We start from the raw sequence: 139,391 nt of genomic DNA on the forward strand, positions 1-139,391 counted from the left end.
GTCCTCAGTCTGGGGCGCCTGGCACAGAGGACACAGTGTGACCGCGGATGGAGGGAGCAGAGGCCCAGGCCGGCAGCTTGCTGAGCTGGAGCTGGTCTGCGGCACGCTTAGTCCTGGCCCCGGCTCTTCCTCCTGAACCTCACTGCTGGTGAGAGCTGAGTGCTGTGCGGGGGCAGGGGACAGGGAACCGGGCGCGCACCTCCTGGCCTGGCTCAGACCTCAGAACCCATCCCTCAGGGCCTAGGCTGCAGCTCGGCCGACCTATTCTCACTTCCCTTTCTCAGTGGGCAGCACCTGCTGTGCACCCCACACCCTCGCCCCCAACCCTTGCCAGCCACACCCTCTTCCTTTCCCCAGGGGCCTCCTTCTGGGCTGGTCCTGCTTGGCCAAGGCAAGGCACAAGGCCACTTCACTTCGGGGGGTGCGATGCCAGCCTGCCACCTGCCCTGAAGGAGCGAGGGCTGGGGCACCTCTGAGCAGCCGCAGAGACGTCTTTGTTCGGAGCCACAGTCTCCCCACCCCCTCCAGGCTGAAGCACCCCCAGGGCTGGGACCATGCCTGTTTGTCTCTGTAGCTGCCGGTCTGCACACGGGGTTCAGCACGCAGTGGAGGCAGGGCTACTTGCTGAGCAGGTGGCGTGGGCCCGAACGAGAAGTAGGAGCCCTGCCTGCTTTGAACTGCACCGGCCTACCCCGTCATGATGGTGACAATGACAAGGGTGATGGTAAATAACAATGTCCCGAGCAAAGCGCTTATCTTGCCCCAGCTGATCCCCACAACAGCTCAGATGGGGGACTGGGACTCTGGGGGGTCCGTTACTTGCTCACGGTCACACAGCTCTCGAGCAGAGAGGGGCCACGGCTGGACTCAGGTGGTCTGTGGCCGGAGTCTGAGCTCTTGAACAGGCTGGACCCCTGAGCCAGAGAGCTGGACGCCAGAGGCGTGCGTCTGGCGGCTCCTCTGTGTGAGCTTGGGTGAGTCCCATCCCCACTCTGAGCCTCAGGCTCCTGGGCTGTATACTGAGGGTCTGAACTGCCTGCGTCCTGAGTTCTAAGTCTCAGCTGACACGTCCCAACTGCGCAGGAGTTAGCCCACACTCCCCTCTGCCCACCCCGTGAGGACGTCGCCTGGACCCAGAGTCAAGCAGCAGTCGGAGGCAGGACGCCCGCCTTCAGAGACCCACTGTTCAGCGCGGGTGAGAAGCGGCCGCGTCACCTTCTGTGTGGGTTTGGGTTCTGGTTTCTGTTCAGACAGCAGGTCTGCGAAGCCCTGGGGAGGGGTTGCAGGAGGCCCTGGAGGAGGCCGAGGGACAGGGCGCGGGCCTGGAGGGAGGAGGGGTTGGGCGGCGCGGATGGGCTGGGCGAGGGGTGGTGTGCGGCCGGGATGGACAGGCTGTGGGACCCTGGCCAGCTGGTGTGGGGAAGGTGATGACCTTCCAGCAATTTCGCTCTCCAAACCCCCTCTTGGGAGCGGACGTCTTCAATTTATGAAGGGACTGATTTTAAATCATCTTCCCTCTCTCCCTGCCCACCTCCCTCCTCCACTGCCTATATTTCCCCTGACAATAAATTCTGTTTTAATGACAGTTTAGAAAATGAGCAAATCTTTGGTGACACTTTTATCACCTCCAGAATACTTTTAATAAGAGGTTTCGGGAGATTGCACTCTGGGAGAGGGGAGGAGAGGGGCACAGTGGTCCTCTCATCTAGCGGGCGGGCGAAACAGCCTCCCCTGGTCCAGCCCCGCAGCCCCGGGGCTGCCCCGCCCCCTCCTCACCCCCTCTTCTTGGGGGAAGGCTCTGCCCAGGACCCCGACTCCCCGCGTTCCAGCCCCATCTTGACGACCCCTGCGCCTGTGGCCTCGGGCCCAGCCCTTCCCTTCTCCCCATCTCTCGGTCTCATCTGTGAAATCTTGCCTCGGTGCAAGGGGTGATTAGCGCAGGCCTAGTAACGGTGGTTAAAGCAATTGGTGGCTGACGTTGTGGGAGCTCACCTGGTTACTCAGACTGGCCGGTCAGGTGCAAGAATATTTCCCAGACTGAGAGCAGAGCCAGCTGGAGGCCTGGACTCCACCCCTCCACCGACAGCCAGAAGTGTGCTCCCCCTACATTCATCATCGGAGGCCGGAAGGTCCACAAGGCACTTCAAACACAGAGCCACCTCCAAGAGCTTTCAGTCGGGTGGGGGGAGAGAGAAATGCTGCCCAGAATGACACTGTGGCAGAAAGAAGGCCTTAGAGGGCCGAGCATGGGGTGGGGCTGGCTGAGGAGCCACCCAGGGTTTCTGCGGAGGGACCTGGTCTCCGAGAGGGGACACTGATTATGTGGGGTTGGTGGGGAAGAGGAAGCCCTGAAGGGACTTGTCACAGTTCAAGATGAGGGGAGGCCCGGACACCAGCCAAGAACAAGACCAGGAAGGGGGGACATTTGAAGGGAAATCAACAGGATTCGGGGGCTGGCTGGACACTGGACATGTGAGCACAGGGCTCAGGGGAAGGGAGGTCCCCAAAGAAAGGCACCCCTGGGAGGTGCTGGGTGAGTCAGTCACTGAGTGACATGTAAAGTGTTTCTGTCCATTTACAAGTACCTGGAAGGAGAAACAAGTTTCGTTTTCTTAGAGAAACACATTGTTGAAGGCCATCAAAATGTAATTTGCTTCTAATTGAATTATGGTGAGAAATAACCACCCTATTCCCACCAGGGTGAGACAATGGTATGTTTAGCTCTGGCCCGGGTCAGCCTTCCGTAGTCCGTAACTGGGAGCTGTTATTATTATTATGGTTGTAACTATAGATCATTAATTTACAGCTTAAAAATGCTTCACCTATGTCGTTTCCCGCTATTTTATTGAAGAATTACATTTTTATGGGGATTCCTCCTGATTGGCTGGATTCAGTGTCATCCCCATTACTTCCAAGTGCGCCCAACAACAGGCGAGGTCAGGCACTGCTTCTATCTGAAGGCACCCCCACCAACCACTTTGTCTCCTGCCGTCTACTGAGTGTTGACTGTGCTAGGCATCACCCTGGGAGCTTGGGGGACACGGCCTTCAATCCTGACAACTCTGCAGGCAGGACTTTCCCCCCATCTGACAGACAAGGAAGCCAAGGCTCAGAGAGGTTAGGTGACTTGCCTGAGGTCACACAGCTGGGAAATGCTGAGCATGGATTCTGAGCCAAACGAGTCTCTCACTAAAGCCCATGCCTGCTCCCAGCGACAGAGCTAGAGTTTAGGGAATTCTTTGCAGGGGTGGAGCTGGTTTTGCAACGATGGAGAGAGTGACCAGCTAAGGGCTGCCCGGGAGACAGTATGAGCCCTCCAGGGATGGCTCTTCTGGGGCTGAGCAGCTTCAGGAAATCACAAAGGCGTCAGTCAGCAGGATGTTGCCTCTATATGACAGGTGTCCCCCACCGGCAAGGCAAGTCCGTTCCTCCTCCAGAATCCTCATTCGTCTCCCTGGCTCCCATCCGGCGCTCATCTGCCTGGTTGGTGTTCAAGGACCAGATGTGACCCAGGGAATGAAGCCACAAGAGCCCCTTACCCTTGTTCGGGGCTCTTTAATTTGCAGAGAACGCTGTCACACACACGGTGGCCTCCGGACTAAGAGGAGGCAGATTCCCTGCAGATAAGAACATGGGCCCTGGGGCGCACTGGCTCGGGCTGGAGCCTCCTTCCACCCTGCCCATGCTGTGTGACCTTGGGCAAGTCTCTTCGCCTCTCTAAGCCGCAGCTTCCCCACCTGAGGCCTGCAGACGGTATCTACTGCAGAATGTTTTTATGAGGGTTGATTGAGATTATGCTCACACCATACAGGATTGCATTATTCATTTATATGTAAAATTTCATTTAACTCATAATAACCTACAAATACATAAAAAATACTGATACATAGCAATGCTTTAATAAATTAATCCTTAATAAATGAATGTTAATGTTAAGTAATTAATGTTTAATAAACTAAGCACAGCTGCCCCACCCCTAATGGTACAAAAGAACTATTACTTACTAGCCAAGTTCTTTTTTCCTTTTTTAATTGAGGTATAGTCAGGTTTTTTATTGAAGTATTGCACAGTGGTGTACAATTTCTGGTGTACAGCATAGTGTTTCAGTCATACATACACATACATACTCATTTTCATGTTCTTTTTCATTATAGGTTAAGGCAAGATACTGAATATAGTTCCCTGTGCTGTACAGTAGAGACTTCTTATTTATCTATTTTATGTATAGTAGTCAGTATCTGCAAATCTCAAACTTCCAGTTTATCCCTTCCCATCCCCTTCCCCTCCTGGTGGCCATAGGTTTGTTTTCTATGTCTGTGAGTCTGTTCCTGTTTTGTAAATAAATTCATTTGTGTCCTTTTTTTAGATTCTACGTATAAGTGATATTATGTGGTATTTTTCTTTCTTCTTCTGGCTTACTTCGCTAAGAATGACAATCTCCAGGTCCATTTATGTTGCTGAAAATGGCATTATTTTATTCTTTTTTATGGCTGAGTAGCATTCCACTGTATAAATATACCACAGCTTCTTTATCCAGTCATGTCGATGGACATTTAGGTTGTTTCCATGTTTTGGCTGTTGTAAATAGTTAAGCCAAGTTCTTTTCATTGTATTTTGTTATATTACACCTTGACTGTCTGCTGACCCACAGACTATAACCCAGGGGAGGCCAGAGCCATGTCTGTTTGCTGAATCCTCCACATGGAGTGTTCGGGAGCTTGTCTGACACATCGCAGGGGCTCAGTCAGTCTATGCTGTTGACTCAGTGACCTTGCTTAATCATTACAAAGTAAGAGAAGTTATCATTCCCATTTTACAGATGAAGAAACGGAGGGTCAAAGAGAGGAACAAGTTTACACAGCCCGTCAGTGGTGGGCTGGAGCTCACACTCAGGCTCCTGCCTCACAACCCTGTTTAGGTGAACCATAAACCGTCCGGCTGGAAAGAGCAGTTTCCTCTTGGCAGACAGAAGGCTGGGGCCGCGGCTCCAGGGCTCGCAGCCCCGACCCTCCCCACCCCCATCTCCTGTGAGAGGGCGGTGGGTGGGCCCCAGGCCCAGCCTCCCCGCTTTCTGAAGAGCACCACTGGGCCATCGCCTGCGAGGCCCGAGGATAACAGCTGGTGGACGAGGGAACTACTGAGGCTGCCGTGTGAGTGTCCCTCCCAGGTGGCAAGACTTAAGCCAGATGAACACCACCACTCGCTCCCCAAGGAAACCCCTGTGGGGCTGCTTCCTCCCCAGGAGGGGGCCCTGCCTTGCTGGGGTGCCCTTCTCTTCAGGAGAAGGGACAGCTGTGGGCTGTGAGCTTGGGGCAGGGGCGGACATGGGCTGCGGCCATGGTCTCGGGCCAGCTGGTCTCCTCTCCTGCAGCCTGGAGGAAAGGGTGACCGAAGGCTTTGGGGGGGGAGCCCTCCGCAGCAGCCTGTGAAGGCCCGTGCTGGGCACCGGGGCTCTGCTCCCAGGTGGCTGGAGGACCTATTTCCCAAGGGCTGGGAGAGGCTGGCAGGAAGTTCCCTGGAGGGGCAGGCCGGTCACTCTGGCTCCAGCTAACTTGTCAACTCACAAGTGTGCCCCACCCCTCCGAGTACCCGTTACTCTCTCTAGGCCTCAAGGGGCTGACATCACTCACCAGGCTGGTGAGAGAAGGAGCTAGGATTTAAACCCGGACCTGTCTGACTCCAGGTCTGGTGTCTGGGCCTCCCTTCACCTCAGTCTGTGTATATGTGGTCAGGAGGAAGTCATGCTGCCTGGGTCAGGAACCAGGGAGGCCTCTGCTGCCTGGGGACATCCCCTCACAGCTACCGTCCCCTTTAAATCCCCTGGGGAAAGGCAGATGGGTGCCTCAGGAGATGGTGGGGGTGCCACACAGCAGGAGAGAAGAGGCAGGAAGGAGGCCGGATGCTGTGAGCAGCCCGCTCTCCTTCCTAACACCTCAGTCTGTGCCAGCGTGTTTTGGGTGGGTCTGGGGAGGCAGAAGCTAGAAGCAGGGATCAAAGAGTGTGTGTGTGTGTGTGTGTGTGTGTGTGTGAAGCCGCTGGATAGTCTGGAAACCTGGCTCCACTTCCAGCCCTGGTAGAAAGAGGGTGGGAGGCCTTGGAAGTCGTGGCTCCCCTCTGTGCTGGCCCACCACACCGGGAAGGCCGCTTGGGGGCCGTCTGAGGCCCTCCAGCAGCCCCACCCCTTGTCAGATTCTAACCTGAGCAAAGACACAGGTGCAGATGCCTGCCTGTCTAGGTCCAGTCCGCCTCTGCCCTTTAGCATGTGTGTGCTCACGAGCAAGTGCCTTAACCTCTCTGGTCTCTCAGCCTCGACTACAAGACAGGGATAATAATGGTCCCTGCTCTCATGGAGTTGCTGCGAGGATCTAATGAGTTAATTCATGTAAATCAGTAAATGCTCAGTAAATAGTAACTATCATTACCACCCAGAGCCTTTATCCACAATCCTGGGATCCCAAACACTCTGAACACCAAAAGCTTTTCAAAAATTCATCTGGCAACTATTTTTAGTCTTTATTTACCCATGGACTGTGAATATTCATCAGTTTTCCTGCAGAAATGTTAATGCATTTGATTACGGGGCCCTGTCCGAGATCGCGCTGGAGCGATGTGAAGCATGTGGTATTTCCACCATATTCCCTCTCTAAATTCCAAAAAATCTATTCGGAATCATGAAATACGTCTGGCCCCAAGGAATTTGGATAAGGGCTCGTGGACCTGAGCTCTCTTTCAGCTCTTCCAATAGCCCCGGAAAGTAGATGAACATTATTTCCATTGTACAGGTAGAGAGACTGAGGCTTGGAGGAGTTAAAGCAGTTGTCCTGGATGCTAGAAGAGCCGTAAGGTCAGAGCCAAGACACAAGTCGCAGCCCCCGACTGCAGATCCCACATCGGTCCCCTCTGCGGCCTTCCTAGGCTGCCAGACCCCCGAGGTCCCTGTGGGTCTGGGTCCGGTTCAGCTTTGAGTGCACATGCCAGGTGCTTAGGGCTGGGCCAGTTAAAGTCTACTGAACGACAAAGGCATTCAAGAGCAGAAGATACGAGTTTCTTTTCTGGGACGTGCCAGCATGTCCCAAAGGAGACAAAGAGAAAAAAGATGAACTCAGTAAAAACCGTCCCTCAGGAGCCTGCTAAGTGCCCTTTTATCCACGCCCAAGTTCGAGTCAGGCCAGCGTGGGCCCATGTCTGCCCCTGCCCAGACTCACTTGCCAAGGGGACTCTGAGCAAGTCCCTTGACCTTTCTGAGCCTTGGCTTCCTCATCTGCACAAGGAGGATAGTGACAGTTCTCAGGTGGCCATGGCACTTGGCAGACCGTTGGGGCACATTCAGCGAGGTGACATAGGGCCTGACTGGTGCTCAAGGACAGCTGGAACTGACCAGCTTCCCTCCCCAGGAGACTTCCGGCCAGCCCTTGGGAAACGGGCTCCTCCCCTCCTACAGTCTTCAGTCACCCTTTCGTCCAGGCTGCAGGGCAGGAGACTGGCTGTCCTGAGACCATGGCCGCAGCCCCTGTGTCCTCCGCTTTCCCCCCAGCTCACAGCCCACAGCTGTCCCTCCTCCTGAAGAGAAGGGCAACCCAGCAAGGCAGGCCCTCCCGCCCCCCGGGGAGGAAACAGCCCCACGGGGAATGAGGAATGTTGCTCAGCCTGTGTTGTCCCTGATCTGGTTTAAGCCTTACCATTTGGGACATGTCGGTACTAGGCACAAAGTACCCTTTGCAGGTTTCTGATTCAGTAAAGGAAACCTGTTACTGCTGTGAACTGGAGCTACAATTCCTACTGTTTACACCTCCCTGCCTCTGCTCTTCACAGGTGCTGGGGTCCCCAGTGTCCCCTCCCCTTGCTCAAACACCAGAACCTGGCCCCTCCTGACCAGCTTTATCCAGCTGGCCAGCTGTTGCTGCAAACTCCTCCCTGCCTCCCCTCTTCTCCCAACTCCACTGTTGAAATAAAACATCCATCATGCTCCATTTGCCTAATAAGCCTCGGTCTCCATTCTGCTGGCTGATTAACCAGCTCGAATGCCATGTGCTCCCATCACAGGCTCCTGGAGATCTCCATGGGAGGGTGACTGGAGCGGTCCTGTGCTAGTGGAGAGCGTGCTTTCTTCCCTTTTGCTTACCCACCGCATTTCTTTTTAATGAAAAATGACCCTGGGATTCCATTAAGTTCCCTGCGCAATAGCAATCATTCTGGAGAAATCAATTGCGACTCTGTTAATGACTGCTTGGGCGGATGTTAATGTACCAGGGGACAGTTTACACTGTCCTGCTTGCTGCAGCCAGAGCAGGGAGCAGGGAACGATTCCCCAGGAGGGCAGGGGGAGCCTGGCGGCGGGGTGGGCGGGGCATAATGTGAGGTGGGTGGGACAAGAAGGCAGGGTGGGCGGGGCATGGTGCTAAGGTGGGCGGGGCATGGGCCCCAGGAGGGTAGGCAGTTCCGCCAACACAGTAGTACCTCTGGTACTTGGCAGAAAGGGGTTCCCACCGTCAGGGTGTCCGGGTTCTGGGGTAACCCTCTCTGCCCCTGGAGTCCTGCCCCTGGCACGGCGCTGGGGTACTTCCTGTTCCCGCGCCTTCTGCCCCGGAAGTGCTGTGCGCGGGGGCGACCCGAGTCCGGTCGGGGGCGGGGGGGCGTCGAGGCGGGCCTGCGCGTGCGGCCGGGAGCGCCCGCGTCCCTCCTGCTCTTCCCGGGGCCGTGCGGGGGGGCCCCCAGCCCCGGGGGGCGGGTGCTTAGTTCAGGCCCGCCGTCGGGGCTTCTGCCCAGAAGGACTCCTGGGAGCGGGTCCCCTGCTCGTAAAAGCCGGGCCCCAAGGGACTTCTTGCTCCCTGCTTGTGGGCGCGGCCCGGAGTGTTCGGAGACCCAGGAGCTGGCAGGACGCCTCCCCGCCTGGAGCTAGGCGGCATCTCGCACGCGTGAAGAGGCGCACCTGGGGACCAGGTGAGCTGAGCGCTGGGGGCTCGGGGCTCGGAGGAGGCGGGCCTGGGGTGCCCCGAGGGGAACCTGCAGCTGCCAGGCCCGACTCTGAGCGCAGTGGCTGCGGAGGGACACAGAGCGGTTCCGAAGCCCAGGGGAGGATGTGGCCGCTAGGAACCCTTCCAGGGGAGTGATTTTTTTTTTTCTGATAGCAGAGATTAGCAACTGCTGTGATATTTTTCTTAATTGATTCTTCTGATTGCAGATCAATAGTGCTAATTGGCACCCTGGCTCGGTTTGTTTTGTTGTGAGGCTGACTGGGGGCCCTGAAGGACTCCCTATGAGAAGACTTAAGGTGAAATAAAACACGTTGTAAGCCGTCCCTCGTGGGTGGCAGAAGGAGCGGGGCAGGGGTGGAGAGGGAGTGGGTTCCTCTCCTTTCTCCTTACCCTCCAGCTCTCACAAGGTGGCCAGTGAGCTAGGGGGAAATCCAGCCGTTGGACAGGGCTGGCTGCCACGCTGTCCCTGCTAGCTCCTGGGGGCTGTCTCTGGCTGGAAAGTTGGACCCAGAGTAGGGACAGTCCTCTTCTCTGGACTTCTCTCAGCAGCTGTAAGGCAGCCTGAAAAGTCACTCCTCTAGTCCGTGCATCATGAATGTTTCCAGAGCACCTACTATGTTCCAGGCTCCAGATGGAGATGGCAGGAGACGGCCAGTGATGGACAAGGCAGCTGTAGTCTGTCTTCATGGAGACACTGGCACTGAATGACAGTCAGTCAGGATTGAGCTGCCAAGCACTGCATCTACTCTGGCTGTTTATGCAGAAGGGGACTTCTTGCAGGGTATTAAGTGGCCTTTTAAAAAATTTTTTAAAGATTAAAAAAAATTATTGTCATTACATTTTTATTTTTTATTTAAAAATTTTTATGCATTTATTACTTTTATTCTATTTATTAAAAACACTTCAATGGCCTCCAGAACTGCTGCAGGTCTGAAGAAATAGACATGAGGCTGAGGTCCCAGGGGTGGCTCTTAGGGACCACGCTGCTAAGAGTGTCCTATTCAGGCCACACTGGGGCAGCTCCTGCCACAGTTGCATATTCTAGAATCCTGATGACTCTGCAACAAAATAGGAGCCTCATGTTTGCCTCTCTCCCCTCTTGGCCCGGTTCTGAATTTGAGTTTCAGACGAGTCCATCAGTTGATGGAACGCAAATCAGTATGGAATCCTAGCAGCAAGGGAGTCTGTGCATGCAGGCACTTGCTGTCTCGGAGGGGCTCGCTGGAGCAGGAGATGGGGGTGGATTGTGGGTGAGCAAGCTGCACTTTCAACACAGCAACCAATTACACAGTTTGTTCATTAAGTAACTTTGTGGTTAGTGCCCCACAGAAAAAGCAGAGGCAATTTTCAGGAGGAACTTTTCTAAACTCTTGGCAAGAATCAAAGGGAACCGTGACTATAAAACTGGATGCTGGGACCACACGAGGACCCTGATGATCAGGGCCTCCAGTTCCAAAGGCATGGCCCCCAAGTCTCCCGGAACTTGGCTGTGCTCCCTTACCTTCCCAGTCCCCAGGCCCACAGGGCGCTCATCGCTGTGCTCCTGGCACACCTGGGTAAGATCCTGGTGATCTCTGTTCTGCCTCAGACCACAATCTCCATGCCCTTTTTCAAATGGTCCAGCAATGGTGCACAAGGTTCCCTCTTCTCCACATCCTCACTGGCACTTGTCATTTTTTGTCTTTTTGGTAACAGCCGTTCTAATAAGTGTGAGGTGATATCACTTTGTGGTTTTGATTTGCATTTCCCTGATGATTAGTGATGCTGACCATCTTTTCATGTACTTGGTAGCTATTTGTATGCCTTATTTGGAAAAATATCTACTCAGTCCTTTGCCTATTTAAAAAAATTAGCTTTTTTTTTTTTTTTTTGCTATTGAGTTGTGTAAGTTCCTTATATATTTTGGAGACTAACAGCTTATCAGATATGTGGTCTGCACATATTTTCTCTCATTCAGTAGGTTGCCTTTTCCTTTTGTTGATTGTGTTTGTTGTGCAGAAGCATTTTAGTTTGATTATAGCCCCACTTATTTACTTGTGCTTTTGTTGCCTGTGCTTTTAGTGTCAAATCCAAAAAATTCGTTGGCAAGACCCATGTCAAGGAGGTTTCTTACATTTTCTTCTGGGAGTCTTAAGGTTTCAGATCTTACATTTAAGTTTTTAATCCATTTTCGAGTTTACTTTTGTGTGTGCTGTAGGATAGGGGCCCGCTTTCGCTCTTTTGCGTGTGGATGTCCAATTTCCCAGTACCTTTTACTTGCAGAGGAGATGGTCCTTTCCCACGTGTACTCTCAGTGCCTTTGTCAGAAGCTTGTTGACTGTGTGTGTGGGCGTATTTCTGGGCTCTCTGTTGTTTCCCTGGCCTCCGTGTCTGTTTTTGTGCTAGTACCGTACTGTTCTGATTACTATAGCTTTGTAATATAGTTTGGAATGAGGAAGTGTGATGCCTGCAGCCTTGTTCTTCTTGATCAAGATTGTTGTATCTCAGCATTAGATTTCTACTTGTTGAAAATTCTGTCTCCCAGGCCCTGCCCCAGACCTACTGAATCCACATCTCTTGGGTATGGGACCAAAACACACGTGTTTTCTGCAGGCTCTCCAGGTGACTTGGGCCCCCGGGACTGGGGACCACTGCTCTGAGTGTACAGGTTAGAGGGAGGCGGTGCGGCACAAGAGAGGCGCAGGGGACTCAGGGTCACAGCCTTGTTTGGCCTCTCCCTCTCGTTCAACCTTCTGATTCTAGTTGTCCTGCTCTGAGGCTCAGTTTCCTGACCTGAAAATGCGAGCGATGATGTCATTTATTTCTCGGGTTGGTTGTGGCTGTGAAGTAATGCATGCAGAGCCTCTACCAACTGGAAGGCACTGTTTAAACACCTGTGTGACCCTTGCGAGCCTTGGGGAGCATGATGTTTAGGAGGCAGAGTTCAACAATTTCCAGTAATTAAAAAAAATTAATTCTTTAATTTAATTAAATTAATTCAAGTTTCTCCAGTGACATTCAGAGGGATTCAAATACGCAGTCCACAGCAACGCTGGTCAACCCCTTTCTTCCTTCCCACTTCCTTTCCACTTATAAACCCACTTCCCTGGTGCTCCACTGGGCCCCAGCCCCTCATTCCCCCAATGTCCCGAAAGCCCCATCACCCAGACAACAGTAAGGCCAGCCACCTCTTCAAAGTCATCTTCACCTCTTCGAAATCATCCGCCCCGACAGCCACCAGATGAGTACAGCTGCATGAGTGACGCCAGAGGAACCAGCAGAAGACTTGCCCAGAAAAGCCCAGCCCAAATTTCTGATCCACAGAATAGTGAGCAAACAGAAGGGTGGTTGTCTGCAGCCACTAAGTTTGGGACCTGTTTGTTTGGCAGCAATGGATAATTGATACATGGAGAGTGTACACATTTTAACTGGGGATGTCTAGGGACCCCATGCCTTAACCCAAGCCTGAAATGTGTACATTTCAGGCAGTAGAAGGCAACTGAAGCTCAGATTTGGAGCAGAAGCAGACTCCTTCCTGTCGATCAACCACTCTAGGTGAATGGCCACCAGTATGGTCTGAATGTAAGGCTGGACCCAACGTGCATACAGAAGAGCCACGAGCCAGCCCTACTGGCCACAGGTCAGGTGGGGAGCAGCTGGATAGCGGAGACCAGATTGATGGTAAACGGCTGTGCAGAGGGTGTGGCTTTAAAGTGAGAGAGTTCCAGGTGGGAATGCCAGCTCTGCCGCCTGCCAGCTGTGTGACCCCGGGGCCTCTGCTTTCTCCTCTGGGAGAGGACGGTCGAGCCTCTCTCGGGCTCTCTGGGAAGACTGGCTCAGATTCGGTGAGGCAGTACATGTGCAGGGTCTCGCTCTGGGCCGGACACTGAGAAGGTGCAGGGATGCTTGCTGGTGGGCACAGCAGCCCCACTGTTACAGCGGGGTTGGCTGATGGACGGGCGGGTGCAAGGGCCCCATCCAGGCCGTGTGTCCCCTTCAGCTGGGTGCAGTCTCCCAAACTTAAGGGGAAAAGAAGATTGGGAGCTGTGGTAGCTAGGTTACTGCTTAGGTGTCCCCCAGATGAGAGGGAACAGCAGGTGGAACCTGGACTGGCGTTGGGAGCAGAAGGCAGGCAGTCGGTCTTAATCCTGTTCCTGTGTGAGCCAGCATGTGGTGTGGGTTTTAATTTAAAGCTCATGTTTAGTGAGTTGATAAACAGGAGCGCACACCTCCTGCCCTCCCACGCCCTGAGCCCCACAAGAACAATTATCCTGGAGAGAAGATCAAAGGAACATATGGAAATGAGTTCTAATAGTGTGCAGGGAGCAGGCAGCACCTGCCTTCCCAGGGCGGCTTTGATGGGGCTCCAGCGGAGAGTGTTCCCACGCCAGCAGGTGACAGAGGTCAGCTGAGGCCTCCCTTCCTGCTTCACTTGCTGGCTCGGTCCACACTGGAATGGGGACAGGTGGGGTGCTTTTTGATCTCCTTTTAACCATGTGGTTGGAGGCACACTCTCCACTGGCGTGGTCTCTATGGCGTGTGCGGATGGTCCAGACGGGCAGGCTGGTTGGGTGTTTCTTTGCCTCCTTGCAAAGGCTGACGCAGAGGGGACACATAGGAGGCCCTTCGGTCTCTGTCTAAGATCTCCAGACCCAACTGGGAAGGTGGTCATTTGGATTCCAAGTTACAGTTCACGGTGATCCATTTCAAAGTGGTCAGGCAAGAGAAGGACTCGTTTGACTTGTGGGCCTGACCTGTGGGAAGAACAGGGAGTAGGCTCCCGGGGACCAGACCACCATCACCAACAGGACTCTCCTTGCCTCTCATCTCCTGTCAGTGCTACTCTCTCAGACCGATCTTCTCTGCGAGACGGAGCAACCTGTCTGCCCGTAACTCCCGTCTGTCGCTTTCCATCCTCGTCCCAAGTTGAAAGGTCCCTGGGAAGGGCTCCCCTGTCTGCTCCTGCACTGTGGCCGGCGGGGCGGTCTGGTGGGCGGTCTCCTCCAGAGCCTCACTGGTGGGTAGGTGAGGGGGAGGGAGAGTTCCCCAAAGAAGCGAGGATGCTGTTGCCAAAAGGAGTGGAGTGTGGGCAGGTAACACAGTAGCGATGCTGTGGGGGGGTCAACAGAGTTGCAGTGGGGCTTCTTTGAATTATTTCTACTGTTTCCTTAAGGCCTGCCAGGCGCCATATATTCACCCATGAGCAGGTTTTCCACGCCCATGAGAATGTGGCAGACGTCTCATAGCCCCACTCTGAAGTCCATCTTGGTCATCTCGGTCTTTGATGATAGAACTCAGAGGAAAAAAACTGTAATCTTTGCGTAATGCATGCAGCTGGTTTTTATTTCAGGCGTGTTAAAGACGAGTATTCCAGTTCTGAGGACGAAGCTTGGGGCGTGGTCTTTTCCTTTGAGGGCCCCCTCGCACAGAGAGCAGACACTTAGCAGGTGAAAGAAGCGGAGTAAGCTTTCTTATGGTGTCGCTTAGGATTTGCTTCAGCTGCATGGGACAGCTGAACGATGGTGCTTAATCACACAGGGGTTCTCTGTCTCCCCAAAGCAGCTTGGAGGTATGAGTTGGGAGACAGTAGGTCTGCCGTGTTTTCGTGCATCTTATAAAAGAGCCACGGGTAGTTTTTGTTCTCAGAGCACGCCTTCGAGGACATCTTACAGGGGGCAGGTTCGGGGGGTAGATACAGTGCTGTTCTCTGTGTCGGAGGGCGGATCTCTTCGCTGTCCAGTCTAGGAAAGATAATGTCTTGCTCAGGGCATAGGTGGTGCAGGACTGCTGGTGCTACTCTCTCAGACCGAGAGAGTTTATAAAATATCACAAAAGATTGGGGTTTCCCAAGCTTGGGATTCCTCGGCTGTGACCCAGCCCCACTGCGATTATAGCAGCTCTCTGGACTGCTCCATGTGCCCCCATGGGAACTAATGCAAACTGTCAGGAACAGGAAGCTCACACTGCCTGCTGTATCATGAGCCATCAGGCCCTTTGTCTCTGACCCAGGAGTCACTAGTGTCTTCTGCCAGCCTCCATAAAACCATGACGGTCTAACTTGTTAACTTGCCAGTAGGGTACAATTTCAGACCTTTCATAGTTCTTGATGGTATGTAGTAAAGGGCTGGAATGGTGACTCCACAAAGTAATACAGGCAAGGCTCTTTTTACATTTCTGCTTCACCAATCCTCAAGGTCACTTCATGGTCCAGAATGGCTGTTAGAGCTCCAGCGAGCACGTCTGCATTCCAGGCAGCAGAAAAGAGGCAAGAGAAAGGACAAAGTCACCACCTCTCAGCTCTCCTGGAATTCCGGCACAACACTCATTGGCTATCACTTAATCCAAGGCCTCACCTAGCTGCAAGGGAGGCTGGGAAGTGTCTCAAAGCTGAGTGCAGTGCTGCCCCAGGCAGGGGTTTGTTACTAGGGAAGAAGGAGAATGGATGTGCTGGGTGACAACTAGACCCTGTCCCAGCCCCCACCTCCTGCCTACCACCCCTTGTCTGCTGGTGGGGACAGGAGGGAGTTCCTCATCTTGAGTACAGTGTCTACTGAGGATGGAGGAGCTAGGGACAGGCAATGGAGAAGGGTGTGCTAGATGAGGAACCTTTCCCACCACCCCGAGGGGCTCGAAAGGTAGTGGGAGGGCAGGGCATTTGTGTTACTAATCACAAAACATTGTGAAAAGTGTGATCAGAGTTGGTGGAGGAGCCCAGGGAGCCATGAGAGTACCAACGGGGCAGCTACATTAATCAGGAATCAGTGAGGGCTTCCTGGAGGAAGTGACGCTTGATTTGAGTCTGTAAGGATGAGTAGAAGTTCACCAGTTGGGGTACAGCTGCCAGATAAAATACAGGGCACCCAGTTCAGTTTTAATTTTTGATAAACAACAAATAATTTTAGGATAAATATACCTGTGATATTTGGAACATATTTATACTAAAAAATTATTTGTCTGAAATTCATATTGATCTAGCATCCTGTATTTGTATTTGCTAAAGCTGATGACTGATTTTGGGGGTCCGGACAGCAGAGTGTCCAGTGCATCGCTGTGCAGTCTTGGGACCCCTCTCCCTGCCCACCCCCTTCTGCACCCGGGGCTCCAGAATGAGAGTGGCCAAGGCGATGGAAGAGCCGGCCTGGCATCTTCAGCAGACAGAGGCTCCTGCTCAGCACGGCTGAGTGACAGTCACGGGTTCCCCGGAGGACCTCCCCAGTGTAAGCAGGGGGCCCAGAGAGCAGGCCCTGGACCGAGGCCTGCCAGTGAGGGTCCTCCCGGGGAGCCAGAGGCGCCTGAGTCAGGCTCAGGCCTCCGCGCTAAGGACCTTCTCTGCTGGGCACTGCCCGCTGCACACACCCCCGTCTGCCTGCTGTGCCCTGACGATGGGCTTTGGGACCTCGATTTTGGGCCGGGTGTGTGATGGCAGGACCCGAGGGTTTATAGGGTGGCCGTACCAGAGCCCTGGAGACCCAGGAGAGCCCCCATCCATACCTGCTCCCCCACCCTGCAGCATTGGCTGGGCCGGGGCAGCCCATTGTTGTCCATGAAATGTTTAGGAATCAGCCATTTAATGAGAACAAAAGGAATTAATTGGTGGTTTAGGCCTAATGAGACCGCTGTGCAAATTAACAGTCCTCATCAGCAGAAACAAACAGAGCCCTTAAATGAATTGCCGAAGAGCATTAAACTGAATAAGCTTTTGCCGGGATGATAAATAGCAGGTCAGAGGAGACCATCTGGCCCCTTCCCTGCAGCTTCCTTCCCGGGAGGGTGCCGAGCGGGGGCGGGGCCCGATCCGCGGCCACGCGCACACGGTCACACGCACCCGGCCACACGCACGCGCACGCCCACGGTCACATCTGCGCGTCTCCATAGTCACACTCAGACGCGTGCGTGTACACACACACACGCGCACAGCGAGCTAAGGGGGCTTTTGTGTCCGAGGGGCGGGGCAAGGCCCTCTGCCCGACCCACGCGCACTGGAGCAGGGATGCTGAGGCTCCCACCATCCCCTCGGTATCCCCGCAGGATACTGGGCTGGGTGGGAGGGCAGGGAGAACCCCTGGCCCCGAGGCAGTTACCCCGCCCAAAGAGCAGGCCTGTGTCCGCCTCTGAGGCCTCCCCCACCCCTGCCTGCGGAAAGGCACTCTTCACCCGCCCCTGCCCGGTGTTCTCGGGGCAGAAAGACCCGGGCAGCGCAGCGACTCCGGGGAGGGTCGCAGGGGACTCTGGCGCACACTATTGCACGTCTAAGATTCCCTCTAGAGCTGCTGTTCTGGATAACTTGCCCCACACTCGTTTTTATTAAAAAAAACTTTTTTTAAAAAAAATTTTCTGTCTTCTCTATTCTTCACTCCACGGACAGCAGTGCTTTTGTTCATCACTGAACGTTCCGCCGAACCACAGTGCCTGGCACACTGAAGGAGCTTATTAAGTGTTTGTTAGTTAAATGAGTGAAACCATATTCTTTCAAACAAGTCTATGATAATCAGCCCAGGAAGACTCAAGTGAAGTTTCGCGAAAATCCCAATGTTGCACTGTGCGTGGAGGGCCCATGTTAGACCCACAGGTTTTTTTTTTAATTAATTAATTTTTAACGAAGGTGCTGTGGATCGAACCCAGGACCTTATGCATGCTAAGCATTTGCTCTACCACTGAGCTGTTTCCCTCTGCCCCCCATGTTAGAGCCTACAGATGTTTTGTGTCTTTCCTGGGGGACCAGCTCCTTAAGTGAGGTGTCTGGGTCTGGCTCTCTCAGCGTCATCTTAGTCTCTCATAGGGGTGCTCTGCCCTTTCCTACACACTTGACCATTCCAGGCTGTCACCTGGCTAAGGCACAGAAGCCTCTGACAGCCCCTCAGTGCCTGTCTACGCAGTCCTTCTTAACAAGAGAATTTCCCCATCTGCTCATTTATTCATTTGACAAACATTTTCAGAGTCTAGCCCTGTGCTGGGTATTGTGTAGCACAGGAATGATTTAATGATTTAAATTGGCCATGGTTTTACTTTCAAGCATCTTACATGTGTTGAGAGAGAGGAGGCAAGAAACTTGGGTTGAGTACATGGAGAAGTTGGTCAGGTTCAGAGCCGAAAGAAATACTAGAAGGATGCATTTAGGAAGGTGGTCATGGAGGTACTCCCTGAGGAGGTGATGTCTCTATGACACCTGAAGAATGAGAAATCTGATGTGCAGACTAAGCAGCAGGGCAGTCCTGGAGGCTCAGACAGCATGTGCAAGGGTCCTGGGGTTTATGTGTGGCCAGAGCCAGGAGGAGGAGAGCGTGGTGCAAGGCAGGCTTATCGAGTTGGGCAGGTCAGAGTGTGTAGCCATGAGGATGAGTTTGAATGAACCAGTGAACATTGATTGTTAGAGTTTAAGGCTATGTAATGAGCGAAAACCACAAGGACCCTCAACCCAAACTTTCAGAGATCCTCAGCCGGCTAACAGTCGCAGAGGACCTCCTGGGGACAGCTCTGCGCCTGACGCCGTGGTAAACCGGGTGAGTGTGAGGTGTGCTCCCTGCCCTCAAGCTGGTGACAGCTGCTTCGACCTGGACAGTCTCTCCACACCGAGCACCTACTGGGTGTGGCCTGGACCCAGCCCAGCTGAGAACTACAAAGAGAAACTGAGGCTCCTAGGGCCTCTTTGCAGCCAGCAGCCCCACTGTTGAGGAGGAGAAATGGAGGCTTGGTGTGGCCAGGAAGCCTTTCCAGGGAAGACGGAAGTGAGCTTGGGCAAATGGGCTGTAGTTGTAGGTACCAGTGCCTCTGCCAGATACCAAACACATCTCCTGCTCTCTCAGCCCATCTGCAAGGTTCAGGTCACTAGCCCATTTCATAGATGAGATAACTGAGGTGCAGAGCAGGAATTAGAGCTATTGAGTAATGTGGGTGGGGTTGGACCCCAGCTCTGCCTGGCTCTATCCATCCCCATGACAGGAAATTGAAACTGAGTGCCCAAGCCGGGCAGCAGGACCATAGTATGAGTTCCATGGGCTCTGGGCCTTTTGCCTTCATCATGGGCCCCATTTCTCCATTAAAAAAGTATTAAAATTATGTTTTATGACTCTTGGTATAAAGATGAATGTATTCATTTCTTCCTCTGATTTCGGAAGGATTTATAGCATTCGTGTGGTCCCCCAGTTGTGGGCCCTGTGCCCCCCAGTGCCTAAAGGAGAAGCAGCCGGTTGGCCCCCCACAGGTACTTTGCAGCTCCTGCTGACCCTACAGCCATCTCCCCAAGCTCTCGGTGCTCACACCCCACCGCCCAAACTCCCAGACCGTGCTCTGCACGAGGGGAGATGCCGCCGGAAGCTTTAGCTTGAGGGCTTCTGCAGTTGAGCTGTTGAGGGCAGCTGGACAGATAAATCACTGCCTGGGCCTGTGCGTCTGTGCAGATGCAGGGACAAGAGAGAGCTTGTCTTTCTCCTGGAGCCAGAGCTTAAATCCACCAGAGTGATAAACGGTTTCGCGTCCACGATTGAGGCCACCTCTATAACTCACAGAGCCAAAGAGGGCCCAGAAGCATCAGTCTCCTGTTTGTTGTTTTTCTCAAGGCGGGGGAGGGCTGTCCTTAAAAGGTGGAGAGGAAGATGGCCCAGCCATCCTGCTGGGCCCTGGCGAGGGAGGCCCAGGGATGATGGGCTCGTGTTGGAGCACTCCACGGGTCCCACCCTCCGCCCTTGCCAGTTGAAGGCCCCGCTTCCCCCCACTTCGCAGGCTTCCTGCTGTTCCCAGAGAACTCCCCAAAGCGCAGCTCTGCTGGGGTGCCTCCCTATCTCAACGGCCTTGTGTGGCTCCCCTTCACCTGCAGAAGGAAAGCCACGTGGCTCGGTTTGGTCTCCAGAGCTCTCCAGGACCAGGCCTCAGTCTACCTTTCTGTGATGCTTTCCCTCGAACCTTCTCTTCCAGCCCTGAAACCTGTTCTGGACCTCCAGGTCCTGCTGGCCCTGCCGTCCCCTCCTGGAACGCCCTTCCTCCTCCAGAGCGCCCTCCAAGGAGCCCCGCTTAGTAGAAGTTCCCTTTCCAGCTCTGCACCCCCGGACTGCGTTGGGTCTCGGTTGCAACCCTGGGCGCAGGCTTCTCATGTTTGCCTGTGTGTGGCTCTGTCTCCTCCCAGTGTGGGAGCCTCTGGTTTTGTTCATCCTTGTCTCTCACGTAGGCTTAACGGGATGCTTGGCACACACAGGAGATGCTCGCTGATTGTGAAGGGAGTTGGACTTCCAGTGGGGAACTGCCTTGGTCTAGTTAGACAGTCCGGGGGCACACAGCTCTGTTCTAGTTCAGGGCCTCCGCTTAGAGGCAGATCCAGTTCCCCCATCTCTAATTAGACAAAGTCCCGACCTTGACTCATGGCCTGGGAGAAACTCAGGACACCAGGCTTGGCAAATACTTTGGTCCGAGAATCCATAAATATTGATTCGTTGTTTGCAGAGTAATTCAAATGTCAGTTATAAGCCCAAGGCAGATAAAGATCTGTATCAACAATGCAACTGGATATAAGCCAGCAAGCCCCAGGGAAGCGGCTTCGGGCTGAGACGGAAATGGAACGCTCGGGCCTCGGGAGGGGAGCCTTCGAGGGGAGACAGATGAGTGGCTCTGTGGGGCTCGGCTGCCAGCGACGCCCATTGCCGCGTCTGCTGTTGGTGGGTAGATGCGTTCCCGCGTCCGTCCGTCCACCCGTCCGTCCGTCTGTCATCTGCTGTGGAATTCTGCTTCCCGGCTACCCAGAGGGAGACAGAGACACACACACATCGTACCCAGAGATGGGCTACACAGACCAAGGGCAGACACCGACACACACACGGACACGGCGATGCAGACACGGGAGGCAGAGGTGGAGGCCCAGACACTCACGGCCGAGGACGTGCCTATGAAGACGAAGAGGAAGGAGGAGCACACTTCCGCCGCAGGGGGTCCCGGCGTAACCAGCAGAGTTGGGCACATCGTGCACTGGAGGCAGCAGGCTGGGCCCTGGTTCACAGCAGGGGCCTTGACTCGCTCCAAGAGGTGGTATGTCCAGCGGTCAAAATCTACAGCCTAGGAATTAGGTGGCAATGACCAGACGGAGCTCTAGTCCCAGCTCCCCCTCGTACTAGAAGCTTTTGGTGCTGGACTACATAATTAAACCTCGGAGCCTCCGTTTCTTCATCTGTAAAATGGAGATCCTCGTGTACTATACGTAGCTCCTTGCCTCCGAGGTTTCGGGGAGTGTGTCTACGTGGCTCAGCACGCCACAGGCACTCTGTAAATGCTGACTTTTGTCGTCTTAAGTCAGAGCCCTCCCCTAAACTACTACGACTTTGAGCAAATCAATTCCTCTGTGCCTTGGTTTCCCCGTCTGTGAAGTCAGGAGGGGTAGTTTGAGGATGTCCAAATCCCTGCCTGCCTTCACCACTTCCTCTCCCCTTTCCCCTCTGTCTGTGGTTCTTTGTAGCTGCCCTGAGTGGACGGTTTCCTTGGCAGAAGGTGCCCTCTCTGTCTTTGATTTCATTTAGCCGCAGTCAGACCCAGCAAATGAATTGCTTCTTCCCTCCTGGCTGACACCAGGAAGCAGCCGCCCAACAGCTCCCCGGAGGGGTCGATTGGAGGATGTCTGATTTTGAACGAAGCAGAGGACGGCGTTGGGATGTTGAACCCGACCTGCCCTTGCTCCAGGTCAGGGCTGGCGGTCAGGGTGACGGTCAGGAGCCGCCGCCTCCCCCCGAGGTCTTGCAGCGGCTGTCAGGGAGGGCAGAGGGCGGGCTGCTCTGTGTGCTGTGTGGCGTCCCTTCCGTCCATGGGGGCGCCTGGGATCCGTGATCCAGCCTCTCACCAGGCAGTGTCCTCCACTCACCTCTTGCTAGACTTCCTGAGAAATAGCTACTGACCTTGGAGGGGTCAGCCTGGATACCTCCGTGCCTGGGGGCTCAGTACCCCTCCACTTGTGCACAGTTCTCAGAGGTGGAGACCAGATTAGCTTGTTGATGTGGGTTATGACCGCCTGCCTTTGTTTTGTGCAGACTGGGTTAAGGAGGTGATACAGCTGTGAAGAATTTGAGTTCTCTGTTGTTAAGAAGCAGGTCAGTAGAAGGAAAAAACCCAGAATCAGCACAGCCTCACCAGCAAAGCTTTCCCAGTCAGTGCCGCTGTGACACTGTGCCCCTTGCGTGCCAGCTAGGGGTGTGCCCCGCTCTGATGTCAAGTGATGCTTAATGAACATATGTTACAACCTGTAGTTTTAATACACGTGGTCTTCAGTCGGTTTCTTAAATTTTAATGTAACTTTTTATCCCAGTGGGACAGACGTACGCTGCTCAAAACCACCTGATACACAGGGCTTCCAGCCGAGGGAAGCAGCCCCCCCAGCTCTTCCCCAGCCCGGCCCTGCTTCCTTGTGGCCGTTCTTTTATCTCCTGTTTTCTGTATTTTCATCTCCAAATTTTAAAATAATATGATTATACCTGTATTTTCTGATTGTTTTCAGTTTTAATTATTACCGTTGACTTTGTGTGATAGCATGCAGCTTTCTGCAACAGGCACGTGCGCGCACAGACACAGGCACACTGTTCGTCTTCCTCCCCCCAGTGTCACTCTGTCGCACATTTTGATGCTGTGTCAGTGTTCTGTGTTCATGCTGTTACGACAATTTGGATATTGTTTATAGCTGAGCCGTGTCGTGGACTGCGATGGTCTCCTTTCTTTCACAGCTTTACTTTTTCCTGCAGTGAATGATTGCCTCTTTTTTGTTGTTTGCTTAGTTTTCTATATTTCTGTCACTGATTTATCTCTAGAGTTTCCAAAAATGTTTTTAAACTCCTCTAAATATGGTTAAACGTAGCCAATAGTAGTTCAGTTTTATTTTCTCCGAGAAGACAGCCTTCTGGAACCCTTAACCCTCTGCTCCAGTCTGGCCTGGGGCTCCGAGTCCGCTGTGTAGCTGCCATTCTGGGCGTCCCCCCACCGTCGTCCTGGCGGCTTCTGTTTGTTTAGGGGCCTCGCCTCCGTGCTGGCTCTCTGTCTGCACCTTTCCTTTCTCTTGTTTTCTCCTTCATTGTAGCTGAGACAGCTTCCAGTTACATCTGTACTTTTCCATCCCTTCCAGAACCCCTAGGAGTACCAAATCCTGAGACTGTCTAGAGTTCCGGTGTATAAATCAGCTTGCTGCTTCTAGCTTAGCCCTTGTAGGTACTTGAAGAGAGAAAAAGCTGAAATCTGAGTCATCTCATCAGTTGTTCGTCTGTTTCTTGAAAGTTTTCTTAAAACCTCTTGTTTACTGTCTTCTCTTTCATCTTCTCCCCCTTTTTTGGTTCTTATCCTTTTAAAACCTCTCTACTGTAATTTTAATAAGGCTTTTGAGAGGAAGCAGAGATGAGGTGGAAGTCCAATTGATTTATTTTAAGAATGTTTAATGAGTGTAATAATGGATTATTTAAGTCACATATTGTCTCCGAATGAAGAAAAAGTGTTTTAGCCTTAATTTAAAATTCAGGAGCCAACTAATAGCTTCTTTCCTCCAGCTACTTGTTGGCCAGGTTTTCTTAGAAATCCATACTTGAGATGAGGAAGATTAGGGACCACAGCTCTTCATGGCCGACTGTGGAGCGACAGCCGACGAGCTAACCGCCTCAGGCGTCTGTCGCCATGGTCATGCTGCGTTACCACCAACTGCAGACCCCAGAGGCGCACAGTAACCGCTCGGAGCTTCCAGGTGTGCGGCCAGCTGCAGGGAGGCCAGGAAGCTCTGCCGCCTCGGTTGGGCTCTGCGCTCTCCTGTGTCTGGTTCTTGGTTGGGTTCTCTCTGCCCGCCGACCTAGGATGACCTCATCGGCGGTAATTTGGGGTAACTGGGCTCTGCTCCTTGTGTCCCTCATCCTCCAGCAGGCTGACTCGGACGTCCGCTCACACCAATGACAGAGGCACAAGGCCTCTTGAGGGTTTGACTTGAAAATGGCATCCTGTCACTTCTGCTACATTCTACCCGCTAGAGCAAATTGTAAGGCTAGCCTGGGCTTAACGGTGGGGACACTGTCTCCAGCTTGATGCTGAAAGGAACGTGCAAAGTCACGTGGCGGTGGCTGTGGCTACAAGGGGTGTGTGTGTACAGTTGGGGCTGTTAAAGCTGTCGGTCTGCAATACCAACTCAGGTCAGGAATTCTCCAGGTGAAGTGCCATTACAGTGTCAACAGGGTGCTTGACTTGATAATCTAGTTTCTTCATGAACTTCGGCCCGACCTGGCGTCGCTGAGATAGCGCGATCCATGGTGAACGCCTCCGGGGCAGGCTGAGCTCGCTGTGCGGACTGCCGCCCACCCCGTCTGCGGATCTTGGTCTCATTCAAGCGATTCCCTGGGATTTAAAAAAAATCCAGATTGTTGGCTGGGTCAAAAGCAAAACCACCAGTTCCTTCCCATGGGGGAGTCTCTCAAGGTTTTCTCATGTAGTCCCCACAGTCCTGAGCCGGACCCCGCTGTGTTTGTCTGGACCTAACCCCGGGTCCCAGAGCCCTGTGGGAGGGCTGGCGGCGGGGCCAGGGCGGCGTGCCCGCCGTCTCCCTCTCTCCTCCTTGAACTCTCATGAGGTTACTGGGCGCTTTAACCCAGAAGAGTGACTTTATCGTGAGCGTTGCCGGCTGGGCTTGTGCAGACAGACCTGGTCCCTGAGCCCCACTCTCCTGTCCCACCGTCCACTCAGCACTAGGCAGGTTTTCCTTCTTTCAGACCAAGTGAGGCTGAGTGATGTTTGAAATGGAAGCAGTGTCTGCTGCCTTGACCCCGGCGGGGCGGCGGGGTAAGAGAGCCTCTCTCCCGCGGGTGCCCCGGGTCGGAGGAGCCGATGCCCCCCTGGAGCCCCTGTGAGGGCCTGCCTCCTGGTTTGTTCCCCTAGCTGTCAGCTGACCGGGCCCCTGCCTCCTCTCCAGGGACTCTCTAAAGAGGCTGGCTTCACTCCATTCCTCTCTTCTTCTTTGTTCCCTGATGTCTGGCTCAAGCTGAACTCCAGCATCTCAGCTGCCCCTAGACCTCCCTCATCTGCAGGGCCAGCCTGACAGCTGGGAGGGAGGCGCCTGCTCGTTCCCAGAGGGGTCACCCGTGCACCGTCCTGGGCAGGCGTGGCCTGCCGGCCCGTGTTCTGTTCTGGACTTGGCCCCAGGGCAGGCCTTTGGAAAGTTTCCTTGTCCTGAGGTCTCCTCCTAGTTCAGGGAAGAAAGACCTGAGAGTTCTGCTTCCCTCCTATGAGTGCATTTGTTAAGGAAGATGTGGACGTGGAAAGGGCCCTTGTTCCCTGAAAACAGAGGGAGAAGTCCAGCAGCATCTCAGCGGCTGCATCTGTGCCGGATCAGGGGAGGAAATGCTGCTCTGGGAAGCACAGACTCAGACAGGCCTGGGCTCGTGAGACCTCAGGCAAGCACCTCCTCCCCGCTCGCCTGGGTTCCTTTCCCCGGGAGACCAGAGCCAGGGCTGGATCATTGTTTCTCAACCCAGTGAAGACTGCAGGCCCCTGAAATACCTGTGGTCTCTCCTGAAGGTGCAAGGGTGAAGGAGGAAGGGAAGGTTTGGGGCAAGTCTAGGGGCTGGGATGTGAGAGGCACAGCATCGCAAAGGGGCCAGTGGGAGGGAGGCAGGACGTGCTGGGGTCCGGACTCCTCCAGGCCTCAGCCGGTTCCAGGTTTTATGCAAATGGTGTTAGCTTTTATGATTATCCATGGCTCTCATAGCAGTGGTGATGTGTTAGTCGCTGGTAGGTGCCAGGCCGTGTGCTAAATAAGCACATTATATGTGTCGCCTCAGGTTTTTTCCTGCTTCCCTGTGAAGAAGTGAGTCATGTTCCCATTTCACAGCTAAGTAAACAGGTTAGGTAGTTGCTCAGTGTCACCCTTGAACTGATACTGCCAGCCAAACCCGAGACTTGTCCAGTTCCAGGGCCTTCAATCCTGGTGGGAATTCTGGGAGCTGGGCTCTGGGCTAGGAAGCCTGGGACACAGAGATAAGGGAAGACCTACCCACAACCCTGGAAATTTGTTCTAAACATCGTAACAAGGTAGCCATAGAGGGCTGTGGGAGTTTCAAGCAGGGCTTGGGAACAATCCAAAGAGGCTTCCTGGAGGCGAGGGCATTTAAACCGGACCTTGAAGGAGGAGAGTTTCAAGGGTGGAGAGAGAGTTCTAGGCAGGTGGCATGGCTTTTGTGGAATGCTAGGTGGGAAGTTTGTGGATGGTGGGTGTGGTCTGGCCACATGTGGCTCCTGGTATATTTTTGGTTGGGACCTGAAGTGAAGAGATGAGTGGGGGCTGGGTTGGAAAGCTAGGCTGAGGCCATACTGATGGCAGCACTGAATGCCAGGACAAGGAGCCTGGAACAGGGTGATGGAAAGGGGACAAGAGACTTGACAAGTTTTACACCTTAATTTTGTGTTGTAGAAAAAGTGGGAAGCTGGACAGATACAGACAACACCAAGGCGCAGGTGGTTCAGGTAGGGCTGAGAAAACCTAAAAATGCTGTGAAGTTGTTCTGTTTTGGTTTTGTGAAGCAGCTTGAATGCTCTTATCCCAGCGATCTGAGCAAACCTCTGTTAGCCAGGTTGGGAAGACAATTGATCAACCTTTCTGCTCCCTCAGATTTCCTGCCCGCAGAACCTCAGCGAACGACACCCGAGAACACATTCAGCTTCCCAGCCTATGCAGAGCCCCTCAAAACGCTTATTCATCTGTGAAGAGTGGGGGGCCCCTGGGGGCGGGAGACGGTTTGTCTAGAAATGACTCGTCCTCAGCCTCCACGGGTCACGTGATCCCTTCCTTTCCAGCAACAGCGATTTACTGTGCTGATTTGCCTAGTGTCACCTGCAGACGTCCCCGTCCCTGCTGCCACTGTGGCTGCAGCTCCAGCTGCAGGCTCAGGTTTGGGTGACTGGCTCAGTCGCCCGGCCAGCGCAGAGGGCGGGCAGGGGGCTGCTGACCTGGATGGGGCTGTGGGCTGCAGTGCTGCCTCTCATCCTCTCACGGGGCGACCTTAGCGAGCCACGCCCCTCTCTGTGCAGCCGTCTCCTCACCGCAGCCCGCGTGAGGACCCGCCCTGGGTCAGCACTCTGGAAACAGTCATTCTCGTCCCCTCTGTCAGTGCCTGTTTCCTTTAAGTCGACTCACTTTTTAAAACACCAATTCATGCCAGTTCACCGTTTCGGTAAGTGATGCATCATTTGCTACAAGCGGCCTTAAAGTTAGCTGTTAAAACAGTGCCTGTTCACCCTCGTGCCCCTGAAGGCCAGGGGCGTGCCTGCCTGTGGCGCGAGGGCGCCCCGCGAGGGGGACCCCATCCTGGAGCTCAGGCCGCCCCTCGCTCTCGCACACACTCACACACACACATGCGCGTGCGCACGGCGTGCTCCGGAAACACCTGAGAGTCTCACGCAAGTGCGGGTTCTGGCTCAGGAGGCCTGGGGCGGGGTCTGAGACACTGCCCTTCCAACAAGCTCCCAGGAGGTGCCCCGGCCCAGGGACTCCGCTTTCAGTACTGAGGGTCCTGGGACCCTGCCGCCCTCGCTCCGCGGGGCAGGGCGAGAGCTTCGCCAGGAGCGAAGCGGCAAACCCTCCTGAAGTCGTTTGCAGGGAGATGCAGAGCCGTGTCCAGACGTAGAAGCAGAGGCTGAGTGGCAGCGGGAGACTCACAGTTGCTGCTTCTTTTCTCCGAATAGACCTTTGCTTCCTCTTTGCCTTCTGTGCTTAGAACTCCGGTTGTCTCTGTTCAGACCTCAGTGACTCTCCCCACGGTCCCCCCGCCCCCGCCTTCCTTTAGAGACCTGAACGTAGAACCATTCCCTGGGGGCCTTGGTCACAAGCCGCGCTGGCGTTGCCCGCAGCCCGGCCCTTGCGGGGACACGGGCCCGGGCTCGGGAGGGGCCGCTCGGGCTCTTCCCTGCCCTGCCCCCACTCCCGGCTCACAGTCAGACCGCACGCCGCCCGCTGACTCGCCACAGCTTCCTGTGTTCGGGTGGTGCTGTCTCAAGGCGGGGGAGCCATGAGCTCTAGTGGTGCTTGGTGGAGGGTGTCTGGAAGGGGCAGGGGAGCAAAGCTGCTTCTCGGGGACCCACACTGGGCTGAGGCCACGGCGGGCCCGCGACGACCATTCTCTGAATCCAGGACAGATGGGGAGGTTGACTTGGTGAGGTGTGAAGGGGGCTGATCACGGCGCCCTGTGGGGGCTTAGGTGGGTCAGTCTTGGCCTCCAGCTGATGCCAAGTCATGCCCTGGCCTGAGTCGGTCCCAGAGCGCGGATGTCCCCTCTCCCTCCCCGGCAGCGGCCAGACGTGCCACCCAGCAATCCCTGGCCTCCCTGGCAGGACCCAGTGCCATCTGCACCGTGCATCTAGGGTGCCCGAGATGCTGAGGGGGAGGGCAGAGGCAGGGACAGAGGGGGATCGGGGAGGATGGCAGGAGGGGCGCGAAGTTGACGTGCGGAGCAGAGGCCTGGCCCGAGACCCTGGGGCAGCGTTTCCCCTGAGCACGGAGAGGCACTTGGAAAGACCGCCCCCGTGCTCCACGCCCCGAGGCAGGTGCCTCTCTCTGTCTCCTGCTCTCACTTAGCCCGTTCTGTACTGGATGGAGGAGAGACACGGTGTGGGTTCCATCCATCCTCAGAGACACAGGGAGGGACAGCCTTTCTTACATTCCTGAGGCTGTGAACACAGACAAGGTTTCACACACGAACCTGATCTCTCCAATCAGGCCACGGTTCCCTGTTGCTTGCGGAATGAAGTCAAAAGCTCATAAGACCTGTAAGGGGCTAATTCAGGATTTGAACCTGTCTCTGATTCCAGATCCCAGGTGCGTCTCTCTTCCCGCAGGGGAGGCCCTGCACCTGTGAGGACCGCAGACGTACAGCTGCCTCCTGACCCTGGCCCGGGGGCAGCTGTGTCAGGAGAGTAGTTCTCCCGTGAGGCTGGAGCCCCGGCTATGGGGATTTGCATCCTGTTTCAGGGAGATGAGAAAGGGTACAAAGAGGAGGCCAGAAGGGGAAGCCAGCCCTGTGGTCACAAGACCCTGCTGCCTGCTGTCCAATGGTGAGCCTCGCGAAGCCCCAGTCAGTCTTCATTGAGCTTTCGCATCGTGATGGTGGATGTGTGTTTTGCTAGGTCCAGGGTTCAGAGAAGGGGACTGAATAACTGAACACAGACCTGATTAGGGGTCAGGTTCACGGGTTTGCTGCCAGGACCTGCTGCCGGTCTTATCTGAGGCTTAGGACAGCCGTGGGAGGTGGACATCGTCAGTCCAGCTCGCTCCTGCTGAGACAGAGCTCGGACAAGTGCGGGGGGCTGCCTGGTAGGTGGGGGCAGAGCCACGCCCCAAACGCCACGCTCTCCAGGCGGACCAGGACTTTCCCCTTGTGCTCCATCCGTGATTCTTCAGGCTGATCTGGCTTGTCTGCTCTCTGATGGGCTCACCCTTATGACTGAAAGCAGCCTGGGCTGGGTATCTGGAGGTCGGGGTCTCAGCTTGGCTCGACCAGTGGTTGGCGCTGACAGCAACAAGCCAGCGTCTCCCCATGGACTGTGGTCATCTTCACAGTTTCTTCCAGCACTAGAATTCTGCCCTCTCTTTACATTACGGATACAGTACGAATTTGTTATGAACATGTTCAATAGTATGGGAATAGGGAAAGTGAAAACACGTTAAAAAAAAGCGAACCCGCCCTCTTCTTAACCATTACTGGGGGCAGAAGTTGTCCAGAGCCTGGTGTGTCTCCTCCCAGATGCGTTTCTCTCCCTTGCTCTCTCCGCGTAAGTGAGCACATGTAAGCGTTGCCATCCTAGCATTTATCGTGGCACTCAGGTGTGTTTCGGCGACCCTCCTGTGCCGTCATGTGTATGTCTACTTTATTCCTTCTCAGCAGTGTATGTTGGCTGGGCTTCTTCATCAGCGGGTCTCTCCCCTCCTTTTAAAATGATATTTCCTTGGAGCACATGTAGGTGTAATTCATTTGGACATTTACATTATTTCTGGGCTTCTTGGATACGGTAAACAATGCTGGAATAAACATCTGCACACGTATATCCTAACTCACGTGCAGACATGTATCTTTAACATGAATTTGCAGCAGTAGAGCTGCCAGGTCAGGAACACACACATTTAAAATTTTGAAAGATGCTGCCAAAATCTCTCTCCAGAGAGGCCAGTTGAACTTTCTCTCCACAGGGCGGGGCGGAGGGCAGCCTGAGGACTTTCGCATGTGCCCTGTAGGAGCCTGGATTAGCAAGTGCGGGTGTTCCGATACTGTTGTGACGTTGGGACGACAGCTCAAAGAGGACACGAGGGTGTTTCGAGGCCACACAGGAGCCAGGGGCAGAGCTGGGATCGAAGCCCTTGTGCCCCAGACCCTGAGTCTGCCCTGCGTCTAAGCATGCTGCAGCCCTGCGGTGGTGGCGTGGTGGGAAGAACTCTGACTCTGACGTCAGAACTCCTGGGTCTGAAGTCTTGCCGTGCAACTTGCCACCTCTTTGACTTTGACCAACACATTTAACCTCCCCAGCCTCAGTTTCTTTCTCCTTGAAGTAGAGATGGAAACACTGTCAAGGAGGGACTGTTGTAAGGATTAAGTGAGAATTTATGTGAGGGTCTGGCCCCTAGAAGGTGCTCTGTAAAGCCACCTGCCTTCTGGGGAGCTGGGGACCAGGGAATTCTACTGTACCCCTCCCCTCTTTTGCATTCATCCAAGAAGGTAACTTAAGGGTTCATTGCCCAGCCAAGCACAACTCAAAATTATTGCTGAATATTGTTGAAAAGGCTTGCAATTCAGAAGGTTTTTTTTTTTAGAAGTAGAAAAAGAAAAGTTCTTCTCTGATGCAGTGAGAACTGACAGTGTGGCCCTGCATGTTGGAGGGAGGGCTCAAAGAGCCTTTTAATTGTTGCTGATACAGTTATGAAAGTGATTTCAGGAGGCCAGGCAGCTTCTTAGCTTAAAACTGCTCTAGGGGCAAACTGATTTCTCCATGGGGTCTCCATCAGTTCATCCCATTATTTGTAGTCTTGCTTTGGGGGTACAGGATAATGGGAGAAGTGGCAGATTGTTTTTAAAAAACAGCCACAATCATTCCCTTCCCTGTGCCTGGGCCTTTGGGGGCCCCTGTCCCACACGGACTCAGGCCCTGACCATGTGACTTGCTTTGGACAGTGGAACATTAGCAGATGTGACAGAGACTTGAAAAGAACTTGAGCATTGGAGCTTGCGAGGCACTGGGTCCGCCATACAAGTAAGTCTGAGCTAACGTGCTGCAGAGGCTGCATGGAAGATACTGAGGTGCCCCAGCCAACAGTGTGTCAGTCACCAGACGTATGAGTGGGGGCATCCTAGCTTATTCAGCTTCAGCCGAGCTACCAGCTAACCACACATCAGCCAAGATGGCCCAAACCAGAATGGTCTAGGTAACCCACAGAATTATGCAGAAAAGAAGTTTGTGTTTTAAACCATTGAGTTTTGGGATGGTTTACTATACAGCCAAAGCTAACCGACAAAGATATTTATTGAATGAATACCTGGATGAAGCAGCAGGTATCCCCGGGTTAGGAGAACTAGCCTTGTCTCAGTGCAGAAAAGTTTCAGAACCACGGACAGAGGCTCAGGATGCTGGGTGGATTTGAGCTGAGCTGAGCACGTGCCAGGCTCTGGGGTGAGAGAGAGAACAGGGGCTCTGGGTCCAGGCGGAGACGGAAGTTAAAAGAGCATGGCCCTGGTACAGGTGCTGGTGCGTCTTGCCAGGCAGCTGTTAACTCAGGAAACCTCTCTGTCCCAGACAAACCAGGACTGTTGGCCGGTCACCCGTCTCCCCAAGTTCAGGCAGCAGGAGGGCTGGGGCTAGCGGGCGGGAGGGGCAGGGGACTGAGCTGGTGACTCACTGGGAGGTGATCTCGGCTCAGTTTTCTAAGTGACTTCTCCACCCTACACGCAGCTTGGTTTACCATTATTTCCTTGGGGAAAGTCAGACTTTGTGTGAAGGGAATCTTGAGCCTGTCATTTCCTGGTAACAATAATGTCTGGTCTTTGATGGTGCCTAGAGTTTGATCAGTCCTTTCATAGCCACATATCATATAATCTGGCTTGACTCTTGTAACCCCTTCTGGGAAAAGCGGAACATGGAGGTGCGCTGGTGTTACCCAGTCCCCTCCTCCCCTCTTCTCTAAGTGTGTGCGCCAGCGTGAGAGAGGGCAGCCAAAGGCCGGCAGAGTGGGGAGAGCCCAGGATTCTGGGTTCCCTGTGTCCTGGGCCCCTCTAACCGAGTGAATGCCCTTAGGAGCCAGCACCCATGCAGTGAAATGGGATTCCTTGCCGTTATGTTAAAATGAGAGGTCAGGACTTCGGTGCTTAAATTCTTTCAAGCACCGAGTTCCTAGGAGTCCACAAACGCCAGAGACTCAGCGCTTTTGCTCATGTGTGGAGTGCTGTTTGGGAGCCCCTAGAAGGCTGCCTGTTTTCCTGCTGGCGGGGCTGGCGGGGCCTCGCCAAGCGAGCGGTGTGGTTGGTAATTCCCATTTGCCGTGCATTCAGGACAGTCTGTGGCTGCGGGCTGGATGGCGGGGCTGCCCAGGTGATTCGCAGGCTCATGGGAAGGGCAGGGGCATCAGAGCGTCCGGGCTGGTGGCACCCCAGGCCTCAGATGTCCCCAGGGCTCGCTCCCCACCTCTGCTCTGCCTCCCTCTGCTTACCAGCCTCACATCCCCTGTAGAGTGGTGCTGAGCTCGTGTGGCGCTGAGCTCGTGGGGGAGTTCTGGGCTCGGGGTTAGAAGACGTGCACGTTGGTTTCAATTCTCCACTGCCTTGCTGTGTGACCTTGAGAAAGTCACTTTCCTTCTGTGGATTTCAGCATCTTCTCTGCCGGGTGGGGAGGATCATCCCTGAGTCCCACAGACAGTCCCATAGGCATTGAGGGCTAATGAGATAATGCTGTGAATGAGCTTTCAGAAGCTGAAAAGCCCACACAGATGTGAGGATTATTCCTGTGATTCTGGGCCCCACAGGATTAGCTTAAATTTATGGCAACAGGGGGGACTGGGGCTGATAGAAACGTCCAGATGTCTAGCAGCCTTGCGCAAACACGCCGTGCGGCCTGCCTTGCCGGGTGGCCCCCTGATGGATGGACTGGCGGTCGGTGACTCACGCGGGGCTTCCTGGCTCTTCCGTGAACTCCCTCTCGCCTCTCCCTGCTGCCCTAGTCCAGGGCGGGGGTCCTTTTACGACAGTGTGGTTTTGGTTTCCTCTTCTCTTTTTCTGCCTCAGGCCAAGAAAGGAGGACACGAAAACAGTTCTTGGGACGGCGGCATCTTGCACGTTTGTTTACTGTTTCCTCGGGGAGGAAGCGCAGTCTGCTGGAACCAGGAAGGGCCAGAGGTTTCCATCTAATTCCATCGAAGGCCAATGTGGGGAATCACATGAAAAGAGGAGTCTTGGTGGAAACGCTTGGAAACCCCTGGGTGAAGTGGAACAAAACAAGTTTGTTTTTATAGTGTAGAACCGCTCAGGCCCTTTAGTACACAGGTGACCTTTGTTCATCATCAGGAAGGGGGTGTGAGACAGCAGCCACGTTTCCCAGTGTGCGTGCACATGTATAGACCCACACGTATGTATACGCGCAGGTGTGTATGTGTAGGTTTTTTTCTTTTTGGCCAGACTTTTCCCTGACAGAGTATTTTTGGGACTGATGCCCTGCTGAACACACCAGTGTCACGCCTGATTCTACAGACAGGGGCAAGGGGCCCCAGACAGGGCCGGTCCGGTGGGACAGGAGACCCGTCCCTGCCCACTGCCCCCTGCTCCACAGCACCACCCCACGCAACTCTCTCTGCCCCCGGGAGACTCTAGGTTGTTTTCCAGTTCGGAAGCCATTGGGCCCCTTGGGAAGCAGAGAATGGGCACTTTCCTGGTAAAACACCCAAGACAAGACAGTGTGAGTGTGATCGGGGAGAACCTTTGGTTTTCATCTTCTTTGAGGACTAGATGAGAGGAAGTGGAGTGGACCTCCGGGTGGACAGTGGGAGGAGTGAAGTGACCTCCAGGTGGACACCGGGAGGAGTGAAGTGGCCTCCGGGTGGACACCGGGAGGCTGCTCACAGGCCACAGATTGTACACGGCTGTTCATTCAGCAGCCACCTGGTGAGGGCCTGGCATGCCCTCCAGGAAACACGGCCGGTGCAGCCCGCCCAGGAGCTGTCCAAGGTGTGTGCGCTCAGGTCCAAGTGGGCGGCACCTGGTGGGGAGGGCGGTGCTCCTCACAGCTCCCGCCCTGCAGTGCCTGCTGGGCCCCAGGCACTGTTCTAGCAGCCCTGCCCGTATTTACGTGGCCACTTCTCACTTCATCTCTGTGATGCAGGTGGTACAGAGGAGGGGAGGCGAGCAGAGGAAGGGTAAGGAACTTGAGAGGCAGAGCCAGGCTGGGTTTCTCCCCAGCAGGCTGACTGCAGAACCCACGCTTTTAAACCACAATGTTTATATGCTCCATGGAGTGTTAGAGTTTGGGGAAACGCTGCTCTGATTGGCCAGGAAATCCACAGACATGCTTGTAAGATTAGAACATCAGAGCTGGAATAAGCCTCATGAGTCACTCAGTCCACTGCCTTCGCTGTGACTGATGAAGTTCGGGCCGAGGCAGGACAGCAGGCTGGCCAAGGTCAGCAGGGCTCTGCCCCGCCAGATGAATGGAATTGAACTTCCTGGCAACAGTGGGAACAGCGGGAGGCCCCACGCCCTGGGGTCAAGCTCCGGCCACCTGGCGCCCCCCGCACAGCACCTCTGAGCCCAGCCTGGCCTCACTGCCCCCTTTGTAGCCTAGACTCGGTGTTCGTGGGCTCCCACGCCCACTGGCCCCAGAGTCAGACTGCCTCCCACGCCGAAGAAGGAAACTGACCCTCTCAGCCACATCTCCCCCACCCATGCCCATCTGTTGATCCCACTTTGAAAAGAAAAAGAAAAAACATGACAACCACAGCTGAAATCCTTTAAAGTGTTTTTGAGATCCAATAACTTCCTCAGAACTTCACAGAGTGTGAAGGCCCCCGCAGCAATACCCTTTACCCACCAAGGGTCTTCCCAACTCAGCAAGCAGGGCTCAGCCTGCGCCCTCCCGCTCCCCCCCGGCTCCGGGAGGGCCTGGCGGCCAGGCTGGGGGGCAGACGGGGGAGGCTGCTTCCAGCACAGCGTGCATTAGGCTGTGCAGGTCGATGGACCTTTAATCTTGCCGAGCACATGTTGAGAAGAATAAGACCAATTTTGTTTAGGAAACCAAGGGCCGAACTCAGCTGGAGATGAGCTCTTTGGGTAAATCTCAGCCCTCGTTCTGCGCAAGGAGGCCGTGTGGGTTTCACTGGGCAAGCCTCGAAGGCCCCACGCTCGCTGGGCCCGAGGCCGGAGACGGGGAGAGCACCCTCACTGGGGGACCTTGCCCCCAAATCCTTTAGATTCTCCCCTTTCAGCACAGAAAGCAGCTCCAGTCCAGGCTGCTCATGGATCAAAGCTAATCTGGATGTAATTCCCCGCCCAGCTCGCTGCACCCTTAGCAACACATGAATGCAGATTAAAGGGTTACATAAATGCAATTTTCCAATTAACCAGTGCAAATCCAGCTGTGGCCGGGGACAGAGCTCAGCTTCCACGTGAGGGGTTTCCTTCTTAGATTTTAGTTCACAAAATCCAAGTCCTGTCCCTGCGATTTCTAATGCGAAGGGCCATGGGGGTGGCCCAGAGGTCTGACAGTGCCCAGGATGTGCTCACAGGGACCCCAAGTCCTCGGCCAGACACTTTGGCCCGTGGACAAAGCACAGCTTTATGGGGGGTGGGAAGAGCCTGGGCTTGAAGCCGGTCAGCTCAGGTGCAGTCCTAGCCGGACCCCTGACAGGCTGTGTGGCCTGGGACACGCTGCCCAACCTCTCTGAGTCCCAGTTCCCTCATTCTTAAAAGGGCCATGAGACCTGCCTCTTGGAGATGCTGTGAACATTAAGTACCGCGTCCGAGAGTGCGCGGGGCCTGGCGGGCTGCTAGCGTGGAGGACAGAGCTTCTAGAGGGTGCGGTGCCGGAGGAGACAGCCTCAGATCTCAGGCCTGAGCCTCGACACGTGATCCGGCAGAATTCTGCGCTTTAGGATTCGCCCTGCACAGAGAGCAGGGTTCATGAATCCAAGAGGGGCGTGGTCTCCCTAGAGTTTCCCGCCCTCCTTTCCTCCTTGTGCCACCAAACTGCCCCGGAGGTCTGAGTGAGACACGCGTGTGTGACTCCCCCTGCACAGGGTCCGCAGGGAAGGACATTTACGACAGTCCCCACGCGGCGATGATTGTGGTGGGGACCAAGGGCGGGCCGTGCTTCAGACTGTCGCAGTGGATGCCAGTTATGTTCCTGTTGTTTGGATGAAGGAACTAAGACTCTGAGGAGCTTGAGTAACTTATGTTATTTTGCAGAGCTTTCCTTACACAGGCGGCCAGTTCCCTTCCTCTCTTCACTGTGCTGTCGCTCCTCCCCGGGGCGGGGGGGAGGGTGTGTGCACGTGTGCGTGTGCGCGTGTCTGTGTCTGTGTGTGTGCTTCTACCCAGGTTCCCGTCTCAGCCCCCAGGCACTCACGCAGACAGACACTCACTGCGCCCGGCGTGCTCACATGTGCACCTGTTCATGGAGAGAGAGCTCTCCGAGAACGAGCCCCGGAAGCGAGAAGGCCAGCAAGGCAGAGGGACGAGGACACCTTGAGAGTCTTCTCTGAGCAGAGAGGTTTTAGCTATTTCGGACGCACGGCCTGCTACATGCAGTGAGGTTAACCGGGGCTGCAGGTTGGAATGTCCTACAGCACCTGCTTTAACGCGGACCCAGCGAGGGCAGCCCTCTGTGCGGACGCTGGGACCCCCTGCAGGAATTCAAAAACTGCTTTTCTCCAAATCCTTCTCGGATTTTTCTTAGACTTAGGCTGTGACCTCTGACCTCACTGATGACCTTGGACGACCCCTGGGTATCTCTGGTCTTCCATTTCTTTTTCTGAAAAGTGGCGAGAACCTCCCCCCACCAAAAAAAAAAAAACAAACCCCTCAACCTCGTTTATGTATTTCAAGGGGCTATGATGAAACTCGAGAGAAAACACAGAGGACTTGCTTTCAGACAAAACGTGGGCTCGAGCAGGGTGAGGGGAAGGCCGCGTGGACAGTGCGCTCTTCTGAGGACGGAGGCAAGCTCCAGCTCTCTGCCACGTCCACAGCTCTCTGCCACGCTGGGAGCGTCGGGGCTGGGGCTGCCCGAGCAGCCCAGGAGCCACTGAGTGCTGCCACTTTAAAAGTAGAGTGAAGTGCTCATTAGCTGGGTGATTTTTTCAGGTGTGTTCTAATTGTGCTAATTAACTCTAAGGTAGATTTTAGCACTCCAGCCTCCATTGCTGCCTTCAAATGCCAAAACAAATCTTGCCATAATTACCAGCAATCCTTTTCATTACCGGCTGCCTAATTATCCTATTAATAGCACATCCTAAGAGACAGTATTTGCTTGGCAGGCAAATATTTGTTTTTAAATGAGCAAACACAAAGACAAACTGCTCTGTTTGCAGAAGGATTCCAAAATGCAAAATGGTTCATAGTCATGGGGAAAAATAATAATCCAGGTAACGCCAAATGCTGAGTCCATCTGAAGCATCTGAGCGTTAAAAATATTTTTCCCCAGCTCTGGCTCCGGTCCTCCTTTGCTGAAAGGGTTGGGTGCTAGACGGGTTCTTAAGACACTTCTGTGATACGGAGTTGGATGTCTGTTGGGTTGGGACTGAACTCAGTCAAAGAGGGGATGATGCAAGCAAGAGAGATGGGCTGAAATTACGCTGAAGGAGAGTTCCGGCGCCTTCAGACCCGGCGCTCCCATCCCTGGCCGGTCGTCAGTCTCCTGGGAAGGGGCTGGTCCGCGTGCATCTTCCCAGGACTGATTTTTGTTTCCTTTTCTTTCCCTTCCTTCTTCCTCTCTTGATTGACTGATCGATTGATTGCAAAGGTCTCTAGGAGATTTTTATGTATGTCTGGATTTGGGACTCACTGATCTAGTCCAGTACCCTCATTTCACAGAAGAGGAAATAGGATCAGAACCAGGCCAGCCTCAAGGGTTAAAATATCCTGAATTCAACCTCCATATTTAGTTAACTTTCCTTTATTTGGAAACAGGAATCACCATGTGAATTGCGATGAGTTTAAGCCACATGGAAGTGTATTGTGAAAGTGAAAATTAAAGCGCCCACCTCCCCGACCTGCCCAGCTCCACCCTGCTGCAGCATTTTCGTGTTATCCTCGGGCACTTGAAGACACACACTTGCTCTCTTCTTTCCTTTTTAGCAAAGAGACCACACTGTATATTAGGTGGAACCATGTGAAATTGCTGATGTGTGACTGCTTTATAGAGGACAGAACGGCAATTTCATATGGTTCAGCTTAAGATCCTGTTCCGCGTTTGTGGCCGCGTCCTTGCGGATGTCTGCAGTGTTGGGTACGAAGGCAGCTCCCATGGAACCAGTCCCTGCAGAGGGCCGTCCGGTAACTTCCACCTCCCCCCCTTCCAAGCACTGGAGAGCCCTGCTGTGACGCAGGGCCCTCCGGGGGGCTCTCCACCTGCCCCGCCTGGAGGGGCGCGCAGTAGGAGCTCAGGTAAGGACCTCCCCAAGACCTGCGTACGTCCTCCCTGCATGCTTGTCTCTTAGAAAAGATCCGGGAAGGTCTTCACGTGGTTCTCCTAAGACCCAGTTTCGTCAAGTATCAAACAAACGCTTCAACTTTGCGGGGAGGCTGTGGGGTTAGACCGCACCTCGGCCGTGTCTGCCAGGCGGCCGGCACACCAGCAGGGCTAATTAAACATGGCAGCTGTCGCTGCCATTCTTGGAGCTGATTTTGGAGGGGGCTGGATTTTTCCATTTATTTTTTAAATTATAAAAGACGTATCATTGTGGATAGTTGGATAAAGGAAAATAATCACTCAGGCTCCCTAACACGGTATCATTTTTATCTCCTTCTAGTCTTTAAACGTTTTTTAATTGTGGGGAAATTCTTTAACATGAAATCTACCGTTTTACTTTCAAGCGCACAGTTCGGTGGTTTTCAGGACATTCACGGTGTTGTGCAGCCATCATCACCGTCCATCGCCGTTACTCTCTCCGTCTTGTGAGACTGAAGCTCTGTGCCCGTTAATGTCTGAATTCACAGCCCCCGCCCCCGTCCCTGGCAAGCACCCTTTACTTTCTGCCTCTGGGACTTTGACCAGCCTGAGGATCTCCCGTAAGTGGATCCTGCAGTGCGTCTTCTGGTGACTGGCTTCTTTCACTTAGCGTCACGTCTTCAAGGGCCATCCACGTTGTGACTTCCAGCTAATTCTAATGGTCTGGCTGTCGGTTTGAAAGAGATGTTCTTTACCACGTTCGAAAAATGTCTTTCTATGCTTAAGTTTCTCAGAGATTTTAAATTAAGAATATATTTAAATTCCTCAGATAATTGTTAGCAGACATTGTCTGGTTTTTTTAAAAACTGACATTGAAATGCCGGACTGCATCATCAGGCCTCCCCATATTAAATGGCTCCTGTGTTTCTGATGTCAAGCCCCGGAGGTCACAGAGAACTGCTCTCTCGGGAGACTGGTGAGCGTACTGGCTGTGTCGTACTCTGAGATTTTATGACTATATTCACTTTTTAAACGGGCTAATTTGAGCTTAACAATCCAGCTTAATTTTCTCAGATATTTTGGGGAAAAGAAACCTCTCGCTGTCTCTTCTTTGTGCGTTAATTTGGTGGCTGCTTTGAAGTTGTGACCGATTTTGAAGTTCGTCCCTAATCCTTTTGCGCTGCTTCATTCCCCCCTTGCCTTCTCCATTATGATTCACTCTCAGATGACTGACGTGCGTCTTGAAATGCCTCTTCTAGGAGGAGCATGTGGGTGATGCATTTTCTGAGGCGTACGTGTCCCAAGCTGTCTTGAGAAACAAGTCGGTTGGGTGGCAAATTCTTGGGCTTCACTTTTCCCATCAAGATTCTGAAAAGAAAAAAAAATGTCCCTTCTCTTCCAGCGTGTGGTGCTTCTGAGAAATTTGGGGTAAGTCTGTTTTTCTCTTTCTTCGTCTTGAATGCTCATAAGACATATTCTAGTTCTTGCTCAGAAACTGTCCCTCAGATGAGAAGACTCTGCCCCCTGGGTATCACGGCAGCTCACGTGAAACACGGTGTCTTCTGTTTTGGACTGGCTGTTGACTTCACACCATCAGCTTGGTTTTCTTCTTCAGGGGCGGGCGAAAGCTGGATCAGGGAGGGTCAGTCAGTCCGCGTGACCCCCGCCCTGTGTAAAGCCAACTGTGTGGCTGGGGCTGGAGGTAACTGGGTTTTTGTTTGTTTATTTAGCGGAGGTGCTGGGGATTGGACCCAGGACCTCCTAAATGCCAGCCATGCGCTCCACTGCTGAGCTATACCCTCCCCACTGAAATAACTTCTTATTAAGGCTTTCAAATGCTACTTACTTGCTTTTTAATTTACACGCAGTGAAATCCGCTCTTTGGCGTATGGTTCTGTGAGTTCTGACAAACGCCTGTCACAGCATCACAGTCGAGACACACAGCACTTCTGCACTGCCCCCACCAGCTCCTGGCAGCATTGGTCTGTTTTCTCTCATCCAGGTTATTAGTTTTTTTTTACTTACTCATTTTACTTTAAAAATGATCGCACACGAAAGTTGCCGCCTGTCTTTTGGCGCACAGTTCTGTGAGTTCCAGCGCGTGTCCAGGCTCTTGAAGCTATCACCACAGTCAGTCCCGTCCCTCCGGAAAGCCTCCTCACAGGTGCCCATCCCTCCGCCGCCCGGAAGCCCCTGCAGCCACCCCGACCCCCTCCAGCACCACAGCGGCTTCTGTCCAAGACTGCTGTCTGAATGGACTCGTTCCGCATGTGACCCTTTGGGGCTGGTCTCTCACGGCATCCCGTTTCGGTTTGGAGGACAGCCTTCTCACTTAATGTAAATCCAACGCCCCACAATTTATCACTTATTTTTAGCTCAGTGTGGCTTGAAAGGAGGTTTACAGGACTGAGAATTTTCGGGTGGATGGTAAGGTGCTCTGGGTGTTTTCCAGAGGGCACTGGGAAGCCCCTCTGTCCCCTGACCATCATCCCTCACAGGCTTGCTACCCCTCCTTTCCTTCCCTGTTCTATTCTTTCTTTTTTTTTTATTGCAGTCAAATGTACTTAAGTCTGACCATTTTAACCAGTTTAAGTGCACCGTCAGCAGCGTTAAGTAAACTTACACGGTTGTGCGCCCATCACCGCCATCCCTCTGCAGAACACGTCCGTCTTCCCAGACCGAGGCTTAACGGCCCCTTTCCCCGTGCCCCATCCCCAGGCACCGGCCGCCATTGGCCTACTTCCTCTGTCTGTCTGAGGCTGTTCCGGGTACCTCTTACAAGTGGAGTCTCACCAGAGGTGTCCTTTTGTGTCTGGCGTATTTCCCTTAGCCCAGTGTCTTCAAGGCTTGTCTCTTTCTTTGAATGTTAATTGTGCACCTGCTCTAAGCCAGCTCTGCACCTGAGCTTGGGTCTGCCGAGGAGCTGCGACACGGGGCAGGCGAGCATCGTCAGCTGTAGCAGCTGGCGTCAAGCGCGTAGCAGGGATTAGCCTCTCACGTGCTTCCCAAGCCCATGGCCCACAGAGAGGAAAGCGGGCAAAGGGAAGGAGAAGTCTAATAGAGGGGGCGGAGGAAGAAGGCCCGGAGCGCTGGTGGGGGGGAGGGGGGCGTGGGGGGGTTAGGAGGTGTGGTGGGGGAGGGAGGGAGGTGTGGTGGGGGAGGGAGGCGTAGGGGGGAGGCGTGGTGGGGGGAGGGAGGGGCGTTGGGGGGAGGGGGCATGGGGGGAGGGGCGGCCATCAGTTCGGTTAACCAAGATGTCCTAGGAACTTCTTAAGAGTGAGAGCTGGTGGAGGGTGGCAGTGTCAAGTCCAGACTCTGTGCGCTTAGGATCATAAGATATCGGGGCTGAAAGCGGGGGAGGAAGGGAAACAGGAGTCCGGCACAGCGCCAGTCCCTTCCACTGTGTCTGAGTCTTTGATTCCGTATGATTTCCGTGGGAGTGTGTTTATAAATGACAGTGAAGTGCAGGCGAGGTGGCGATCTCCCTGTGTTCTCAGTGAGCTGGGCCGAGGGCAGGTCTCCTGCCCCCCAGCCCCTAGGACACCAGGAGAATGCCAGGGCGCCTGGGGACCCCGAGCACCCCAATCCAGTCTGTGAGGCTGCCCGGGCCCGGGCAGGCACCACTGTCCTCGGCCTCATGCCATGCCCCTGGGTACCATCGACTCTGCCATCCTAGTGCTGGGCTCGGAGGTCTAAAACAAGCCCTGGCAGCGCATCTAAAAGGGATGTGGTAAATTGTGCCATGGTCTGTCGTGCTGACGCTGACTGACCAATGCCACGGGGAGCGGGACACAGCTCACAGCCGCAGCGGGGCCAGCGTCGCACACGGGGAGCCGCCCGCCTGCCTGAGTGAGGGCAGCGCTGCCTGCTAACTGGGTCACAGGCCACACTCCTGCCCCCAGAGCGGGATGGCTCTGCCCCGCAGTCCACAGGCTGCCCGGCTGCTGGAGCATCTAGCTGGCTGGGGGAGGGCAGAGGGAAGAGGACGGAGGGAAAACGAGGGGAAAGACAAGGAGGATGGGCGGGAAGTAGCCGAGGAGACGAGGAGTCCTCAGTGACTAAGGGGGTGTCGGGAGGGGCAGGCAGGCAGGCTGAGACGAATTGTTATAGCAACACAGAGAGGTCAGACAGTGACAGGGAGACGTGGAGAGAGAGGTCCAGAGAGAGACACTGGAATATGTGTGGATTTTTCCTCAGGAGTAAATGAGCCTGTTTATTCCAAGGTGGCTCCGGGGTGCGGGAGCCACTCTCGGACGTGGCTGATTTGAGAGGAGACTGGAAGAGTCTGTGCCCTGTGCTGCTGGGCCCTCGCCGCCTCCGCTAATGGGGAAGGAAGTGCAGCAGGGTTTGGCAGCCCTTGGGAGCGGGCGGCGCCTGCTGGGGTCCCGTCCCGATGCTGGCCGGGCCTCCACACGCAGTGGGACCCGTCCTGCTCTGACTTGCGGTCCCCCCTCCACCAGGAGGAGCTCAGGCCCGGTGAGGGCCCCGCGGGCTCTGCTCGGGGCTGTGCGTCTGAGCGTGGGCGGGGTGCCCCCGCACTCGGCGTCAGCTGCCGGGCAGGCAGCACCGGGTCCCCCGGCTCACTGGCTGGGGCTGCCCCAGGGCCGCAGAGAGCCACCTTCCCAGCGCTCCCGGCCCCTCTCACGGTGTGTGCAGCTGGCCCAGGGCCAGAGCCACAGAGCTGGGGGGGTTAGACTTCGGGGTCACGGCCTAACGCGTTACCGAAGTGTGTCCTCGGAGGTCAGGACGGGGGGTGTGGCCTCTGAGATTGCACACCCTTGAAGGTGAGCTCCAGCTCCGGCACTTCCTGTCTGTGTGGCTTCAGGCCGCTGGTAGGCCTGCTGCAGCCTCAGCTTTCCCGTCTGCGGATGGGGACGATGGCAGCGCCTCGATCACAACGCTGTCTCGAGGACCAACGCAGATGATGTGAGCAGGGGGCTTAGCACAGTGCGAGGCACACGGAAAGTCCTCAGTACACGTTGTGTTACGATGTTTAAGGCGTGTGTGTATCCGGACAAATCAGTGAATGCACATCTGTACACACCAGTGCCAGATGCTGAAGATCCCAGAGCGATATGGCAAGAGCCAAGTTTCCCTCACCCTCCCTCATCCTGTTTCTCTTCAGAAGTGCCTGCTGTGAGGGCTTTGTGTTCTTGCAGTCTGTTTTGTTAGCATTTATATACAGACGTGCTGATACAGAAATACGTGGCTTGTCCTCTTTGTGGAATAGTGTATGTGTTCTTCTGCAATCTTTTTTTTTTGGCCTAATAATATGTCTTTGCAGATATCTTCATTCTTTCTCACATAGATCTGTTACTGAACTGAGGTTCAGGGGCTCGTTGCTCAAGAATTCAATACTGAGAGGCAAGTGTTGAGTAAAAGGAAAAGCTTTTTAGCTAGCTTTATTGAGTTAGCCAGAACCCCTAGGGAGAGGGTGGACTCACGTCCTGAAGAACCAACTCCCCACTGGTTTTGATCAGTGATCGTGTAGGGAAAAGAGAAAGGGGCTGCGTGCTGAGGAGAGGGTTGCAGGGTGCGTGATCAGCTCGTGGACATTCTTCTGATCGGTTGACGGTGAGGTAATCAGGAGTCAGCATCGTCAGTCTTCTGGTTCCAACCCAGTCTGGGGTCTCCGTGCTTACGGTCAGCGGACAGTTAACTCCTTCCACCTGGTAGGGGTCTCAGTATCTGCAAAACAGCTCAGAGGATGTGGCTCAGAGCATTATCTCCAGCCCTTGAGAAGGAACTAAAGGTCCTCGACTTTGTTTAATAGTTAAACTATTCTTATTTTGTCTTGCTTGGCGGTTTTCCTTTGTTTCTGCATTTTCCCATTTCTCTGATGAAATTTATCCTTTGGAACTCAGGGAAGGCCTAGGAGGCCAAAGTTTTTCGGCAGACGAGAGACAAGCGGAGGATGCGGGCAAGAGGCGTCCTGCCCCAGGGAGGCCCCAGAGAGTCCTGTTTGGTTACAGATCTGTTCCATTAGAAAACCAGATCTATTGTGAAGTATCCTGTAATACAGATGGATCAGTTTGACCTGCCTCTGTTGATAAACATCGAGCTTGGCTCTTTTTTCCCCTGTTATGGCAATACAGCAGTGACTCCCTTAGACGTATTGCTTCGTTTGTATGTGCAAGTATTTCTCCAGGACAGCTGCTCAGAAATTTCTTGGTTGAAGGATATGCACATTCTAAAATATGATAGATTACGCCAAGTTGCTCTCCAACAATGATATTCCAGTTCATGTACCTGCCAGCAACACATGAGGCCATTTCTTCAGTTCACCTGCATCACCGAATGTTTCTCCTCACTTCCCGCAGTTCTCTGCCAGTCTGGGAGATTATAAGCAGTACCCCATTCCTGCTGTAATTTGCATTTTCCTGATTCCTTGCAAGCATGAGCATCTTCTCATGGCTTACTGGCGTTTCTTTTTCTGTGAACGTCCCTTCCACATTCTTTGCTCATTTTTTCTACGAGATTGTCTATTCTCTTACTGATCTGTACACGCAATTTATACATAAGGGGTAGTATTTCTTCATCTTGTAGTCACGTGGCAAGTATTTTCTCCCAGTCTGTCTCTTGTCTTTTGCCTTTGTGTTGTCCTCCATCATTCCTGTGACACCTGATGTGGTCAGACTTGTCAGTTACCACTGAGCCCTGAGTCTTTCCAAGATCAGTTCTTTCCCCAAGATGCTACTTTCTTCCAATACTTTTATTGTTTCATTTATTATGTTTAGCTCTTTAACCCACGGGAATTTTTTTGTGGGGCGTGGTGTGAAGTAAGAAACCTAACTTTACTTTTTGGCCCCAGGGGTCACTCTGATTTTCCAAGCCCATTTATCCAGTCATCTACTTGTCTCAGTGATGTGACTTGTCACCTTTATTGTATAATCAAATGCCCACGTGGAGTGAAGAACGGGCAGCTCTTGGGGCAGACCTAAGTCTTGTTTGTTCACATTCAGTTGTGTTCATTGTGTTCATTGTTTTGAATAATGCAGTCCTGTTTTAGAGACCTCACCACACTGGCATGTGCAGGACCCCTTGTCACTTTAAGGCCGTGTGGCATGCGGCTGCTGCACGCCTCCGCGTGGAGACGCCATCATTTATTCAGTCAGCCTTCTATTGATAGCATTTGGGCTGTTTCCAGTTTTTTTTTCCTACCACAAATAATGCTGCAATAGCTTGTACAACCTGCTTTGCAAGTGTCTGAGTGTATCTGTAGGATAAATGTTTTGAAGTGGAATTTCTGGGTCAAGGGTGTGCGCATTTATCATTTTGGAGGCGTTGTTATATTGCCCGTCGCCGTGGTCTGGGCTGGGTGCCACTCCCGTGGCGGCCTCGGAGGGGCTGTGCCCTCCCACCCTCACCCGCACAGTGAAGCAGCAAACTGCTCAGCCCTGCCAATCTGATAGATGAGAACTGGTGTCTCACTGGAATTTTAATTTGCGTTTTTCGTATTATGACTAAGGATCTTTCAGTGATTTCTACTCGTATTCCTGCCGATTTTTCTCGTGTCGTATTTTTTCTAAAGGAGCTCTTTATATATGAGGTTATCTGCCCCTTGTCTGTTACACGAGAGAGAAGTTTCTGGGGATGTGTGTGCTTTACCAGATTGTCACTCATTTTTTTGTCTTTAATTATAATGGCTTTTGCTGTGAAATTTTTTTTTACAATCAAATTTATCAGTTTTTTTTCTTTTATGGTTTCTGAGTTATTTTAATAATTAAAAAGTTTTATGTGCTATAAAATCACAGAAATACTCTCCAATGGTTTTTCCTCTTTAAAGCTTTTGCTATTAACATTTAAATCTTTGGTTTACTTTTTTAAACTCATTTATCAAATACTTGTTGAGCACAGACTATGTGTCAGACACCGTTTTAGGCACTGAGGATACAGCAATGACCCAAACAGCACAAAACCCTCTGGCTTCATGGAACTTGCATTCCAGAGGGGGAGAGCAGACAATAAGCAGTACAAACACGTAGGCCAGGTGGGGGTGGCTGCGTGCGAGGCACAGGGGACACCTGTCTGCCTGGTCTCCCCCTCACGACTGCTGTGACCCGTGCCCCCGCCCTGACATTTTGCCTTCGTCCTGTTCTCAGCCCCCTGACGTGTGCGTGTCGTGTCCAGACTCTCCTTCTGGTCCCGCCTCGCCTTGTCCGTGTGCCAGCACCACGGTCTTATCCGCTGAAACTTCATGCTGTGTTTTCCTATCTGATAAAGCTGGCCTCCCCCCACCTTCTTTTCCAGACTCTTCCCATCATTTCCTGTTTATTTTTCCTGTGGGCACTTTAGAGTCACACGTGCTACCTTAGAAGTGGCGCGCGACTGCTGGTCGCGCAGGGCGCCTGGGCCTCGGTCGGGGTTCGCTCAGGCTTGCAGGCAGCTGTCCTGTCTGCGCGCAGGCGTGCCTGTCCACATGCTTAAGTTGTCTGTGTGTCCTTCGGGAGAGGTTTTAAAATGTGGCTCTGACACACACACGTTTAGACATGGGTTCCCAGTGCCTAATAACGTTGCGAAACTGAGGGAATTAATTTGTTTTCAAAGCTGGAATTTTTTTTTTTTTGCTTCTTATAAAAATGGGAGGATCTGGCAGTACCCTGCCATGTCTTGCTAGACAGCAAATGATGGTCCACGTGACAGAGGCCCACCTGTCACCGAGAAGGTGTGCTCCCGAGATCCCCAGCTGCTTCTGGTTAGACTCCCCAGGGGCATCGGAGTTGCGACCCTGATTCGGCGCTTCTCCACCCCGGTGCCCGTGCGCATCCCTGAGAAGTCACTGCCCGAGCCCCTCTGGTCCGCCTGCCTCCCCCGCCCCGGGCCCTGAGCTGCCTGCTCAGGAGGGCCCCCTGGGCGCCACTCACGCCTCACCCGCTGGCACCACCCTCTGCCTCAGCCTGCGGGGTTTGAGGACCAGGCTCTGGTCCCCGTGGCACTGGCCGCGGGGCCTGATGGGCCGAGAGCAGAGGCTCTGGCTCTTAGCATCGTTCCTGGGCTCAGTGGAGGAGCCGAGCCACTGCTCACGAATGACAGAGCCTGAAGTTCAGAGGCTTTAACATCTTACGTGACAAGTTCTGACCAATGAGGAAGAAAGGCAGGAAGGAGCTAGCAAATCGATTCCTTTTCTTTCTTCCCTGTTGACAGATGGTTCCAAGGAGCGGTGGTTCCAAATAGCCTCTCCAGATACACCGAGTCTCTCTTTGTTCCTCAGTTTTTTAAACTATGGTAAAATCCATGTAACACAAAATTGACTGTCCAGCCCATTTCTGTGGAAAGGTGTGCTCGTCTGAGAACACACAGCCTTGGACTTACCTCCCCCTGTGCTGGTTTCCGAGGGCTGAAAACAAGGGGAATGTACTCTCCTACAGTTCTGGGCGGCAGAAGTCTGACATCAAGGTGGCAGCGAGGCCAAGCTCTCCCGGAGGCTCTGGGGAAGGGTCCTTCCCTGCCTCTCTAAGCTTCTGGCGGCTGCTGGCAAAACTTGACGCTTCTTGCTTGCAGACCCATCAGTCCAGCTCCTGCCCCCTCCTCATGCCTTCTTCTGTGTGTGTCTCTCTCTGTATCTCTCCTCTTATAAGGGTACCAGCCACTGGATGGAAGGACCACCCACAGTGGCCCAGTGTGGCCTCGTCTAAACTGATTAAGATCCTATTTACAAATTATGTCACGTTCGGAGATTCTGGATGGGCATGAGCTCTGGGGGACACTAGGCAACTTGCACAGCTTCCTCCTGTACTCTCTCTTCTTCTGCCCTCACCCCCATGCCTGGGGTCATGCTTCTTCCCAAGACAGCGTCAGGACGCAAGCTTGGGTTCAGGCTTTTCTTTCTAGGGAGATGGGGGTAAGGAGACGTTCATGTTCCAGAAGAGCCTTGTAACACACAGATCTGACGTCCAACAAGGAATTGGACGGACTCACTCACGGTGTCTTTCTTTTCTCCCACAAACGTTTATTACACGTCGATTTTATGTTAAGTTCTGTGGGATCATGAGAAAACCCGTGAGAGGAATCTGGGCTAGATCAGGGCTCCCCCAGTACTTACGCTATGGGCTGTAAGCTGTGTGTATTTTCTTATAAAAACTGCAGTAATGGGCAAAAGGAGGAGATGGGGAGGCCTTGAGAGAAATTAAGGTATAAAGGAAGCGGGTAGAGAAAATGGCAAAAAGGTCATATCATCTTGTCTTTCCAGTCACTGGACCGACGTTTAGGAGAGTTTCCGAGCTGGCTGGTGGTGTCGGACGTGCTTGTAGCCGGGAAGGACAGTGTTCACTCCGTGTCAGTTAAAAGAAGCACTGCCAGCCTGACGGGCGGGTCTCCAGCAACACTGGATTCTGTCCTAAACGCTGACCAGTCTCTGTTTTAATCAATTAAGTGATGAAGACAGGACACCTGCTTGCCAAGTTTTAGATGAGCTGGGTTTGAGAAGGACAGTAGATCAGCGGAGGAAAGGTGGCAGGTGTGCAGACTGGGGGCAGATCCAGCAAGAGAGAGCGTAATGGGGGTGAACATCAAGGCCTACACCTGGGCCCCCCGGGCCAGCTGCGCGAACCCTGGTGCCTGCTCAGAAGGACAGAAGGCGGCAGGGGTGGTGGGAAGCGGGGCGGCGCGGCGCGGCAGGCAGCCGGGTGTGGTGAGGCCAGACCAGAGAGGGGTGGCTGGGGAGCATTGCGGGCTGCACGGGGAGGGCGGCGTGTGCGGCTGGTGCTGCTCAGCCAGCGTCCAGGGGGGCCCGGCCCTGGGGCTGCTCCTGGGGAAACCGTGGCTGGGGAGGCCTGTCCTGTAGCAGGGCTGCCGTGGGGAGAGGCAGCGCCCCAGGTTCCAGATCAGGGTTCTGAGCACCTTCCCCCCGGAGAGCTGGTTCTACAGGGCAGAACTCGTTAATTAGTTAATGACTTCAACAGATGCTGACGGAACTGCGCTCTGGGCCGTTCACTGGCTAAGCGCTGAGGCAAAGCAGTGAGCAAGACGCAGATCCCGTCCCCATGGAGTGTGGCCTCCCGGGGATGGCAGCTGGGGGGCGAGGACTGCCGAGGGCTGTCCCATTTATGCAGATGTGCGGGGCACTCTGGGGCGCACAACCGGGACGTGCGCTCAGGCTTAGGGTGGTTGCCTGAGGTCCCAGTGGTGGTGCCACCTAAATCCGTCATGGGTGGCTGGAGGGATCCATGTAACCACCTTGTGCCACACTGCTTTTCCAGGAAAACGATCCTGAACCTGACTGTGCTTTCTCAGCCAGTCCTATAATGCAGCTGTCCGAGGCTGAGCACGGTCTTGCCTCTGGTGGTTGGAGCGGGTGGTGCTAGAGGTCAACGGTCAAGGGCTCGGGCTAGACCCAGCTCTGCTACAAACTCTCTGTACGGCCTCAGGCAAGTCCCTTCCTCTCTCTTGGCCTCAGTTTCTTCACCAATGAAAAGAGGATCCTTAGACCCGACAGTCCTGTGGACTTCAGTCCTATGACTTGCGGATTCCCTGTGAGCAGCACACTCACATGGGAGCACCTCCTACACCCGCGTCGGGGTCTAGCCCAGCCCCCGTCCTGCGGCCTCCCCACACTCCTGGGTTTCCTGGACTCAGCCAAGTGTTTACAGGGCCTGTGGCGCAAAGGGGACGAGTCCACTGGCTCCAGGGAGCCTTTGGGCATTTGCCCGATGCTCAGGAAGCCACAGGGAGACAGTGGCCCAGAAGAGAAGGTCCCACGTGGTGACACTCAGGTCTGTGCAGCCAAGGTCATGGGGCCTGGGGAGGAAGCGCCGTGCAAATCCCGCTTCTTCAGCAGGGCTCGCCTGCGTAGCCGAGGTGTGCGTCCGAGTCGCCCGGCACCGAGGAGGGCTGTGTCTCCCCAGACACCGAGTGCCCCGTGGGACCAGCCACGACGCACGCTCGTCGGATCCAGCAGCTGGAAGCTTCTCCAAGTAGAGGGAGTCTGCTGGCTGCAGACCCCCCGGCAGAATCGGGGCTCGCAGAGGCGGCCTGCCTACCCGCCGCATGGCGGGCGCTGGTGGGAGTCTTGGGACCCTCTGAAAGGAAGGAGGAGGGAGAACGACAGGCTCCCTCCCTCCTGTCCCAGGGAGAGGCAGTGGGGGCTACCGTATTGCTCAAACTTCTTCCACTCGGAAAGAACCCCCGAACTCCTTCTCTGTGTCTCCCTCCGTCCACTGCCCCGCTTCTCTCTCTCACGCAGTCAGCCTTCTGCAGAGCTTGGGCGCTGACCTCCGTTTGCGTAGCACCCAGCCCCTCCTTGACCCGCCGCCCCCCGGCCTCCGTCCCGTCCGCCACGGGCACCGGCGGCTCCCTGCGGTCAGACCCCTGGGAAGCACTGCCGTGCTCGTCCTCGTGGACCCTCAGCTGCATCTGGCCTCCTGGCACCTCCCCTGCTCTAAAACCTCCTTCTCTCGGTTTTCACGCCACCGTCCTCTGTGGGCCCTCCCACCGCTCAGATCCCTCCTCCGTTCCTCTGCGCCGGCTCCACTCCCCGGGCCAGTGCTTTCAACCCTGACCCACGTTACACCGTGTGGTCACCGTGCTTCATGTGTGGCTCTGCCTGTGGGCTGCGTTCATCCCAGCCTCCCTGGTGGTTGCACAGGGGTCAGAACGCCTGCTCGTCGAGTGGATGGATAGATGGGCGAGTGAACACGTGAATGGATACACTGAGCTCTACTCAGGAGGTTTTTGCCAGTGAAGAGGGTGAAACGCCAGGCCGGCCTTGAAGGTGACAGCCCGTTCACGTGTGAAATACTCGGGCACTTTCTTGATTAGTCGGAAACAAACTTCCAGGAGGAGGTGGTGGAACCTGGGAGGGAGAAGGATGTAGGCTAGTACCACGGCTCAGTCTTTCCTGGTGCTTTTCGGAATCTGAGTTAACCACAGTTAAGGAAGGAGGGGGAAAGATGGACACAGAGAGGGTCACTGGAGGAAAGGGACGGTCAGATGAAGAGGGGAGGGCAAGTTAAGCAGAGAAAGAGCTGCTGACAAGGGGAGAGAGTCAAGGAGGGAGAGCGGGGTGGCGAGCACGGATCAGAGGAGCAGGGGAGCCAAGACCTTGCGTGGACTGGCTGTTCACAGGTCACAGACGCGAGAACAGGACCTCGCACGTGCGCACGCGGGCCCCGGAGGTCACGGCCGCTCGGCACTCTTGCTGCTTCCTGTCGGTCTCCTCTCGGTCCTGATGGCAACAGGAAGCCCGCTCCGTGTGGACCGGAGACAGCCGCCAACCGGGCGGAGCCAGTCGCTCCCTCCTCTGGGCTCCTGGCACCTTTGCTTGCCTCTGACACGCCCTGGCTGCACCAGGTCACCATGAGCTCTTTGGCCACCCGTCCTTCAGAAAGTCAGGCCCTCTTTCTCTCTGTCCCTCTGACCGCCGGCTCATGCCTGGCACCTACCCAGTGCTCAGTATAATGTTTTTTTTTTCTTTCATCGAGAGAGGAATGAAGGAAAGGCAAGTCACAGACGCCGTCCTCCAGGGGCTCACGGTTCCCTGGGGGGTTCCCTGGGGACGTGCAGCAAAGCAGCGCGGGGCAGACTGGACGGGGGGCGGGGAGGGGCGCGGCCCTGCTCGCTCCCCAGCTCGGGAGCTGGCGCCTCCCCCCCAGCAGGCCCGGCTCCAGAGGCGCTTCTACGCTCAGTAGCCCCGTGATCACAGTTGTCGTCTACCATCAGTTTAAGTCACGAAAACTCAGAGTTGGAATTAATGCAACTACATGTTGTGCTAAGAAAGCCACAGCTTTTAAGCACCCACTGTGTTCTCTCGGCGCTTAACGTGAGAGCTCAGGCGGCCTGTTTCTGGGTCGGCTTCCGCTGTTAGACAGGAAGCTTTCCACAGGCTTTCATTTTCTTTTTCTAACCGTGAAAATGAACGTGCATCAGGGAACCAGATTCCCAGGTTCCAGTCCCGGCTCTACCACTTCCCTGCTGTGTGACCGCAGTTTCTTCATTGGCAAACCGGTAAACATCAGGATCATAACAGCACCATCAGGCAGGGTCTCTGGGAGAACTGAGCGAGCGAGCGAGCCGCTGTTCTCACCACCAGCAGCGTCTCTGTGCTCCGGGTCCGCGTCCCGCCTTCCGCCCAGTGGGTCTTCCAGACACGTTTGCTGAGTTGGGAACATCAGCAAAAACATTCCTTGGGGCTGAAAATTATAATAATGCTATTAAATATAGATTTTGCAGATTCAACAAACACAAAGAAACAAAGAACACAAAGACGATAGAAAATAGAGTTAGCTGCCAAGGAGTTGGGAGTGTGCATTATTGCTCTGACTCCAGCACAAACGAGCAGGACTAACCGTTCCAGGCTCTGAAACGCACCCCAGAATGGGCATGGCTGCGGACGGTGGCTGCGGAGTTCTGAGTGAGGTGCGTCGCTGCAGTGCCGTCGCATCTGTTCGCACGGCTGCTGCTCCACCTGCTCCAGTGCGCGCTCCTGGCCGGCAGTGGGGAGGGGGTCTGCGAGGCAGGAGCCCCTGGGGAGGCCGCCCGGAGGGGGTGGCGATCAGCATGGAGCAGTGAGGGCTGGGCTCTTCAGGGGCAAGGAGCAGACCCCAGTCGTGCGGCTGACCTCAAGGATCCCCAAAGGTAGCGTGGTGGCGAGAGAACGGCTCTCGCAGCTCCCAGGAGTGACCGTCTCCAGCAGCCCAGTCGTGTCTAGGGACCAGGGGCTTTTATCTCCTCCCTCAGGGGCCGAGCGGCACATTTTTACTCCAAGCTCCACCACTAGCGTGACTGCTCCTTTCTCTGGGTCTTTATAACTTCCTTCTCGCCTCATCGGATCTTCTCTCCCTTATGTCCCTGCTGAAATTCCAGAGGGAAAAGCCTGACTGCCCTCCCCCGTCCTGACCTTACCCCGCTCTCTGCACTGGCGGCCCCTCGGTCAGGGACCCTCCAGCCCCCAGGGTTCAGAGCCACCGCCTGGTCTCCGCTTCCCTCGGGAGGGGTGCTGGGGGCAGGGGCACAGTTCCTGAAGAGGGTGAGGTGCGGGGTCGTCCGGGGTCGACACGTCTGGTCTAATAAGTGCTGTCTGGCGGCGGGGTGGGGGGTTCCCCGAGGAGAGTGGACAGAGAGTGAGAGGGCCGCGAGCGGCCGTGAAGGCTCTGGTGTGAGCAGGGCGGCCACCGCGCTCCAGGCCCCGGGCGCCTGTCGCCCCCCCCCCCCCCGCAGCACTCCTCACTGTCCCTCTGCTTCTGGAGCCCTGCCTGCCTGGCGGCCAGTCTGCAGTCTTCTCCCCGCGCCTCCCCAGCCCTCGGGGGTGCGGGGCTGGATGGCGGGAGGCGGTCACTGTGGTGCTGCCTCACCCACCGCACTGCAGGGGGCGTGCGACCACCTGCGCCCCCGTTGGGGGGGCGGTCTGCCACCGAGGGCCACCTTTGTCAGGTCAGATTCCTGGACGGGACTGCTCCTTCGATCCCAGTCCTCAGGACAGGGGACCCCTGCGTGACTCAGCAGATGTGGCCCAGGGCGCCCTCACCCCGCTCTCACGGACGTTGGCTGTTGGCTGATAGGTGCCCTTCTTCCCACCTTGCACAGAGGCCTGTGGCCGGGGTCACCCCCAGCCCGTCTGCCTTCCGTCCACACTTCCAGACTGATTCTGGCTTCATTTCCCTTCCCAGATCCTTGCTCCTGTTCTTTGAAACAGGAAGTCCAAGGTTCCTTTATTTCCCAAGTGTGACCCTGGGCGTGGGGGACAGAGATAGACGGACACCGCGCGGCCATCCCAAACTCCCTGTGCAGCGGAGAGGGGTTCGTGCCATCTCGCATTCACTGCAGGTGTGGTGGCCGGAGTGGGCCTGGAGTGCTTGAGAAACCCAGGGAGGCGCATCCCCTCAGCCTCCGTGGTGGGGATCACGGGGGGTTCCACCCTGTGAGTTGTGTGTGAGGTGAAGGCTGATGTGTGGACCAGGGCCTTTGAAACCGCTGGGCGCGGGGGCCCAATGCCAGGCCTCCTGTGCTTGTCGGGAGCCCGCAGGAGCGCCTGGGCCCAGGGAGGAGTCACCATGGGCTCCAAAGGGAAAGAAAAATGCAAAATCAAAATGAGTAAATGGCCCATTAAATGCCTATGATGTCACCCAGTCAACTGCATCTCCGCTCACCTCTTCCACACTTAAATGTAAAATACAGTTAATGTGGCGTGTGGGTAAATTAAGTGGATTTGATGATGACTAGGGGTGAGGCCTCGGCAGGAGGGCCTGCGGCGGCGGCGGGAGAGGCTGAGCCAGCCCTGCTCGGGGCGGCAGAGGGGCTGAGAACTGCAGGTGAAGGTGTGGCACAGACAGTGAGGGGGTCGGCGGGCCCGGGGGTTGGGGGGAAGATGTGTGTGTGCATACGGGGTGGCTGGGGTGCCCGGACAGGAGCCTTAGGAGCAGTGCAGGCAGCCGGAGGCAGTCGTGGGAAGATGTGGAACTGCCCGCCTGGAGCTTCCCAGCTTCCCGGGCACCGCCGTGTCCTGCCGCCCCAGATCTCAGCGTCCCGCGCATCCCCGCGGCCCCCGCGCGCCCCTCCGCAGCCGCAGCCCGCAGTACCGAAGATAAACACGCTTCCCGCGGCTCGCGGTGGTTCGTCTTCCCCTCCAACTCCAGATGGCCTGTCTGGGGACGGCAGAGGCCCCTGGGTGCGGGCCGTTGCCGTTTTTGATGAGCTGCGCACATATGGAGACCCAAACATCTGGCGCGGCCATGTGCTGCTCGGGGCAGGCCAGCCCTGGTGCGCCAATCAGGGGCCCCGGGGCGCCGGGGCGCGCGGCCCAGCCAGGGAGCGCGGATAAATTATTCATGACCGAGTTATTTGTGGTGCAAGAGGTCCATCAGCTACTTTGATTAAAAATCCAGTGAGTAATGAATATGCAAACGCCAGCGACTGCTCCGAGCAACAGATTTGTCAAATTGTCTATACTTCACCGAGATAAAGGAAAATCTCCTGGGGTCCTGAAATTGAAAAACCGCACCGTCAAATCACAGCATTATCTTAATTATCAAATCTCCTTGGCCGTGCAAATACCCCGCATGAAGCTGAGCAGGCCGATGGAGAAAAATCAAGAGAAAGAGATATATTTGTCTCCGAAACAGGGGGCTCTGGCTAGTGAGAAATAGGCTGGTGGAGGAGAAGCGATTTTAATTCACATGGTGACTCCGCAGCCATTTAATTATTTTAATTAGGCTTAATTAGTGGTAAATTTACAATGATATGCTTGATACCTGGCATTAAATCTTTCATGCATAAATGTTTTGTTAAAACGAGAAAAAGGCAAGTGGCATTTCGCCAGCAATTACTGCTGAATGTTCTAATGAAGGATTAGGCTCCGCGGTGATTCATGGGGACAGGCGGGCACCAGGCTTGTTTACGAGGCACAGGCAGCCATAACTCATGTGCTCCCACCCGCATCATCGCTGTCCTTGTCACTTCAGCGAGCACCTGCTTGGGGGGAGGGTGGGGGCGGCGGAGGCCGGGGCGGGGGCTGGCTCGGAGCCCAGGCCCTCTGTGTGTCTGAGACCCTCCCACGCCCCAGCTCTCCCCCAGAGGGACCTCGTCTGTGGTGCTTCAGAGCATCAGCGACAGCGGGTCAAGTGTGACCGAGACGGGAGGCCGGTGGTCGGTGGCCCCGGCCCAGGTGTGTGCGCCTGGAGTTGCTCTGTGTGCTCTCTGGACCTCGCGGGACGAGTCGGCTGGGACGGAGGGGTCTTCCTGAGCCCGGGCTGAGCATGCAGAGGCCCAGCCGAGGACTGCTTGTGGGAGCTGCTGCTCGCCGAAGAGGCGAAGCCGGAGGTGTGCCTTGCTCTGGGCTGTCCAGTGGAACGGGTCTGGGGACCCTGACGAGAAGTCCCCACCCTGGTCCTGTCCCCGGGCCCCAGTGTCTGCCCTGCTCCTCCGTACCTGTGACTCCTTTACCAGGGAACGAGGACTGGTTCCTGGCACTCAGATACCAGCTTCAGCTGCCCCCTTCCCGCCAAAGGAGAAACACCGCAGCTCCCACCTGGACCAAGATGGGGCCCCAGAGAGAGCCCGGTGGACAGAGGGGAGGGAGCGAGGGCAGGACCGGAGAAGACGAAGCCGACTAGCAGCCTGGCCCCAGAAGCGAGGGACAGCCTGACGCCTGGGGGCTCTGTCCCTCGCCATGTGCTGGTTCCGTCCTGGCCGGAAGTCAGGAGGCAGGAGTGTGACCCCGGGGCCATTTGTAGGTCCTCTGCTTCACTTCGGGACTCCTGGCTCCTTCGGCAGCTGCCCCTGCTCCGCACCCCGCCAGGGGCAGGTGGCCACGCTTGGCCTGTCAGTGATGGCGCCAGAGGTGCCCTGGCCCTGCCGCCCTCCTCTCAGTCCGGCACTTCATCCCGTCACCTTCCCTCCCCAGGCTCCTCCACGTTCTGCTCCCTTCTCAGCAGCTCAGGCTCCTCTTAATGCAGTGCTCATGCCTTTGGCTCCGACTTGACCATCTCCCCGGAGAGCCCTGGTGTTCTGTTTCTTAAGCCCATTTTGAATCTCTAGTCTACAAGGTTATGTTTCTTGGTTTTAGTCCCTTAATGGACTTGCAGAATTTTCTGTCTCAGCTTTTCTTTCCCTTCACAAGAAAAGATACGACTGTTAGTAAGGAGATCTTTTGGGGGTTGTTAAATTAATTTTTCATTTTACTCAGAGGAGTGTTTATGCAGCCAGGGGGGCGTTCCTGTCTTCACAGGGGCCGCTATTTCTGTCCACTAGGACGGCGGTCCCTCGAGGGCAGGGGTCCCTCAGTCTTGTTCCCTGTTCGTCTCTGGCCTGCCGTATGCGTGACATGCGCAGGGCACGCAGGGGGTCTCTGCTGACTCGGTAAGTGATTGGCTCCTGCGCAGCATGTGTGATCACTTCAGGGGAAAATGCATTCAGGGCTCCACCTTTAAGCATGAGACTCCGTCTCCCAGGGCAGTGTCGGAACACAGCACCTATTTGCTGGGTGGGAAAAACTTACACACATCCCTAATTCTGTTTGTCCAACAGGGCAGACGCTGAGACTCCAAACAATGCCCCATATTTATCCTGTGGCTTTGCTCCCCCGAAACAATGGCGTGCACTCCAGGATGTTCCGTGCTCCTCTTTGAGAAACGATGGTTTGAGGGCTGACCAGGCTGGATCATGGCTGGGGCGTGGGAGCTCCAGGCTAGGGCGCCTTTCAGGCGAGGGAAGGGAGCTGTGAAGGGGGAGGGGGAGGCCCGACCCCGTCCCTGGGGTGCGGGGGATTGGAAGTTCCCGAGGCGTCACGTCGGGACAGGTGGAAGAGCTCCTCTCCAGGCGGAGGTGACAGGCAAAATCTAACTGTAGGAGGACACTGCCACAGATGAAGTTGGGTCAAGGCTCACAGACTACATGATGGAAGCTTCTGGAAGTCCAAGGAGGCAGGGTGATGGGAAGAAGGCAGGGTTCAGACCACAATTTTAACAACATTGCAGTGATGGACGTTGCACTGATGGCAGGGTAAATGCATGTTTACTTTCACTCCCTCAGACCCTACCAAAACAACAAGAAAGGAATAAAAAGGGGCATAAATGCACATGGGGAAGAGTAGGAGGGGACGACATCGGTCAGGAGATTCTGATAAGGTTTTTGAAGCTGGGAAGTAAAAGAAGTGGTGGTGGATGGGTCATCAGAGCAGAGACAGCCAGGCCCCTCTGAAGACAAGGGAGGGGGGGTGGGCTGGGCGGATGCACTGAAGCGAGATTCGGGGGCTGGAGGCACCGAGCACCCCCCGGGGCTGCGGTGTGGGGCGGGGCCGAGAGCAGCAGAGCTGGTAGGGGGCGTGTGGTGGCCCCCCTCAGAGCCCACTTCCCCAGCTTCCGGGAATGCTGTTGGGCAGAAGCTCCTCACCAAGAGTTACCCTCAACCAAAGAAGGCACCTCGCCCAGGGTCGTGTCCTCTCCCGGGGGAGCAGACGTCCAGTGACTGGCAGGTGCAGCAACACGAAGTTTCTGTTCCCTTCCCCGAAGATGGGGAGACGCTGAAGGTCCACCCCAGCCTCAGAGCTTCCGCAGGGCCAGCTGAGCTCAGGCCCCTCGGGGACGACAGTCTGGGCCCCTCCCCACCTTCCCACCTGGTCCGGCGCAGACACTCGCTAAGGTAAGGTAAGTCTAGACAGGGTCTCATTACAGCCAGAGCGGTGGTGGGCTTGAGTGGGGAACATGCCTTCCTCCGCTGTGTTTCCCCCAGAAAAGGGACCAAGTAGAACTCTAGAGGGTCCTAGGAGGCAGCTACTGGAGCAGGGCGGGTTCATCGCGGTGGTCACAGCGTGTGCTGCTCCGTGTCCCCCAGCTCTACGCGCCTATTTCTGCAGCTTGTTGGCAGTGTTGGTGATTCTCAGCTCAGGTCTTTCTGTATGAGTTGCTCTTCTTAGTGAGAGAGAATTCTCTTGTCCAGGGTCACTACTGACCTCCAAAGGCTGGTCAGTGAGGGAGCAGAGGTCCAGCCCTGCTGCTTCAGGGCAACTCTGCAGGGCCGGTTCGGCTCCAGGGCCCCTGCAACAGGGTCCCCTCCTTCCTCTGCCTGACCGCTTCTCTGGCTTCTCTCGTGTCCCCACCGTCACTCATGTGGCAGACACTCCCCGATACCCTTCCTTCCTGCAGGCAAAGCTCGGAGTCTGTTTCCCAGGAACTGGCCTGGTGTGACCTACAGCCAGAAAAGTTTGCCCGTGCTTTCCTCCTTCCTGAGCGCCACCGCACCGCGTTTCTCCCCCAGCCAGCGGAAGTGAGCTTTGCTCTCGGAGAGACTGTATGGGGGAGCCCCGGCCTGGAAGCAGTGCCGCTGAATTCCGGTGACATTGAGTGTAGGTCTGGAGAGTGAAGGTGGGAGCCTTTCAACGACTTGCCGTCCAGAGTGCTGGGGGCCAGGCTTAGAGTCACCTTCCAAACCGTGTTCCTTCCCCAGGGACAGAAGATCGGGTGATTTTTCTGGGAAAACCCACAGTCCTAAGAGAGAGTTCTGACATACACCAGCCAGGTGGGCATGCTGCGCAGACTCGGCAGGCCTCGCTCTCATCCTGAGGCCACCCCCTCCAGGCGCCAGATGCCCTTTAGCATCTGATGAGTGAAAGTGTCTGTAGGAAACAAGGATTGTCAGATATTTGAGGACAGTCTCTAACTTGAAAGACGGACGTCAACATGGAACCAATGGAAAAGGAGCTCAGGAGAAAGCGCGACAAAGCAGAGAGAAGATGGAAACTTCAACTAAGAAAGGAAAATCTCAGAGAGATGAGCCGCATTGTCTGCGCAACAAAAACAGTGAGCTATACAAAAGGAGCAGTCGGGGGGACTGGAACTACAGCTACCAGAGCAGAAATAGAAACTGTGTGTCTGAGCATGTGTGAGTGTGGTGTGAGCGTGCTGTGTGACACAGTGTGCAAAATCAAATTTCATCTTCCACAGAAGGAAGATTTTAGGTTCCTTTTGTCCCTTGGTGTCCTTGGGGGTTTGGTTTCAGGATTGCCCCCTCTCCCCCAACCCCGTGGATGCCAAAATCTAAGGATGCTCAAGTCCCCTGTGCAAGATGGCGTAGTGTTGGCGTGTAACCTAAGCACGTCCTCCTACTTTAAATCGTCTCGAGATTCCCTGGGATGCCTAATACAATGTAAATGCTATGTAAATGGTTGTAAATATGATGTAAATGCTATGTAAATCGTTGCCAGTGCGGCAAATTCAAGTTCTGCTTTTTGGAACTTTCTGGAAATTTTTTTTTTGTGGAATACTTTTTGTCGCAGTTGGTTGAACCCACAGATGCAGAACCCTCAGATACGGGGGGCTGACTGTATGTCTACATGTTTTAAAATTGAGAGCTGGGAGTTTAAACATTTTACTTAGAAATATGATGATAAATACATGAAATAGCCAGAAAATGGCAAGTGCTTGGCTGTGGATTATGGGAAATCAGGGCTGGGCCTTGGGCCGCTGCCTTTCACTAAAAGCCTTGTGGAACCATTTGATGGTTTAAATTATAATACTTACATTACCTTGTTAAAAATGCAAATCAAATTGAAAAAATTAATCACAGTGGGATTTGAAATCTGAAAACCTTGGGCTGAAGTCTCAGCTCTGCCATCTACTCCCTAGGTAACCTTAGGTGAGTGCCTCAGCTTCCCCACTTGTAAAATAAAAATCAAAAAAGCAGACCGCTTGCTATTTCAGGCTGTTTTGAGAATTCTGCCAGATGAAATATGGAAGCAAGTTTTCACCTGGAAGGCTCTGTACAAGCGGAGCTAGTGTGGCTGTGAGCTCTGTGCCCGCTGCTGGGTTTGGCCAGTGAGGCAGGCTGTGCTTTTAGGGTGACAGTGTGCAAAAAGGCAAATCCCTTTTGGTTGTAAGGGCTTTAAATGTCTTACTCTGAGACAGATTGTCTCATCAGAAATACTAGCATATCTGGATGATTTGCAAACCAGCCACCAGCTAAATTTGCTGCCTCCCAAAATAGTTCGGGGACATCTCTAGGACAGGCCCAGCCCCAGACACAGTCGTGAAGGCGCCAAGACAGGCTTTGGCGCTCCTGCTCCCTTCTGGCCTGCAGGCTCCCTCGTCACCACCCCAGCCACCCAGGACCCTGTCCCCTCCCCCTGTTCCCCAGTCCTCCCTCCCCACACAAAACCTGCTCCCTGCGAGGAGCTGAGAACTGAAGCACACTGCAGGGATATACTTGGCCCACTGTAGCTCGTGGCAAACTCCCCCTTCCCCAGGAGAATGTGCATTTAGACATGGAATACAGCATTAAGCTAAAGAAATAAAGCTCTAATGTGAAATTAATGCGGAATCCAGACATCCAAGAAGTATATTTTGGTATGTGATGACATCCGAGTCCTTCTAAAGTTGTACCACACACATAAATAAGCATTGGAATCTCTGTTTTCACACGGAGGCCCCTGTCTGAGGGGCCCTGCTCTTCAGTCTAGTAGGCTCCTGGTGCTGCACAGACAGTCCCCGGGGGACTCTTCCCCGACTGCCTTGCCAGCAGTTAGAAGGTGTAGGAAGCTGCTGCCGGCCCAGCCTGACCTCTGACTCTTCCTCTCTAGGCCTTCAGGCCCTAGCCTCCTGCTGCTGCTGGCTGGTCTCCTTATTAGAAAGACGCTCGTATGGACTTGAATTCTGTCTCCCCTGGTAGCAACTCCCTGGTCCCATTTCCATGCAAAGCAGAACAACAAGGGGTCAACCCTCCTCCTCAGTGACGGTCCTTTGTTTATGCAAAGTCCAAAGTGTGTCCCGTTGAACCGCGGCTCCAGGGATGTTGCTCAGAGGGATGTGATGAAGTGGTTGGGCGGTCAGGCGGGCCGGGAGAGCGCTGAGCTTACACGGGTTTCTTTACTGTGGGACTCTGGGGACCTTCAGTAAACTAATGCACCAGACCGTGCTCTGAGCGTGGGATTCAGAGAATGCTGTGGCTTTCACGTTGTGCAACCTCAGAGCGCTCCTTTAGCGGGTGTCTTATGGGATTGGTATTGGGGAATTACTGGTCCTGCAGGACGAGCTCTGTACGGGGAGTCACTGGTGCCTCCCAGGCTGGAGCCAGCTTCTCCCAACTCACAGCAGCCAAGGGTGCACGTCGCTCCCAGCTCTGCATTCAGGGGTGGCACATCGGGAGCTGGAAACTGGCCACAGTGGGAGTGTTTGCTCCACAGAAACAGGCAAGTGCTACAGATCAGGGCTCTGTGTTCCCCGAGTGCCGACAGTTAAACTTTCACTGGCCTGGGTTAGAACCACCAGGTACCAGACCTGGATCAGTCACCCGGCCTCTCCGGGTCTCTGCCCCCATCCGTCAGAATCTGTGAACTCAGCATCCTTTTCTGCTCTGAGACTCTGCGGTTCCTCTCAGAATGTCCTTCTAGGTTCAACATCCCCAGTCCCTTCTCCACGTGTCCCGATTTCCAAACCTCTCACCTCCCTGGCTGGCGGCTCCATTCCAGATGACCCCTGTGTGGTCAGTTCCCCTTTCAGATGGAAGCTTTGGGAAGGAGACGCCATCCTCCAGGTGTGGCTGGCACAGTGTGAGCTGGGAGGCTGCAGAGCCCCAGGTAAGGACTGGAGCATCAGAAGGGGGGGCGACTCCCGCACAGGGCAGGCAGTGTCCTCAAAGCGGTGCACTCGTGCCCCAGCGTGGCCGCTCCTACCTCTCAGACCCACCGCAGGCGTCAGCAAGGAGTCCCGCGTGGGTTCTGGGTGCGCGCTGTGCAGCCTTCAGCAGTTACATTCTCCGCGTGTCGCTCGGACTCCGTAGCTGCAGCCTTGGGAAATAACGGCACGTAGCTCTCTGGTTGTTGCCAGCAGTAAAGGAGAGGACACGTGCCAAGGACTAGGGACAGCGCCTGGCATGTGAGTGCTAGGCAGAGGGCAGCCTTCATAGCTCGTCGTTAATCAGCCACAGCGGTCTGTCCCGCCGCCCTGGCTGCCGCCCGGCCTCGCTGCCCGGCCGTCCTGCGTGCTCAGTGCTAGCCGGTCACGGCCGCACCTTTCTCTGGAGCGGCTCCCTCAGCAGCCGGGCGGCTCCTCTCCAGGACATGCCTGGGGGGGTCGCAGTCTCCTCCCGCCCACCCCCAGGGTCAGCCCACGCCAATGACTGGCTGAGGCAGGGGTACGAAAGCCTCATTAAGTGGAGTGGCAGCCCCACGCTGCCGTTCGTCCCCTGTGGATCGGGCTCCGGCTGAAACCACGTCTTCCTTTAGCTTCCTCTCCCACATGCCTCACTTTTTTACAGGTTTTTCCAGAGAGCATTCCCTTTAGAAATGAAACACTCGGGAATACCCACCCCTGGCTCTGCTTCGGGGAACCAGACCTATGACGCCCACTGAGCCTGGATGCAGCCTTGTCGTGCCATCTCACACACGCCTGTCTGCGGCCAGAGCTGGCCTGAGACGGGGACGTATTGGTCACCCCTGCTCCAGGCCCTGCCCTCTGCTTGGCTGGAAGACGGGGCGGGGCTGTCACAGGTACAGGGACGCCCGAATGGAGCACAAAGGTGAAACTGAACATGGTCTAGCAAGTAGAGAAGCAGTGAGAGACGAGGCTGGACCGATAAGGCAGGGTCTGCTGGGCCGAGGCCTCTAGCCTTGACTAAGCATCTGAGGTGGGAGTCAGGGGCCAACCTTCCAGGGCCAGCCTTCCCTCCGAGTAGCTGTGTGCACAGGGCGAGGATGGCGTGAGGAGACCTCGCGCATCTCAAAGTGTGGTTGACACCCGTTGTTCTCACTTGTCGAGCACCTGTTTCCCCCTTTTCTGATGCTGGCACGTGGTCATGTGGTTTGGGGGGGCCTTATGCCAGTCTCTCCCATGAAGGGCAACTGAGTCATTGTAATTGGTCCACAGATGGCCAGTCCCCCCAGGTCAGGCCAGCGGTCGTTATCCCTGCTCAGGAGTGAGCCGCGCCGCCCTCTGGTCCCTCTGTCTCTGAGGCCCAGGCAGGCCTGGCATTGCGGGGCCACTGATGCCACCACAGTGAGCAGACGGTTCTGGGAGTGGAGCCAACGTGGAGAAAAGCAGAGACCTGTTCCTGGTAACATTTGCCTAGACAGCCAACCCCAAATGCCTCCTTCAGAAAATCCCTTTAAAAATCACGTATAAATTACAGCAGACGTGCTAAAGACATAGGTGTAGGCAGGTCCAAGACGTCTGAGTTTACAAAGCACAAGGGGACTCACAAGACACCCCAGTGGAGATGAGACAGAAATCCGAGCACTGACATATGAACCGAGGCTGCCGCTGCCCTTGGGGAAGACGGGCAGTGACGAGCTCGGTAGCCTGGACGTGGGATTAGGTCCTCCTGGGAGCAGGAGGCAAGGCTCCGAGCCTGCGCTGGGTCTGCGATGAGCAGCCTGCGTAAAGCTGGAGCCCTTCAAACGCCGTGCCTGGAGCAGGAGGGGGGCTGGGAGAACGTCTCCCACCGGGAGGTGAGAGGGAAGCTGTGTGTCGGCTTCTTTTGTTTAGTTGAATGTGTATCTTGGCCTGAGCTCTGGAGAGGGGACGTCTCCCCGGATAATGTATAATGCAAGCCTGTTTCTTGGGAGGGGTTGAGGTATGTTGTGGTCTGGGAATCCCCAAATCTACAAATTAACAGAGAAGTTATGCTGGGAGAGATAGCGATGTCCCTGGGGGACTGTTCAAAAGCAAACTCAGACTTTTGGGCAGCATGCCATCAACCCAAAGGATGCTCCACAGACAAATCACTGCTGAAAGTAGCCTTGTGTTCCTGCGTGAGGGGGCACACAAGGCACCTGCCCACCTGGGGCAAGAGTCAGGAGACTCGACAAAGAGCACCTGCTACCCACAAAAATTCTGGGGAGCAGAACTAGTCTGTAACAAAACGTGTGCTTGAAATGAGTACATATGTGAAGGGGTAATCGATAACATAAAAAGTAGCATGACAGTATCAGAAAATAACTTCCACATTGCAAAAAAAAAATCAAAAGAATTACTAGAAATGAAAAAATAGTGATTGTTTTTTTTTTAAAAAAGTGGACGAGTTAAAAAGCAGATTAAACACAGTTGGAAAGGGGATCAGTGAACTTGAAAATATGGTTGAGGAAATACTTAGCATGCAGAGAGTAAAAAGACAGAAATGTGAAAGAGTGGTTCAGAGACACGGAAGACAGGATGAGAAGGCCCCACACACGTCAAATCGGAGCAACAGAGGATGAGAGACGGGCAGTATCAGACAAGACCAGGGATAAGAATATTTCCAAATTGCTGATCCCTATTAACCCTCAAGTTTGGGAATCACAGATAATCCTAATCAGGATAAATAAAATAACCCCCCCTGGAATATCACGCATGTACTAAAATTGCAGAGTACCAGGGACAGAAAGAAAAGAATCTTAAGAGACAGAACAGGGAGAACATAGAAAGGGTAGATTATTCTAAAGGCAAAACAGTTAGCAACTGTAGAAGCAAAAGCAGCTTCCAGTAGCAACTGTAGAAACAAGGAGAAAGGGGACGCCTTCAAAGAGTCGGGGGGGGGGCTTCCAAATTAGGGTCCTAATGAAGAGCCAGAAAAAAAAGGAAAAGAAAAGGCATTTCAGACAAAGCCTAACAGGGATTCCTGCTAACAGAGCCTCTTCGAAAAATCTACGGCAGGGCTATTTAAGGAAGGAGAAAGTTCTACCTAGAAACAAGGACGGAGGTGCAGGAAGGGCCAGTCGGGAAAGAAGGTGTTAAAATGTGGGTGACTCCAGTCAACTATTCCCTGCACAGGGTAGTGATGCTATTAGGTAACTATGGGATACAAAGCAGTCTGGACATCAGGCACTGGATAAGAATAACACAAGGTGGCAGGGGGCCGACAGCGCTTAAAGTGTTGTAAGATCTTACATTGTTGGATGATACGGATTTTTCTTAACTTCAGATTTTATTAAGGGTCCATGTTAAAAAAAAAATCAAGGAAGCTGCTAAAACAATGTGTAATCTACAAGCCAGTAAAAGGAAAAGACGAGAATAGAAAAAGATCAAACAGAAGGATGAAAAAGGAGCATAAAAAATCAGTAAAAATAATACAGGAATTAAAATGGTATAAATAAATCCAAATAGACTCGTCACCACAATATATTTCAGCGGATTTCAGTTTCTCATTAAAATACAGAGATCTTCAGGTTGAATTTTTTAAAAGTCTCAGCTCTACATTGTTTTAGAATCAGGGTAATAAGTCACAGGGACGCTGAAAAGTTGAAAGCAAAAGGAGAGAAAGAGTTGCCGCGAAGGAAAACAGAGTTGAGAGACGGAGGAAAAGGGCTGTTTTTGATGGTATCAGTTAAACCTCAGAATGCAGCCTTTGCCCCTCGAGTATCCATTTATGTGAACCTATTAATATCCCATTTGTCCCCGCCAGGCTGTAAATGTGTTTGAGTCGGGTACTTTTTCTTGTGCCCAGAAGATGATGAGCCGTGCGGAGGTGGACAGGGGTTACTGGAAGAAGCAAAGGCGAGGTGGCTTAGCAACATTAGCCTGAAGGTGAGAGGAAGAGAGGGTCAGGGGAGAGTTTGGGAACAGGCTGTGGACAAGGCAGTCATCCGGGTAGGAGGGGACGAGGGCTGGACGAAGGAAGTGCCAGTAAAACTGGACAAGAAACGGGAAGGTTCCCGGAAACCTGAGTTAAAAGGTTGACTTGTCCAAGCTTAAGAATCTTTATTCACACAGCCCCTAAGTGCACACAAAAGTTTGTAAGGCATTCATTGTGGGGCTTCTCTGCCCTGAGGAGAACCATTTGAAAGTATTTCCAGGTGCTCAGCCAATCTAATAAATGTCATTAAAAACAAATTAAAAAAACCAGTAAGACTATTTCAGTCACACCTTTGATCAGAGTGATGATGTCTGAAAGTCTAACTCAGGCACAAGGGCTCACTAAACCTACACAGAAATACACTTTGCATCTCAGGTAAGGTGATTTATATATTTCTAGACAGAAACCCAGGAACATGGGTGTCTGCAAACGGGACACGTGAGGGTATCTGCTGTCTTTCTGAACTTGGTTTTTCTTGTATGTTAAATGAGGCAATTGGGCCCGCTCACCAACCTCCCTTCTCACTTTGAAATTCTATGTGTTTGTTTATTTTGTCCTCTTCTTTTCCTCAAGTGTGAGATGCCCGAGAAGAGACGTGTGTGGTTCTCTCTGTGCCTCCAAGTGTGTTTGTGTGGTCAGCCTCCATGTGTGGGTCGGCGTTTCCCCCCGCTCCGGATGCCCGCCCGCAGGTGTGTGTGCACACAGCCCTTCGTGTGTTCCCTCCTCCTCCCCTCGCCGCCCCCTTCGCTGCTCCCCACCACTCTGGGAGACGCATCAACGTTTCTCAGTTATGTGATGCTCTCAGCAGGAGGATGGAGCCAAATAATGGTGTTTCTAGTTATTACTCTGATGAATCACAGGGGAACAGCATTCACCAAGGTAGAACGGCTTGCAGAAAATAGGGTCATTCAATTAAAAAAAAGAAACTGAAAAATAAGATACCGCCAACATGGCTTCTGAGTTATGCAGGGTTTATGCAGAGACTCCATTTGCAGTTCGAACAAGGAGCACACCAGAGAGGCACCTGGGAGCAAGCTCCTTGAAATGGGGAGGGCTCCCACCGCCAGCTGGAAGTCCTGCGCCTCAGACGAGGTGTCTGGGCCCGGGCAGGGGACGCGCCTCGTCCAGACGAGGCGGCCTGTGCTGCAGGTGCTGGGCCCTAACAGGCGCGCTGGCCGGCCTGTGAGCCCTGCGGCCGGGGGCCGTGTTCGCGCTGATGGGCTCGGGCGCGGGCCCCCGGCTGGCCTGTGAGGGGCCTGGCTCGGGAAGGGGGGCCGAGCCGAGCCGGTCCTGTTTCCCGTTGGCCCTGGAGCTTCCCCTGGGCAGGGCGCCAAGAAACGTGGAGAGGAGGGCGCTGCGGGTGGCGGCGGGGAAGGCCTGCGGTTCACGGGGCCACGTGCCACGCGGAGCCGCGAGGAGCCCAAAGCCCCGCCCTTCGCAGCTCACGCCGCGGGGGCCGCCCCCGGGGCCGCCGGGGCCGAGCCTCCGGCCGCGGCTCCCGCCCTCCCCACGCCCCCGAGCCCGGCGCGTGCCCGCTCCGCGCGGCTGGAAGCGGCTGCGGGCCACAGGAACGAGCGTCGGCTGACGGGAGCCCCGGAGCCGGTGAAGCTGCGAGGGCAGCTCGCAGGGCTGAAGAAGGGGCGTCGGGCGTCCGCCCGCCCCGGCCGCCTCCCGCCGCCCCCCGCCGCCCCGCCGCGCCGCCTGCGCTCGGCTGCCAGGCCGCGGGCGCGGCCCACGTGCGCGCTCCCGGCTCGCGCCCGCGGCGAGCGGCGGCCGCCCCGGGGCACCGGCGGGGCCTGGGCCGGTGCGGCGCCAGCCCGGTCGCGGCTGCCGGGGCGGGCGGCGGCGACCCCCGTCAGGCCCAGCGACGCGGCCGCCCGTGGCCGGAGGCTCGGGCAGCGTTACGAGCGAAGCGAGGCAGAGGGAGGGAAGCCACAGCGGCAGCCTCGTGCGCTCGCCGAGGCCCCGAAAGGAAGCCCCAGGGGGCTGAAGCCGGCCCGGCCCCAGGCCCCAGGCCGCTGGCCCTCGCAGGTCTGGAGCAGGCTTCGGAGAAAGCGTTTTGTGCCTTGAAAGCCTGGGTCTGTTTGCTAGTCGCCTCTGAGAAGGTGGCTGCTGGAATACATTAGGATAACTCGATTGTAAGATTTTAATGACATAACACCGAGACCTCGGGAGGCCCGAGCCCTGCAGTCGATCAATTCACATAGCTTTCACTCAGGCCTAAGTGACTGAAAATCATTCTGCTCCCCAAGCTCTGAAAGGTCAGGAGTTGAATGCTTCAAGAAAATCTCTCTCTCTAGCACAGGAACCTCTTGCATTTAGCGTCCTGTCAATCAGGAGCCCCCAGGAGGCCTCGGAAGGGGAGGGCAGAGCAAATGTGGCCTGTGTTCCTTTCTTCCGTTTTCTTTTCCCCTTTATTTTGGCTAGGCTAGGGTGTGTGTCTGCAGTGAGGATGCTGGGTGGGGGGTCCCAGGTAAGCCCGGGGTGTTAGAACGTCCCTGTCTTCTCCCAAGCCATTGTAGGTGCCAAGTTTGCACTCTCCAAGCACGAAAGCCCTTTCCCCCCAGGAAAGGTCTTTTCCAGCTTGTAGCACAGTTTGGGAGGGAGACAGGGAAGATCTGGGGTCACCATCGAGAGGGGGGTACCACCCCAGCCCCCCAGTCTTCCCTTTCAAGAAAACCTTTTTTTTTTCTTTCCCAATTCACTCACTCCTGTGGCTCAGGGCAGGTGTCCAACATGCAAATGCAGCCGGCGCCTCTGTGCCCCAGCTTGGCAGGGACTCTGCAGCTATGTGTCCCCCTCTGCTAAGCGGTCTGCAGCTTAATGACATGCAAATGGCAGGGACACTGTCTGTCAAATGGGGCCTAATCCCTTTGTTCCTACCTGCCAGCCAGGCAGCCTCTTCTGAACCAATCTTGGCTGCAGGGACAGCTGTGAGGTGCTAATGGGGAGCGCTGGGCAACAGCACTGGTTGCCTGGTAACCGTGGAGGCTCTCAGGGGCCTCAGGTGGCCAAGGGGCCCTCGGGGCCGCACCACAGAAGTGCGGGTTCTAATCTGCCTTCTTGTTCCCGCCCAGGGAGCTAAGAGCCTCCCAGGGATTTGGGCTTCTGTGGAGGGCTTGTGACCTTGATGGGGCAGCCTTCTCTGAGCCTCAGTTTCCTCACCTTTAACACGAGGCAGGTGTTTTTCAAATAGTGTTTCACCAAGGCCAGCCCCCATCACCATCTCAGCCCGAGCAGCTCTGTCTCAGAAGGTGGGGTGTTGAGTTTAGAAAAGAATTTAAAGATTCTTCTGCTAAAGTAAATATTCGAAAGGCATTAGATTTGATGATCTGCCTTTCACATCTCCCGTGGGCTGTGGTTTGCCTCAGAGACAGGCCCGGGGAGCTCCATCTCTCCCTTTCACAGGTGGTTACATGGAAGCTCAGAGAGGCAAAGTGAGTTTCTCAGAGTCACACAGCTAGTTCGGGTCATGCTGAGATCAAACTGCGTTCTACAGACCCTATGTGGGAGTTCTTCTGCTGAAGAGGCAGGGCAGGGTTAGGAGAAAGATCTGGCCCCTCAGTGGATTCCAGCCCTGAAACTGCATGCATGGAGGAGGGTCAGAGAGTCTGGTGCTGTTTCATTGGCCACGGGATGAAGTCTGCGAGGTCAGTGCTGAGCTTGGCTTCTTGGCCAGCTCTGTGTGCACGTGTGTGTGCGTGCGCACGTGTGGACGCACTGGGCGATTCCCCTCCCAACTATTCGTTCTTTTGTCAGCACCCTGTGCACCATGTATTGTCTTCACCATGCTAACCAGACACTGTGTGTGCACATGCATTCAGCCAGTGTCTACGGGTACCTTCCTGGAGCTCCATACCCCATGGGGGGACCTTCGGGAGTTTATAATTCCATCCTTGCACCAGGCCCCCTAATCCAGTGGGGGAATCAACACACATCTGACACTGCCCAGGGCAGGGCCCTTGTGGGCCGTTGATCCCAATTCACCTGCAGGTCACCCTACTCCTGACTCAGTCTCAACTGAGCAGAACTGTTCTCAGCTGACTAGTCCCGAGCCTCACTCAGCTTCAGGGAGGTTCTCAGTGATTTTGTGCAGGTGCTGGGTGAAGACTTCCATTTGCCAGCTCATTGACTCCTCAGGATAATTCTTGTGGGCAGGGACAGTTGTCATTCCCATTGCATAGCTGAGAAAACTGAGGCTCAGCAGGGAGGGAGCATTCCATGGCCAAGACCACCGACTGTTAAGGGGCGGGGGGGGGTCGCTTCTGTGATCACAAACCTGTTGTTCCCTCACCCACATCCAAGCGTTCCTTTAAGAAGGTCTCTGGGGACAGGTTAACCAAATGACCCCAGTTCCCTCGTTCTATTAATAAACTGATGGAGGCAGCTTGGTCTAGTGGCAAGAGCCACGGGGGGGGGGGCTGGAGTTCCTTCGTGGCCACTGTCGGCCCCTCTGGTCCTGGGTCCTCCCACCTGGATGAGGGGAGGTTGGGCCGGCAACTCTGAGTTTCCTCCCAGCTTTGGCCCTCCAGGTCACCATGAATTTCTCAGGCCCCAGTGGGTCCTTGGCTGAGTTATAGTTCATTGGGCCCTGCAGAAGATGAACAATCTGCTGAAATTTGCGGAGAGCCATGACTGTGTTCTAACTAAGGCTGGGGGTGCCAGAGCAGGTGTTAACCACCGCTGGGATTTACTGGCCTCTCAGTCCCAGGCTGCGTGGGAAACAACTGGAGGTCAGCACATAGCACAAAGTGAAATTTGTAGCTGTCAGATCAGCCACTGGGGAATATTCCCCTGCCCTTTCCCCTCCATTTTCTGTCAGCAGAAACCCTTCCTGGGAACAGACGGACAAGGGGCCGGGGAGTCAGGCATCATGGACTCGGGGAGGGCAGCACGGACTTCAGTCCACTTGGCACTGCCTGGAGAGCGCCGGCCCCGGGGCCCGCCCTGCCTGCTGCTGATTCTCCGTGGGGTCGGGGGCAGGCCACCCCCTTCTCTGGGCTGTGCTGGGGGTTATCCTCATCTGAACAATGCCAGCTTTCTGCAGCCACACACGATTCACATGACTCAGTGGGACTCTCCCCTCCTTAGAGACGCTCTGAGTTGCTAAATGACACAGATGGGTCTTCACTGTCTCCCCCATCTCCATCCCCTGACACCTTCTCCTGCCCTTCACCCCAGGCCTAGCATGTGCTCAGCAAGCTCTTAGTTCAGTCCCGGCCAAAGTGTCAACTCATAATGGCTTAATCTTACTCCACCTGAAAGTACTTGTGCTTTAATGGGGAAACAGGGAAACAAAGACACGGTGAACCCGAGAAGGGGGGTTCACCTGGGAGGAGGGTGCTGTTTCTAGATGGCATTAGAAAGTGATGTTCTAAGCTCCCCACTCTGGCCTCATCCATCAAATATTTGGGAAAATTCTAAATCGAGCAAAGGCAACGACTTCCTTCACCGCGAGACTCCAAGCCTTTCTGCCTCCAGGAGGGTAACAGTATTTAGCGTGTCCTTAACGTTTATTCTAGGGACACCCAGAGGGCCCAGCATTCAAAGGAAAAATTTGGGGGGCAATTCTGAACTAGTCTTATCTTTCCACTTTCGAGCTGAGGACTCTAACCCCCAGGCAGCTCACGAGAGGATGAGACGGGTCCTGGGCTCGGGGCTTTGCTTCCACCCAGGTGCTCAGGCCACCCTGCTGCCCTGTACTCAGGACACTGCTTCGCCTGGTCTTGCCAAGGCTCGCTTTGCTGAGCACCTCCGGAAAGCCACTCCCTGGACTCCCAGAACGCCCTACTAGATGGGGCTGGATATCTGCCCCCCATCCCCTGGGCACCACTGCGGAAAGTTCCAGAACTCCTGAGGGGAACCCCCGTGGGTGGAACACATTCATTTTTGTCTTCTGACTGAATCAGCTCCATCCATCAGATGCTTCTTCTGAGTAGCTGTGCTCAGGAGCCTGCGGCAGGGAGGACGGTACCTGGGGTGCTGTTCTCTGGGCGGTTAGGGTAGGTCATGCCAGCTCTGCGTCTCCCTGTGGCCTGCGCCTGGGGACCCGCGTCTCCGCCCCGGGAGGCGGGCGAGCTGGACAGACACCGCTGCTCTCGGCTGCAGCCCGGCTCGCTGTGCACCTGCATAGAGCCGCCGAAATCTGCTGGCTTGGAAACGAGGGGCACCTTTGTCCTGCATGTCTCCTCCCACCGTGGGCAGCCCCCGAGCCGGTATTTGCCATCTTTGCACCCTCTCCTCCGGGAGCCCTCCCTTCTCCCATCTTGCTGTCACCACCCTGAGACCCAGCCTCCATCCTACTCCCTTTAATGTTGCAAGCACTTTCTGGCGTTTCTCTCTGCTTCCACCGGACACACTTTCCTCCATCCAGGCCCCTTCTGCCTCCAGCCACTCACAGCCCTGAGCCCTCACTCTTTGTGGGTGTGAATCGCCCCCACCTGGCTCCAGAACTCCCAGGTAGTGGGCGATGGTCTCACAATGCTGTGAATGCACTAAAAACCACTGAACTGTACCCTTTAAAGGGGCGGGCTTTATAGCCTATGCACTGTATCTCAACAAGACTGCTGTTAAACAGAGGAAGACAGCTGCCTACGCACCCCTCTGTTTACTGCAGCGTCTCCCAAACTTTTCTGCCAAAGCACCCCAATAGCAAAGGAGAGGGGACGGTCCCCCCAGGTCTGGAGGGAGCCTGAAATTGCCTGTCTCCATCATTTGTTCATTCGTTCACTCATTCAGCAAGGTTTTTGTGTGCATTTTCCACATGTTAGACATCCAGTAATAATCAAAACAAGTGTGAGCTGACCCTCACGCAGCTTAATGAAGCAGACAATTCCTTCAAAGTCTCATGCTGTAATTTTAGCTTTTTGTTTTTTGGTGGAGCAGGGAGGTAATTAGGTTTATTTGTTTTCATTTTTTGTTATTATTTCTGTAACCAGAGGCACTGGGGGTTGAACCCAGGAGCCCATGCATGCTAAGCATGAGCTCTGCCACTGAGCTCGGCCTTCCCCCGCCCCATCGTGCTTTAATGTAAAGCTGCGTGTGCACTGTGCATTCTGCTCCATGATGTTTCTGTGCTAATTTTAATGTAGTGTATGTTGCTGCTCTGGGAAGACAGCCCTTGCCGGCCCAGGTCTTCCTGGACCCTCTGCCCTGTCCCCGTGTCCCACTGGGGGGACCGTAAGCGCAGAGGGTATTGTGGGTGACTCTTCAGCACTCACCCACTCCGCCTCCTCGGGCAGCAGGCTGAGCCTGGGAGGCTGGCCCTCCGCCCAGAGGGGCGCCTGCTTGGCGCAAGGGGCTTTCTTTCATCCTCGCCAGTGGCTGGCTCAGGAAAGCGCACGTGCTCCGACTCTGGACAAAGATGTGCGCTGAGGGTTCCTCAGGAAGGCCCTTCCCGCCCGCAGGAGAGCACTGTGGGAAGCTGCGCTCGCTTCTGTCTCCCGCAGGAAGGGAACAAGAAGGTCCTTGGTCCTCTCTGCTGCTGGCTGGCCTGCTGCATCCATGAGACCCGAGCAGACACGTAGACACACAGGAAAGCTGTCTGTCGGAGAAAGGGGCCAGAAACGATGGAGCCGGAGCCCTGACAGAACTGGACCTGAAGCTCTCACAGGCGTGCGCTGCAGTATAAAGAAAGGCAAGACTGTGTTGTGGCAGCTGTGAACACTCTCAGGACGGGACCGGACTTCAGGTCAAAGGCAAACTTCTTCACTGAGCTTTTAAGCCTTCCATGTGCGTAACCAGTCCCCTATGCACCTCCTCAGACCGTCCCCTTTTCCCGTCGCCCTCCTTTGCTCGCCCATCCCAGAGGCCTTTCTGGGGGTGGGGGTGGGGTCCTCACAGCACAGGCAGCTGCCCAGAGCGGGGCCTACTGCTTAGGCCTGGGCTGCGGAGAAGCCTGAGCCCTCCCAGCAGGTCTCACTGAGCTGCCGGGGACACGGGGTGGGGGGGGCTGGGGGCCGGAAACGGGAGAGATACAGAGGTAGGGAAGGGGAACAGAGGGGAGGCAGTCAGAGGATGCTTAAGGAAAGGTGGGGTGAGAGAGAGTAGAAAGAAAGAGTAGGAGGGGAGAGGAGAATGGGCAGGTGGGAGGAGCAGGGAGGAGGGGGACGCGGGGAGAGGCCGGGAAGGAGCCCGGAGGGCCAGGGCCAGGGCCAGGGCCGGCAGGCCACGGGAGCAACAGCGCGTTGCGGGAGTGCAGAGCTGAGCTCCGGCGGGAGCAGTTCCATCAGCAGCACTTTACCATACAAGTGCTTCTCATCACAGCTGGTGCTAAGTGGACTGGGAGCAGCAGTAAAAAAACAGTTTTGTTTGAAAAAAAATCATCTAGGTTTTTTTGAAAACACTGCTCACACACGCCCCATTGGGCCCTAGTGGGAGAAGCCAGGGTGTGCAAACAACTCTACAGGGACTAGGGGCATGGCCCCAGCACGGAGGCGGTGGGGACAGGTGCCCCCCAACACACACACACACACACACACACGAGCCACAGCTATGAGGGCCTCCACAGAAAGTAGCTGATCTGGACTCTCGGTGGGTGGAGCCCAGCTGGCTGAGTTGGAAGTTGGCACCCCTGGCAAGGCCAGGGGCCCAGAAAGGGAGGGGGCTCTTCTCAAGCCGCTGCCGGACCCCAGGCCCCGTGCCAGCACATCCACATGTGTAACCCCGTGTCAGGGGGTGTTCTGCAGGTGAGACAGAGCTTGTGTGGCACACAGCCTCAGGAAGTAAGGCCAGATGTCACAGAGGACCAGAGAAGGCTGGAAGAATCAGAGTCAAAAGAATCGTAAAATCACAGAAAGTCACACTTTAAAGGGTCACCCGAACAGTGGTTTTGGAACTGTTTTATTTGGAGCCCTGGGGTTTTAGGGGAGAGGCAGGGGGAGCAGGTGGTCACAGCTCTGCTTCATTTTCATGCTGGTGACAGCAATTCTGGTTTCCTTTTCTGTGTTTCTTACAGGGGTTTTACCAGTTTGCTTTTGACAACATGGAAATTAATTAACACAAAGGGAAAAAAACTCAGTCCTGATCCAGTTCAACCCATTTTGCAGACGGAGAGACTGGGGCCCTGAAAACTTCCCTTAGCTTGCTGGCGAGAGAGTTCGAATGCGTGCGCCCCTTCAAGGGGTTCTCCCCACCAGCAGTCTGTCTTCCATCTATGCAAGGGGAACGCATGGTCGCTGGGGGCCGGGGGCGCCGGGGGCCAGGCGTCCATCACTCACACTGAGGTGGCACGAGGCAGGCACGCCGTCTCCCGCGCTGCTCTCCAGCTGTCAGGAGTCCTCTCCCGGCAGATGAGCAGCCCTTGCGTGGCTGATGTGTTATTTTCATAATGTATTTATTGATTGCAAATATTTGAGACGGGAGGTTTTACTGTCTCCTTGTCTCTCTCTTTTCTTTTTAACCATGCGACTCTCCACTGGGTTTTACTTAGAGCCGCACTGTTTCATAAACCAGAGCAGGTTTCAACTTTATCGTCCCCGGTTTTACTGCTTGTGCCGGGTGACGGTGTGAATATTCCCGGGGTTGGTAACGTTTCCAAACGCGAGCAGCCAGCAGAGGTCTGTGAGCAAATGGCTCGTTGCCAGCAGGCTGGAGAAGGCCACTTTCAGATTTTTCATCGAAACTAAACACAACAGCACCTTGTGTTTAGATACGGGGTGATGTTTCTCAGAGCCTGGGTTACAGGGCACCGCCTGACTGACCCCCACAGGAGCCCCGGGAAGCAGGAAGAACAGGAACCCCTACTTCACGGAGCAGAAGCGGAGACCCAGTGAGGACCAGTTTCACAGACAAGGCGGGACCGTAATTCATGCTGTGATTGCAGGTAAGCTTGTCTTTTTTTTTTTTTTAATTTTCCCCCATTTCCTTTTTTGTTTTTTAAATTGAAGTTTGGTTGATTTACAATTTTGTGTTAGTTTCCCGTGTACAACATAATGATTCAGTTATACATACATAAATATATTCCTTCTCTTCTTTTTCATTATAGGTTTTTGTAAACTATTGAATGTACTTCCCTGTGCTCTACAGTAGGACCTTGTTGTTTATCTAATTTACATATAGTAGTGTGTATCCGCGACTCCCAAACTCCCATTTTATTCCTCCTCACCCTCTTTTCCCCCAGTAACCGTGTGTTTTCTGTGAGTCCGTTTCTGTTTTGTAAATAAGTTCATTCCAAACGCTGACGTGTCAAGTATAGTTTTTGAACAACTCTGATGACATCTCATGCACAAAAAGCGACTTGTACCCAGTCCTCAGCACAGACCCTCCATGTCCCAAGTGATGGATGGCTTCCGTCGCTGGTCCCGAAGCCTGCCATCGCCCTGCCTTGGCGTGCGCTGGGGCCCCGCCTCTTCTCCCCTCCTTTGTCCCATCCGTCCATACGAGTCCTTCTTTCCACGGCGCTGCTCATATCCAGTCTGTTCCCAAAGTTCTTTGCGACTCGTCCAGCTTCCCGGGCCCTGCCCTCACAGCTCTGGGGCTTTGGGGTTAGGAAGTAACGTGAAGAGGACCCTGGAGAACTCGGCTTCTTGTTTTACAGACACGAAGGCCCAGGGAGAAGTGACCTGATGAGGGGCAGCAGTGGCACCTCCCAGCTGAGCCGTCCAACCTGGGAGTCCCTGGACCCCTCGCTCCCTCTGACCAGCTCCAGCCCATCCCCATAGCTGCTGTTTCCGGGTCCTCAGTGCCTCTCCTGTCCGCCCACCTTGGGCTCCTCCGCCACCACCTGGGTCTGAGCCGCCATCACGTCTCAGACATCCCCGCCTGGCCCCCCACGTCTCCATGCCGTCACCTTTGTTGCCCCTGCCCTGGTGTCCCCAGCACGGCAAGAAAGACCCTTCTAAAACGTGAACCTGACTAGTCCCCCCCCCACGGAGAACTTCAGGGGCGCCCCCACTTTCCTCCCACCGCAGGATAAATCCGCCCTCTTCGGAGCCTCTTCCAGGCCAGCATCACCGGAGCGTCTGCACCACTGCGGCCCGCCACCTCCCCGCCCCCCTCAGGCGCACCCTAGGGAACCAGCTTCCCGGAGGTCTCTGAACCCGGCTCGGCCCTGAGTGTTAGCGCAGACCCTGGCCTCTGCCCCTGCTTCCTCTCCGGCCACAACCCCCTTTGCAGGGTGGCACCTGCTCGCCTTTTCAGCAAGCCTTCCGGGGGGGCGGGGGTTAGCCCGCCTGCTCCGGGCTCCCAGAGTCCCCCGTGCCGGCCCGCAGCCGGGCTGCCCACCTGGTGCCCGTTCCCTGCGCGTGCTCTCGGCCCCCGAGGGCTGCCTCCGCAGCAGCCCCGCAGCCCCGGCCCCCGCGCCCCTCAGGCTAGGCGGCCCGTGCGCGTTCGGATCGGGCTGTTCCTGCCCTTTGCTTTTGCTTGCCCTGCCGCTGGCCTCTGCTACTTAACAGGACTGGGGTTGGAAGGCGCCGGAAGTAACTCTCCTCCCTTCCAAACAGTCAGCTTTATCACCGATGAAAACCAGGCCGGCGGATGCGGCTTCCGGACGGACCCTCCCAGCCCCACTCGGGACGTGCGGAGGGGGCGCTGCCCCAGGACGGAGGCCGCCTGCTGGGGGCAGGGGGAGGCGAGGCGAGGTCGGAGGGCGGGCCTCCGATTGGACCAGAAGGGTCCAGGCGGCCGGCTCTGGCCCAATCGGCTGTGGCGGGTGGGCGGGGCTTCCACGCGCAGGCGCTGCCTTCCAAGCCCCGGCCGCGCGGAGCGGAGGTGCGGCTGCAGGGAGAGGGCGCCGGGCGCGGGGAGCCGCAGCGTCCCCTTCCCGGGCGTCAGAGCCCCTCAGGTTGGTTCTTTCCGCTCGGGGCGACGCCTCGAGGAGAAGTGCTTCACCGCGACCTCCGGTTCCCAGCGTTTGCGGGGAGGGCCCGTCTGTGGTGTGGAAGCGGCCCCGCGGCCCCCCGGGATCAGGCCCCCTCTGACAAGCGCCTGGGCCTGTGGCGGGGATTTGTGATCGATGGCCAGACATCCGTCCTCCCGCTCTTCCGTAGTTAACAGAACCCCCAGTTTGGGCCGAGCGTGCTGCAACCCGGATAAAAGATCCGATTTCCCAGCCTCCCTGGTAGCATGGTCAGGTTCTGGCGGATGAAAGCACATGTGGCACTCCGGGAAATCAGCGCAGAAGACAAGGGCCTATGCCTTCCCTTCCGCCCTTCCTCCTGCTTGGAACACGGGTCTGGTGGCTGCAAGTTCAGCAGCCACCTTGGACCAGGAAGACAGAAGGCACATTCTGAAGGTGGTGGAGAAGAAAGATTGCAGTTTGGCTCCTGATACAATCACAGAGCTTCCACCTCGGCCCCCAGCTGTCTCCCCAGACTTCTTTTAGTTATGAGAGAGTGAAGAAATGTTGATCTCGCTTTGAGCTACTGCTGTTTTCCCATCGTATGCAGTTGAATCTAATCCGAGGGAACACAGAACCACAAGATTCAGAGAACCCTTGAGAGGAGGCTCGCAGAAGTCCATGACCTGCAGCTGGGAACAACTGAACTTGAGAGCATGTCGCAGAGGAAATCATGAGGGAGGTACGGTAGGTGTCGAAACTGTATCCACTGGGGTGTAGTGGATAAACTGGGAATGTTCAGGCCAAAGATGAGCAGGTCTAGGGAATACATGTATGGAGGGGCAGTTCCAAAGAAGAGGGATGAAGCTCCTGGGGGTGGTCTAGAGCATAGAAATTGCCTTGAGGCAGACTTCCTCACCAACTTTCTGATAGCAGACTAGCTTAGAGATGGAACAGGTGTGTAAGCCCAGAGTGGATGTTGCAGCAGTCCACCAGAAGCAGATCCAATAGGAGGTACACAGAAAGAGATTTGTTACAAGAGATCCGCTCACATTGTTACGGAGGCTGAGAAGTCCCACAGTCTGCAAGCCGGAGACCCAGGAAGGCCAGTAGTGAAGTTCCAGTTCAGACTCCAAGGCCTGACAATTGGGAGAGCAATGGTGTGAGTCCCAGTTCATGCCTGAAGGCCTGAGAACCAGGAATGCGGATGCCCACGGGCAGGAGAAGATGGACGTCCCAGCTCCAGCAGGGAGAATGAATTTGTTCTTCTGCACCGTCCTGTTCTCTCAGGCCCTCCAGGGGTGGGATGGTGCCCCCCCCCATCGGTGAGCGTCTCCTCTTTACTCAGTCTGCTGATGTAAATGCTAGTTTCTTCCAGAAACGCCCTCACAGACACACTAGAAGGAATGTTTTACGAGCTCCCTGGGCATCCCTTAGCGCAGTCAAGTTGACACGAAAAATTACCCATCAGTTTTTGAACTGGTAATATTTGATTAGATGATGCGATTCTAAGAAAAATTAGAGAAGGCTTCTGCCGGAAGTTGGGACTTTGGGCTAGAATTCCCAGTGTCCAATGCATCTCACTATGTCTAGAAACTGGGAACAGTGCAAGCCACACCGTGGGTGCTCAGTACACCTTTGTGGAGTGAATGAAGGCACGAATGAATACGAACACTGCCTATAGACCAATTTCTATATTGATCCAAGCAAAAGAAAGAGCAGAGAATTTTGATTGAAAGAAAATCTGAAGACTTGTCTCTACACTTGAGCCAAAATGCCGTTGACATTGCTATGCACTGAAAATCCCATGAAGGCATAACTTAAAGACATCCCTGTCCCCCAGAAGGCCGCCGTCCCATGGTACATTTGGGGACAGGCATCGCCCTCGGACCTGCTCTTGGGGGGCCTGTGGGAAGGCTGTTTTCTCCATGCCTGTGGGGGTCACTGCTGACAGCAGCTGGACTTCTGTCCTCCACGTGGTCCTGCTCCTGTCACCATGGCCTACGTGGAGGGGTGAGCATGGGAGCCACACTTCCTGGCACCCTTCTAGCCCTAATTCTGCCAAGGCAGTAAGGAGTGGGGCTGGGGACATCTGGAAGGAATCATAATGTAGGAGAAAACACTGAGGGCCCAGGTTAAATATGACTCACCCCCCGGAAGAAGTCTCCAGCAGCAGTGGAGCAGGTGGCTCTGCCAGAGCCACACCTGGGGGCGCCCCTCTGGCTCCGTCTTCACACCTGAACCCCAGCGTCTTCCTCTCCTCTAGCAGTGCTGCTTTCTTCCTGGAAGTCTCCGTGAGGTGACTCTCCAGTTAAGGGAACCCTGTCTGTTACCCACGGGGGCGCGACTTGCCTCCTGATGACCCCCATCCCTACCAGACAAAGGGCAGGACAGCGTCCTTCCCCAGCGAGCCTCTACGAAAGTCCGCGGGGTCCGATTTACAGTGACACTGAACTGACTCTGAGTGGAGGGTGGGGACAGTGGGATCGTCTCTGGGGGCCTGGTGCTTCCAGCAGGCTCCCCCTGGACCTCCCCACCTCCCCACTCACACACAACCCCCTTGGAGGCACCGGCAGTGACCTCCAGGGACGCAGAGTCCAGACCTGTAAAAAGGCAGGGACTTTTTTCCCTGAACGTTCCCTGCCACCTGGGGAGAGCAGAGTGGTGCCCGGTCCCCTTCGTGCACCTTATGCTTCCAGACCATCCTTGGAGGACAGCCACAGTGCAGGGGACGGGCCCACTGCCTTCGCTGCCTTCACACAGCAGAGGTAGCAAAAGCTTTGAAACCCCCGTTCCTCTCCCTGGCAGGGTGCCCCCACCCTAAGCTCTGAAAGCAGCAGGGAGGCAGGGGGAGGATTTACGGCCTTTCTGCACGAGGCGCCCCTCAGCTGGAGTGCTGGTTCTTACTATTACAGATGCATGAGGTATACTAGGGGTCGTGATTTATGGGACGACAGCAAGATTTCATCTGGAATAGTTTCCTTGTATTCAGAGAAGAAAAAGTAGCTGACCCGTGCCTTTCTGCAGCCCTTCCCTAATTCCAGCACAATCACTCTGGGAAAAATGATCAATTTCTTCACAAAAACCCTTTGCTGCGGCAGCCAGGGCTTTAGCAAGCTCGGAGCATCGCACGAGGCATCTGGTTTTTCCCTTTCCATTATTCAGGCACTCTCTGCATTGTGGAGGGCTGAATGAGGCAAAATCATAATGCACGTGCTTTTATCTCAAGGGTTGGTATTTTTAGTATGGAAGCCAGGCTAAATGAAATTAAAGAAAAAATAAAAAGGAAGGGAAAATATATGGAGGCTTAGCTCACTGGCTGAGGTTACGCACGCATTCTTCAGTTCTGAGTCTCCGTGGGATGGTTCTTGTGGGTTTGGGGTGGGGGTGGGGGGCAGGGCTCATTTCAGGGCAGAGGGAACCATGGAGATGGGGCCACCACCATGTCCTTGAGGAAAGGCCAGCTGCCAGGGCTGGCCTGACTCATCCCTGGGACAGAGGGCAGGGACCCCCAGTTTCCAAGCCCCACTATGTGGCCGGCCCTGTCCTGGGCACCTACAAGTGCAGAGTCTCATTGACTCTAGGGAGGGACCCTCTGAGGCAGGTCCCTTCACTCCCATTTTACAGGTGGTAAGACTGGAGCCCAGAAGCACACCTTGACTTGCCCAGGTCGCTCGGCCAGAAGCAGCAAAGCTGGAAGCTGAGCTCCAGTGTCTGGTGGGAGTCCTTGCTCCTGTCCTGTCCCCGCCACCACTTCTGGGGAGCGCTTGCGTCCAGGATGGGGACAGTTGAGCTGGTCACTACCCCCATTTCCCTCCATGCCGGAATCCTGTTTTTCTGTATTAATAGGAGGCCTTAGTCCAAGCAGTTCCTAAAAAAATAATTAAAAGCACTGACAGCCTGGGACACTGGGACAGCCTGGAGCTGGGTCAGCGCAGTCTGGGGCCGGTTGAGGGGCAGGAAGTTGGGGCCCCTAAACTCAGGCCTCAAGACGACGCTGACGCAGCTTTAGGGACCCCGGCAGGCGGCCTCCTCGCCGTCCCCACGGTCCGAATTTCAGGCCGCTCCGGAGGTGGGCAGAGTCCAGCTGAAAGCAGCATCAGCCTGCAGATCAGAGCATGACCGCAGTCCCTCCAGGCTGTGCTGAGGCAGCCGGTGTGAGGCGGGCCAGGAGACTCTGCTCAGCCCTGGGAGTCTCGCCCAGTCGGAGGGCAGGCCTGTGGCCTGGGGGCCAGCTCGCATGAGCCGTCTCTCCGCCTGGAGTCAGGGCGACATTTCCTGGCGCTGCAGTGTAGCGTAGAAGGAGGCCGACAGACCTAGGTTCAAGCCTCTGTGCTGCCCTCAGTGTGACCTGGGAGGTTACCCAGCCTCCCGGGGCTCCGGCGCCCTGTCCCGAGGAGGGCGAAGGCAGCCCCCCGGGATCGCCGTCGCGGAGCCCCGCCACCCGCCCTCCGGGAGCGCAGGGGCGGCGGCCTGAGCCCCGGCCTGGGCAGTAGCTGTCGCGTTCCCACGACCGTCGCCTGCTGTCCCCAGGCTCACTTTACAGCGAGGCAGCTCGGCTGTGACTTGTTGAGGTCGCACAGCTGGCCGACAGCAGGGCTCCTCGCCGGGGCCGGGGTGCCCAGAGAGCCCTCCGACCCACGCGCCCCCCTCGGGGCGCCCCGCACGCGGCCGGGTTAACCCTCCCTCTCCAGCCCGTCTTGGCCACGGAGAGCGCTGTGCGCCTGCGCGTGCGCACGTGTGTGCGTTTCTTCCGTGTTGAGAGTGAGGGGCGAGGTGCGGGGTGGGCCTCCGAAGGTGCCCCAGGAGTCGACTTTCTGTTGCTCCCCAGGCAAGTGGCTGAGCGCCCCGGGGCCCCCTTCTCCTGGTCTGAGGGGGGCGGGAGAGCGGCCGCCAGGCCCTCGCCTGCGCAGACCGTGCTCCTGAGGCGGGCCCGTCCCCCTCCGGCCGGCGACGGCGGGCTCTGGAACTGTCCTCGCCGTCTGGGGCGATGCGCTGCTCTTCCAGCAAGACTGGACTCTCCCGCGGGCGGGAAGCCACGCCTGAGACTTCGCTGCGCCCCCAGGGCTATCCTGGGCACGCGGCCGAGCGCCCCCAGGGCCCCCGCGAGCCCTCAGAGCGCAGTGGTGCGTGCGCGTGTGCGTGCGCGTGTGCGTGTATGTGCGTGTGTACGTGCGCGCGCGGGGCTGCGTTCCCGCGTTCCTCGCTGGGAGAGCAGGGTTTCCGGGACCGCCCCAGGCTCGCCGCGGCCCTCCTGGCGGCTGACCTCCTCCGACCCTCGTGCCTCCCGCCAGGCGCGCCGGAGCAGGCGTCGCCACCCTCACGCTGCAGGCGAAGCGCACGCTCGGGGAGGCCACGTGACTTCCCAGCCAGCTCCGTCTCGCCGGCCTGCGCCCCGCCGCGCGGTGCTAAACTCTGCACACTCGCGTGGAGACGGTTCTCGGGAAGACTTAGACTCAGCGCAGGAGTCTCAGCCCGAGCTCACTGAAGGTCTGAGTCTGGTTACAATTCATGGACTCACGCTCTTTTTTCTTAGGGAGAGAATCCGTATCTTTTACCAGATTTGGCCTTGGTCTGTGAACCAAAAAAGGTTTAAGAAATGGTTCCCTTGAGCAGTGCTGTCCAGTAGAACTTTCTGCAGTGAAGGAAATGTTCTGTACCTGTGCTGTCCGCTGCGGTGATCACCAACCACTGGTGGCTGCTGAGCACTTGAAACGGAGATAGTGCAAGTGGGGAACTGAAGTTTTAATTGTATTTATATTAGTTAATTTAGATTTAACTTGTTTTTAATTTACCAAACTTTTTTTAAATTGCAGTATAGTGGATTTACAATGTTGTTTAGTCTCTGGTGTACAGCATAGTGATTCAGTTTACACACATATATATTCGTTTTCAGATTCTTTACCATTATAGATTGTTGCAAGCTATTGAATATGGTTCCCTGTGCTGTACAGTAGGACCTTGCTATTTATCTATTTTGTATGTAGTAGTTTGTATCCGCTCATCCCAAACTCCTAATTTTTCCCTTTTCCCCCTTCCCCTTTGGTAGCCATAACTTTGTTTTCTGTGTCTGTGAGTCTATTTCTGTTTTGTAAGTAAGTTCACTTACATCATTTTTTTTTAGATTCCACATATAAGTGATAGCATATGGTATTTGTCCTTCTCTGTCTGACTTACTTCACTTAGAATGATAACCTCTAGGTGCATCCGTGTTGCTACAAATGGCGTTATTTCATTCTTGTTTAGGTTGCTACTATGTCTTAGCTACTGTAAATGGTGTAGATTTAAATTTTAAACAGTCACATGTGGCTGGTGGCTACCATATTGGACTGTGAAGCCTGAGATGATAAAAATTCAGTGGTAGAATTTTAGACATTTTGGAGAGGTGGCATTTTAGGGACTCTTATGAGCAGGAATTTCTCAGAGTCTCTAAAATCTGAAAAACTCATCCATCCATCCACTGGGGCATGTGTGCACACATCCATCCATCCATCCTCCGCTCGGGCACGCATGCACACATTCACCAGCACTGACAACGGCTGCACAGCCACCGCACCTGCAGCACAGTGGGAAGACAACACATGGCGACTAAAGCGGTTCTTGCAGTTCACTCGGGGCCAGTGGATCTGCCCGGGATGTTCAGGGGGGTCTCTTTGGGGGCAGCTCATATTTAAGAGCAGTTCCACCCTGTTCTATAGTCTGAGCCTCATGACACTGGGCAATCTTGTGAGCAAGAGAACGTTTCTTCCACTTGGAAGGCTGCTTGGTCCCAGGTGATGAAGAAGGAGTATGTGTGTGAGGGGACTGCAAAGTGGAAGAGCCTGGGGGTGTCTCCTGGGTGATCAGATTGAGTTTGTAAATGGAAATTTCATCGTTAACTTTATGAGGCAACCTTTGGGAACCTGGGGAACTTGGCATCTGGCTTTCATTGATTTTTAGTCTTTTCTTGCAGGTTATCACCAGCTCACCTACTCCCGGGATCATGCTGAGGATCAATTAGCTGTTGTGGATAACGGTCTTATAGCAGGGCCTGTTGCACACTTATTACTGCTCTTGGGAGCGCCCAGGAAGCGTTGGAGCGGTCGGTGCTCAGTACCTTTCTGGGGAATGAAGGACTGAGGTTGCTAAGGACACAAATTTAAAAAGCATCAAGCAGACCCAGACGAAAGACAAAGGTCAAGGGCTGCGCAGCCTTTGCTTCCTACGAAATGGCCCAGTGCCATGACCAAGGCCATCCGGTCTCTGCAGGCCCAGCAAAGGAAGGCTCCAGCGATGGGCTTTGTGAACAGGCGGGCCTGTGTGGGTTTGCCGTCACGGCGCCATGGCCCCTGCTCAGGGCCGCGGTTTCTCACGTGGGTGTGGGCCAGACACTGCTTGAGACCTGCCCCGGCTGCACTGATCTGAGTACTTGCCGCCTGCCTCCAGCGGGGCCTTTCCAGCCCAGAGGCATAGTGACAGCATCCATCCTCCAGCCAAGGGGGCTCCACCATGTGAACTTACTCAGAGACCGGAATTTGGGTCCAAATGACCCATTTTGCAACAGCTGAAGAATTTCCAGTTGTGTCTGAGAACGAGCGTGAAGCCCAGCAGTGGGGTGGCACTGGAGGACAGCTGCAAGTGAGTTCTGGGGGCGCTCTCGGGTCACCAGGGGAGGGCGTGGGCCGGCGTCCACAGAAATAGATGGAACAACCCCACAGGGCCCAAAGCATGCACTGTAGAATCGTTAAACTTAGTTCGGGTGAATAACCCCTTTTGTGTCTGGCTGCCATTAAGCTGGACACGGCCGTGACTCCCCTCTGCCGGCTGCCTGCAGCCCTCAATGTGGCCTTTGTCTTGTCAGCACAGAGCCCTCTGGCCTCCAATTCTTCTGTTCCGATTAAAATGCCAGAATGGGTCTCCAGGTCGCCACTGGTTCTCTGTCCTCTGAGAAGAGGAGGGACGGTGGAAAGCAGGCCAGGTTGTCCAGAGGCGCGGCGGTGTCTCCAGGTAGGAAGGCGGGGGAGGGTGGTGGGGAGGGCGTTTCTAGAAGACTCTGTTCCACACGCTCCTGGGGAGCGAGGTTTCCGTGCTCCGGGGCGGGGGGGGCTCAGCTGCGGAGAGGAATGTGTGCTGGCATCTCCTGGAATGACCTCAGTCTCGGAAGGAGTCCTTCCAAGCTGGATGTTTCTGAAGAGTGATGACCCCGGGCCGCCTGCCCGCACAGCGGGGGGGTCTTGCTCACCCTCTCTCTCCTCCTCTGGCGGGTCTAACACGAGTAGGGAGGTGAGGGAGCTCGAAACTGGGAGTTGGCCAGACCTGCTGGCTCAGCCACAGGAATTCCTGGTTAGGGAGCGTCAGGCAAGTGTGCTCATCTCTCTGAGCCTTGGTTTCCTTAGCTGTAAAATGGGATGAGTCAGTCTATCCCACAGAATCATTGGTGGATGACAAGACTGTATAGGAAAGAAGTTACATTAAGAAGAGTGGAGTGTTCACCATCATTATTTAGTGCCTTTATTCAGCATTAAGGCTTCGAGATCCCCAGTGGATTCCTCCCATCTCGGTTTTCTCAAAGAACCTTTTCACCTTCAAATCTGACCTCCAGACAACTGGTGTGTTTTACTCCAAGAGCTGCTGGTTTTAAGCCATTGTTTCTGCATTCAGCTTTGGCAATGCACCGTCCTGTGCCATCTGATACCTGCTCCCAAGCTCTCCCTCTCAAGGTCAGGGAGTCAGGGGAGGCACAGAGATGGCCAAGGAGACCTCACAGCGGAATTCGACGGAGCTGCAGACGTGGTCTGTCGGACGTGGTCCATGACACGTCCTGTGTGAAGCAGGGGCCATGGGGGAGGAGACGTCCAGGGGTTTCTAGGGGGCCCAGCCAAGGAGAGAATCCGGGCTCGCCCCACTCCGTCCCGTGCCTGGGAAGTCACGTGATCTGGAGGCAGGCGTCAGTGCCGGGCCAGTCGTTCCAAAGGCCGGAGCCGATCAGAATTCTGGTGCTTGTCACCCACTCTCATCTGCAGGCACTTCTTCCAGACCTCCTGAATCAGGATCTGCCAAAATGTGGTTTTATAAGGGCCTTTGGGGACTTCCAGATTGTTGCATCTCAGTCCAAGTGTCCCTCATCTACCCTGCTCAGTCCTTGGTAACCACTGAGGGTCTCCTCTGTACCAGGGAACTGCCCTCAGACAGCCCGAAGACAAGACGAGAAGAAGACAGATCACAGCCTCAGGAGTGAACTCAAGGCGGTGAAATGGCGCCTCTCACTCAGCCAGGCTGTGGAGCGCCCGGCAAAGACTCCGCACTGAAAGGGGTGTGAGATCACAGGGTGGCTCGTGCCAGTCTTTGTCATGGGCTGGCCCTGCGAGCTGTGAAATGTGGCTCAGACCTTGAGCTCGGACTCCAGCTGGGCCCGAAGGGGGTCAGCGTCTCCCTGTGTCCGTGGGACTGGCGGGCTGGCAAGACCCTGGGCGAGCTGGCAGCGCTGGCGAGAGGGCGTGGGCGGGAGGTCTGGACGTAGGTGTTGAGAGCAGATGTGCCGGACCGTGTTGGGAGCAGCGGGAGCCCTCTGCCTGGACCGCGTCTGAACGCCGCGAAGTGAGGGCGGGGGCCGGGGCTGACGGAGCTCTTTCCACGGGGGTCCCAGCAATGCTGTTCGGGAGCGCAGGTGGCAGAGTGGCCCTCAGAGCGGAGGAGGCAGGCCGGGTCCTGGGGGGACTCCAGACCCCACGTGGCTGTCGGGGAGCAGGGGTGAGGGCAGGGAACCTTGCTGGGAGGCGGTGGATGTGATTCCCTGTGCGGACCTGGTGGGAGAGCTGACCCCTGGCGGTCGCGGACGACCCTCCCATCTGGGAGCAGGATGGACCTCTGCAGCACTCACAGGAGGCCTTCCTGGTGATTCCCCGAAGCACAGTTACTGGGAGGAGATGCCTTGGGGGTGGTTGCGGCAGACCCGTGCTGGATGGGCGGTGAGCACCAGGAGCCGGCTCAGTCTGAGTTAACACTGTTGAATGCTAGGGCCTTTGTGTACCAAGAACACTGAGGAAGCCGGGGAAATTGGGCGCCGTGAAGGGATCAGTGCATTTTGAGGGACGAGAGTGGGGTTAGGAGTGGGTGAGGCCGTCTCTGGGGCTTGTTTGTGGGGTGTGAGTCTAAGGATGGCGGGGACAGCAGTCCGTTTTGTTGTTGATTTACAACGTTGGGTTAGTTTCTGGTGTACAGCACGGCTATTCACGTATGTGTGTATTTATACACACACACACGTGTGTACCTATTCTTTTTCATCTTTTTCACTACAGGTTGCTACAAGCCGTTGAACACAGTTCCCTGTGCTGCGCAGGAGGACCTTGCTTGTTCTGTGCATGGTAGTTTGTATCAGCCAGTCCCAAACTCCCAGTTTATCCCTCCCTCCCCCCTTCCCCCCGGTGACCATAAGTTTATTTTCTATGTCTGTGAGTCTCTGTCTGGGAAACAGCAGTCTGAACCCAGTGGTTCGTAGAGAAACATTCTTTGGTTAATTAAGAATCTGAAAGTCCGTATGAAAGTAGGAGGCACTTGGTGGAAAGTCCGTATGAAAGTAGGAGACAGTGGGTGGGGCACATGGCAAGGCACTGGGAGAGGTTGAACCCTCCTGAGAAGGCCACCACGGGCCCCAGCCACCTGGAGATGAAGACTGGAGAACTAGGACAAGTGCTCAGGGACTTCCTAAGGAGATGGAGCCAACGCCCGCCGCGCCCACAGGCGTGCTGGTACTCGCTCCGGGTCAGTGTTCTGATGCCCAGGCTGCAAATCTGCGTCCACCTCAGGGCCTAGCGCTGTGCATAACCTTGTCATCTGCCCCAGACCCCCGCTCTCTCGTCTCAGGGGAGTCCTCCCCATCCTTGCGGGGCAGGTCTTGTGTGCCAAGGGGGCCACTCACCCAAGGAGACAGGAAGCAAACTGGGCTTTGGAGAAAAATTTCAGTGCCATCAGTGAGTCCATTTCCTTTCCGTTCTGCAGCTGGGAGCACACTGGCTGGTAGTCTCTCCCCCAAGTCCTGACAGAAGCTGGGGGATTGTGTGGCACCGCCGAGTTTGTTCGGAGCTGCCCAAAAGCTGCAGAGAAAACATTGTGATTGTAGCTTCCTCAGAAGTACAAAAATAAAGTAAAACAAAAGGTTGTGACAGAGACTCTAATGAGAATAAAATGCCAATTAACTCAGAAGTATTGGACGAGAATCTGTTTCTCAGAAGAACCCCAGGTCGCACTTCATGGATCCGTTTCGATGTCCCCCAGAGCACCGACCGGCCACGCTGGGGAAGCCGCCCTCAGAACAATCGAGAGCTCAGTGCCAGACCCACTACTTGTCGCTTTAATTGGCACTCATTCCGTATGATGCTCACACGTTCACCGAATGGGTTCAGTTTAATTCGGAGTGGGAAGTTCTGTCTTTCTCCTATTGAAATATTTAATGGAGCAGGCTTTAACGCCGATAGCATTCCATCGCTCTCCCGTTTTGCTTTAAAGAATACAGAAGACCCCTCCAACCATGATGGATTTTGAAAATATTTTTTTTTATCAGCTCTGTAATTACAAAGGCTGTTGAGCAATACCTTTTCTTTCAGTGGGATGATGGGATAGGTGGCAAAAAAAAAAAAAAACAACCCATCTCCTTTGTTATCTATTCTGTAGTCCCCCAAGTCATATTAGCGAGCACAGATCTATCGGAAAGAAGCCGTCCTCAGAGTCGGGGTGGCGATCGGGAGGCCAGGTGCTCTCCTGCCCCCTCCCCGCATCAGGCTGAGCTGAGCGTGGCTGGGGAGGCAGCATCTTTGCGGAAGAGAAGGATGCGACGCTCCAAGCCTTGGCTGGTCACAGGGAGGCAGGCGGGCTCTCCCCGCCCTGCGTGTGTTAGTGCTGACAGACAGAGCGCAAGGCATCGCTCACCCCGAGGTGTTACATCCTGATACACTGACAGGCAATTATCTTCGGAGATAGTGTTAAAACACAATAATTAATTGGAAGAGCAAGCAAAAGAGTGGTGGCCCCAGGCCCAGGCGGAATGGTACTCCTGCAGACGCTCTGTGAGGCGGTATTTTAGCCTCAGTGGGTCATTTGATTTCACGCCTCCCCCGTCCTGAAACCCTCCCAGCGCTTTGTTTTTGAACAGCTTCAGCCTTGAACGTGTCTCAGCCGTCTTTAAAGACCAGCCTCCCACAGCAACCTTCCACAGTGGTGCCCGGCAGTCGAGAAAAATCGCCGCCGCAGCGGAGACGTCTCACATGGCCCCGCTTCTGCAACGGTCCGGGCCGACGGAGGTCTTTGCTTCAGGTGGAGGCTGACACGTGTCTGCTTAAAGGAAACATTCCCACCTCAGCCTGTTCGGTGGGAACAACAGGTTCCCACGCCGAAGCGTGGGCTGACCTCCCCGACCCCCAGCAGCGGGGGCAGGGCACGTGGCTGTGTCCGGTTACTAACAAGCCTGGAGAAACGTGGACTTTTCCTTTGCTTGTCCTGCCATGGTGACATCCGTTGACCTGTATTTGATACTCTGCATAATGCGTGTGTGTCAGAGATCGCACAGGTGACTGAGAAGGGGAGAGAGAACGAGGAAGGGAGAGGAGGATGGAGGGAGCCTTGCAGAGTTTAGCAAGAACCTAAGTGCATTCTAGGGGATTCCTCAGCTGCAGGGGGGCAGAAACCATCTGGATTTGACTTAAAAGGGGAAAGGGGAGATGCTTGAGGACACAGGACATCTAACAGAATTCAAAGGGAAGCAGGCTTCCTGACCTCAGAGACAGGTCAGAGCAAGAAGCCCTTTGCTCTCCCTCCATCTCTTGCCCCCAAGAAGGGCTTAACTTCCCCCTTTGCCAGTCAAGCTGGACCCTCTTCCTCTGTGGCCCGCGTGGCGATGGACAGCCCCAAGGCCCAGGAGTGAGGCCACACGCTGAAGGTACAGCCACACGAAGAGGCTCACTCATGCTGCCTCGTGGCTCCAGCCCCCAAGCCCTGGACGGGGTTTGGATTCGTCCATCTGGAGTTGGTACCCCCCCTCGTCTAAGTGACCTCGCCTCCAAAAATTCTCTCAGAAGCTGGAGGGTCCGCTGATTCACGGGTGATTATATGGCACCACCAAATCTGTGCAGAGACGGTGTTATAATTGTGAAAATAAGAATGAAACAGAGCAGAAGGTTGTGGCGCACCCTGGAAGGTAAACCACGGTGAGCTCAGTGGTGCGTGTATGCTGGGGGCAGTTAGAGGGCAGATGCCCAGAAAGGTGTCCTGCGAAGAGAACAACTTACTTTTAACCTGAAGAAAACATTAGGGGAGATTTTGTGCTACTGTGCCGAGTTATCTAGAGGACGCTTAGGGAAAGGAAGTCAGAACTGCGGGTTGTGGGCAGCCTGCCCTGGACTGTGGCCCTGCCCTCCGTTCTCCAGGAGAGGCGTTGGCGGCTCTCTGACACCCTGCCTCTCCTCTCCTGGACAGTCTACATGACCTGCCGGCCTGAACGGTGTGGGAGGCCTGGATTCTCCCGCCATTCTTCTATTGCTGTGAAGGAATGATCAAGTCAGGGTTGTAGAAGGCACAGCCCTCGGAGTTACGTGTGACGGAAACCAGCACAGACTGGCTTTTAAAAGGGGGGCTTGTCACGGAACACTGTCTCTGGGGAGTGCCCAGGAGGGCCAGGCAGGCGTGGCAGTGTGGACAGAGACCAAGGCTCTTGACGAGGGCTCTCCCTGCCCTTCCTGTCTCAGCTGATCGCTGCCATCTGGGGGCTCCGCTCATTGCCGCCGAGGCTGAGCTTTCTCCCCGTGGTCGGGGAAGGTGACTGCTGGCAGCCTCAGCTTCGCACGCCCTGGCACCCTGACTCGGGCAGAAAGCAGCTCCAGCGGGCGAGTCCTTGCAAGGCCACGTGCGCATGCCTGCTGCCGGGGCCGCGTCTGCCCCGTGGAGTCGGAGAGTCCAGGGCACCTGGCTTTGGCACCTCCCGGACCACATGGTGCAGGAAGGGGGTGGGTCTCCCAAAGGCGGGGCTGTGAGCACACAAACAGGGCCCGACCTCCATGGGCAGTCCCGTTGGCGGTCCCTGGACATCGGAGAGGCACATGCAGGGCCGGAAAGGGTGCTGAGAGCTCAGACGCGTGCGGGGTCGCCACACGGGTCTCTGATGGTGAAACTCCGAGGTTAACGCTGCCGTTGGCCTCACGGGCTCTCTTCCCTGACCTCTCCTGAAAATGCCTTCTGTTCTTGTCGTGGGATCTGGTCTGTTAAGATGATGGAAAACAGAGAGGAGAGGGCTAGTAGGCAGCTCTGGGGAGGATGTCTCAGTGGAAAAGATTTTTTTGTTTGCTTGTTTTTTTTTTTAATTCTTTGAGATAATGTGGGTTCGCAGGCCATTGTAAGAAATACACGGAGAGATCTTTACACCCTTCACCCAGTTTCCCCAAGGGCAGCACCCTGTGCAGCTGCAGGACGCCGTCACCGCTGGGACACTGACACGGGCACAACCCATGGATTGTTCCGGTGTCACCGGTTTTACAGGCACTCACGTGAAGACTGGATTATAATCTGTGTACATTTTTCTCAGGAGTTCCTTTTCTGAGCTGGGCTCGATGCTGGTGCTTGTTATGAGAGCAAAAAGTTTCCTAAGTTTCGGCACCCAGATGCCTTCGTGTAACCCTCTGGGATCTGCTAAGATCACACCCTGAAGGGGGAGTGGAGACCTTCTCGATGACGCAGTGTAAATAGGCTGTTCATCTCTGGGAATTACGGAAGTGCCGGCTGCCCCGCTGGCCCTGACGCGCGCGCACCTAGAAGGCACCGAGCCGCGAGGGCAGTATTTTCGCGCTCCGCAGTGGAGTGTGGAGTGCCTGGGGCGGGGGAGGCTGAAGCGCTGCTGGAGACGCCAGGCAGCCACAGACTGAGGCGCAGCTGAAGGGGACACACAGGGCTCTGCGGGAGGGTCGGCGGATGGGCGGGCCTTTGCCCTTGGCTGCGCGCGCGTGTGTGTGTGTGTTCATGTCCACTCGTGGCCTGTCTGTCCCAGGTTCCCGTGGGGCACACAGGTGAGCTTTATTCCTGCATCCTTCGCTTCCAGGAAATGGTGGGCCAGCTGAGTGGCACTGTGTCTGCAGAGCACAGCTGATCTTGTCCCTGGACTTGGCTCGACTTGGCAGAAGGTAGGGTGGGCTGGAGAGAAATCAGCCTGCTGCAGTTTTCATTGTCATGTTACAAAGTTTGCCAGATTTTACCTCCCTTCAGCGCTCTGGGGAGACCTTCAGGGCCTCCCGCATGGAACCTGCTGAGGCGCAGCCCGGGCAGCGGCCCCGAGACACTGCCCTGCGGCCGCAGACACACGACTGACGGGAGCTGCGGGGCTGCATCTGCCCGCGCCGCGGGGGCGGGGGTGCTCCAGCCCTGCTGCTCCTCCCGCCCACAGAAGTGAGGTCGTTCTGGGCGAGAAGTGGGGTTGTCTGGACACCCGTCACACCCCTCCTGGTAGACGCCTCCACACCCGTCCCTGCACTCGAAACACAGCCAGAGCCCCCGTAGTGACCTGGCCTCGGCCTCTCGGGAGCTTCGAGGCTGGGATGAAGCCAGGTCACCCAGACCCGCTCAGGGGTGGGCTGTCTGTCACCCGCCTGCCTTGTGACAACAGCGGTGCTCCTCATCCCGCCGGCCTCCCCTCCTCGGAGCCCCCCAGGTGTGGGAACCGGCATTGACTGAGGCCACAGGCGACTGGGCCAGCGCTGCCCACGGTGCTGAGAAACACGCCCAGCTGCTTTCAGAGCTACTCTCTCCTTTCTTTCTAATGAAAACCCTCGTGTAATCTGTTAGTGCCTGGTCTGCTGGAGCATGAATTATTCAGAGAAGTCTCTGTTCCGTTATCTGCCTCCCCGGGGACGCCCCTACCATTGTCCGCTCTGATGGGTCATTATGCACTCTGTGAATTTAATCTTTCAGGCTATCCGGCCGCCCTGAAAAAATGTATGAATAACAATTTTCCTGTAATAACCTTCAACTAACCTTTCAGCCGGAGTGAGTCATTCCAGTCCCATTTTCACATCAAGAGGAGTCAAAGGCGGGCAGTTACCTCTTATCTGTTTCAGGAGCTGCCCCCACCTCTGCCGCACCCTTAGCTCTGACAGGGGCGTTGAAGGATGCTGTGGGGCCAGAGGAGGAGGTGGGAGGGCTTGGGAGGCGAGGGGCAGGCTCTGGAGTCCCGACGCTGAGTCTGGGCGAGGGGTCCCGAGCCTTCCCCTGTGGACGTGGGGGCCCGGCGGCCGTCCACCTCCCGGGGCCTCTGCATCTGGCTGGCGTCAGCCAGCAGTCTAGTTTTTTGCCCACTGAAGGCAGCCCTAATTCCTTCTCTTGCATAAGGGAAAAGTCTCCTCTGCCCAGAGAGTTCCCCAAAGCCCTCCCACAAATGGCGACTTCAGATCAGCTTTAGCTCCTGGTGAGAGCTAAGGTCACCTTGCTGCTGACAGGACAGAGGACGGGAGAGGGTGGGGGCCCCGTGCACACCCAGGAGCCCCAGCCTCGCCTCCACCCCCAGGTCCCCACAGTGCAGAGATCTGGAAGGAACTGGGGATTTGGAGTCAGGCGAAATGGACTTGAAGACTTGGCTCCTCCAGCTGTGTGATCCTGAGTAAGTCCCGTCCCCTCTCTGAGCCTTGGGAGGACTTCGTGGGTAAAATGGGAACAAGCATGCTTTGCGGGCTTGTTTTGAAGCTCAGATGGAACACCGATGCGGTTTGTCCGATGCCAAGCCCTGGGCCTGACCCATTCCTCTCCTGGGGCCGAGGCCCCCCCACCCCCGGTCTCCCCATCCCTTCTTTCCATTCCCAAGTTCAGCTGCTGCCGAGTACCCGCCTGCCTTTCCCCAGGCTCCTTGGCGCTGAGGCAGGGCCCGATGCACTCATCCACACTCGGGCCTGAGAACGGCCGCTCCCGGGACTCAGCAGACCAGAGAGGGAGGGCACAGCACTCGCTCCGCAGGGGCCCGGCCCACGGGGTCCTGCAGAACCTGCTTGCCTTCGGCCCCCGGACCACGGTGCCTCTGGTTCTGCTTTCCCAGTTTGCCCCCTGCCAGTCTCTGCTGCTTTTCTCTTTAGCCAAGTGAGAAGAACAAACCCAGGGTGTGAAAGGACTGCTCCAGGTCCTAGTTCAGAGGGTCAGAAGCAGACCCTGAGGGGACCCTGTGTCCCGACGCCCCTCCAGGTGCTCAGGTCATCCATGGCCGCATCATGCTCGTGGGGCAGCGGGGAACCTGGGTCTCCCTCAGACCACACCGTGCAGGCCAGGCTTTAGCGAATTTCCTCTTTCGGGTCACAAAATGGTCAGACAGCTGGTCCTGAAGGCCTGACGGGTTCCTCAGTGGGGAACCTGTCCCACCCGGGGCAGTGACGCAGCCAGCACGGAGAGCCTCGGGAGCCTGCCTGGACGGCTGGGTCTGCGCAGAGAGGAGCTGGAGCGGGAGGGGGAGATGCTGAGCAGGTGAGAATGAGAAGACGGGTGAGCCAGGACTTAGCAGGATTTACCTGCCATCGGTTGTCAGACTGTCCGTCAGCAGCTTCCCACGCTCCTGGACACGGTCCCGACTCTCAGGGGGTGGGGGTGGGGGCGGGGGCATGAGGGCCCTGTCCCACATCTGTCTCCCCACCTACTCCTGGACCCAATCTGAGACACCCCCCCACCCCCGCCACAGCCTGAATCCCGAACTCTTGCTTTGACTCTCCAGGAGCATCTCGCTCCTCCTGACCCCTCTTCCTCAGAAAGCTCCCTCAGTGGATCTTTGAGGACCAGAAGGAGGCAGCCTGGACCCAGCCCTTCCTTCCTCTCCATTATCACCAGGCCTGGTGGATTCCCGTTCAGACTTTTCGTCTCCATCTCCCTCTGGTGTATTTGCCTGGCTCAGCGCAGGCCCACGCCGCCCCTGCAGAAGGATCTTCCTGAAGAACAGTACCCAAGGGCTAAAGGGCTGGGGCTGTAGGGGCTTGTTGTAAGTTTTCCATTTTTTCCTACCTTTTGGTAGTTTCCAAACTTTAAAAAATGATAGAATTTGAGAATCACCATTCTTAACATGCTCACCCTCTCACTTAAGATCTGACTGTCCATTGAACACAGTTCTGGAGAACCTGCTGAGCGCAGGGCACCGGGAGGACCACACAGACGCCAGCCTTAGGATTGGTGGGTGTTGCTGTCGGTTTGTGAGTTCAAGGCTTCGGGAAGGCTTCTGCCGCTGCCAAAAGGACACCTCCCCACCTGCTAGCTGGGGCCCTGCCAGGGCTGGGCTCCTGAGCCAGCCCCCCAAGGAATCACCCCCGAGGCACGGGCTGCAGGTGACGTGGGCTCGCTGAGCAGCGTGAGGCTCTGGGTGCGGGGGGCGGTGCTTTGGGCTTTTCCACCGGACAGGAATGAAACAGCTTCCCCTTCTTCACACCGTAAAGCAGCCTGGCCTTCTGAGGTTCGCAGGTCTCAGCCGCGGAAGACGGAAGGACAGCAGACCTCAGCGGGACTGACTGCGAGCCCGGGTGGGGACTGGCAGTGACCGAAGACAGAGGTGATGTACTCAGCGGACACCTGGGAGCGCAGCAGGAGTGGTCCCGTCACGGCCCAGGGGACCCACCAGGCTTGTCTGGAGGCACGTGAGTAAGTGCCCGGGGCCCCCGGGGAACAGCAGGCCACGCAGACTCCCAGGGAGTGGCCGCGCGGTTTCACAGGGCAGGGCTCAGAGCCAGCGACACCCATGAGCACGGGAGCGCAGGCCCATTGTAACTCAGACGAGAGCCCACAGGCCATTGGGCTGCATCACAGTGGCTGTTGGCACACCTGCCTCTCCCTGGAGCACCTCCTGGGGCGGGGACCCCGGCCGGCCCTGTCCTGTTTCCCCGCTGCCTTCCCAGCGCCCTGGCCCTGGCAGTGTTTATTGCAAATGTGGAGCCAGGAAGGTGGAGAAGGAGAGCCCTTCCCAAGGGCATGTGTGACTGGAGGGATAGGGACAAGGAGCCCCAGGGCCTTTGAGCCATTTATGAAGGAGGGAGGAGTCCAAGATGGCAGCTGGAGGCGCCGAGAGCAAAGCTTGGGGGGTCATGATTTTAAAGGGTCACCCCTACTCGGGGCTGGACTTCTGTTGCGGGTCTTCACAGGCTCCCCGCAGGAAGGAGGCGGCCCCCAGGGAGGGCCTTTCCTCGGTCAGACTTCAGAAGCAGGTCCATCCTTGTCCGAAGCCTGCTCCCTTGGTCCGTCCCACCTCCGCTCCGGCGCACAGGAGAGCTCCCCAACCCCGTGCACTTGACCTCAGCTTTGCTGATTTCTCCACTGACCATGGAACAGTCATGTCCCTTCACCTCCTCGGTCTCTGCCGCCCCTTTCTCTGCCCCACTCACACCTCCATGTTTGACAGTTCTTCCAACTGCCCACTCTCAGAGCTTGACGGGGACACGTGATCCTTCTTCTGTGCGAATTAATAAACCCTGCTGGGCAGTTTCCCCTCCTGGAGAGCTTGCCTTGGAGCCTGGAGCGGAGTCTCCTGCTGGGAAAACGCAGCCCTGCTGGGGGAGGATGCTCTGGGCTTCGGCTGCCTGTTCGCTCAGATGTTTCCCATTTTGAGTGCATATGAAAGAGCAGAATGTGTGTGTGTGTGTGTGTGTGTGTGTGTGTGTGTGTGTGACAGAAGTACCCCCAGGATTGCTCCGGCCAGGCTTCCGTGCACACAGTGCAGCACGTGTCAGTGCAGACTGCAGGCAGGCGTGGTTCTGGGGGGCACCGTGAAGGACAGGTGGAATGACTGCTGGGAAGCTAATGGAAAGATGGGGGGAGCGCACCCCTCTGCTCTCCTACGGCATCGCCCAGTCCCCTCCTAGACCAAGTGCGCAGCGTGATCGCCGGCGTGGGGCCAGAGGGTGGGATTCCAGGCAACGCTTCAGCACTGAGACTGGCCTCTGCAGGAGAGGAGCGGACATAAATGTCATCTGAGTTTGGGGGGCTGGCGTAGCCACCCTGGGAAAGGCCAGATTTACCCCTCGCTGTCCAGTGGTTAAGAAACCAGCTGTTTGGGGGTGCCGTGGAAGCCGGGGTCTGTGTATTGGGGTCCCCTAGAAGCACAGCTTGTTTCTGGGCCTTGTGAGGCACAGCGGACAGGCACTGTCCTCTCATCCCGCAGGTGAGTATGAGAGGGGCGGCGTCACTGGACCGTGGTCACACAGCCAGCCGAAGGTAGGAAGGAGCTTTGGAGCCTTTCTGGAACAAAGGCCACAGACCCTGAGGAAGGTCTGAGGGGAATGGCGTGGGGGCAGGGCAACTCGAGGGACAGAGAAGGGGAGTCCTACCTCACCCCTTTGCAGACCGAAACCCTTCTGGGGAGAGTCAACCATTGGGTTTTGATAAAATTTCCCAGAGATTCCTGGGATATTTGTAAAGGGCGAAGGGGCCTGTGCCCCCAGGGAGTTTGGGAAATGCTGACTTACTCAAATGTAGACTTTCTGCTTAGTGGGGCTTCTCGGAGTCTTCGGTGTGCTAATGACTCAAGGTGGGACAGTCCCGGGCGGTGGCCTCCAGGATGTCCCCATCCCACCGACCAGGAAAGGGCTTCCCCCAAGCTCTGTGGACGCACGTCAGGTGACATGCTGGGCTGGGGCGGTGATGAGTTTAGAAAGGCCTGTTTTCTGGGGGAGGAGGAAGGTATTACACTAATGTTGGTCAAATCCCCCTAGGTGCAAAGCGGTTTTCAGAAATCAAGCTTTGCATCATCTGGAAGTTCAGAGGAAGAGGGACCCAGAAAAGGTAAGGTTTGATTAGAAAAAGCGCACAGGGAAGCGAAACCACCTGAAGTCCAATTTGAGAAAAGCTAATTTAAATATGTTGCTGAAAAAAAGAAAAAGCGGTTTCGTGTTTTGTAGAAGCTAGACTTGGCGCCCGGAACTCCCGGGCTGGGTGGCGAAGGGCGCTGGCCCGCTGCTCTCGGAGCCCCGGTGGTTCGAGCAACACGTGGCCTGAGGGTCACGGGAAGCACCTGTTAGTGGGGGGAGGGGCGGCTGGGAGCTGAGATCGGCTTCATTTTCGAGAGATTTCTGCTTTCAAAATTCTCATTTTGTTTGTCTGTTGGTGACGCTGTGATGTGAGAACACATTTCTGCTCCATCAAAGGGTTAAAAAAAAAAAACGAAGCCCTGACATGCGAGCTTCCAAAGGCAGGGGCTGGACTCGGGTACCCCCTGCCCGCCTCCTGGTTCGGGGCTGAGGGCCTGAGGGAAATAGTTCTCCTGGACTGGGCGTTTGACTCCGGTGCTTTTGAGATGGGACTCTAAGGAGCGAAATAAGCAAACAGCCCTCCACTGGCGCACGGTGGTTTCTGGCAGGGCTGTCCTGAAGGAGCCCGGGGTTGGCGGAGGGCTGTGCCTGCCTCTGCTTCTCTGCAGCTGGGTGGCCACAGGCGCGTCTCTTAACTTCTCTGAGCTCCAGAGTCCTCGGTGTAAAGCAGCGGTCCTAAAGGCCGCCTTGCTCCTCTCTCAGGCGACAGAAGCGTTGAAGGACAGAAGGAATAAATGCGTGTCGTAGAATTACGGTGCCACACCAGGACAAGTTACTGTCACGTGGCAGAATCTAAGCCACGTCAGGAAGGCTCCTTCCCTACCAAGGAATATGTTTTGTCAAGGCTTGTCAAGGGGGCCTGAAATTGTATCACTAGAAATGCATTCCCCGGGATGCTAAAGGCTTTTAGATCTTTAAGACATTTTCACTGAAATGCATTTGGGAGACATCAATATAAAGCCATTATCTCCGGGCCCCTGAGAGCCTGGCCGAAGGGACGGGCTTCTCCAGGCTGCCAGCAAACCAGCGGAGCGGAGGGGAAGTGATAAAAAGAAGCTGGTGTTCCGGGAAGGGGGCCCCAGCAGTGTGGTAGACCAGTGCTGCTCACCCTTGAGTGTGCCCACGAGCGGCCTCGGGATGGAGGTGAAGCACAGATTCTGCTTCGGGTGAGTGAGAGAGGCCCGAGAGTCCACATTTCTCACGAGCTTCCAGGGGATGCTCGCCTGGGGTCCACCCTCGGGGTACAGGTGTGGCAATACTGAAATGACTGACAGCCAGCCCCGCTCCCCCAGGAACCCCGCTCCCCCAGGAACCCGGCTCCGGTCGAAGGCCCTCTCACCGCAGCACTTGACGGTTTGGGAGGGGTTCTGGCGGAAAGCAGTGCTCCGGCGTGAGAGGAGAGTGATGACACCGGGACGCTGTCTGCTAATTTGGGTCTGTGGCTTCGTGTGGACTTGATTAGTGAGCTGTGCTCTTCAGAGCTGTTAGGACGCGCGTGCAAGACGGGGCCTTAGCCCTGGCTGGGCTCCTGTCTCCCACCCCGACAAGGCCGGTGGGACCTTAGCCTCCCTGCCCACTCCACCCGGCCCCACCTTCCCCTCCTGCCCCAGCTCGGGTTCCTCGAGTCTCTGGCTCTGTGGCCTGCCTCTGCGTGTCGAGTGGTGTGTGTGTGTGTATTGCTGTCCGTCTGTCAACGCCCTCCCCCTCTTCCTCCCTCCGAGCCCCTCCCTCCTTCCCCCTCCCGCCCTCCGTCATCATCAAGTCATCTCAGTGTTTCCTCTCCAGGAGCCGTTCCCCAAGGAGGGCGACGCCCCGTCTCACCAGGCATTTACTCTCCCACAGTCCTGGGCGTCTTAACGCTGGATGGTGAGCCCCTGTGGACAGACGCAGGTGTTCCCCTGTTTGGAGCTCCACGACGTAGACCAGGCGAGGCCCACGAGACCTGGCGAGTTCCCTGGCGCCGGGACAGCTGTGAGTGGAGATGGCGCTTGCAGGTCTCCGAGCAGGCGCCTCCGAGCCCTGGGTGAAGGGGCCGGTGCTCCTAAGCGCTTGCTTTCTTGTTTTCCTAGGTCCTAGAAGTTACCACATGGCAATGAAGAAAGATGGCTGTGGCGGGTTGGGGGAGGATATAGCTCAGTGGTAGAGCGCATGCCTAGCAGGCACGAGGTCCTGGGTTCGGTCCCCAGCACCACCTCCCCCATAAACAAATTTTAAAAACCTAATTACCCTCCCTCCATTTTTTTAAAATTCAAAAAAGGAAAACAACAAAGACAAAAGTGAGAGAGAATGAAGAAGTAAGACTTAAAACGTAGTGCATAAGACCAGGCACCTATCACAATGGGAGCCCAAGTGATGACCTGTGAACGTGGGATCGCAGGACCTCTCCCACCCGGATGGCCGGAGCATCCTTCAGGGAGAGTGGCTGTGGAGGCGGTAGTGCCGGGGGAAGCCTGGGCCACCAGAAGGGGGTGTGCTGCACAGTACCTCTAAAGAGGGGCCTGGGGAACACAGTGGCCTTCCAGGATCCTGGGCACGTGGCACCTGATGCGGGGGCACCTGTCCTTGTGGGGAAGATGAGTACCGAATATTGAACTTAACGACTGAAACTCAGGGGTGGGGGTGTGAGTCTCGTGAACAGGGCCTGAGGATACTCAAAGGCAAGTGGTGAGTGTTGCGCCTTGGGAACTGGGGCTGGTCACGCACGTGGGGCCGCACATCAGACCATGACACATGGATGTTTTTTAAGTGGCATTTCACAACGTACGGCTTGAGTCCTCAGGACTTCCAGTGGCTTCAAACGGTCATGGAGAGCCCAAACAAGGACAGTTTCTAGACCTGGGAGAGTAGGACCCCCGTGCAGGGCCCCTGCCCTGGGTGGTGGGCCTCCCTGCGGGGCCGGGGGCCTGCCTGGGCCACCTGCCATCCTTCCTGCCTGACCCTTCCCGCCTCCTCACCCGGAGCAGGCAAGGGCAGGGCGAGTTCCCCGGCTGAGCCGGATCCCCTCTCTTTTTTCGGATTGGAGCAGAGGTGTGCTGTGGCTGCCTCTCCCAGATCCCTCTTCCCGGAGGGCCTGGCAGGGATGGGGGGGCACTCAGGAGCCCCACACAAGCGGTCGAGGCTGTTCTGGAAGCAGGTAATCTCAGAAAGGATGATTTAGGAGCGTGGCGTGAGAGTTGGAGGCGGCGCGCGGCCGTTCCCCACGGCGCTCATTAAGTTTCCATAGATTGCATTTCCTGCCTCCCCGGCTAGCCCTCCAAAGTGCCTGTTATTAATTCATAAAAACACTGCAAGCGTGATTGAGTCCGCTGATTACTGGAGCAGGCAGACACAAGAGACAGTAAAATATTCCGTGTCTCTCTATCAGGCTCTCAGGGGCTTGGGAGGAAGAAAAAAAAATTTAACAGGGAAAAGCAACAACATGAAGAAAGGAATATGAAAAAAACTGTGTCGTGAAATATTAATCAGGGCTGTTTGCCCCCAGGGGCCAAAAGTACAAGGCGGCGTAATCAGCGTAGCAGGAGCCGCCCAGCGACGCGTCTTTGAGAAGCTGATTATTGCGGGGAAGCACAGCTAAATATCCTGGCTCTTTGGACTGTGCCTCTGCTGTTGCTGGAGCATCCGATTCCCTTATCGTCCTTCTGCACGTGTGGCCCGGGGGAGTGCGGGAGGTGCTGCGGGACACGGCTCCACGGGCAGGGAGTCACTTGGGCCCCAGTGGGAGCTGCTTCAGTTCCTCTCCAAATGCTGATCGGGGAGGCGGGGTGTGTGGTGGGGGCGGTGGACGATGCCCAAGAAGGTTTGTGTGCATGTGGGTGGGGGCCATCTTCCAGGGTTGCCTCTTAACAGCTAACGACCTGATGCTGGCCATGCAGAGGGACCCTCAGTTCTGGAATGGCCTTCCTGGGGGTCCCCAAAAGGAACCCAGGTGGTTTTAGGGGAGTTGGGTGGTGCGCTCAGGGGCCTCCCGCAAGACTGGAGTCTTCCCAGCTCAACTCTTTACTGACTGCAGTGGAGGCTTGTGGTGTACACATCATTGCCTTAAGGGGCCCCAGTGCCTGTCCTGGCTCCCTAGAGCTCAGGGATTGGGATATGAAGCCTGCGTGGAGGCTGGAAGGGAACGCACACCTGTCACTGTGGGCTCCGGTGAGCCTGAGAACCATCTAAACCTGAGGGTGAGCCTCACCTGCACAGAGTCTGAGACTGAGTAGAAGTGACTTTGGGGATCAGGTATTCCAACTTCCTCGTTGGACAGAAGCCCAGAGAAGGACAGTGACTTGCCCAAGGTCGCAGAGCAGAGATAGGGTTCTTGATACACAGGCCAGCCTCCCGGAACACACTTGGGGCACGAAGAAAAAGGAGCAGGGGCAAGTGATGGAGACTGGCTTGCGTTAAGTCTTCGGGCTTAAGGAGATCTCCCTGTCAGTTACCAGCAGCTGGATCAGAGGGCAGTGAGGCCAGAGAAGAGATGGTGCCCCAGAGTGCCTGGGGGCTGGCCCCAGCCCCACACATACATTTCTAGAGAACCTTGATTAAATCGCCCACTCTGAGCCTCAGATTCCTCATTTGTGAAGGAGTTTGAATAGGTAGTGATAGCAAATACCTCATCAAATCCATGAAGGAGAGCGGTATCTGAGATGCGCTGTGGCCAGGGTCTTCTCCATGAGGAACAGAAAGAGGAGGGGGTTAAGTGAGGCACGCGGGACCAGTCACAACATCCCCATCCACAGATCAGAAGAGCAGCGTCACAAAAGGACTCAGGAGGAAAGCTGCCCTCTACCCCAGAGTGCCCTGCGGAACTTCATTCTCCTCTTGGTGTTGATTTTAGAAGCTCAGAACTCCATCGCTGTTCTCCACCAGTCACATCAGCACAGGGCCCACCTCGGGGAGGACCTAGGCAGGCAATGGCTGCTTGCTTTGGTGAGTAGCTTACCTTGGGGGAAAAAGCGTTCCTTCTTGGCGCCAAGAGACGGTTGCTCAAGCCATTTGGGATGATACAGTAATTGTAACTCATTCCTCAACCAAATGCATTATTCCTAATCTTAAGCCAATTCTGCCCATGAATACGTAACTGGAAAGCAAGGATTAACAAGGTTCAGCAATTCACCCCAGGTCATAGAGCTGGTCAGTGGTGGAGCTGGGATTTGAGCAAGGTCTCTGATTCCTAAGGCCTGTGACCTTCCCACTGTACCGCCCATTGATGGCAGGGGATGAAGAGGAAATGGATGTTCTTCTACTGTTGATTTCCTCTCAGGCCAGGAAAGTGACCCTCAGGCTGGAAAGGAAAGAGTGACATGCACGGTGCTGCAGCTGGGATGGAGGGAGGAGGTCAGAAGCCTGGACCTAATCCAGTCTCTGAGGCCAGTGAGCCTTAGCCCTGGTCCTGAAGTCTGACAGAGATCACCAACAGCTAGTGGTGATCTTGGGAGGACTGTGGAGGTGAGCAGACTTGAATGGTAATAGAAATATTGTGTATTCATGAACTTGATACTGATCCCAGGAGGGACTGCAGCATGAGTGATTAGAGCCATGATTTATTAGCAGTTAGAAAATGGTGTGGTGATAGCCAGGGCTCGTGATGGCTTTACAAAGAACAGCTGAATCCAAATAAGCCTACGTCAAAGTAGCACTCTTTGACAAGGTTGTTGGAAAGGTGATCAGAGAAACACAATAAATGTAACAGATCTAAATTTCCATAAAGTAACTGATGTGGACTCTCAGGACATCCTGATGGGTGAGGTGGGGAAATGCAGGCAGGAACCTTAGGAAACTGAGTTTAATGTAACCCACGGAGCTTTAATTAACGCCCAGTGTCTGGTCCTTCAGCGACGCTCAGCAGCATCTCCCAGATGGAGTGTCAATGTGGCAGCAGCTGTGGCTGTGACTGAATAGATTCCCACCCCAGTCGTGACTTCCCCTGCCACCTGATATAAACAGGGAAACCAGATTTAGTATTAACTTAAGCATAATGCCAATTACATAGCACATAATCTTTGTAAAGTCCTTCAGGTACGCTCTAAGTAAATTAAGAAATGATTCAACATATAGAAAAAGTTCTGAAATGATACATTAAAAAACCCGATGCCAGTGGGGGGAGGGCAGGGTGGGCATCAAGGGCGATTGTTGTGCAAGGAGAATGTAATCAGACCTTGTTTGTATGAGCAGAACTAGGGAAAGGAAAAGCGCAGCTGGGCTCATCAGACCTTCGAGCGTCAGGCGTGCTGTTGGCTTGGTGATGTGGAATGTCCCTCCCAGCCCTTGGCTCTGCGCACCTTGGCTCCACCTCTTGTCCGTGGTGCTGACCTTGGACGCATCCTCCCCTGCTCCACCTCCACCCTCTGGAACCTGGTTCCCCCTCTCGCGGGAGGGTCTAGTTTAGGCTTGTGGTCTCCAAACGTGGCTGTACATCAGAGTCACTTGATAGGCTTTTTAAAAACAGGAGATCCGGGCTCACGCCATCCAACAATGAATCAGGCAGCACCGCTACCCCTGTGCAGCAGCAGACAGAAGCTCGAGCTGGGGTGGCGCCCTAGACACCAGGCACTGAGGCTCTCCCTTTTCATGCTCGCGACACACTTATCCAGTTGGTATGTGGTTCCCATCAAAGGACAAGGTCACAGAGGCTTGGGGCAGTGGGGACCTGTCCAAGGCCATGTAGCTAGGAGGTGGCAAAGCCACGGGGTGGACCATTCCTTATGCAATATCCTGTGGGGGCTCAGAGAAGAGAGTGAGGAAGGATGGGTTCAGGAAGATTTCATTAAAATGTGGCATTTGAGTGAGGGTTAGGAGGATGAGGGTAGTTTGGTACTACAGGCAGGCCTGGCAGGAGAGGTGAGGAGTAGCCAGAGTAAGATGTGGAGCTGTGCAAATCAGGCACCTGGGAGGCAGCAGGGTTCTCCCTGACTCAGGGTTCTGGCTTGATGGGTGGGATGGAGGCCGGGGAGGTAGCAGTGGTATCCATCTCCTCTGTCAGTGCTCCATGGAGAGCAGCCACCCAGCACCCCCGCTGCCTTCCAGTCAACATTTCTTGACCCCCTTCTGTGCACCAAACGCTGTGCTAGGCACCAGAGGTCCCAGAAACATGGGGACGATGTATCCCTTCCCCAAGAGGCACTCTGCCGGGAGAAAGACCAGACTGTGTTTCAAAGGAACGCCCAACAGTGAGTCAGAAAACCACCAGCAATGCAAGCCGGCAACCAGAGATGCCCTGCGGCTCAAGAGTTCCTGTCAAAGTAGATGGTTCACACTGTGCATCTTGGTTGAGGTCAGGGAGGGAGAGACGCTGCAGAACCAGCGGGGTCTCAGCTGCAGGGCGGGGCGGATTTAGAAAGGAGGAGGGAGAACAAAGTGAACAAGGCACACAGCACGGGCAGAAGTGCAGAGGTCAGTGCATGTCAGATGGCCCTGGGGCCAGGCCGTGATGCACAGACTCGGAGGTCTGGCCCGGAGGGTTTCTAAGCCGAGGGCTTTCGCGGTGGAACTCCAGGAGAGTTAGGGGCCCTTACAGCCAGTGACCAGGCAACTTGTAGCTGTTGGTGTCATAGGCAAATAGCTGTCCCTGCAAAGGGCCCCGGGCAGCCCAGGCCCCTGGCACCAGAGCGCCTGCGGTCCCCGCTGAGGCAGCCTCAGGGCCCCAGCCTCTAAGGAAAGTGGCTACTTGCTACCTGCAGGGCCGCTGGGACCACTGATGAGCTCGTGTTCATAAAGGACTCTCAGCGCCTCAGAAGGGCCCTGCAGAAGTGCAAGTGGGTTATAATTACCACCGCCGTGATTAATGAGCCCCAACTTCGTAGAGAATACAGAGTGCGTAATAAAGGGGGGCAGCCAGAGAAAACTCCATGTGTTTGAACTTGGGATTTTTTTTTCCTTTGGAAAGTACATGTTGTAAAGTATCAAATGATCTTTTATTCTCTCCTTTCAAAACTGAGTAGAACCCCAGATGGGATGCCTCAATGCCAAGGGCAGAGTTTCCAAGAATAATGGAGTGTGTTGCAGCTCTTTGGAAAACACTGGCTGGAATCAATGCTGCCACTCCCAGTGACTTGCACAGTCAGCCTCCATCTGTAAGGAAATGACGCTACCTGCCAACAGGTGGGGGGAGGAGGGGGCAGCCCTCAGCTCAGGAAGGTGACGCACTGGGTTCATGGCTGGCATTCAGTTAGCGCCAGTTCCATAACCGTTTATACCTCAGATCCCAACCATGAAGGGGAAATAATGCCTCTTTCTTAGCCTAAACTGAAAAACAAGAAACCATACACTTGCAGTTCTCCGCTCTGGTAAACGTAGTTGTTTATAACAGTCACCTTTTCACTTTCGTCTTTTGCCGGTGGCAGGCTCTCATTCCCTCAGGAGAAGTCCCTAGGGTTGAGAAGAAGACGCTTTTACGGTTCCCAGGGAGCCCCGCCACGTCTCCCTCCAGAGGTGGTTGTGCCGGGGCTGCCCAGCTGAACAGGGGCGGGCGCCCCTCCACGGCCTCGCCGGCTCTGTGCGTTGCTACGTTAACGTGTGCGGAGGGGGCGCTGTGCCATCTGCCGCGTCCCCGCGGTCGGCGTGGCCGTGGGGCGGCTGGGAGTCCTCTGTCGTCCTCCTGGTTCCCGCCGGCGCCGGCCGTGGCACTGTCAGCCGTGCTTCGACAGGGCGCAGCTGGCAGGCGGACAACTTTCTTTCATAAGGAAAAGCCACTTAAAAACGTAAACGGGGATGTACCTTTACGCATCGAAATTTTTGTAAAGAATTCGGATTATTTGGAAAAATAAACCGGAGATGAATTGTACTTCTAAATAATTTTAAATAACTAGCATACCTATTATGCAAATGAAACTTTAAGAAATCCTTCTAAGGGCGGAGGGCACGGTGGCAGCTCGGTGAGGTGCCACCCCTTTTCTCAGCGCGGCTGGCGCGCCTGGCCGTCTCTCGAGGCCTCGGCTTTCTGGCTGTGGTGCCGTCACGCCTTGGTCATGCTCAGATTTGGGGAAACTGAAGTCCAAGTGCTCTTTTTTGCATTCATTCTGTCACGTCTTTTGCTAGGATCCCCGCGGCTCAGCCCATTTTCTTAATTTAATCAGCTCTGTCCTTGGCTGGAGTCAGCATTTCCCCCTTTTGCTCTCGCTCTCGCTCGCGTCCCAGGCGCCCGGAGGTTGTCGAGGGGACTCCTCTCCCTTCCCGGAGCGCTCGGCATGCTCAGACCTCCCCTGGGCGAGCGAAGCACCTGCTCGCCCGCGTCTGATGGCCCTGGGCGGCACGCGGGTCGGCCCCTCCGTCCTCCTCCCCCAGGTGGGGCCCCCCGGGGCCCAGGACAGTGCTGCCCGTCTTTGACTCTCCCGACTTTGGGAGAGGAAAGTAAATGTGGAAGCAAGTGTCAGAGAGAGTTTGTGTGTTGCCTGGCCTAGAACCTCAGAGCCTTTCCAGAAAGGGGCCAGCTTGCGCAGGACGGGGGGAGTCGGAAGGAAGTCTTCCCCACACGCCTGGAAGGAAAGCTGCGGTTGCCTGAAGGACACTGAGACAAGAGCGGTGCTGTCCTTGGGCATTTGGAGGGACATGTGACCCAAATGGCCACCTGCCCACCTGAGCTCCCCAGGTGACCTGCCCCGAGTGGCCTGTCCTGGCGGCATCTGACCACAGGGTGGGTGGGCGTCTGACCCAAGCCTGGACTAGCTCCTGCGAGCTCAGGGTTCGAAACTGGGTCACGGAGACTTTGGGTAGTTCCGGTTGGAACTTGAACTGGTGGGTCAAGGTGACCACTTTCTGCTGTGTACGTCGGGGAGAGAAAGGCAAATGTGAGAGAGAGAGAGAGAATATTGAAGCAGACGAGAAGGTCAGAGGAAGCTGGAGACAGGAGATCACTGGGCCCCCTGAGAAGGGGAAAAGGAAGAGAAATCCTTGGGCCAGTTTCCCTCACTTCCTGACCTTGGCCCCTGGCATAGTTCCTTGAATCCTTACAATAAACTCCCTGTTTTACGTAAGGCAGTCAAGCTTCTGTTCCTTGGGAGTAAATGATCTCTGCCTGAGACGCTCATGACTGCCTTAACAACTTGACCTCATTTACTGATGCATGCAATTTTTTTTTAATTTTTAAAAAGGAAAATCTGATGGAAAAAAGCTGCTAATTTCTCCTACTTATTTTTTGTACAAGAGATTTCTAGTTGCTTACCCAGTATCCATTCTCCTCTTTTCGTGACAGAATCCCTATATTTTGGGAGTGGCAACATACCAGCTAAAATGCTACATACCCCAGGCTATCCTGCAGCCGTCGTGGCTGCAGGAGCAGAGAGTAGAAGTTATTGGGTAGGCCTCCAGGAAATCCCCTTAAAGGGGGCTGACTAAACTGGCAGGTGATTTCCTTCCTTCCTCCTAGGATCTTCCTGGGACATGAGTGTGATTGCTGGAGCTGCAGCAGCCACCTTGTGAATAAGAAGATGGAGGCAGAGCTTGCGACTGGCAGAGCAGAGAGCTGGACGGAGCCTGGGACCTGGATAAAATCACGGACTGCCGTAAGCAGTCAGCAGATGGTTGGCTCTGGTCTACCCGGGCCTACCAGCCCGACCTCAGGTATAACCTGGGAACCTCAGTCCTGGCCCCTTCATCCTGGTCTGTATCCAGGTGCTACCTTTCCCCATTGGATTCACCCTCCAGACCCCAGAAGCATCCCTTACCAGCCCATTGAGTCAGCTCTCCTGGCTGCCACTCCCCGCCGACTGACTTGGGTCATTGTCCCTGGTCTTCATGGCAGCCTGTCCTTCCTGCTTGGCCTGTCCACCCCAGGTTGGAGGGTGACACCACCCTGCTGCCTGTACTGAGACCCAGAACCACGCCCAGAAATCCAGTTGTTAGGGCTGTTAGGCGAGACCCTGGGCTGGGCACAAACTGGAGACCCCAGAGCTGATCCTAACCCGGGGCTTCCTAGCTCTGGTACAAGCTCCTAAGCCAGCCGTGTGGGAGAATGGCAGCCCTTCTCTCGTGGCACCCCGCCTCCCACCACACCCCTCAGAGGACCGCCCTGTCCAGGTGGCTCCACTGCTGATCAGCTCTGACAGGCATTCCTTCTCTCCCCTCATCGCCACCTCCTGGGCTGTTCCCCGCCCCTCCTTGAGCTCGCCCTGCCACCTGCTTGCCTCCAGCCCCAGCGCCACTTGGCAGTCGGCAGTCGGAGGGGCTTTGGCAGAGTAGGCATCAGAATCCCCTGGGGGGATTAAAACACAAATTGTGGGCTCTGCCCCTGGGGCTCCTGATCGGTAGGCAGGATTGGGGTGGGCCCAAGAATCTGCGTTTCTAACACACGCCCAGGTGATGCTGCCGGCCAGGGGTCACACCTGGGGGCCCCGCGCGACGGGGACCTCGAGCAGCCAGCCTGGAGCCACTGCCACCCCTCAGAGGCGGAGGAGGTGGCCCTGGTTGGCACCACCAAGCTGGGCGGCCACGGTCGGATGCCCAGGAAAGTGACGCCACCTCACCCCCCCCAGAGGAGGGCTGGCAGCATCCCCCGGCGCTCGCCCCACACCCGCATCCCGGTGCAGCTGGAGCCTGGCTCCATTCAGCTGCCTTTGCAGTCCCTTCCTAAAACCCTGGAAAAGAGGGAGGAAGATTTAAAATCCTTACTCTGCACTACAGAAGAAATATTAAGGAATTATGTCGCCTCAAACCCTATATATGCAAATGTACTCATTTGAATAACTGCCAATTTACATGCCTCATCAAATTAGGTATTCAGATTCTCGCCTGTGTCTGCATGGTTGCTCCTCTTCCTGGTTCGGGCTTAAATAGTCACACGAAGGCTGAGCTGCCGGCTTCCCTTCTGGGCCCCTGCCTCCTTTGACCTGGAAGGAACAATTAGGGATTCGTCTTCTGGAGCATCACTTGTCCCTTTGATGGTTAGGCTGGCCCTCTTTTTTGTTGTTTCTGTCCTAGTAACACGCCATCTCCTCCCATGTGGGGCTCTTGAAAATACGTGTCTATTTCAGTCCCCCTGGGTTCCGCCACGCCCCGGGAGGTGGCGGGGGTGTAGAGGGGCCCACACTTGGCAGGTGGGGAAACCGAGACTTGAGGTTACAAACCTGCAAACTCAGATTCAAGCCTGGGGTTTGGGGCTCAGCGCTCAGGCCTCTCTGTTCTGCCACAATTGTCCTGTGCGCTTGCTCTTTTTCAGCCCCAGGAGATCAAAATGGGTGATGATTTGAAGCTCCTTTAAAGCTCTTTTGTTCTTTTCAAAGAGTTCTCGAAACAGTAGCAAAGCCTTTTGCTCGGTTGCTTTCTGACGACCCCTGGGGGCCGTGGAGATGGCTGCTCTTCCCCAATACACAGATGAGGAAACTGAGGCCTGAAGTGACAGGGCGGTTGGAATCAGAGCAGCAACGCACACCAGGTCCTGCTCTCCCGCAGTGATGTGAGGCCAGCTTATAGGTGGCTGTTAGCACCTCTCCCAGCCCTGACTCAATGACCTCGCGTGGGCAGCTTGACCAATTAGAGATCGACCACGGTGCATTTACAGCCGGGGATCAGCAAACACTAAACACCGGCGCACCCCCCAGCCCAAGTCCATATTCACCCCTCACAGAGAAGGTGTCCAGGAGAGAAAGCAGCCTCCTTCTCCAGCCTTCCTCGCATCTTCATGGCTACCGCCCTCGGCGTCGCACCCTCACCCTGAGTCAGGCCAGACGCCCCCCGCAGAGGTGGCCAAACACCCGAGGCTGCCTTCCTCCTTCATCCGACGGACCAGTCACCTGCTACTGGGCCTCCTTCCAGCTCCTGTCAGTTCCTGAGGGATCTGCAAGGTCCCGGAAGACTGCAGAGGTGCTGCCCCCGTTCTAGAATGGCACACCAGCCGCACACTGCCTCACCATGTCTCTTTGACCTTGGAGCCCCGGGCCCCATGAGCTGGGACACTCAGCATCTGCCCACTCCTCCCTGTCTCACTGGCTCAGGGCCCTGATGAGTCCTTCATCCCTGGAGATGTTCACGGTGAGGCTGGACAGACACGTGGCCAGGTTGCTGCAGCGTCAAATCCAGGCATTGTACGGAAGGTGAGGCCACGTGTCTGGACCGGAGAAGCCGTGACTGTCCTCTTTGCGCTTGACTCTTGACCTTCCCCGACCTTTAGAAGCTGCTGCCCTCTCTCTGCTGCCTCTTCTCTCCCAGCTTGCCCCGATCCAGGGCCAGTGTGGGCTGTCTGGGTACCGCCGTGGAGGCTGTCCCCTGAGCTCAGAACCTAGCCCGCAGACAGGGCCACTGAAGGCTCGGATTTCCCACTGACGTTCCCACCAGCAGAAGCTCCCCTCTGGAACGGGACGCTCGCTCCAGAAGGCCTCTGTTCCCAGGCTGGTGCGGCCTCATCAGCCTCAAGGACGCAGCAGGCCAGTCACACGAGGAGCATTGGGCTGGGAGGGGCTGGGAGATGCGGCTCTGAGGAGGCCTTTCCCCCGTGGGGTCGCTGTTCTTGTCCCTGGGCTGTAAATACCAGGAAAGGGCTCTGGGGAGTGAACGGTGTGAATTCCTTCCTTTCCTGAGGTCTATGGCCCATCCCAGCTCCAAGCACCCCCGCTCCCGCCCAGTCTTCGCATCGCTGGGGAGTATTTTATCAGCTCTCCAGTACAGGATGGAATCCTTCAGCAGAAGAGACACAGATAGCTGCACTTTAACGGAGGTGGGAGGAAACCTTTGGTGCGTTTGGGGTTTATTTGCATATAACTCACCCTCCCCCCACCCCCGCTTCCTGAAAGTATTCGAGGCAGTTTACGATATTAAAACATATAATAAGGCAGCCAGAAGTAAAACCAGGAAGAGGCTTCCTGAGCCACTTGGAGAACTGGGAGAAAGCACTCTCCAGGAAGCACTGGAGTAAGATCTGGTTTACGCCGAGCCTCCTGGCAGCCAAAGCAAAATGAAGTAACCACAGAAAGGTAATGGGTAATTTGGGGACCCTTGTAAAGGGAAACCTGGCCCTTCCCTGGCGGTGGGGATGATGCCTCAGGATGGGGCTCACCACCTCACCTTTTACTCTGTCTTCATCCTGGTAATGCCGGCTCTCCCCGGTTGACCTCAACTAAAGCCCAGAAATTACGATCATGCCTGTGATGTTTCCAAACCAGCTTCATAAATAAACATGGGCACAGAGGAGGAATTCCCCAAAGGAAGTTAGGAAATCAGAGTTGTGTTTATAGTAAGGAGCCGGAATGCAAATCCCACAGCTGCTGCCTCTGCCTGTAAATAGGAGGCGGAGGGATTTGGTGGCTGTTTGCGACAACCGAGCGTGGCCTAGACCGAAATAGTCCAGGGTGTTTGGGCTGGGGGTTAGGCACAGATAGACCTGAGGTAACGCGCTTTATGCAATGACTTTGTCTGGAAACATCGTGGGCCAACTGGTCCCTTGTAAAGCGAGCACTAGTTTACACGCACGCAGGCGGGCATCCATTCAAGAACTCCGTTGGCTGATCTTTTGTTGAAGTTTACAAACGTGTCTCCTTTAACCTTTGGTACAGGTGGCTTCCTAGTGGCTGCTCTGATTGAAGCCACGTTACCGTCCACGTTAAACAGGAGTCAGTCTGCTTCCTCGTGCCTCGATGGCCGCTAAAGGCCTGCACGCCCTCCCCTCTTCTGGCCCACACTCCATCCTGCTCCATCTCTTGAGTAAACCAGCTTTTAGTTGACAGCAGCCGAGTGAGGAAAGGGACACGGGGCGCTTTGGGAGGACCCTTGCTGCCCTCAAGGTGGAGACGGACCTGCCGGCTGCGAGCGCAGCCCTGCAGACCGTCAGCTGGGCGCCCGCAAATCTCCGCCCGCGGGCGTCTGCCGAGGCCGCAGCTGGGTGCAGGAGCCAGGAGCCTGCTGCCGGTGGAGGGGCTCAGCGAGCAGGACGCCACTTCCAGAACAATTTTCAAAAGCCTGAGCTAATCATACGGAGCCGTTCATTAGAGCCGCGATTTTGTCTGCCGTTAGCCCCTTTCCTCAGAGAGCGTCTCACTTGTGCGTGGCAGACTGCGGGGTTCCCCGCACGTGTCCAGCCTGGTTCGGGGGCTCTCTCCCTGGATGCCCCCTTTCTTCTTCTAGCGCTTCTCAGTGGAGGTGATTTGCTCCCCAGGGGACATTCAGTAGCGTCTGGAGACACCTGTGGTCGTTGTGACTTGGTGGGGGGCCTGCTGGTGGTGTCCAGATGGAAGGGCCCTCAGGGCACAGGACAGTTCCGCGGCGAAGACGTACGTGGCCCAAGTGTCAGCGGCGCCCGGCTGAGAACGTCCAGGCAGCTGGGACTCGCCCTCCAGCCTCAGCAAGGAGAAGCTCCCGCTGAGGAAAGGCTGCCTTGACCACCGCCCCGCAGCTGTGCGGGGAGCCCCGGCCAGCAGAGAGCCGGGCCCGGGGCTCTGATGAGCATGGGCCCTTGTGCAGTCTTCCTGCCTGGCCCTGCTCTTCTTTGCCTGCCCGAGCCGGTTCCCGGCTAGCAGGCATGCCTCAGTCCCCCTCCTGTGACAGAGGGGCACAGACTCTCCCAGTGCTCACCTTGCTCGGCCCTGAGTGCCCGTCCCGGGTGACAGCTGTCCACTTCGTAACTGGCCTCAGCGTTGACAGCTGAAGGGCAGAGAGCAAGTGAGATTAACTCCACTCCAGACAAACCGGGGGAGGCAGAACCTCATTAGAGAATGCCTGTCAAATAGAACGCCTGCTAGAAATGACAGCCACAATGTAATGAATTCCCGGAGAAGAGCCTCCTCCTCAGGGCTGTGCACTTGTGCCCTCCCGGCTGCTTCTCCTTTCCCGTCACCACAGTCCCTCCGAGCTGGCTGATGTGCCCCCGAGTGACAGCAGGAGCCAGGTAAGGGGTGCCTGAGGCATCGGCCCGGGACTCTGGCGACCCAGGGACCAGGATGGCCCTCGTGGCCATGTGACCCTGCACAAGTGTCCTTACCGATCTGAGCCTCAGTTTATCCATCTGTCCAATGGGATGATAATACTCAGGCTACTTCGTAGAGTTATTAGAAAATCAATGGAAAAGGGGAAGAACCAAAGGAAGCAGCTAATGTCTGGGACCCTATTATATGCTAGGCCCTTTGCAGACATCATTACACTATTCTTCATGCCGATTCCTCCATTCTTCAGAGGGGAAACTGAGGCTCAGAGATGTTGCAGATGCTCATGGTCCCATGGTGGTGATACGGGAATGTGAGCCCAAGTCCGCCCAACGCCGAGGACCACGCTCTGCCTTCCACACTGCACCGTCTCCACTGCCGGACCGCGTGGGAAGCCTGGCCACATGCAAGCCTTTCCCAGAACTGCCTCCCCAGCACATGCTTTCATCCTTTATTAAGGGCCAGAGGGTGTGGGACTGAGGCTGTCCTGGAGGAGGAGAGGAAAGAGAAAGCTGTGTGTGCTGGCGGAGGTGGGATTAGAGCTGGGCCTTGGAGGATGAGGCGGAGGAGCAAGGAGGGCATCCCGGACAGGAAGAAGGATGAGGCCACAGGCGCAGCCGCTGGGATGGGTGTGGGGGGCGGGGCGGCCGTGGGAAGGGCGCCTGACTAAAGCGGCAAGGCCGGGGCCACGTGGGCAGTGATGCAGAAAGAGTCGGAGAGGTAGGTGTGTTGGTGGATAGGCCATCTTCTCCATCCTCAACCCGTGAAATGCAGCTCTCAGATCCCTCATTCGCATTCTGGGGTCAATGACAGGCTAATCAAAAGAAAAATTTTAAAGTAGAACCTTTGGAGATAATTAGCATTTTAATTGGGATCAATGCTTCAGGCGAAAAGAAGGAGGCTTTAATGTGGGATTCCAGGCAGCAGCTGGCAGGTCCGGTGGGAGCTGGGGTGCTGTCTTGCCACAGGGAAGCAGCCGGGCCCTCCTCCTCCCCCCCGACCGGCCCACTCAGTTAGCCTCACTCGTTCCTCCCCTACAGCAGGCTCTTCCCGCGGGTGCTTTAGGCACTGCATCTCATTTAAGTCTCTGAGCAGCCCGAGTGCTAGCGACGAGTTAGTTCCACCTGTCCAGTCGCAGGCTGCCCAGGGTCTGTTCAGTCCCGTTTGCAGACATGGCAACTGCAGGCGAGACTTTGGAGTTCCTTGTGTGAGCGCCTGTGACTAAGCCGGACTGACGCCAGTTTTCAGATCCGCTCGACTCCCCGTCTGGTGCTCTTCTGCTGATGGCTCTTGGCCTGACGGAGAGAACAAAGGGGAGGTCCATGTCCCCTGCCCCAGGCCCGTGTTGGGTCTCAGTTCTCCGGAGTCACCATGAGGGCCAGCAGGCCTGGAGAGCAAGGAAATTAACCAAAAAGTCAATTTCCAATCATTGAAGTTTCTCAATTTAAGGACCACATTAAAAAAAAAGGTATTACCCATTTCATATGGAAATCATTCTAAAATATGGTTATTTCCTGCTCTGACAGGCGGCACTTAGGGGACCCAACGTGTTGGTCTAGAGCGAAGGAGGGACCTGGAGCGTGAAGGCCTCTGTAGTTTTTGACCTTGGCCTGCTCGGGTGGGCAAAATCCATGACTCATCCTCCTGATTTATTCCCATTTTCCAGGAAATGAGGGGAAGGCAGAAAAATAACTGGAGGGTGAGATAGAGAGAAGCGTACCCATCGTGGAGACCCCTTGCTAACCTGGACGCGGTGGCTTGCCTGTCGGCGGCCTCTGAGCAGTCTCCGGCGTGCCGGGTGGTGACGCTGCACATCGTTCACCCGTAAGACCGTCGGGGGAGGGACTGCTGCTTATGCTTTCCGCTCGGTCGGCAGCCCGTGAAGAGCCCCCCAGCCCCCAGCGGGAGTCCTTCCCGAGCCCTGCCCCGTGGACCCCTGAGCCGCCCAGCACACACCCCTCCTGCCTAATGCACCCCAGGCTCCCGCTTGGGTGCAGCCCTGGAGGGGCTCTCGAGTGGAGGTGTAGCTCACCAGCTAGGAGCAGACCCCGGGCCCAAGCTGAGCCACCGCTCCGCCTGGGGCTCTGCTGCTGGAGCAGGTGAGAAGCTGGGCAGGGTCCCAGAGCACCCCTGCCCACCGGTCCTACAGCCTGAGACTCAGGCTGTGCCGGCTTGGCGTGTGCTCTGTTTCCCGGGCTGGTTTCCCTTCTGCAAACTTCCTGCCCCACTTCCAGCAAGGGCCCCGCCTCTCCCAGCGGCTTGGAGCCGTCGTGGTTTGCAGCTAGTGCTGCCCTGTCCTTGCTCGCTGCAGGCTGTCCTGGCGCCGTCTCTCCCTGCTGTCAGCCTGCTGGCCTTCAGAAGGCCTCCCCTCCTGGTCGGTGCGCCTCCTAATGCCGTGGGGTGGACAAGGCCTCAGCTAGCTCGGAGGCACGTGCAAAGTGGGAGTCTGTGGGATCCAAACAGGGCGCGGGATCAGCTGCACGATCCATCAGCACATGTCCGTGCGCTCCTGCTCCAAGGCCGGTGCCAGTCCCGGGAGGTGGGGTGGGTCGGGCTGCGAGACGGGCAGTCCCCAGGCAGCAAGGGGAGGCTCTGTGCTCCCCTCGGTCGTATCGACCGCCCTGGCCTGGGGAGCTCCCCACTGAAAGATCTAGGGGTTAAAACAGTGTCCCTTTGGGGCCCTTTGATCTGGAGCCTGAGTGCAATTTATGGGAAATTTAAAATAGCCTTTTATCTTCACAACAGGAAGCTGGGTTGTGATTGAGGCTCCCTCCTGCACGGATGCCGGGCTGGTTTGGGCACATGAGCCCCGTCTAGAAGGAGGTCCCGAGTGCAGGGAGCCAGCCCTAAGCCTCACATTCTTATTTATGTGTTTCTCTGTTTAATGGGCGTTTTTGAGCCCCTTCTATGTGCCAGGTCAAGTGCTGGACACTCTAGGTGATCCTCAGAGCCTCTGCAACAGCAGGCTCCCTCCTGGGAGGCAAGGTCAAGGCGCTCGGCCCCACCCCAGGTCGGAGCAAAGTGTTTCCTGCCCAGCTCGCGGCTGAGCTTTACCCAGAAGACGCCCAACTCCCTCTGGCTCTGAAGTTCTATGGCCAGTCTGCTTGGGCGTGCCCCACTGTCTGGACCCTGATGCCACTCCCAAAACACAGCTCAGAGCTAAGGTCGGCATCAGGAAACAAACACTGTATCCTTTATCCCGCCTCCCATCGTCCCCAGTTCCATCCTCAATGCCAGGCAAGAAATGGGCTTAGGGCTTGTTCTGCTGTGGTTTTGTGGGTGGGGGCTTTGTCCTCCCGGCACGGGCGGGTGTGCACTGAGAGGAGGAGAGAGTTACATGAAAAAGGGAAGTTTTGTGCGGGCCATGCTGAACCCAAAGGGATGGCCACCAGCAGGAGAGCGCCGGGCTCTGCACCCCGTTTCTGGACTGAGGGCTGGGCAGGGCGGTGTCTTTCCCTGCACTCAAGTCTGCACTGTCCTTAAGCCTGGGAAACGGGCCCAGGGACAAGGAGGCCACGGAGCCAAGGAGCCAGCCCGCTCCAAGCTGGCGGCCCTCTCCTAGCAGCCTGCAGTTTGTAACCCAGGACCCCCAAATTCCCTGCCCGGTGGTCCTGACTATGCTCCTGGAGCCCGAGGAAGTTTTTTTCTGGGGTCCATCTCCCCCAAGGTCTGACCACACTACCGATGTGTGCACCCGTGGGCCCCAGGGGTGGCCTGGGGGCAGCTGTTTGGGAAGAGGAGGGTGGACCGCAGGTAGAGCGTCTGCAGATGTGACTGCAAGGCCTCTCACCATGTAGGGTACAGCCGGTGTGGACAAGAAGGGGGTCAGGCTGGGGGCTGGGCACTGCAAACGCTGCATCAGGGGTCTCCAGCCCTGATGACAAAGGACAGGGCATGGCAGAAGGTGCCTTAGTGTCCACGCTGGTTACCAGTGTACTGATTACTTACTGTTTTCATCAGTTCATAAAACCATACCTTCTAAATACTGCAGCTTAAAGTAGAATTTTAAGAAACATAGCTCCTAGAGATCAGGAACTCACAGAAACACTGAGGGAGGGCTTCCTATGAGCTGGTCCTGGGGTGCTGGCCGCCTGGAGCTTGGAGCTGCTTGGGGGAGATGGTGGAACGTGGGGGAGGGCATGAGTGATGGGATGCTCTGTAAAGGGACGTGCAGGCTTCTGAACAGAGGTCCCAGCGCGGGTGGTCGGGAGGCCTCCCGAGGGAGGGAGCTAAGGTTACTGATGGGTGAACCAAGGCCCCGAGAGGCTAAGTGTATTGAGCTCAGAGTGGCTGTCATTATTTGATGACAGTGTTCCTAACTCTGAGAGTAGCGAGCTTGGGGCCACCCTTTGTGGCCTGGTTTCCACGCTGGAGTACGCAGGGATGCCCCCACCAGCCTGTTTTCATGCAACCAAACAGTTTTGCCCATCATTCGACTTTGGCTGTGCACTCGCACACACACCTGCCTCCAGTCTGGGTGTGGTGATGAGCCTGAATGGCCTGCCTCCAAGGCATTCGGAAGAAAGGAGACCCGCCAGCCACTTAACAGGCATCCTCCGCGCAGCTTTGAAATCTGAGGCTGGGCTGCCAGCCCTGCCCGCCTGCGGTTTGCCTCCCCGGGCCTCCCCTGGGAAGCAGGCCCTGCCGCGAAGCTGGATTTGATCAAAGCCTCTGCAAACCCGAGCTGAAGCCGCAGCTCTCGGCGTTATTACAGTGCTTAATAACTTTCCTCGGCTCCTCCCTCGCGGAGACCCTGAAAGGCTGCCCGTTCCTCCTCCATCCGCCCTCTGCCTTTCCACATGGTGAGAAGGGGCCTGGGGCGGCGGGGGGCGGGTTTGACTTCCCTCCCGTGGTTCGCAGCCATAATCGCCGTGTTCCTAATTTCCACGTTCTGGAAGGCTCCTTACAGTGTAACAAATGCCCTAATTACCGTGTTTGTGGCCCTAAACGTCGTTTTAAACATGCGGCTCCATTTCCATCACCCGGCAACGTGGCAGGGAAGCCACCAGGAGAGCTTCCCGTGTGCAGAACAGGTCTCCGGCCTGCCTGGATCTCGAGATTTCAATCTTATCTGGCAGGGAGAGTAATTTGAAATTTAATCATCTTTCCCCCAAGCGAGAATGCCTTATTATTGCTTTTCTAGAGAAAAGAACAGGCCCAGAAATCCATCCCCAGATTTGGGGGTGGAGGTGGCGGGAGGGGGCGCATTAGGCTGTGACTGCATGGCGGCCGCACTGGAGGGCTGTCCGTGGGACAGTCGTCGTGGCTGCGTTCAGCTGGAACCAGCAGAGCTGCTCCGGCAGAACCAGCGGCACAGGCAGGCCTGGCGAGGCCCTCCCGTCCGAGAGCCCTGGCCTCCAACAGCCTGTCTCGTGCTTTCCACAGGGAGGGCTTTCTCCCCTCCCCTGTTGAAAGCGGCCGCCTTGGAGAGATGGTACCCAGGTTAGCCGGCAGGAGCTCAGGGGTGCCGCCTGGTCCCCAGGGTCCCCAGCTGCTCAGTGAAGGGGCTTTAGCCTCAGCCTGCGGCCGAGTGAGAGAAATAAGAATGTAGGAGGTTTCTGATAAAAGCAGATTCTGTCTGTGGATGGTGGAGGAGAAAGGAGGTTTGACTGCGTGGAGCCAGAAGCTAGTCTAAGGAAGACTCTGCCTGTCATCAGCTGGGTACACGTCTAAGTAGAGAATCTGGTTCTCATCATTTCTGGCCCAAACGGAACGTCTTCCCCGCCTGGAATGCACTTGTCAATCCCGCGTATACAGTCGTGAGCACCCCACCCGCTGCCAGCTCACCTGCGCGGGAGACTGGGTGGAGGTTCCCCCAAATCGGGCAACGGCCTTAAAACTTAAATGACCTCACAGCAATGAGCTAGGAAACTAGAAGAAATTTCCTAAATGATCAATAATAAAAAGCAAAATCAGGCTGATGGTATAAAGGGGGGCAGGGCTGTCCTTTTGCCCTCCCTGAGGGGAAGCCACACAGCTGCTGACGTGTGAAGAGAGGGCTGAAAGGCACGACGGGGAACGCTATCTTAGCGGCATGTCAGGCAGTTAACTATTAAACAGTGTGGATTTCCCCCCTGAATTGCCATGTTTGTGGTATTTATCAGCTTTCTAAGCTGAGATTTGTGATTGGTTGTAATTTCTCATTCTAAATAATGCCCACTCTCATACCTAACTTTATGTTTTGCATTTGGAGTTCTTTTTCTTAACGAGGACCTCACGGAAGCAGGTCCTGCCCGAGCAGGGCAGCTGGGACCCGCTGGCAGGTGCGGGGTGGGAGCATCAGAAGGGTGGTCAAGGCCGACTTCAAGACTGTATTCTTCCAATGTTCACATACTAAAAAAAAAAATCCCTTCCTGTATAGGATAATATAAACAAATGAGTTTTCAAATGCCCTCACTTGGCAAAGCGAAGAGCCTGCCCCTATGCTGGCTTCCCGTTCCGTTTACACGCGGTGTGCCGCTGGTCAGCGACTGGGCAGGACTCCCCAGGGATGGGTCCTGCAGAAGCGCCCTTGGACGGGAGGGGCTGGGGCGAGGGCTGGTTCTAGGAGACCAGACTCAGCTGGGCCAGCTGAGCTGGAGGGGCCCGGAGCCTGGAGCTAGGACGGGCTAAGGACTGTTCCCCGAGGGCCGGCCCGCCTACCTCTGTGGTCCCAGCCCTCACAGCCTCCGGCCTGACGCCATGCCCAGCCGGCCTGAGCCCCAGTTTCACACCTGCGCCCCTCCAGGCTCCAAGCTGGCTGTGGTTCACACACTCCAGGGTTTTGTTGCTCACGCCGTCTCCCTGTTGCCAGATGCCTTTTGTGGCTTCTAGCATCTTTGCACCCAACTTGTGGCCCCCACTTGTCCCCGGCCTCCCGTCACCCCAGGCCTCTCGCTGGCTGACGCTGATGCTTGGTACCACCTGGGCCAGGCCACTTGTGCCCCACGCGCCCTGACAGGTGGGGCCACGCGGCAAAGGCATGAGAACCCAGCCACGGCAAGCCACACGCGTGACGCCTGGGAGCCGCCCCTTCGCCGCATTATACCTGCAGCTGCCGTCCCTAATCAAGCTCTTTAATTTTGCTACAAATACCTGCGTGCCCCGCAGGCTGCACCGAGCCTCAACAAGGTGTTTGTCCGAGTTGGTTTTTTAGGAACTTAGGGGCAGCTGTGTCCAGTTGGAGCCCGAACCTGTTTGGACTGATTAGGACCACCGACCCGCCAACTGCACATGTGTGAGTGTCCGCTTGGTGACCTTTGCCATCAGAGGACCAAGAACTCCACCCTCAGCTCGTGCTCACCGCCGTCTTCTGAACGCGCACCCCGTGAACACATGGTGCCTGCACCGAACTCGGATCACCTCGTCTTTTGCTTATTTCCAATCACCGTTCCCCACGCCCCCCACGCCCCAGCCCGCCCTGCTCCTCAGCCCATAAATACCCCTCACCTGCGGGGAGGCGGGACTGGGGTCTGCGCTTCTGTCTCCTCCGCAAGCCCTTTGCCTTTTAGCGTCTGGCCTGCGCTTTTAGGGCAAAGCAAACGAACTTAGTTTAGTGATGCTCGAACCCTTTCCTCCACCCAGCAAGAGAGTCAACCTCAGGCCACCGGGGAAGACAAACTCCTCCTGTTTAAAATCTTTAGTTGCTCTTAATTCTTTCTTCCTCTCAGGCAGGTGGGCAGCTGCTAGACCACCCTGCTTCCTTGTCCAAAGAATGCCCCTCACCTTCAGCAGGACGGGTCTGGAATTCACTCTTGTCTCCCCGCTTTTCTGCCTGTGCCCTAAAGCCTTTCTCTGCTCAACTCCGCCTTTCAGCATCTGGCCTGCACTTTTAGGGCAAAGCAAACGAACTTAGTTTAGTGATGCTCGAACCCCTTCCTCTACGCAGTAAGAGTCAACCTCAGGCCACCTGGGAAGACGAACTCCTCCTGTTTAAAATCTTTAGCTGCTCTCAGTTCTTTCTGCTTCTCGGGCAGGTGGGCGGCTGCCCAAAGTGCCTGTTCACCTTCCCTGGAGCCATGGGGTCACCAGTGTGGGGCAGTGTGGAAGCTGCACGTCCTTGGCACAGGCCTTTGACCTCAGCAGAGCCAGCCCTCCACTTCAGTTGCGCCCTGTGCGGGAGGAAGCGAATTGGGGTTGAGCGGGATGGCAGACGCTTCCGCAGGGCTCGCTTCTGGGTCGGGCCATCCTGAGCACTGAAAGTAGCCTCCTTACCCCTCTCAACAACCCTGTGATGATCCCCAACTTAGAGGGAACCAAAAACAGCCCCCGTTTGCTGAAAGTTGACTTCGCGCCATGCTCGGCACTGGGCTAACCTGAAGTCCGAGGTCGCAGGTGCCCGAGAAGTGCTGGGCTTCTGTCTCCCCAAGTCTGGGTCTGAGTCCTTCCAGGGTGGGAGGGTGGGTGGGAAATTCTACGGTGGTTATTCCTGTTACCCACCCTCCCCTGGCCCACTAGGGAACCTCGGTTTCCCGGTGCATCCGTGGTGCCCAGAACTGAGGCCAGGCCATGGTGGGCGTCCCCACGCTCTGTGCTGGGGGAGCTTCCGTGTTTTCTGCCTCTAAGCTCCAGGAGAGCACGGGTCACCGCCAGACAGGGAGCCCTGCCCAGGGCTGCACGCCTGGGGGTCTTGCCTCAGGGCTGGGGGGTGCTCACAACTGGGGGCCCCCCAACTGCAACCTCACCCATGTGTGAGGCAACTCCACTGTTCCCTCTTACTGGTCTCAAAAGCAGCGTCCCCTCCTGCTGCCCCCGCAGAGCACCTGGTCAGATGGGGATGGACCCCCAGAGAACAGGCCGAGTGAGCACCGTGATGCTCAGTGTTGCCACACGTGCACCAGCTCATCTAGCCCCACGGCAACCTCAGCTCCATTTTATAGATGGAGACGCTGAGGTTAAAAACTGTTAAATGACTTACCCCTGTTAAGTCTTAAGTTGTTAGTCCCAACTTAAGGATGGTGGGGAGCTGAACCCAGGTCTGTCTTAATCATGCCTTCAGTCTAACACCGAAAACAGACCCCTAGAAGCTGGCTTCCCTCTCCTTCACCCCCCCCCCCAAGAGATGCCTACGAGGCTCCCTACCGGCCCGCCAGAGCCATTTCCCGTCCCCCGTCCCACCCTGCTGCATGGCCTCCCTCCTCCCTTCAGGAAGAACGGCATTAAAGGCTAGACTCTGCCAATTTCACTGAAAACTAGGGTCAGCTGGGCCCAGGCCTCAGACCTGCCCCGCTGGCACCTGCCCCGCTGGCTTCTGGGTGTGAGGGGTGCCCCGGGGGCTGCGGTTGTGCAGGCCGGTGCTCCAGGGAGGCTGTAAGAGGGCGCTGGGCCTGGAGCCAAGCTGGGGGGCAGGAAGCTGTTCCCCTGAGCTCCCAGACTGACTGCTTCTCCGAACTATAATCTCTTTGTGGTTAAAAAGCAGGGTTTTGAGGAGCCGGGCTGCTCTGAAGGGCTGGGTTGGTGGCAGCGAGCTCACCCCCCGGATTAAACAGATGGGCCGAGGGCACAGGCTGAGGCGCTGGGCCCCTGGCCGTGGAGGGGGGCTGCCTGCCTTCCTGGCACCACAGCTGAGCTCGGCCAGGATGCTCGTGGGGGCTGAGACACCTGTTTCACTTTAGAGGAAAAAAACCCAAAAAGCCGGGAGGAATGCAGCAATGTTAGAAGGAGGCTGGGCAGGACGGCCTCGGGGGTCCAGGAAGCTCCCAGCTCCCTCCCCAGTACCTGACTGCAGGAAGTCAGCTTGTCTGAAGGTAGAAAGGGTTCCTTACGCGTGTGGGCTGCCGCGAGCTCTGGTCTGCAGTGAGGGCAGTTTGAGGCCTTGAATTTTACACCGTCGGGGTGAAAATCTTTAACCGGAAGAGGAGCAGAGGAACAGGCCCACAGAGAGGTGTCTCGTCTGTGTCCTTGAGGGTCTCTAACCGGGGAGGGGGTCGTAAATGAAACCAACGTAGGGGCTGCTGGAGGAACCGAGGAGTGGAGAGGATGTGGGGAGGGGGCCTTGAGCTCGAGGAAGGCGGAGACGAGGCCAGCAGCATGGAGGCGCCTGTCCTGTGGGCTCTGGGCCCTCAGGGAGGCCATGGCGTGAGGCCGGTGGCTGGAAGTGGGCTATCTGATCAGTGGAGGGCACACAAACGCTGGTGGGCTCTGAAAGTGGTGAAGCCCAGGCCTGTCCCTCCCCCTCACAGACACGGACCCCGGGGCCCTAGGAACGCGCCTGCCCGGGACCTGCGTGGGGAGAGGCAGGTGCAGGCAGGAGCTGGGGCTTCCCCAAGGTCTTGTGGGGCTGGCAGGGGGGGGGCCTCCCTGCTTGCTTCCTTCCGGGGAGTGACTGGAGCCATCTTTTTCCACCTCAAGCCCCTTCTGTCCTCCTTGCCCCTGGCCGGGGGGTGGTTCTGGGTAAGGCACAGTAAAGTGAAGACACGCCATCAGCTGAACAAAGCAGCCAAGCGATGTTTGGCAGAGGTGAGGGTGGCTGGGGGCCCCCTGAGCCTCGGGGTGGCTGTGGGGCCTGCACCCCAGAGCCAGGAAGGCCGCTGTCACCACTCAGGGACCCAGTGGAGAGGGCGGGGAGGGGAAGCAAAGGCGTGTTGTCCCAGGGGTGGACAGTCAGAAACAGACCCGCCTCAAGGGGAGCTCAGCAGGTGACTGGGAACACCTCCCGTCACCAGGAGGGGACGCCCAGAGGCCAAGGGCACCTGGTGGCTGAGCGTTGCTCATGGCCGCGCCCCTCGCGCACCGGGTGTGCCCTGTTGGGTTACAGAAAGGACAGCTGACCACGGAGACACCTGCATCACACCTCCGTGATGTCAAGGTGGGGAAGGTTCCTTGACGGGGTCCAGAACCACACCCACAGAGGAGAAGGCTGACAAGGGCATCTGGTTACGAGTGAAGGGCTTCAGTAATGCCAACGCCAAACAAAAGCCACTGACTTAAAATGCTGACAAATTACCTTTTCTATGCGGAAAGCTTCAAGTCGCCCCTGAGGTTGAAGGAAAACCTGTGTCGGGCCCCCTGGGTTAGGGCAGGGCACCCTCGTCACTGGCCAGATCCGCCTGTCTCCTGTTTCTGTATCACCTCCGAGCTAAGGGCGATTTTTGTTTTTAAAATGGTTGAAAAAAATTAAAGAAAAATGGCATTTTGTGACCCCCGAAAATTACCCGAACTTGAAGTTGTCGTGTCCCTAAACTTCCTCGGAAGCTGACCCGTTCTTTTATGAATTGTCTGGCCGCCTCTGCGACACATTTCGTGTTCCGGCGCGCGTGCAGTCCCAGTGCAGGCCAAACACTCACTATCCGGCCCATCAGGGAGACATTCGACCTCCGACAGACTCGGCAGTTAATGTCTTATTGCACGTGTTTTATTACGTGTTCATCCAGCTACAAACATTGCGAACCAGACGCTAGCAGGAGGCCAACACGCGACGCCGGCAGAGAAGCAGCGCCCGGACTTCTGTGAGGTGTGAGGGCCGGGGGTCAGGCGGGCGGCCGCTCTGCCCCTCCACCTGGGCGGCGCGTGCGTTTGGAGTCGCCTTGACAGGAAGACGGTCGCTGCTGGTGGCTCTTCTGGTCCTCCTGGCGGTGGACGGGGCTCGCTGGATGCTGTGAACGTGGAGAGTTCCCGTCGTGTGTAATTCTGTGCTGGAAGCTTACCTGACTCTGTGGACTTCATGCTCCAAGGACCCGAGCCCACGCAGCCGCTTTGTGCGCCCGGTGCCCAGCACAGTGGGCGCACCTGACCTCCGTCACCGAGTTACACGAATGAATAACTGACTCCCAGGCAGGAGGGAGTCACCAACCCCTTCTGGCCAGAGTAGTTATTGCCCTTGCTTGCCTGTGGCAGGATTCTCTGGACCAACCAGGGGAGACTGGAGGGGAGGGGAGGTGCCAACTAGCCTCCATCCTGGTGGGAGCTGCGCACACGGGGGCGCTGTGGGATGTGCCCCGCCCCCCGGGAGGGCAGGTAGTTCCCCCGAGTCACCATCACATCGGGAGGAGGGGCTGCGCCCCTCCTGCAGGCGTCACCTATACCATTTTGGCTTTCTAGGTGGCTTGTGAAAACAAGCTTCAAAATAGTTCCGTAAAAGGCAATGTGATTGCAAACAGGTGTCTCCTGTTTCTGAGTAACTTTTTAAAAAAAAGAACAGAAGAGCCGTTGGTCTGGGGTGGCGAAAAGGGTCACAGAAGCGGCGTAACTGGGTGATTCCCGAGAGGCTCGCAGGGCACCCGGCTCCAGGTGCCGGCCCCTCCGCCGCCTCTGTGACAGTGATCGCAGAGCTGCCTCCCCCCGGCGCCGAAAATTAACTGGGCGTCCCCTTGGGGGACGTCCTTTTGGCTACGTTTGTTTTCTTTTCCATTTTGGCGAGTCGGAGAGGCTGGGTGTGCTGCCCACTCGCCCAACAGCCCTTGACACGGGAGAGGAGCGTCCTCTCCATTCGTGGATTCACTTGCTCAGGAATCTCACGCTTGTGGCTGGTCCTGTGCTGGGGGGGGGTGGCTGAACCTGAGGGGCTCCTGATTGTCTAGGCGTAGCAATTCCACTCTCCTCGCCGATGTCTGGTTTGAAAACGATCCTGTAACTCACTTTGGGCTGATGAGGCGTGAGGGCACATCTTTTGAGCTTCTGGGAAAGAGCTCTAAAAATGGACATGAGGGCTCTCTTTCAGGGTGGTGACAATGTTTTGGAACTGGACACTGGGCATTGTGAAGGTACTCAATGGCTTTGACTTGTGCACTTCAAAATGGTGACTTTTATGTGAATTTCATTTAAAAAAAAGCAAATAATGGACACGAAAGAGGGTCCTCTGCCTTCCTGGTCTTTTCCTAATGCCACGTGAGGATGCCAGCCTGGAACCTCAGCAGCCATTTTGTGCCCATAGGGCCCCAGACTGGAGACAGACATCAGCGTGCCGAGGCCGGCAGGAGCAAAGGTGGAAAGAATTAGCCTTGAGTGCACACAGGAGCTGTGAATTAGCGAACCCTGAGATACTCCTGTCCTTCAGAGTCTCTCAAACTTCTAACATGGTCATCCTTCTTCTGAAGATATACACTAATCAAATGCCTCATTTATATCAGCGATGGTCTGGAAACAAGCTAAATGTGCAACAGCAGGGGAGTGCTTAGGAAAGTGGGAAGTCCATTTGCAGGACTATCGGGGAGCTGTTAGGCGTTATGGGGTGATGTGAACTTCACGTAGAGGGGGCAACACTCCAAGCTGGGTGCACGCTGGTTGTGAGCTGCAGGACGACCACACGTACTAGAGGAGCCAGAGCCTGAGCCATGTCTGTGTGAGGATCCAGGCATCACCGAGCATCCAGGTCCTCTCACGGGGGTGGCGCCCAGGGGTGCACAGCGGGCGCTGGCATGCGGACCCCTCCTCGGAGCCCAGCTCAACGCCAGCCCGGCCAGCCTCGATGGTCTGCGGGCTCACCGCCGTGTGCTTCCCCGCAGCTCTGGAGGCTGAGAGGCTGCAGTCAAGGTGTCGGCAGGGTCGGCTTCCTCTCAGGTCACTTGACTTGCTCTTAGATGGCCGCCTGCCCCGTGTCCTCACCTGATCCTCCCTCTTTGGGCCTGTGGGTCCTCCTCTCCCTTCCTTATAAGGAACCCAGTCCCATTGGTTAGCGCCCACTTGTTTTAAGTTACGTATCCCCATAAAGACCCTACCTTCCCATACGGCCACATTTGGAGGTCCTGGGGTTAGGACTTGAACGTGTGATTTTAGGGGGACATGAGTCAGCCCATCACAGAAGACTGGGATCAACACGAAGACGCCCCCCCCCGTAGGTGGGAACCCAGTGCCCCTACTAAAGGGAAAGAGAAGGGAAATCCAGACCAGCCAGGGCTGCCTGCGACGGGCACACAGCCAGAGGACACCCCGACCCTCTGGCCTCCCGAGCACAGCCCTGTGGGGCCTGCCCCTCCCAGCCGCCAGCTCTCGGGCAGCCTCGAGGCTAATTGCTTGGCAAGGATGCCACCAGGGGAGAGTAAAGGCCTGGAGCCGGCTCTGGGCTGCAAGATAGGGCGTCTCCAGCCCAGAGCTTATCAGCACACGGCTGGGTCGGGATCCGGTAATTAGAACAACATGCCCAGAGCAGCGCGGGCATCTGCCCGCCCGCTCACGCCCCCAGACGGCCGCCGGCTGGCAGCTTCAGAAAAAGAAGAAATTCCAGTAAGGGATTAATGACTTAATTATAAATGTGGCTTGGAAATGGAAAGGTTGCTAAGAGAAGGAAAAGATACATGCTAATAAGGACACGCTGTTAACAACGGAATAAAGACTCGTTGTTGGCGCCGCTGTAAACTTTTCCAAGTTGGGTAATAAAAACCACCCGGCCTTGGGAGGGCTGGCTGCCGCGGCAGCTAGCGCGGCGTCCTCCCCACTGCTGGTCACGCTCCCTGCAGGCAGGGGTTTGCTGTACAATCGGCCAACAGGCCTCGAACCACCTAGGAAGTGCTGGGTCTGTGCCCATTTGTCAGAAGGGCACACCGAGGCTTGGGGCAGCCATCAGGTGTTGTCAGGCCCACGGGGTGAGTCTGACTCAGAGCATCTGAAGGCCCATCAATGGGAGAACCAGACAGAGCCAAAAGGAAGCAGGGATTCTGGGAGGGGCTTCAGCCATCGCAGGTCAAAGACACGGTCCTCCCACCCTCGAGGCTACAGATGTCGCCCCGAGCTCGGAGCACGGCGGCTGCGGTGGTGGCCTGTCACTCACCCACCGGAAGACTGTCGCTTGGAGTGGTTCCCTGTGTCAGGGGTTATCAGAGGTGCATTATCCACATGAAGTTCATCTTTACAAACCTCTTAGGGAGCATTACTGTCTCCCCGTGTCCCTGACAAAGAAACAGGCTCAGAGAGGCTGAGAAGTGTGCCCCAGGGCCCGGAGCTGCCGGGGCAGAGCCAGGACGCACAGCGTGGGAGCAGAGGCCGAAAGGACCCCGGGCACCGAGCTGCTTTCCTGCTTAGACCAGAGGCTCCTGGAGGGCAGGGCCTGGCCCTCCTCACACACGTCTCAGACGCAGCGCTCCAACCTCAAACCCTGGAGAAGCTTCTGCAGGGCCTGGGTCACCAAGTCAAGCTTCTCTGTTAGCTGTGCCCGCGTGTCTGTCCCACTGCTTGCCCCGGAAGCGGCTTCCCAGAGTTTTCTAGAGGGCTCAATGCTCTGGGCAGCTATCTGAGGGCTGATGGAATGTGGGGAGGAGGGGGCAGCTCATCCCACCTTCGCCTTCTCTCTTCTGCCCCCAGTGTAGGAATCCTGGAATTCAGTGGCGTGGAGCAGATCCTGGCAGGTGGTGTCAGGGGTCCCGGGTCCCCGGGGACTGGGTGGATGGCCCTACGGGATGGCTGCAGGGCAGCCAGGCACTCTAGGGAGAGGGGAGGAAAGGTCCCCCCGAAGGAGATGGGAGGCAGAAGGTTCTCGGGCTCAGCCAGCCCGTCCCATGATGTCTGCCCTGTTCACCTGGGGACCTAGTGCCTGGCACACAGTGGGTGATCAGCACGCACCAGTGGAATGTGCAGCGTGTCAGAAGAGCAGCCTTAAGGTTCCTCAAGCTCGGCAGTGCTTGACCCCCTTAGCAATGCTGGGATCCGCTGCCAGCTTGCACCCCTCCAAGGACAAAGCGCTCCCTCCATCCTGGGGCGGCCCGTGCACAGTGGTCAGAGACTCTTCACGTTCTGAGCTGGAGCCCACCCCTCTCACCACTGCGCCCGTGCCCTCAGAGCCACCAGAGCCAGTGTGCTGGATCCACAGGAGACAGCAGAGCCGCTTCCCTGAGCTGTGTGATCCTGCCACACTTCTGAGCCTCTCTGAGCCCCAGCTTCCTCATCTATGGAATGTGGAGAACACCTTGCTGTCAAAGGTGGACACATTTACACACAGCCACCCGGCACCAGATGGACTGCCTCCTTCAGGTGCTCCAGTGCCCACCGGCTCCTCCCAGACCGAGCACCCAGTCCCCGCTTGTGAGTGGCCTGACTTGTCATGGTGCCCAGTGGACCCCCCATCTTGGCTCCTCTCGTCCCCGGCCAGGCCCGGGGCTCAGACTGACCCCAACACGGGGCATCTCTGGTCTACCCTGCTCCCCAAGGCCATGCCCGCCAGCCCTTCCGGCTGCCCCAGGAACTGCCACTGGGGGAAAGGGGGAGAGAATGAGGAAGGGACGGGGCTTCTGGGGACACCCAGTGGGGGAGCACCCAAGAGGGAGGAAACGAGTGTGGGCCCAGCTGTGCTGGGGTGGAGCCCAGTCTCCGGTTCTGGTCAGCCTCCTCTGAGCCTCGGTTTCCCCGTCTGTAAAGTGGTGATAGCTCTTCATTTGCAGGTTGCTGTGGAGACCGTCTGCAGCGGTCCTGGCTGAACAGTGCTGTTTCCATTGTTAAGTGTGCGCTCAACTGCCGTGGCACCTGATTGAGGGGCCTGGGGCCTTTCTGCTTTGCTTTGTTTAACTAGTATTTTTGAAGAGACCTTTGGAACCCAGCAGGAGTCCTGGCCCCAAACCAGGCCTCAGGCAAGAGGGCGCTCAGGCCTCCCAGCTCCAAGGCCTGCAGGTCTGTCCCTCCGGGCCGTGGCCCCGGGCCAGCTCCAGCCCAAAGCGGGTCAGCCCTGCCATCAGCTGTCTCCCGGGAAAGGGGGGATTGGCAGGGGCAGAAGAAGGGGCGAGAGCAAAGGAAAGGCTGGGGGCGGGGGGGCAGCTCCTCTGAAACGGGGAACTGGCGAAGTCTCCCTCTGATTAGACCGGCTGCAGTTTTAATCAGTTTCCTCACCAAAGCCTGTTTGCATGTTTTCTATCATCCAGCCAACACGTTAATTAGGAGCTTAATACTGATAATGACTTTCACTTTGGGGACGTTAAGAGGGAGGGGCGGAAAGGTGGAGGGGGCAGCCTGGGGTCGGGCAGGTGGGCCCCACCCCGGCGCCCGGCCGCGGGGCCGGCTCCTCACCAAGCCTCCGTCCCCTCACCTGCACCGGGAGGGCCGACGGTTCCTCCCCGCGAGCCGGCCCATAGCAGGTCGGGGGAGTGCTGCTTCCCGGCTCCTGCCCTGCCTGCGTTCCCCGCGCCTCGGCACTGCCTGGGGTCCCCACTGCACCCTAGCAGGGAGCAGAGCAGGGGAGGGGTGGGAGCCCGAGGGGCCCTGAACCCCTCTGAACACCCAGCTTGACGCCCAGAGCCCCACGCAGGGAGCACCCCAGCCGGTCTCAGGCTGAGCGCCAGCTGTCCTTCCTGTCCCCTGAGGCCTGGGGGTGGGGCGGGGGGGGGCTCCTGCGAGTCCACATTGTTCCCACCTTGCAGCCGAGGCTGTCCAGAGCCAGTGCGCCCCTGGCCCCCCCATCACAGGAGTCCCCCAGGGCATGAGGAACCAGGCCCCCCCACTGCACACCCTCCCGTCTGGTTCCCAGGAAGGCACCTCCTCCCAACTCATGATCACATACCAGGAAGGAACCTTAGACATCAGCCAGCGAGCCTCCGCCCTCCCTGGCATCGTAGCCAGCCTCAGCTCGTACATTCTGTGACAAGGCCCGCACACCCACTGCTGCTGCCTGGCCACCAGGCAGCTTGGGTTCCTCTTTGCTTGGGGTTAAGATACTCCTGGTTTGCAGCGTTAAGTCACTGGACCCAGCCCGGCCCTCCCAAGACACAGGTGTAGGCTCTCCTCCATCAGGGAAGTTCACGCGGAGCAATTTGAAGCCAGCTGTCCTGGGCCCCTGGGTCTTCCTTTCAGGCTCTGTGGCCGCAGCCTCCAGACGGGGCCTGGCAGGCCTGGTGCTGCAGCTGTGGGTGCTTCGCGAACACCCACGATGCGCCAGGCACCGAGTCCAGGCACCCTCCACAAGCGTGTCTGAGCCCGAGCCCTCCCCGCGAGCTTGCCAGGCAGGGCTTGGTCTCCCCTCTTCACAGCCGAGAGAATGAAAGCTCAGAGCCCTGAGCATTACCTGAGGCTTCTCATGACTTAGTCACCAGGAGAGGCTCGGCCTCGTCTTAGTGTCGCACCCCACGGTCTTCCTAAAAGAAGCCCCCGGGATGGTTCATGCAGCTGCTTCTCATCCAAGCTGCGTGCAGGGAGCCCTGCCATCTTCCCCATTCTGAGGGGAGCCTGAGCCTCGCAGACGTCAGGGACATCGCCCTTGGTCCGGGACTGCCCTCGGGGCAAGAACCGCCAGCCTCTTGGGACCCTCGCAGGGCACCGCCCACCAGTCCGGGGGCTTGGATGACGCTGGCTTATCGCATTTGCAGGGGGGCGGTGGAGCTGGTCCCCCAGTGAGGACTGGCTCCTCCTCTCCTGGCCCCTCTTTAAAGTCCCCGGCCCATCTCTGCAGCTCACCTTCAGGGAGAGGCTGGTGAACCCTTTTAACTGCAGCCAGAGGACTTGGCCATGTTCCATTGCCCGGGGTCAGACGCGTTGCGCGCCTCCCAGCCAGCCACAGACAAGGCGATTACGAGCTAATTAACTCTGGTTCCAGAACCCCAGGTGAGCACTGACCAGGGGTAACCCTGAAGGCGGCTCCCGGGAAGGCGTGGGAGCAGGGACCCACCTCTCCTTTATGGTCACAAAAGAGGGATTCTTTTAAATGGCAGGGGGCCCTGACTCCTCCGCTGGCCTGCGGTCGTTACCCGGTGGCTGGAACAGGGTCTTGGACCACAGAGGGTCAGGCTGGGGCCGTGGCTGTTGCAGAAAAGGAGACGAGCCCTGGGCGTGGGGTGCGCCCGGGCCTCCTGAGGGTCTGTGGCAGGCGGGGCAGGGGCGACCGTCCGGCTGTGGGCCTCTGGCTCTTACCAGCTCGCAGAATCGGCAGAGGGGTTTGGGTTATTCGTTTGTTTGGTTTGCCTGGGGGTCCAGCCCTCTGCGCTGGCTGCCAACCAGGCTATTACCTGGCTTCTTCCAGACACTCAAATTCTCTTCCTTTGATGACATTATTTATAGTTTAGATGTCAGGCCCAACTGCTGAGGGGTGCGGGGCCCCAGCACCGCTGCCTGGCACGTGGGGGCCCCAGGTGAGGAGAAGCAGGGTAGGGGAGAGCTGGGGCGGGAGGGCCGCTGGTGGTGGCAGCCCCGTTGACTTGTTACGTAAACACCTCGTTCAGTTATTCGTCCTCCTCCCCACCCGCCGCTAATCACTCCTGACTGGCTGGTTCATGAATATTAAACCCAGCTCCCCTGCCGGAGCATCCCAGTGGTGGCAAACTGGCCTCCAGGGGAGAGAGGAGGGTCCGAACCCCACCTTTAGTGGGTCCTGGAGCCTCAGAAGGAAGCCTTGGGGGCCTCCCTTCCGCGTACTTAACACGGGGTGGGCTCAGTCAGTCCACGGAGACAGGGCCTGCTTCTGTGGAGACACCAGAGCAGACGCAGACTTGACTGACTGCCTGCCCTGAGACAAATGATTCCACTTCTCTGGGCCTCAGTGTCCTCATCTGTAAAACAGTATAGCAACTTTGACCTCATCCATGGCCGTGACTCAACCGACACGTGTAAACTGTGCCTGTACCATACGTGCAGTTAGGAACTCCTGCTTAATCCTCTTTGCAGGCTGCGAGCCCAAGCTTGCCCTCCGGGAGCCCAAGGCCTGGTTTCCGGGGTCTTCTGCTGAGGAGGAGGGGGCCCTGGGCCCGGGGGAGGTGTGGAGGGCTTCCTGGCAGAGGTGGGCTGGGCATGGACTGCAAAGATTACATTCCTTCATTCACTCACTCAGCACACACTTACTGAGCACCTACTCTGTGCCAGGCACTTGGAATATAGCTGTGAACAAAGGAGCCCAGAGACACTGCCCTTGGGAGCTTGCGCTGGTGGATTAAAGGCGGGCTCCGCTCCCTGCCCCCACCGGCCTCAGGGACTTGTCCAATAGAACAAGGCAGAAGTGATGTTCTGAGACCAGGTCAAAAGAAGTCAGCTTCCATTTGTACCTCTTTAGAACACCCACTCTGGGAGCCCCAGGCCCCCCGTCCTGCCCAGCATGACCCCCGCCCTCTCGCCAAGGTGTGTGTGGGGTGTGGGCGGCCAGCTCGGACGTCCCATCCCAGCCACCCACTGAAGACCCCGGAGCATGTGAGACCAAAGAGCCCCCAGCAAGCCTCGCCTGAGTGCCTCACGCACAGGATGGTGAGATATGAGCAACAGAAGGTTAGTTTTAAGCTATAAAACTTCTGGAAAGAGTATCTTACAGATGACAAGCACATTATATGGGGGAAGCTGGACTGTCAGACACCAAACAACGAGCCTCTTCGACGGTGACGAGCGCTGCCCTGGACAGCAAGGGAAGGCCAGGAAGGGGGAGTGTGGCTGAGCCTGTGAGCGTGTGTGCACGCGTGATGTTAGTGCACCCAGGGAAGCACGCACCTGGGGGGTGACAGCTGGGCAAAGACCCAGGTTGCTGAGAAAATGCACTGAGCTTGGAAGGGAGTCCCAGGAGAGGAAAGAGCTGGTGCAAAGGTTCTGCCTCAGGGGTGCACCTGACTTGACCCTGGAGCCGGCGGGGCTGGCGTGGGGCGGCCGCAGCCTGCTCGCCCACACAGTACCTCCCTCCCCAGCAGCCGGCTTGCACGATGGTCCCATCGCCTGCCTGCAGGTCTCGCCCACTATGAGCAGTGACCATCCCCTACCAGCAGCGTTCCCATTCCACAGACTGGGAAACTGAGGTCCAGAGAACGCTGAGCCCAGAGGCCCGCAGCTTCATTGGGAGAGCTGAGAGGTCTCTCTGTAACTGCAGCCTCCTCTCTTCTCCCTTCCTTCCAGAACGCCTCACCCGCACCCTGCCCCCTGGCTCCAGCATTCTCCCCTGGGGCCTGCCCTGCCTGCTGAAAAGCTGCCCCAGGTGGACCCTCCAAGGGAGTCCCCAAGGCTCAACCTGAGGACCCCCACCCCTGTTCCTGTGCTGAAAATGTAAGGCCATCTGGTCCACTCAGGAGGTCGACAGTCGGGGGTGGCTCTGAGGCGTGAGAAGTCAGAGGAAGGCACATACACAGACTGAGCATCTCCCAGGACGGGGGCCGCCCCCTGGGCGGTGAGACCCACCGTTGCTGGCGCTGAGTGGGCACTGACTGTGCGCCAGGCCATGGTGGCTCCGTCATCTCAGGAACCATCACCCCTCTGAGGTCAGCGCCGTGATGTCCCAGCTCACAGATGGGGAAACTCTCGGCCCAGGGTCTTCCCATGAGGAGGCTGCGGTGGGCTTCCGCTGCCACCGTAGGCCCCAGATGAAAAGACAGGAGACCTTCCAGAACTCTCCAAGTCATGCCACGAAAAGGACCTCCTCCTCCTCCGCAGCCAGGCCTAGGCGAGCCCACAGGGAGCCCAGCATGAAAACAAAGCAGGGTAAACGCTGGCAGGGTTGTGGGGTGAGGGTGCGGGAGAGACTGACTCCATTCCTCCAGACAGCGACAGAGGACAGGGAAGGGGGCGGGCTTGACAAGGTCAGTCCTCTGTGCGCCCGCACTCACCAAGCCCAGAGCAGGAGAGAGAGGATGCCTCTGTTGGCTGAGGTCGGTGTTGTTAACAATTTATTAAGGATGATAACTACATAGTCGACACTGATTGAACCCCCCACCCCCACACCAGCCTCTCATCGCAGCTCGTTAACTCCTCACAAACAGTAGTGACGGCCACTTTGCATTGTGGCTCAGAGAGGTCAAGTACCCTGCCCAGAGTCACACAGCCCCCGACAGACCAAGCCCAGCTCTTCCCCATCCCCAGGTCCCTGCTCTTCCCCACTGTACTCTGTATGGAAGAACAGTTGCATTTAGCCGTTCACAAGCCCTGAGGGGTGTGATCTAAAGTAACGGCGAATTTGGGGCGTCCGTCTTCAGGACTCCCAGCTACAGAGGGCTCGGGTTTTATTTGTGCGCGGCCTGGTCTGAGCCTCACAGGAGGCCCTTGACGTTAACGTCACCCTTTTTACAGGCGGGCGGGCCGAGGGCCCCAGCTCCCCAGGGTCTCAGCGGTACCTGTGCAGCCGGGACGGGAGCCGCCGCCGCCGCCGCCCCTTCCCCGGGCGTGTGCCCGCCCGGAGGGCCGCACCCGGGACCGACCGCGCTCCGCCGGAGGGCCAGGCGGGCCCTGCGGAGAGGCCTCCGCTCAGCTCGGACCTCTCCTAACCCGAGGTCGGGCGGGGCTGGGCTGGGGGCCCTGACTCACTTCACGCCCCGCGGCACCGCAAATAAAAATGCCTTACATGCTTTTTTAAAAAAACGACTTAAAAGGAAAAAGAAGGTCACGATGTGGCACTTCAAAGCAGTCCCCAGCGGACCGGATCCCTAGTAATTAAGGAGAAGGAAATAATAAAGAGACGCTTTCATCGTCTGTTTGGCAAAGAGTTAAAAGCCAGCACCTGGAGTGGGGGGGCGGGGCTGGTTGGCTGGGGGGGGTCAGCGCGCGCAGCGCCCCCTCCCGCCTCGGGTCCCCCTCGTCTCCACCCGCTGGTGGGGCCCGTGGACTCGGAGACTGGACGCGACGGCCGATGCAGTACGGCATTCTGTATGAGGGACTCCTCGAATTCTGGCCTCGAGGGGTCCGAGGGCCCAGTCCCCCGAGGACAGGAGGGACGACTGTAAGTGATCTCTTCTGAGAATCACATGGGCACACAGGCTGAAGGCGGGCCCTTCTGGCCCTTCAGCCGGCAAGTCTGCTCCCAGGAAGGCAGCCTTCAACCGCCCAAGTGTGCCGAGGTGTCTCTGCAAATACCTTGGTTGCAGTGATGTTTGTAACCACGAAAAATTAGACAATACTTGAATGTTGATTGGGGAACCCAGAAATTCATAAGTTAATTCAATGGAGTGGTAATACAGAACTGTGAAGAAGAATGGTGAATCTGCGTGCAACGGGGCACCCGCACGAAGGGCGTGCAACTGTCCCCGGGGGAGAACCGTCCCAGACCGTGTGACTCATTACCTGGGAGGAGACTCACAGGCTTGAGGAGTTTTCTGCTTTCTGTGCAGCTGTTTGAAAAAGTTCACCTTGCCTTTTACATTTCCAGGCAGAAGAACAACATGGTTTATAAATAAATGGTGAATTGAAACAGGAAAAAGGGTAGGTTCTGTGAAGCCAGAGGGCAGGAGGAGCGTGGTGAGGGCTGGGGACGAGGGGCATCTGAATCTAGAGGCAGCAGGGAAGGGGCTGGTGTGGGGCATCTCTGAGGGGCTCAGCGCCCCACCCTCACCCCCGGGGCTCCCTGGGGGAGGGCACTGGAGGGAAGGGAGGAGAGCTGGCTTCACGGAGTGAGGCAGAAGGCAGGGTGGGGAGGAGGTCCCCGCGTGGAGGGTAAGCTGGGACCAGAAGGCCTGTCCCACACCTTGGGGTTTTACAGCTCGCACGGTCCAGGCACAGAGACGTGGAACAGAAAAGAAGACGCCTGGGGCGCGGAGGCTGTCTGGCCCGGGTAGAGGCGCAGGGTGCAGGTGGTGATGGGGAGAGGGTAGCCCGGGCACAGGAGCTCGAGGCCCTGGGGGCCCACCTGGCCCTTAGATGCAGTGCTCATCGTGATGGGTCTGGGAAGAGCTGTTCTCCAAGGGCCAGACCCTCATTTCCAAATCTCTGAGGGTCAGGGCCAGAAACCTTCATTTTAACCCGATTCCCCCATGGTGCTCTGCAGTCTGAGAATTAATGGTTTACAGGTTATAAAGCCCACCCTCTTTGTTTTAAAATGGGGTCACTAAAGCACAGAGAGGCTGAGCCACTTGCCCAAGGTCACACAGCCAGTGCCTTGCAGAGCCAAGCTAGAAGTCATGTGCTTGGTCTCCTGGAGTGTCCAGGGCTCTGTACTTTGTCTTCCTTCCTCCCTGGCCGGGCTGTGGTTGGGACCATCTGAGACCCCCGGCCCCCAGCACGGAGGTGGTGCACAGCCCACCTCCCTGCTGTTTCTCCAGCTCCACTCCCTCCAGGCAAACACGGGAGGGAGCTTTGAGCCCACAGACTTCCGAGCCTGTACCTCAACTACCTCAGCTTGTTTTCCCGTAAATCAATTTCCCTAAATCAATGTGGAATCTACTTCAGCAGAAACATTAGCTGGCCGGGTCTGTCTTCTCGATTCTGCTAGTGTTTTCTCGGTCAGGTCAGGGTTTCCTGGCCCTCCACACTTGCACGGCTCCCTTCCCGGGGGCTGATCGAAGATCACTGAAGGGTGAGGTCGGGGGTGGTACATAGTCAAAGGCCAGCCACCCGACTCTGATCCCTCTGCCGCCTCCCCCCGAGCCCCCCGACCCGGCCAGGCTGCCAGCGTGCCAGCCTGCAGCCCCCGAGTGCAGATGTGGGTGGCTGTGCTGGGACGGGGGTGCCACAGAATGCCTGGTCCCGTCTGTTTAGACACCACAACCAACAGGCTGCTCCTCGTCTGGCATTGCCCACCGCCGGGGGCGCCGTGTGGCGGTGGTGGTGGGGGCTTGGGGGACTGTGCCCATCTAAGGGGCAGGGTCTACCACCACCAGTTCCCCTGGGTGCAGAGCTGGTTGGGTGGGTGGGCCACAGGACCCCTCCTCTCTCTTTCATTATCTTCTCCCCACCCATGACTCGACTCCACCCCACTCCACCCCAC

The 139,391-nt window shown here is 56.2% G+C and overlaps 1 protein-coding gene and 1 long non-coding RNA gene across 4 annotated transcripts; both read left to right on the forward strand.

Moving 5' to 3' along the window:
• The first annotated feature begins 8,473 nt into the window (after positions 1-8,473).
• LOC116285800 (uncharacterized) lies at positions 8,474-101,302 on the forward strand. Of its 3 annotated transcripts, none has more exons than XR_012064909.1 (13): positions 8,474-8,940; positions 73,982-74,264; positions 76,243-76,356; positions 85,262-85,926; positions 93,368-93,449; positions 94,826-95,766; positions 96,124-96,271; positions 96,374-96,917; positions 98,435-98,487; positions 98,749-98,889; positions 98,985-99,054; positions 100,373-100,514; positions 100,866-101,302. XR_012064909.1 is itself a non-coding variant. In XM_072951144.1 (13 exons), exons 8-13 carry the CDS (start codon positions 96,836-96,838, stop codon positions 101,221-101,223), a joined length of 606 nt encoding a protein of 201 aa, XP_072807245.1. In that variant the 5' UTR covers positions 8,474-8,940; positions 73,982-74,264; positions 76,243-76,356; positions 85,262-85,926; positions 93,368-93,449; positions 94,826-95,766; positions 96,124-96,271; positions 96,374-96,835; the 3' UTR covers positions 101,224-101,302. The 3 variants fall into 3 exon arrangements, 1 of the variants encoding a protein (XP_072807245.1); XM_072951144.1 differs by lacking the exon at positions 100,373-100,514 and having other exon boundaries at positions 100,866-101,051; positions 101,150-101,302; XR_012064910.1 differs by lacking the exon at positions 98,749-98,889.
• A 31,908-nt stretch (positions 101,303-133,210) lies between these two features.
• Positions 133,211-135,819, forward strand: LOC140689796 (uncharacterized). The gene is made up of 3 exons (XR_012064912.1): positions 133,211-133,342; positions 134,781-134,989; positions 135,602-135,819. It is a non-coding gene; the product is annotated as an uncharacterized lncRNA (long non-coding RNA).
• The last annotated feature ends 3,572 nt before the right edge of the window (positions 135,820-139,391 follow it).

Source organism: Vicugna pacos, chromosome 27, assembly GCF_048564905.1.
Source record: "Vicugna pacos chromosome 27, VicPac4, whole genome shotgun sequence".
Classification (NCBI taxonomy): Eukaryota; Metazoa; Chordata; class Mammalia; order Artiodactyla; family Camelidae; genus Vicugna; species Vicugna pacos.

Excerpts from the sequence above, each read along its gene's own strand:
- LOC116285800 (XM_072951144.1), top strand. The coding sequence starts at position 96,836 with ATGTACTCAGCGGACACCTGGGAGCGCAGCAGGAGTGGTCCCGTCACG. Across the intron at positions 96,918-98,434 it reads CCAGGCTTGTCTGGAGGCAC|GTGAGTATGAGAGGGGCGGC; the intron begins GTGAGTAAGTGC and ends CTCATCCCGCAG. Across the intron at positions 98,890-98,984 it reads GCTCTGTGGACGCACGTCAG|GTGCAAAGCGGTTTTCAGAA; the intron begins GTGACATGCTGG and ends AAATCCCCCTAG.